The sequence below is a fragment of the Eublepharis macularius genome, chromosome 12, assembly GCF_028583425.1.
Source record: "Eublepharis macularius isolate TG4126 chromosome 12, MPM_Emac_v1.0, whole genome shotgun sequence".
Classification (NCBI taxonomy): Eukaryota; Metazoa; Chordata; class Lepidosauria; order Squamata; family Eublepharidae; genus Eublepharis; species Eublepharis macularius.
In genome coordinates this window covers 58,255,300-58,393,992 of record NC_072801.1, presented here as the reverse complement: position 1 = coordinate 58,393,992, position 138,693 = coordinate 58,255,300, and the positions used below count along the sequence as shown (strand labels likewise).

Sequence of the window (138,693 nt, the reverse complement as noted above, 5' to 3'; positions counted from 1 at the left end):
AGTTCCCAGTTCAAGTCTCAGAGATAAACTACAAGTGATGTCAGACACATGTTTTTTAATGTGTCGGAGATGCAATTTTACCTGGGAATTGTAGTTGGAAACAGTGTTATGTCCCTAGCGCAGGTAGTCAGGGGAGGGGAAGTGCTTTTTAAAGACAGTTTTCAAAGACAGAACTGCACGGGATCGCTGGGGGAGAAGAACTTTGCAATTGTTTTCTTGCTATCTTAACCGAGAGATGAATTACCAGCTCTTTCCCTCCTCTTCCTCTCTACGCTAGGAACAGGCTCCTGTCTTCTTATTTCAGTTGAGAGTGCAAGAAGACAATTTTAAATTTCCTCTCCCCAGCGATCCCGCATGCCTCTGTCTTTGAAAACCATCTTTGAAAAGCTCTCCCACTCTCCTGCCTCCCCATGCTAAAGACATAATGCTGTTTTCAAGTACACTTCCCAGGTTATGTCCTTAAGCAGGGCTTTTTTTCTGGGAAAAGAGGTGGTGGAACTCAGTGGGTTGCCCTCGGAGAAAATGGTCACATGGCTGGTGGCCCCGCCCCCTGATCTCCAGACAGAGGGGAGTTGAGATTGCCCTCCACGCTGCTGAGCGGCGCGGAGGGCAATCTAAACTCCCCTCTGTCTGGAGATCAGGGGGCGGGGCCACCAGCCATGTGACCATTTTCAAGAGGTTCCGGAACTCCGTTCCACCGTGTTCCAGCTGAAAAAAAGCCCTGCTCATAGGATTCTAACAAGTCTGGTATTAGAGCCTTAAAGGAATGTTACCAAGTTATGTTATTTACCTCCATGCCATGAAAAGCTTCTTCTGCTTTTAATGATTAAAGTTAGCATATCGGAAAAAGAACAGGCTCAGACATCATGTTTTATGCTCATGGATTTGCTGCTTGAAGCAATGCTCTGTGTACGTATTTACAATAAGGTTATATCAGAATATTGCTACTGGTAAGTCCTGTAAATTTTTAAAATGGATTCATGAGTAATATCCCAAATTTCTACAGGGACATATTAATAAATCCAGTTCTAGAAAAGATATGTGGGTAATCAAATCACGTATTTCTGTAAGCATGTGAGCCTGAACATGATTACTTCAGTTTTGGCAACAGAGAGACCTTTTGACAGTGGAAACAAAAGACTTAACTCCATTGCTCCACTTTGAAAAAAGGTCACAGAGAGAACATGTGCCTTGAGTGCCTGTATGTGACAGAAAGAAAGTTTCTGTGTTTTACAAATAAATAACTGCTGGAAGAGAAGGTACAGAAGAAGAGACTGCTTAACTGAAAGATCAAAGCCAAATATTACTAGAAAATGACTTGCTGAAAAAGGTTTTAAAAGTTTCCAGCATTTTCAATGCATTTTGAATGGTTGTGTTCTTCGTCAGCAGAAACTCTGCACACAGCTGCTTTCTCTGAATCCCATTGACCAAGGGCGATTCTGCACGTCCCGGCATAGCGCTATACTCGCGCAACGAGGGTGTCTTCCTGGGCCGTCGTCACACGGGCTTTTTTTTAGCGCTAAAATGGCGCTATTTCCCGGCAAACACCCACCTTATTCCAACACTGATGCGATTTCCTCATTGCTGTTTTTTGCTTGATAGTTGCGATATTTTGCGCCTCAGTTTGAATGCCTCACATCGATGTATTTCGCCTCGCAACGTCCTATGCCCTCCCTTCAATCCCAGAATCCATTTCTTCCTGCGACTCCCGTTTTTTTAATTTTATTATGTCCTTATAACGCCATAACGACATAACACAATGAAAACTTTCTGCTGAAGTAAAAATGACTCAATTGCCATGGCAGAGTCTTCAGCGATGGGGATCACGTCAGACGGAGTTTTCTGCGGGCAAAGGGCTATTTATATAATTTCAAAGTTGGAAAATCAAAAGGGCCGTAATGTTTATATGCTGTTAATCCGTTATAGCGGAATTAAACGCCAGAATAATAAAAAAAAGGGGGGGAGGAGCTGCTTCTGCGCGGTTAGAGAGAACAGAACAGAGTGCTTCGGTGTGGACAGCTGGTGGCGCGAAGAGCCGTTAGGTGACCCAAAGAAACGTTACTGTGCCGATAACAGGTAGGATGCTATATGCTGTAAATTTAACGGAAGAGATGCCCGTGTGACGACAGCCCTGGCGCGATTTCTGACGTCATCGTGCCACAATGCCGCTCTCGATGTGCAATGACATCAGAAATCGCGCCAGGAAGACGCCCTTGTTGTGCAAGTATAGCGCTATGCTGGGATGTGCAGAATCACCCCGTTTTCTTTCTATTGTGCAGTGCCACCCTAGTTTTCATGGCTGATCTACTGAATCAATAACCAATTTTCCAAAACTGGCTAACAATATAGGAGAATTAGAGACAGATCTGGGACCAGCAACATGTATGGGGAAAGAAAAATAATGTAGCCAATCCCTGGCCACCCCAGTTAAAGGATCTTAGATAGAAGGTCCTGGAAACAATCTTCTTCTGCCTTATACCCTAGAAAGCCAAAGCTAGTAGACAATACTGAGATAGGCTAGTGGTCTGAATTGGTATAAGGCAGCTTTATATGCTCAGAATAACAAACGTTAAGGAATGCATGAAATATTTGGATGAATTAAAGTCAGCAGGGCATGATGATGCATGGCCAAGGGGTCCCAAAGGAGACAGCTGCACAAATTTCAGAAGCATTAATTGTTATATTTGACAACTCATGGATAACTGGCATGATACCAAAACAAACAAGAAGCATAAATATATATGTATATATCAGAAGGTACAGAAGGAGGAACAGCAATGGAAGTACAGATTGGGAAAGAATACATATTGTTCTGTCGGCAAATTACAGAAGTTCATGAATACTGCCCCTTGTGGATTTATTCAGAGCAATATGTGACTGAAAAAGTGGTGCCTTTTAGTTAAAGCGTAATGTACTATGTAATAGTTACTGAATATTCCACATCCTGAATGCTTTTAGCCTAAACCTTGACTCTGACAGCATGCATTACCGTTTGTCTGAAAGTACCGCCGGGCCATAGCCCCAATGTTCTTAGCACCTGTGAGTGACAGCTCTCGGAAAGAGGCTGAGGCATCAGCTGCAATGATGGGCTGTGGATGGAAATGGAGCCTGGGCATGAAACAGGTGTGGGAAGATGATGAATAATATTAGGACAATGAAGTGTCCCCTGGACGGTGTCCACAGACTGGATGGGGGAGTGAAGTGCTAAACCAGTATAGTTCTTATTTCTCCTGGTCACTCTCAGACCACTCCCCCCACTCCATCCCCCTAGGCTGGCTGCCCCTAAATGAACTCTGGGTGATGGTTTCCCATGGATATTTCTGGACTCGAATTCTGGGGACAGCCCTAGGGAGGCTGCTTCTATCTTGTCAGAGACTGTACACCTGCTGGTGCAGCCACGGGTGGTAATCATGTGCACTGCACTCAGATGGATTAAGCTGGAAGCAGTTTTCATATTAAACTGGTGTTCTCCAAAATACAATAATAGCCTGCTCTAAACCAGCCTGGCCAGAAATGATTGGAAGTGGTTCCCTGAGGTAACATAAAGCATCCTTGTTAAAGGATTTGCTTGGTTTCCCAGCCTCTCTCTCTTCATACAAATGTGGCCCTGTGTCAATACAACAACACCAACATTCAGTTTATATGCTGCCCTTCAGGTCAATTGAATACCCACTCAGAGCAGTTTACAAAGTGTGTTATTATTATCCTCATGACAATCACCCTGTGAGGTGGGTGGGGCTGAGAGAGGCCTGAAAGAGCTGTGGCTGGTCCAAGGTCATCCAGCTGGCTTCAAGCGGAGGAGTGGGGAATTGAACTCGGCTCTCCAGATTAGAGTCCTGCCACTCCTAACCACTACACCAACCTGACTTTCAGTATCATGTAATATCGTGGCACTGTATTGTAGCACTGATGTTGGAAAACCCAAAAACTGATCTGGACTCAGCTTCTAACTCTTCTCTAGTGTATTATCTAGAACAGCTGTTTTTCATTCTCTTCCTCTTTGTAAATTATTAAAGTCTCCTCTGTTGCATCTAAATATACAGTCATCTGGTGTTTTCACTTTATAGGACCATAGTGCTACATGTGCATCTGTCTCCAATGTGCTCCATCAGGCACGCACACTTTGGGGTGGGATCCAACCGTCTTTTCTTCTGGAGAGAAAAGAAGGAGGAGGTCCCCTATGACAACTCCAGTAGACTGTGCTGGGAATCATGGGAGCCACATGGGTAAAAGAGGTTTGGGATGGTTCTATAGCAAGATGGAGAACTGAGTGAGGTTGAGTGAAAAAGCTGACTGGATTGAACACTTTGGTCATTAGTTTTCAGTGATTATAACACTTGTGAGTCTATCCTGCTGCTTGTTTATTTTTATCCTCTCCTTTACATTCATCCAAAGCAATTTCCTCTTTCTGAGCCATATTCACTATATTTGGTAGCTGAGTTCTCAGTTTCCCGTGGAACAGTATTTCAACCATAGATTTTTCCATGCACTGAAGAAAATGCCATATAGTTCAGCATGGCCAGAGGTGAAATTGTCCCTGAATCTATGGCTTTGTTGGACCCAGAAAAGGAACAGGTTGCAAATGAAAGGACATCAGAATCGGAGTAATAGGGACCTGGCAGTTAGCCCCAAATAGACTTGCCATTTGCCTGCCCATGATGATAGGGTTGCCCATGATGATAGGGTTGTCAGGCCGCAGCTGGCAACCCCCAGGAACAGGGGTCATTTCGTAGAAAAAGAGGTGGAAGAACTCATTAGCATAACTCATTAGCATATGCCATGCCCCTTGACATCACCAGAAGTGTGTGATTAGCATAACTGATTTGCATATGCCACACCCCTTGCCATCATCTATCCTGGCTGTTTTGGACCCAGTCCTGGCCATTCAGGGCCGAAATTGGGCCCAAAATGGCAAAAAGGGGCTGAAAATGGCTGAAAAAGCGCACAAAATGGTTGGGATCAGGCTGCTGCTGGGTGGGAGAGTGATCCACCACCCGTCAGAGGACTGATCCAGGCCGTTTCGGTCCCAATCCAGGCCGAAATGGGCCCAAAATGGCCGAGAGTCAGGTGGGTAGGGCCACCTGACATGTGACCTCTATGGGGAACCACCAGAACTGCGTTCCTGTGCATTCCCTCTCAAAATGAGCCCTGCCCAGGAATATTGGGGACAGATACTCTGGAAACCAGAGATATGAAACTTTGTGATGTCACTTCTGGTTGCATGTCTGTAAGTGATATCATGGCATCGGCAATACTCTAGGACTTTCCTGAATCTGTATGGTTTTAAACATATAGATTTAGAAAATCCTTAGAGTGCCACTCGATTACATAACATCACTTTTGGGCATACACCTAGAAATGAAGTTACTGCATTGTGTAATACTGGTTTCCTCCCACACACAGCCTGACAGTCCCCCACCCTTGAGAAATTGAGGAGCAGGAGGAGGAGGAGGAAAAAATGCCACTGAAATGGCCTCCATGATGATGGAAAATAAAACAGAGGTCCAGTGGCACCTTAAAGACTAACAATATTTATTCCACTATGAGCTTTTGGAATACAGAGCTCGCTTGTTCAGATATTCACAAAAGCTCATACTGGAATAAATGTTATTTAAGGTGTCACTAGGCTTCTGTTTTATTTTCCTACACTAGACTAACATGGCTACTCCCTGGAATCTCTAGGCATTTCCTTATGTTTTTGCGCTCTTTACCATAGAGACTGGAGAAAATTCCTACAGCGTCACCTGAAAGTGATATCACATCTTTCCCAAACTCCACCCTCCCCAGGCACTGCCCTCAAGATCTTCTGGCATTTGCTGAGGCAGTGTCGGCAATCCAAGCCCCTAATAATAAACAGGTTGCCACATTTGGGCTGCCACTAACTGAAGTTTCCAAATTGTCTTCAAGACAGCCCCATTGTACAGCGAACTTGAGTAAGAAGGGCACTTGATTTTCCAAAATATATCGCATTCCAGTTTTCCCCCTGGGTCAAACTGAACCTCAAAAAGGTGTTGTCAGTTGCACACAATTTCTGCTGACACAATCATGACAATTGCATATTGCTATGTTTATCTGATTACTTCCAGTTCTCACACACACACACTGCAAGAAAATGGGTCAGGGGAGGGTTGCTAAAACAAGATTAAAAATTAGGAGCAGATTAAGTATGATGCTAAGTATTTTATTGAGTAGGCACTCAGCCAAACAGGACTTCCCAGTTGTGGTTGTATTATCTGGAGTTCCCCAGTGTGGAAAGGGCCCAGCTTCTGGCACAGGCTTCTTGGACATTCCCCACATTTCAGAACGTGATGTCTCTCTATCCTTATTGCAAGCGATGGCCAAGTTCCCAGCGAGAAGCAAAATGGGGATATTATTTTCCTGACCAGGCTGAAGCAAAGAATATTCTTAGTATGGCAGAAGATTTTAAGATTAGAGTAGGAATGGGGAGAAATCAAAAGGAGGCACTGCCTCAGTGGATATATTTCTGGGAAAATATAAATGAGAGATTTGTGGACAGTGGTCCTTTTATTTATTTAAACATTTTCGTCTTGCTTTGGTAGGGCTGCTATCAACTGGGGGCTCAAAGCAGCTTACAAGGCAAAATACAAAAATAACACAAATGTAAACAAGAATATGCCCTGACCTGGATAGCCCAGGTAAGCCTGATCTTGTCAGATCTCAGAAGCTAAGATGGGGCAGCCTTGGTTAGACCTCCAACAAAGACCAGGGCTGCAGAGGTAGGCAATGGCAAGCCATCTGTTCATTGCCATAAGTCAGCTATGACTTGAGGGCAGTCTCCACCACCACCAAACAAGAATATACCACCCAAGGGCGGTTGTAGATTTGAGTGGTTGCCCCTATCTTGCAGTTGGCAAGTGATGGGCCATAAGAACATTGTGGGCTGGGGCTGGTCTCTGGCATGGCTCACCACAGGCTGCAAAGCATCAGCTATGAATCAAGGGCCCTTTAGCCCTCTCCTCCCCCCCTCCCAACCACAGCCAAAGGTTCAAAGTATCCACAAAATGGGAAGGGACAGATGCTCAGCCTGGGTCTTATTCAGTTGCCTCAGATGTTCTCAGTTTCCTTCCCTCCTTTCTTCTATGGCCAATCCCAGGCGAGGGCTGTCCTGTCCTCTAAACCCTACTCCAGTCCATCTTTAGCATCTCCATTTAACCTAGCCTACCACAAGCCCCTTCCATGCCAGCTTCCATTCATTCTGCAGACAGCTCAAAGGATTTCATCCCGAGCCTGATGGAAGGCTGGATTTTTGAAGGGGAAAGATGAGGTCTGGAGTACAGTCAAGCTCAGGTACCGCATCCATTAAAGTGCTGTAGACTGCCAGACCCTTGGTCTATCATGGCCATTATTCACTGGCAGCAGTATCCAGGGTCTCAGACAGAGGTCTCTCACACCATGGACCACCTAATCCTTTTAAATGGAGATGTCAGGGATTAAATTTGGGATCTTCGGCATGCATAGCAAACACTACCCCCCCACACACACACACACGCAGAGAGAGAGAAGCTGGGAGCTGAACTGTGCTGCCTGTAGGGTGAGGATGCAGTGGATTCAGCATCAGGTTAAAGCCAAGAATGTCACTGCAGCAGCCGTCAAGTAACCCTATCTTCCTCTCTAATGTCCCCAAACCACCACACACGCAAGGATTTGGTGTCTGTGGGCCAGAGGATTTAATGTTCCGATCAGGAAGAGAGTCCTGAGGAATCACATGTCTTTTGGGTGCAGAGGCAGCAGCACAAGGTGGTTCAGAGAGCAGGGAAGCCAAAAAGAAAAGCTCTTGAAGGAAGCCACCTTCTATTGCCCAGCTGTTCACCATCCCCAACAAAAGGCTGCGAGACTTCATGATCAGAAAGGGCTCATGCGTGCCTGAGCTCAGGTGGAAGTGAGGCAGAATACCCTTCGCTGGGACTTGGAGGTCCAGAGGGGGCCCAGACTGGGCTGCAAACCCACTTCTGTGCTATGTTCTCTTTATGACATTCTTGAATCCAAACAGACTGTTTTTGTTTGTGATTCGTGAGAAGGGACTGCTATTGCACATGATTGAATAATGAACTCTCAATGCACTACAGCAATTGTTTGCTACTAGACATGGGCACGAATTGGGAAAAAATTCCCGAACACCCTGTTTGTTGTTCGTTGCCATCCACAAGCAACGAACAGAACAGAACATGTCCCCTTAATGAACATGTTTGGTGTTCGTGTTCGTGGCCCTTTAAAGTTCCCTTTAAACTATCAGGTGGCAGGGGGGATTCCCACTTGTCGCCTGCCAGCTGATAGTTATAAGGGTTCTTTCCTGCCACATGCAAGGGACAGGGCCCTTTAAACACCCCCCACCCCACCCCCCACCCCAGTGCCACCGGGCTGCTGCTGCCAGGTGCGAGAGGGACGGAGAGATTCTCTCCATCCCTCTGACAGTGGGCAGAGCCGGTGCTACCACGGGGCCACTTCTGCCTGCTCTCAGAGGGACGAGGAGAGACTCCCCTGGTCCCTCTGACAGTGGGCAGAGCCGCCGCTGCTGCGGGGCCACTTCTGCCCACTGTCAGAGAGACGAGGAGAATCTCCTCATCCCTCTGACAGCGGGCAGAGCCACTGCTGCTGCGGGGCTGCTTATACCTGCTGTCAGAGGGACGAGGAGAGACTCCCCTGGTCCCTCTGGCGGCGGGCAGAGCTGGCGCCACCACAGGACTCCTTCTGCCTGCTGTCAGAGAGACGAAGAGAATCTCCTTGTCCCTCTGACAGCAGGCAGAGCCGGTGCCACGGAGCTGCTCCTTCCCAGTGCCAGCGGAACGGAGATATTCTCTCCATCCCTCTCGCACTGGGAGAGCCAGCGCCGCCCCCTTTGCTGTCATTTTCTCTTTACAGTGGCAAAAACTGTACTGCCTGTTGGAAGCTACTTTGAGGGGTTACAAAACTGACTTTCCCAATGTCCAATACCCACCAAATTTGCAGGGGACATAGTCCTCACTGTCCCCTGAAGACCCCCCCCCCCAAGTTTCAAAGAGATTGCAGCCCTGGAAAGGTATGATCCATGGGTCCCCCCTCCTTTGCTGTCTATTTCTTTTCTTAGTGGCAAAACCTGGACTGTCTGCTGGAAGCTGAAGGGTTAAAGCCAGAAGGAAAGCCAGAAGGAGTTCAGACAGAGTTCAGTCCCTGCCGTTGCCAGGGGAATTGATTGAAAGGCGCCAGACTGTCTGGCTTGAGGAACAGCTGCCCAAAACGAACAAGGCTTTGCAATGACCACTTGTTCGTTTGGAATGGGGACTCACGAACGGTTTGTTTGGGAACAGACAAATGGGATGTTCGTGGGTTTTTTTTCATTCGTATTGCTGTTCGTCTATTTGCTACTGAGTTTTTCTATGTGAAACACAAAAATGTATTTTGAAAGTGCATTATTCAACATATGTGAAAGCAACCTATATGTATAGGATTAGAGCAAGAAAGGTGAGGGCGTGGTCAAAGTTTCTATTGGCCAGGTCCTAGGAAATGAGGCTTGATCCTTAGTCACCAACCTCAGGGACTGATGTTCACATTTTACATTTACACAACCCCAAGAAGGAGAAAGTTCCACAGGCAGCATACTGGATTGAAACAATTGGAGTGTTCCCATAGATAGAATGATCTCCACACACTGAGTGTAACTTTCTTGCCTCCCCCCACAGCCCGATATGCTCCCTGAAACCATTCTGTCTGCAGCACCATTCCTTTGAAGTGGTATCTGTTCAACTACTACTATTTGCACAGAGTGCAGGAAGACTAGTCAGCACCCACGATATACAGTGCAAGGTCTTCAAATCATCTTCAGTTCCCCGAAATCAAAATAACATTCCCTGGAGCTCCATGAGACTCCTACTTGCAAGCTATCTCCTTTGCTGGATTCCTTGCAATTCCCACTAAACCTCTCACCTTTCTCTCATCATGGAAAACTCAGCATAGAGGATCCAGCAGGTCTCCTGGCCAAGTGCTGATCAGACCCATTCATGCACTTTATCATATGCGACACATGCAGTACCTAATCTCGGCTTCACCCCATCCTGGCCCACCTTCAAACATTTTTGGAGTACACAGAATATTCCCTGCTTCATGCTGATCAAGCAAATAATATTGTCCATTTTGCCTGCAGCTGCTACTTTGGCGACCACTTGCAGTAGGGACAGAGAGATGGCATATTAGAAACAGTGGCAAGTGTACCAGAAACCTATGCCAGGAACAAGCCAGGCTTTTTCCACACTGGGAAACTCCAGAACGTTCAGCCACAGCTGGTGAGCTCTGTGTAGCAGGGCAACTGCTCTTTAAAGATTCCCTCTCTGTCAATCTAGCCTCTGATTTCAAATCCTTACTGATCAGGAGCCTTCCACTGGTTCCATCATATTGGAACCAACATGTGGGTATTACCCTCGTTCAATGGAGCCATCCATCCAACTTTTGAGCATCAAAAGCCACCGAATAAATCTCTTCAGTAGCTTTAGGGATATTCATGGTACATTAGAAACCATTAAACAGACTATAATGTCTCTGCTTGATGCTTTGCAGTAGCATTTCTGTGACATTTCCACATGCAATAATACAATCCAACTGCTACAATAAGAGTATATCTTTTACCATAACCAACTCAAATATCACAGAGTAGGGAGTGCACTTTTGAGTCTCAGAGAACTCGGCTTCAGACTTAACAAAAAGTGGGGGGACGTTGCAGGCATGCTGGAAAAGCCCTGTTTGTAGTGTCATAGAGCAGTTGTTAGAGTGTTGGACATTCTAGGACTGAGAGGGCCAGTTTCAACCACCCCCACCGCCACCCCCCAACCATGAAGTTCCTTGGCGCTGCGTCCACATGGAGATTTTGCTCTGATTTCATGCCTAAACTGGAGATGGTTGTTTTGGAGCATTCACATATCACCCCCTAATCATTCACTCTTTGTGTTTTCCCCTGCTTCTTTCTTTGCTGTGATCTTTCCCAAACTTGTTTTGGTATGATCTTCTGGAAAGGATCTCAAAGCTAGTTTAGAGAAGGGATGATAACATTAGGAGATCCATGGTTCTAAGCTGTTTACTCACCAGGACCCTTTTGTCCCATTCTTTCAGCTTCATCCCCTCCCTACTCCCTCCATCGAAAATGTGGAAGTGATACTTCTGGCCTTCCTTACAGGGTTGTTGTAAGGATTGCTGAGAAAATATTTGTGAAGAACTTCATATTCCTCCCTTGCACTAGTTTCCCAAACTAGGGGGGGTGCCAGGTAGGGGGGGCTGCACATAACACCCCTCAGGGCTGAAAGCCCCCCCACAGTTCCAATCCAAATTGGTCCTCTGGGGTGCTTGACACTTGAATTCCACTTTTGAGTAGTTCAAAAGTGGAATCAGCTGCCTAGGGAGGTGGTGAGCTCCCCCTCACTGGCAGGCTGGATGAATACTTGTCAGGGATGCTTTAGGCTGATCCTGTACTGGGCAGGGGGTTGGACTAGATGGTCTGTATGGCCCCTTCCAGCTCTATGATTCTATGAATTCCCACAGGGAACTCATTGCTGTCTGGCTGCAAGACCCTTGGTGATCACATGTTACTAAGGATTGCCACCTCCAGGTGGGGCTTAGAGTTTTCTGGAATTACAATTGATCTCTAGACCACAGAGACCGGTTCCCCTGGAGGAAATGGCAAGTATGAAGGGCAGACTATATGGCATCGCATCCCCGCTGAGCTTCTCCCTGCCCCAAACTCCCCTTCCCCAAGCCCAACCTCAAATCTCCAGGAATTTCCCAAGCCAGAGCTGGCAACCTTATGTAACACGTAGTTTGGGCCTAAATATTAGGGTTAATTTCTATAGCTTTTTTGGATACTGTTCTTTGGCTTTTGATACTAGCTTGTTGCAGTGCTCTGATTGAATGTGCAAATGCCCGTTGTTCAGCTGGTGCAGTCAACTTCCCCTTCTTGGAACCAGAGCTGTACCTGGAGATGACATCAGTGCCCCCCCCCTTACTGGAACACAAGCAGTGTCATGTAACGGTTCCTTCCAATTTTCTGAGCAAGCTGAACTAATGTAGGCAGCAGAGGTTAAAGAACCTGGTCCACAAAACAAAGTTTACACTCCTCTCTGATTCTGTCTCCTCCCATCTGCATAAACATCAGACCTCCCCCCGCCCCTCGCCCGCTCCTCCTCACACTCTCTGGGCAAATCCACAGAAGACAGGACACGATCATCACCTCTTCAGTTGACAAGTTGACAGAGCTCCTTCTGTCTGTCGCTTGCTTTCAGGTACTCCTTGGAAAGAAGCTGTCACTTCTACACATTTGTCAAACCATGAAAAAATGACTTTTGCAATGTTCAATCTCTCCCTGCCCTGTATTTATTTAGATCCTTATATGCTGCTTTTGTCTCCAATGGGAATCCAAAGTAGCTTACAACATCATTATTCCTTGCTCCATTTTATCCTCATAACAACAGACCTGTGAGGTAGGTTGGGCTGAGAGATTGGCCCAAGGTCACCCAGTGAACTTCCATTCTAGTTACTTGAGGTCCAGTTGCTAGTTTAGTACTTGAGCCCCTTGTTACCTCATAAGGACTTGTTACTCACCCCCACAGGCATGCACGTTCACCAATTTTAGTTACGTGCTTTAACGTTTTAAATAATTTCACATAGGAGTCTCAAGAGCCTTTGGAAAGACAGTATGGCTTAGAAGTAACTTAAATAACACGCCCCCCCTTCCCCAAAGTACTCAAATGTCTCAAAAACACTTTAATTATTTTCACACCGAGTTTTCAATTTGTAATATATCCGCAGTGATTTCAGTAACCAGAAACATCTATGTAACCAGGGGATTCAGGCAGCCTGTTATCAACTCATGAAGTGGTAATGATCTCACCACATGGAAGGATTTTTCTTTCAGTTGAAGGCTGTTCTCGGAGAAGATGAATCAAGTATTTGGGATGGGGTGTGATGAAAGCTTCAAAGAACCAATTGACTACCCAATTCATGTCATTGCCTGAGGGAACTGGGGCAAGGAAGAGGATAGCAAGTCAAAATCAAAACTGTAGAAAGTTGAAGAATAAAGTATTTCCTAAAATATATTGGGTTGTTTTGTTGTTATTAACATTATTTATAGTCAACCTTTCTCATTGAGACTGAAGGTGGATTCCACAGTGTAAATCAACACGATCAATGGCTGGGACATTCAATGAACAGTACAATAGGGTATAGATTGCAGAAATCTGGGCCGTTTCCAGACGGCTTACCTGCACCCGGGACGTCGCACCACGTTTCGGATCGTGCCGGGGAAAATGCGAAATATCGCGTTTTCCCTGGCACGATCCGAAACGTGGCACAACGTCCCGGGTGCAGGTAAGCCGTCTGGAAACGGCCCTGATCCAAAAGTTTCTATTCTGCTAATAATTGAACCTTCCTCTGGGCGGCGGAAGAAGTGAATTCCTTGCAGTGGAAAAAGACTCCACTGTTAGTGGAACAGAACCTTTGGATCCAACCCATAGATAGGAAGCTGAATACTTTTAAATAACTGCAGTGCTTTGTAACATTCAGGTGCCTTTATAAGTATTAGCAGATGATTAAGAAGAAGGATGCTGAAGAAATACTGATGTAAATCCTACAGGAAATTGGTCCAATTGTCTGTTTTGGTCAGACTTATGGGTAATCCTTCCAACATCGTCAGTTGAATGGCAAGGAAAAGCAACAACTTACAGCCATTTTATATTGTAAATTTTGCAGGCAGTAAAAGCACTCAAAACAACATTGTTGATCTGCATTTGAGAGTACATGACAATCTCTCCCCTTAATGTCCCATTAACTGAAGTATTAACTCACTACTTGAGTGGAGTCTACAGCTCTTAGTTTAAAAGGGATAGAAATCAAACCTTACAGCTTTTAAATTTTTCATTACACAAAAATATTCACCGTTGTTGTTTAGAGTAATTGTTTATTAGGGTTTTCAACCTCCAGGTCGTGGCTAGAGAATGATCCCCTCGAATTACAACTGCTCTCCAGGTCATAGAAATCAGTTCCCCTGGAGAGAATGGCAGCTGTGGATTTTATGGCATTAATACCTTGGAAGGGGCCCTCTCCTCCCCCAAACCTGCCCTCCCCAGGCTCCACCCCCCAAATCTCCAGGAATTTTCCAACCTGGAGCTGGCAACCCTATTTTTATCCCATCTATTCTTCAGGGAGCTCTATGTAGTGTATGTGGCCATCTCCCTCCATTTTACCCTCATAACACTCTTCTGAGGTAAGCTGAGCTGAGAGAGAATGAATGGCCCAAAGTCTTCCAGTAGACTTCATGGAATTCAACCACAGCATCCCCAGTCCATCTGTAAACCACCACACTATACTCATTAGGCCATCGAATGCCACTCACTGGAGGACAGTAGTGGGATTGTCTTTATGCTCTAATTATGGGCTTCTCAAAGGGATGTGGTGGGCCTCTATGGGAAACAGGATGTTGGACTAGAAGGACATTTGGTCTGAACCCTCAAGACTTTTCTGAGCTTCTTGCACTGAAGCCATCCTATGAGACTGATGTCTCATTTACTAAAAGCAAAAGAAACTATATTCTGCCTTCTTCCTGTATATAAATAATGTATGCAAGCTGACTCAAGTCTAGCACTATAGAAAAAAGTGGCCTAAAAATATTGTAAATTAATAGTGCAAGGTGTCTAATCGTCACAGGGTGCTGTGATGACCTCTACAATAAATAGTATGTTTAAAAAATAAGAGAAGATCTGTGGCCCTCAGCCAAGATAGCCAGGGGTGCAAAAACTATGTTCAGAGGCAGAACACCACCAAACTATAATACTGTGGTCAGAGGCTGAGGAGATGGGCTACTTATTTGAAGAAAGCAAGCTGCAGACCTATTTTATACATATATTGATTCAGAGACAGGCAAATAATTGTGTAATATTGCAAGTGTGTAAATAAGAAATACAAGACAGATTGATTTAGTAACAAATATGGGAACGAGGGCAACCCAGTTCTCTGTGTATCTTTATTATAGACAAGACAAGAGACAGAAATAACCCCTAAATCTGTTAGAGGCAGGAGGGGGAGGCTAGAGTGAGATCTCTTGCAAGGAACAGGCGAGATTTGAGTGACACATGGGTCTGTGGCCACCCGGCCTCCTCTCTCCTGCTCCCCCCTCCAAGCCAACCATCCTCCCTGGCTTCTCCCTCTCAAGTCAGCAAAAATACCTTCTCTCCGCAGAAGGCCATATGCGAGTTGGTGGCCGAGGTGATGTCAGCACCAGTCACCCAATGGGGACCCACGGACACTGTCCAAGGATCTGGGCCCCGGGCTGCCTCATAAGGACGTGTGCCAGCCCCGGTGCTCGGTGAAGGCTTCTGTACGAGGACGGGTCGTATGGGCTTTCCCTCCATCGTTGGATACCGTGCACCAAGGACCATGGTCTGCTGAGAATCAGGAGGTACTCAAAGGGGGCAAGAGTAACACTCCACGTTGACCATACACTCGGGGAGCAGCTGAAGCAGGCTAAGCCGAAGGAAGAGGGGGACAGCTTTTTAAGCACAGCAACGGGACCGCTGTGGTGGGGCAAAAATGGAGAACGCCCATGCTAAGACTGCAGAGGAGTGCCTGGCCTACTTTGGGGTGAGCGAGCACACAGGCCTCTCTCCTGAGCAGGTGAAGAGGAATCTGGAAAAATATGGACACAATGGTAAGTACTCATCAAAACCATCATAGGCATCAGGTGGCTAGATGCCAGGATACAAAGTGGGGAGGAAGCATGGATGAATGGAGGAACAAAGATGGGAGAAGCAAAAAACCAGAAAGCATGATCCTGTAAGAGATGGGCAGAGGTGAATGGGTGCATGGATTCTGGATCCGAAGGATGGATGGATACAAGAGGGGTGGAAGGAAAGGGAGAATTCCAGTGCAGATTACTTCAATTAAGTAATTAATTGAAGGAAGGATGAAAGGGATAGAAAGAAAGAGCCTGGTGGGAATTTGAAGCTGGAGACAGAAGGTGAAGGGATGGAGGCAGAAGCAAAGCAAAAGAAAGAACATTGAAGATAGCAAGGGGGGTGTAGTAGCCAGGCTGGGGACACGGCAGCTGCTGCTTTGCTAAGAATAACCCAGTAATTCCCTTTGGTATGAACCAGATATCAAAATTGCTGATGGGCAACTTGTAGGAGCAGCCGGGAGGTGGAGGCGGGGGGAGAGAGAGGTATAGATATTGAAGTACAAGGCAGATCTGAGAGAGGAACGTGGGCTTAGCAACAAAATGCAAGGATGCAGTGGTGGCAGATCATGAGGGTATCATTGTGGGTTGATTTTGTAGCATCCGCCGAGGGTGCCAGCAAGCAAGTGGCAGAGACATAGTAGTTTCTTCCTTGTTTCCTTAGCAGGATGCTTTTCAAGATCCTCTCACTTTTAGGACAGGAAATGTCAGGAAGACACAGGTCTCCTCAGTAGAATCGCAGCAAGGAAGCCATGAAAGAGGATAATGAATATGTATCTAGGTGGCATAGCACGAGCATGCTTATAACCCACACTAGCTCACATCTCTCTGTTTCCTTATGGAATCCTAACAAGGGCTCCCTATTCTAACTAATTCTATGGTAGGTAAAGATTGGCAGGCGTGTTAATCTGTCTGTAGCAGTAGAAAAGAGCAAGAGTCCAGTAGCACCTATAAGGCTAACACAATTTGTGGTAGGGTATGAGCTTTCGTGAGTCTTCTTTTATCTGAAGAAGCGAGCTGTGATTAATGAAATCTCATACCCTACCACAAATTTTGTTAGTCTTATAGGTGCTACTGGATTCTTGCACTTTGCTAAGTCTGTGGTAGTAGCTCTGATTCAATAGCTTCTTTTTATAGCCTGTCTTTATCTCTCACCTTAATTGATGCCCCCTCATTCTCAGGCCACAGCTATGCCCCAAGTCTATCTCATAACCCTACCTATAATCCCAAGATTGACCCTGGGCCTTAATTCCAAGTGTAAAGTTCTGATCCCAGATATTAACCTTGATCTCTGTCTGAGAAGCTCTCCTCCTCATTGCTAACTTAAAACATAGCTTTCAAACGAGACTTCCTCAGTTTCTACTTTTGCCTGACAATGGCAACCGTTCTAATAACCATGACTCTAACAAGCTTCTCTCTCTCTCTCTCTCTCTCTCTCTCTCAACATGCTGTCTTTGAATCCCACAGAACTCCCAGCTGAAGAAGGTAAGCCCCTGATCCAGAGAGTGGAGATGCTACATCCTAGGAAATGCCATCATATTTATTTGAGGCCGGGGTTGTGGTGGTCAATGCTTTCTAGTGAATGTTGTAAATCAAATATTAGGGCTATCACATCTCAAAGCCAAGCTACAAGTGACGAATGACACTTGCCTGGCAAGTGAACAGACTCACGTGTATTCCTCCCTGTTCACTTGCCATTCACTTGCGCTCCACTTGATCAAGTGGAGCGCAAGTGAATGGCAAGTGAACAGGGAGGAATACACGTGAGTCTGTACACTTGCCAGGCAAGTGTCATTCATCACTTGTAGCTTGGCTTTGAGGGTTTCAGTCTTTTTCTCTGGGTCTTAAAGCAAGGAGTAAACGAGGGGCCCTGAATAAGGGGTGCAGGCTATCTTCTGAAACATTTTTGCCATTCACTCTACCATGTTCATGACCTGGTGCCACCTTCTGCCGTACAAGGCAATACTAGGCCCCGCCCTTGTCTCACAGAGCTACCAGGCACCACCCCTAAGCCTCCTAGCTTCTTGCATCTCGCCCCATCCCCCTGTGTAATCCAACTAAAACATAAAATGAAATAAAATCTCTTAAATTGTCTGGCATCATCCCCCTGCCCCCCAAACACACACCAGGGCCCCTGGAATGTGCTTTGTTTGAGGAGAACTTGGTCATTCTATTATATGGTGAGATGGTGGGGGAGGGGGGTTACACATTGAGGCAGCAATGGGGATATTAAAACACTTGGGAGAAAGTAGTGGAATCCTTGTTGTAACCCATATTGGTAGTCAGAGTGATTTGGGGCACAGAAGGGTTAAGTACTCCTTACTGTTACCAGCTGTGTTTTTGAGGCCATTGAAGAACAGTTTTACAGACCTGGTTGTTCTCCACTCTTATCTGGCTAGGCCTTGCTCAAAAGCTATCTCTGGCTCCAGTTTTTGTGGTACATATATGATTTGGGATGCAACCATTTCCCATTCTATTGCCCTTTCTCTTGAGCTTCTTCCCCAGAAACTGAGTGTGTTTCTGTGTGTGAATTTTTGCCCTCATTCACTGCCTCCTCCAAATCTTTAACACCACCGTTTCTCGCTCATCAGGCAAAACCATTTGGGAGCTGGTGGTGGAACAATTTGAAGACTTGCTTGTGCGAATCCTCCTGCTTGCGGCCTGCATCTCCTTTGTAAGTGATCCTGGTGTTGTGTGTGCAGAGGGTCTGTTACCAATTTGGAGCTGAAGAGAGTGAAATATTCCAGCAATGGGGAAGAAAGGCAAGCAGTTTGGGAGCATGTGGAGGGCTCCCATATGCTGAGGCCAATAGATTGCCAATTGAGTTAAGGAAGTTGGCATATAGCATGCCAGTAATAGATAATACTAAGCATTCGTACAACACTTTCAGTGACTGAATGCATTATCTTGTTATTCTTACAACAGACCTGTAAAGTAGGCCACTATTTTAATTCGCATGTACCACATATGGGGTTGAGACAGGTGGCTTGCTTAAGGCCGCTGAGTAAGTTCATGTTGGAGATGAGCGTGGAAAAGGGGCCTCTCCCCCCCAGATCACAACTCATTCTGTTAACCACTCTGTTACACTAGATGCACCTTTTGCAAGGAATACAGTTTTCTTCTTGACTGTATTGGGAGGTTTTGCACTGTGAGGGCCCACATTAATCCTGACTCCTCCTAGGAGGGCCATGGATCAGTGGTAGAGCATTTGCTTGACATGTAGAGGGTCGCAAGTTCAAGTCCTGGCATCTCCAGTTAAAGAATCAGGTAGCAGGTGATGAGAAAGACCTACCTAACACCCTGGAGAACCACTACTAGTCTGAGTAGGCAAAGTGACCTTGATGAACCTGTAGTCTCTGAACTCGTATAAGGCAGCTTCATGAGGTTAATCCTAACTTTCTGAGTAATGGTAGGGTATGATCCATACCTTTGGCTGTGCTAAAGGGGTGTGTGTGTGAGAGAGGGGGGGTTGTAGTGAACCAAATAGAATAGCCCTCTTCATCCTTAATTAGAAGAGTCTGTTTGAGTGTGGGCTGATCTCTGGAACAGTTTAAACAGCAAGGATTGATCCTGTTACATGTGAGGTAATACAAAAGGAGAGAGTGCCTCTGAATTTAGGAAAGATGAGAGTGCGTCTAAGCTTCTGCAGAAGGACTTTATTTCTCATCACTGATTGTAGCTCATATCTGGCATAAGAAGTCAGGTCTGGGTTAGCTTTACAAGCAAGCTTCGAAATCTGAGGGTTACTCTGTATAAGAGCAAATCCCTTTGAAGACAGAATAGGAATTAGATGTATTTTCCCCTATTGGTAAGGGCAGATCTGTTTGGCTGTGGGAGTCCAACAGTCCGTCCTAACTCTCCCCGTTGGTACTAGTGCAGTTTGCTACAGTCGTTATCTCCAGATGCACTGGCATATCTTTGGGATACAGTGGAATAACTTGGAGATATGCCAGCATAGTGCTTAGTTGCCCTCCTAAGACCTTTTGTACTGGGGCTGCTAGGTTCACATCCTGATTATTCCTGCTGCTCATTAGCAGGCAGCTTTGGGCAAGTCCCTATTTCTTAGCCTAATATGTATCACACAATGGGTGTGTGGCTAAAACTCACTGTTATGAGCTTACTGGAAGAGGAGTGGCATATAACTCTAAAGGTGCATACAGCCATATATGCAGATCAGGATCTTGCTGTGGCTTTCTCTCCTGCAGTGTAAACCTGGTTTCCCGGTGCCTTTCAACTCATTTGACAGATGTACTGGGCAGTGCTTGTTCAGTGGTCATCCTTTATTCTTTTGGTGGACTCTCCTTTTTATTTAAAAAACATTTACATATATATTTACAAAAGAAAGTAGAATGAATTTTTAAAATGTTGAAAAACTGCTTTGGGAAGGAGGCAACAATAGAGGTTAATGACATAATCTTTTTGCTGCCAATCAGTGCTGCACAGATTTTCCATTGTGCACGCGGACGTGCACGCGCACGTGCATACACACACACCTTTCCCCAGAGCTCTGCCTAGTTGGTTATCTAAATAAACCTGGTGAATACACTTCCACAGGGGCTCACTGCTCAGATTTTGAAAGTCTGTGTGCACCCTTGTGAATAACTAAACTGGTGACTACCGTATATTGATACTGGGACCATCTCCTCTTTGTGTTCTTCTGGAGAAAGAGTTCCTTCAGGTAAATAGGAAAGACTCACTCAAAATTTGTCACTATTACCTTGGGTTGGGAAATTCCTGAAGATTTAGGGTAAAGCCGGAGGAAGATGGGGTTTGGGGAGAGGACAGACATCAGTGGTATAAAATGCCATAGAATCCAAAGCAGATATGTATAATTTTCTCCAGGGGAGCTTATCTCTATAGTTTGGAGATCAGTTGTAATTTCAGGAGTTCTCCAGGTCCCACATGGAGGTTGGCAACCCTATTATCAGTATCACCACAAAATGTGAGGTAATGGCTGCTGAAGCTTCTGTCCTCTTGGCCATCTGGGTCTCTCCCGCAGCCTTGTTCCTGACACTTGAGATGTAGCCTTCGTGGAGTATGATACTGAATCCTTCAGGAGCACATGGCCTGGCTCAGCACCACTAGGTCACTGTAAAGGTCACAGTTAACGACCCGGTTCTCATGTAGCCTGGCCCTTCTCAGAAAGTCCAGGAATGCTTGAGTCTTCTTGGCCAAGGAGAAGAACTGCGCTCAGACATGCCATTGCCAAGTAGCCAGTTTCTTCATTCACGCTGCAGAATACGGGGCAATATGGTGTGTCCAGATTCCAAGAAAAAGCAAACTTTTCCAGAGGGTGAATTGCTGGCTGCCTTGAAGGCCAGTCTTGTCAGAAATGTGTAACAGAATTTAAACAAAAAAACATGGCAGAAGGGACACTGCACACACATGGGGATGCAGTCAGAACTGGAGAGAAAATGAGAAAGTTTTCTTTCTCTCTTTTTTCTCTCTTCCTCTTATGTACCGTACAAGTAAGCTCTCCTCTGCATCCATTTAGAGGCATAACTAATCCTGATTTTCCAGTTGGAGGATCCAATTCTAGTGTTTCTTTCCTTTTCTTTGGCTTAGGTTCAAGCATTTACCCTCTCCAAACATAATTAAACCTAAGCCAATTTAGGAATATTTGCATTTGTGGTCATTTGCAATGTGGAGCTCTTGATTTCTGGTGCAGTGGTTATTTTATCGCCTGTAAGTTTTGAGTGGTGAATTTTTGAACCAGAAATTAGCAGGATAAAGTCAGTTAAGAAAAGAAAGTTCTGTCAAATGATTGATAATCTTAACTGCAGAGATCCCAAAAGATGTGGGCTTGGCTTTATGAAATCACATTGTTAGCAGCGTTATGAGGCTATTTTCTGTGTGGTAATTCCCCAACCTGAGTGGATGAGCCATGCTGGTCCCACACCACTCCTATAGCTGTATTAGACAAATATCCATTGTTGTGGGTCTGTGGTGCACGCATTTGCACATGCAACTCCCTCCAGCAGAGAACTTTGCACAAACACCTTTGCGCGCGCGTGTGTGCGTGCGTGCGCGCGCGCGCGCGCACACACACACACACACACACCACCACCACCACCACCACCACCACTACCACACCACACCACACCTTGCATGCCCCCTCACAGTCACATTATATACATCTCCTCACATGCACAAACATGCATGCAGACCAGCAGGAAGGAGCTCTTTGCGTGCTCTTGGATTTCATGGGCTCAATTTACAGGCTTCTGGGGCACTTGGCAAGGGGCAGGCTAGGTTTAGCTGTTGGATTCCGAATGTCAAGAATCAAGAGGCAGGCAGGATCTCAGTAGGATATGGGGACAGGACCGGCTGAGCCAGGACTCCTGGCTGGGAAAAGACTAAGGGTCTTATTTATTTAAAATATATATGTGCCTCCTTTCCACTCAAAATAGAGTCTCCGGTGCAGCAAATGATAATTAAAACATTAAAATTACATTTAAAATAATATATAACTACAGTAAATATATATATAAACATATAAACATACACATACAACCAGGGAGGAGGGCCAATAAGAATTTACTGGAGTACCCCAATGAATAGAAGACAAGGACAGAGGGAGATCCCAACCCAATTAGCATGTATTGTCTGATCAGACCCTAAGAAGTGAGCTAGGCTGAAGTGTCACTCCTGTGCTCACATTAGTAGTTATCTCCTCTCTTGACAGGTGCTGGCCTGGTTTGAGGAAGGCGAAGAGACAGTCACAGCTTTTGTGGAACCATTTGTCATCTTGCTCATCCTGATCGCCAATGCCATCGTTGGAGTATGGCAGGTAAACAAAAAAAAACCTGAAAAAATATAAAACAAGCACCTTTGCCAGGTGTTCAGAGTGTAGCATGGTAGCAGTATTTTATGGCACTGTAATGGTCAACCTGTTACAAAATCTGAAGCCTTTGTTACAATCACTGTATTGCAGGGATGTAAAGAGAGATGAGGGAGACTTAGGGTTGCCAGCCTCCAGGGGGTAGCTGGAGATCTCCCGGAATTACAACTAATCTCCAGGTAGGATTGCCAGCTCCATGTTGGGAAATTCCTGGAGATCTGAGGAGGTGAAACCTGGAGAAAGTGGGGTTTGGGGAGGGAAAGGACCTTGGAATGGCATAATTCCATAGAGCCTACCCCCCCAGAGTAGCCATTTTCTCCAGGTGAAATGATCTCTGTGGCCTCGAGACCAGTTGTAATTCTGGGAGATCTCCAGCCACTACCTGGAGGCTGGCAACCCTATCTCCAGGTGACAAAGATCAGTTCCCTGGAGAAAATGGTTGCTTTGGAGGGTGGACTATGGCAGGGGTGGGCAATTGTTTTGGCTCGGGGGCCACTTTGTGGGAGCGGAGGTTAGCGGAGGGCCGCACCTTTTAAAATGATTGCATTCATTAGTTAACTTTGCATTTCAGAAAAGGTATAAATTGTATCATAAAAATCAATAAATATAAATTAAATAAAATAGTGGTAGTTTTATTCAATTTATTTATTGTGCTAATTTCATATCATCTATAGCTCGGTTCAAGGCGGATTTTTCTGACTGTCTTGGCGGGCCACAAAAAACTCTGTAGCGGGCCGCAATTTGCCCACCCCTGGACTATGGCATTATACCTAGGGTTGCCAGCCTCCAGGTGGTAGCTGGAGATCTCCCAGAATTACAACTGATCTCCAGGTGACAGACATCAGTTCACCTGGAGAAAATGGCTGCTTTGGAGGGTGTACTCTATGGTTTTATACCATTCTGAGGCCCTCCCCTCCCCAAACCCCACCCTCTCCAGGCTCCACCCCCAAAATCTCCAGGAATTTCCCAGCCTGGACCTGGCAACCCTAATTATACCCCACTAAGGCTCTTCTCCTCCCCAAACTCTAACCTTTCCAGGTTCCACCCCCAAAATCTCCAGGAATTCTCCAACCTGGACCTGGCAACACTAGGGATACTGAAGGAGGGAAAGACAAGGAAAACATGGCAAAACACCTCAGTTTTTAATATGGAGATCTGTCACCTCTGAAACAACCCATCTTGCTGTATTTCTGTTGATTTACTTGCTTGAGAGAAAAGGGAATGGGTGGTGAAGGAAGAACTTCCTTGCTACGGTGGCCTGGTTGTTATGGGGAGGGAAGCATTGACGCCTAATGGACAGAGGCTTTTCTGCTTGCAGGAGAGAAATGCTGAGAATGCCATTGAGGCTCTAAAGGAGTATGAGCCCGAGATGGGCAAGGTGTACCGGTCTGACAGGAAGGCTGTGCAGAGAATAAAGGCCAGGGAAATGGTTCCTGGTGACATTGCGGAAGTGGCAGGTGAGTGCCAAGATGGGGGAGTTAAATTTAAATGAGGATCCCCTTGAGGGAAGACTGGGCACGGATTGAGTGCCAGAGCCAGTAAGGTGCTGGGAAGAAAAGGCCATGAGCCTTATTCTGACAACATCCACTCTGGATAACAAAGATCAAGGGCAGGGGTAGATACTTGGTTTTGAAGTGGAGTCAGTTCTCCTGATATTACATCCCTTTATCTCCCATTTTAGGGCCAGATTATGGTTGACTTATTTATTTACTTCATTTATACCCCACATTTCTCTCCAATGGGGACCGAAAGAAGCTTATATTGTTCTCCTCTGTTTTCTCCTCACAACAACCCTGTGAGGTAGGTTAGGCTGAGAGTGTGTGATCGGCTCAAGATCACCCAGGAAGCTTCCATGGCAGAGTGGAACCTGGGCCTCCCAGATCCTGACCCCATACTCTAACCAGTACATCACACTGGCACTCCGTTATTGGAGGTCCATGATGGGATTTTCTGATACAGCTGCACGCAGAGGCAGAAAGTAAATTAGGGCTGTGGTCCTGAGGAAGAGAGGGTTTATCTCTTCACCTGATCATCTCCCCCATTGAAACTGATTTTAGCCCCAGTAAGGAAAAAAGGCCCAGTAAGGAAAATTGACCCAGAAGGGGGCAGGATCGATTGAGAAATCTGAAAGTTTTGATTAAGGCCTTGTTACGCTGATGTGAACATTACAGGGTATTTGGGCGGTATTTTCTGGTTTCATTTTTTGGTTGTAAGCTGTGTCTGGACTTTACCACTTCATGTAAGGGCTCCCATATTTGAGTGGTCCTCTGTACAAAAATATTCTCCCCACATAGAAAACTAGAAGACAAGGAGAAGGGTTCTAGCCTTACCTTCTCACTTGCTTCTACTGTTCTCTGTGGAGGGATTGTTTTTCATTCCTACCTGCTGCTTGAAGTGGTACAGCCCAAACATAAAGTTACCATTACCACCTCTATGTCAACTAGGCCACTATCTCAGCTGGAAGAGTGACAAAGCTGGTTAGAGGCAACATTTGAGATGGAAAAGATGTTGAGCTGGAGAAGAGTTTGGCTCCAGGAAAGATAACTGTTTTCCAAGATAATATATAGCATAGCAAGAAATGGCACAATGCAGCAAGTGAAGGCAAGAGGACTTTTAGAGCTGGAAAAAAGAGGAAAGGGAAATATCATGATGGGACTTCTGCCCAGCGGGGCATCAGGTGTAAGAATCGTTCTCCACTGTTTGGAGTTTGTATTACATTTATCTGGTGAACACCAACATGGTTTAGATTGGTGGTGGAGAGTGTCGTCAAGTCATAGCTGACTTACAGCAACCCTGGTGGGGTTTTCATGGCAAGAGACTAACAGAGGTAATTTGTCATCGCCTGCCTCTGCAACCCTGGTCTTCGCTGGAGGGTCTCCCAACCAATTACTAACCAAGATGGCCTAGATTTGGACAAGGAATTTCAAGTTTCAGTTGTGGAAACTAACCTCTGATTATATGAATAGTATGAATCCTCCTTGTTAGCAAATGGATCAATGACAGTCCTATCTGGCATCGAACATTTATTTATTTGGACATTTTAAAGCTGATTTTCACTTCTTGGAGTAGACTTTTTCCTTTGATGAGTCTGCTGTGGAAAACTGGCAGTCAGGGCCCAGTGTCAGCATATCTCTGGTAGGGCACCTGCTAGGTCCCAAGGCCTCTGGCAGGGTCACACTGCTGACCTCCTAACCTGCCCTTTCCCTGTGAGTGCTCTGCCACCCATGGTTCCAGCAACACACATTGCCCAGGGCTGTCAGGGAAAAGGGCTGTGGGTACTGCAGACGGCTGTGAGCATGGGCAGTGGGAGATGCACAGGAAAGTAGTGAGACAGAAGGGTGAGTGGGTGGGAAGTGGGGGCCCGGGAACTCTCTGCCCAGGACCCCCTTTCCCATATTTAGAACTGGCCCTGCAGTCAATGCTTGGTGATTATCCTTGCTAGCGCCAATTACCCCCCTCTTTTCTTTCCCAACTTTACTAGTCCCCCCCAACACACAAATGCCCGTTTGCTCCAGACAGAGAATCTCCATCTCCACCCAACCTTGCTACATTTCTTAAGCTCCTCCAAGGCTCAGCCCATTGTACGGGTGCTGGGCTGGAGCAGCTATGACCCACAATCCCAAGGGAGTGTTGCCAGTTCCCTGAGGGGCCAGGTAGTGCTCTCCAAGTCCACAGGGTTTATTGGAAATGCTGCTTCAGCAAAGTCTTTGTGTCCCCCCACCTCCATTCCTGTGCCTCCCTCAGGAAGCTTGTTTACTCCTTGGGCTTGGCCTGTCTTGACCCTTGGGTGGGGGTAGAGGGAGAGAGACGGGGATGTTTTGGGAACAGACAGTCCCTATGGTGCTTGTGGGCTAGAGGTGGAGCACTGAAAACAGAGCCCTGAGGAATCCCCTTCAGCTGCACTTACTGGGTAACAGCTGTCCCCAAAGCTGGGCTGGTGGCCAAACTGGCCCCTCCCCTCTGTCTGAATTAACTTAATTCAGAGTTGGTTTACAACAGGGCCAGTTGTACAAGTGTTTCCAAAATATAAAGGGCACCCACATGTACTATTCATGGGAAGGGGGTGGCCTCCCTCAGATTTCTCCCACCTCGTCTTATGGGGTATCAGACATTCCCTGGAGTTGCTTGAGTTTTTGTGCTTTCTCTGCACACTGCAACGCCTAGGTCTTCCTCACTGACTCTTTTTAAAATATCTGTAAGTGAAAACACACTCTGGGGTGTTGGTAGTGAGAACCACTTTTATTGACCAGGTTCCTTTGAGAAGGTTCTGGCAAACTCTTCTCTGTGCTGTAACCAAATGTGTGATAGTATCCTGTCTGTCACACTCCGAATTGGATCCTGTGGATCCCTTCCATTACAGGAAGAGCTGTCCTCTGGCAAAAGGACATCTTGCATAACAGGAATACTCCTTTTGCCGTAGACAATTTATTTATTTGTTGGATTTATATCCCGCCCGACCCACAAGCAGGCTCAGGACAGGTCACAAGTCAACATCATAAAACCACAGTCTAAAAAGTAAAAAGTGCAGTAGCACCTTTAAGCCTAGCCAACTTTATTGAGGCATAAGCTTTCGAGAACCGCAGCTCTCTTCATCAGCTGCATCTGACAAGGAGAGCTGTGGTTCTCGAAAGCTTATGCCTCAATCAAGTTGGTTAGTCTTAAAAGTGCTATAGGACTTTTTACTATTTTACAACTAGTACAGACTAACACAGCTAACACCTCTGGATCTACAGTCTAAAAAGCATCTCCGCTAACAAAATGGATCTGTTGGTCCCAGCCTGTAATGCCACTACTCTTAAGTCTGCCCTCCCTGTCTTCAGTTTATGATCAGTGAATCTGTATTTGCCTTTAGGGGAACTAAAGAATGTAAGACTTCTCATAGTGCGTCAGGCCAAGGTTCTGACTCGTCTTGTGCAATGGGTTGGATCTCATAGACAGTTTTTGGGAACTGAAGGATGGCTGTAATTCCTTCCTCCTTCTGCTGCACAACTGGCCCCCTCCTTTCTGCTGTTCCTGTGGGTACCCTCTCCCCTAGGAGTATCACTTTGGGCTGCAGTGGGAGGGGGAAGGAAAAGCATTTGCGGAAACGTTCTATGGAAATGTTTGTAGAAATATGGAGATGTTCTCTGAATCTAACAGAGGCTTCAGGGAAGAGAGTGGAATGGTCATAGCCACTCCTAGCTGTTTGTCTCTTGCATCTATTTAGAGGTGAACTGCCTCAGAACATGGAGGTTCCATTCCTAGCTATGGCAGCTGTCATCAGACTCCATGTTTTCTCACCTACTTTTTCAAAGCTGTGTACTTAGGGTGAAATACTGCAAAGGAATGTAAGGCTCTTCATTCTCTTATATAAGAGGGAATGACCAGGAGCAGAACTTGACAAGCTCTTAAAAGGGCAAGAAGTCCCCCCCCCTTCTGAACTGCTCATTGGCATCTGGCTACCTTTCTTCTGCTTGTTGGCATCGCAGTATTCAGTGGCAATAAATTCCACAGGTTTATCATGGATGGGTCCAATAGCACCTTAAAGACCAACTAGATTTCCAGGTATGAGCTTTCAAGAGTCAGAACTCCCTTCATCCTGTACTTTTAAAAGACGAGATGGGCCTTGCACTTGGCTTTCTCACAACCGGAGATGGACTTAATAAAGAGAGAGGTCTGAGAAGAGATCTGCAAGGTATCTGTGTCTCATTGCCAACTTCGAGTAGCTTGACTGGGTTTTAATGCTGACGGCCAATCAGTTTTAGCATCCTCAGGGGGTGGGGGGTTGGATAAAGGAACATGACCTTTGCCACCTCCATCCCAGTCTGGCCTGGCCTTGAGCTTCCCCCCTGTCAGGGCACCCATGACCTCTCCATCTCCTTGAAGGAGAGAAGGCACCGGGCAATGGGCTGGTGCCCAGCCACCGACTTCGCCTTGTATGGACAATGGCAGGCAGCTGGTGATGCCTGGAGAATGTGATGAGCAGGCAAGGAGGGATCTAGAGAGACACTTAATGCGGTGGTGGAAAAGCAAGCTGGGGTGCGTAGGGACATCTAGGGTTACTGTGCTCTGTGAGGTGGAACGGAAGGAGCAGCAGGCAAAAAGGAAAGCCAGGTGGGGGGGTGCTGGCTCCTGGATCTTGCCTGGAGTCCTGAGATAGGGGCAGAACTGCCCCCCCACCACCACAGGTTTCTCTTCCTGCACTCTTCAGTCCTGAGAGAGAACTACCACCACCCCTCAATATTTCTCTGGGTTGTTCTCCCTGGGCTCTGCTCCCCCATGGAAGGCTTCCGGGCTCAGAATCTGTGATTGTAAATTCCTCAAGAAGGGCACATGGGCAGTATGTTTGTCTCATAAATAACTCAGTCATGGGAGAACTTGTGAGGGTGGGCGGGAGTGATATAAATATGGGGGACAGGGACTGGTCGACCCATCTGTTTGAGGTGGAGCTGCTGGGTAGCTGGAACAGAAAAGGAAGAGGCAAATGCCCAGTGGGGAGGGGAATAGTTGTTGAGAGGACCGTCCTTTGAGACTCTGCTGGGGGAAAGAGAAGAAAGAGAATAGGCCTGTGTTTTTCTGAACAGGCCCTTTTTAGGTCCGAAACCAGTGGAGGGGGCTGAAGTCCCAAATCTGAGCTGTGGTTTGCCTCAACATAAGTCAAACCATAGCAGACTTCCTCTGAAAATGTAAACTCATGTGGTAATGGGGAGTGGCTCAATGGCAGAGTAAATGCTTTGCGTGCTGAAAGTCCCAGGTTCAATCCCCAGTAGCTCTAGTTAAAGGATCTAGGGTTTGCAGAATCCCTTCGCTGTATGATGCCCTGGAGAGCTGCAGCTGGTTAGAGTAATTCAGCCCTAGGTGTTCCGATGGTCTAACTGCGCGTGGGACAACCTTCTAAATTCATCATCTAGATTAAGATGAATTTGGGTTCACTACAGCCAAATAAATATATATTGCAGCAGCTGATTCTGAGCAGCAACATTTTAAAATGGAAGGAATAATCTGGGACCTGTTCTCATTTTAACCAATTAACTGCAATTGCGTGCAGTTATACAAACTGCAGGCCTTGAACATTCACAGTTTTATTTGCATAAATCCTTCTAGAATAGTTAAAGTGGGTTTTGGGAGTAGGGGTGGGGAATCAAGACACATTCTGAAAAGTTTTTTTTTAAAAAAATGGACATGGAAGTGATGCTTCTGCATTGCAAAATGGGTATGTTGTTAAAACACAGGAAATTCTGTTAAAATTGCACATACCAAACTAGCTTATTTTTAAAGAATGGGGTGGGTTAGTACTTTTCTTCCTACCATGTAGTTTTCTATGGGCAATGGACAAGCTTGATAGATGGATGTATTTGCCCTCCTCCTCCTCCTCTCTAACACCCCCCCCCCCACACACACATACTGTGAAGTGGTTCAATCCGGGAACATATTTGCTACCAACTCATCTTTCTAGCCTGAGCAAGGCCCTAACTTTGGCTAGAGACCATCAAGGCTTTACTTCCTACATTGTGCACACACTCACACATACACTATCCCCTTTGGTAGAATAGGGTTTGCTTTTTTTGAAAGCAAAGCAAAAACGTGAGATGCAACTGCACACTATAAGCAGCGATCCCTCATTCAATCCTCCTCCAGCTCTCAGAATAAATACAGCCCCTTTCTCAAAAACCACATCAGTATTCATTCTTCCCATCTTTTGCCCTTAGGTGCACTGATGTTCCTGGCCGCACCCTTTGAGGGTCACTGAGTGATTTCAAAAATTCACTGGATTCAGAAGTGTCTTTTACTGCCCTCCAGTGGCTGTCACCTGGTTTCTCTGGCCTACTTTCCTTTCCCAAGGCATGCAGGGCAGCTCATTCCATATGCCCACTCTCTGCTCACTGGGCGTTCTGTCTTTCTGAGGCCCCTCAGCTTTCTTGTTGCAGGTGGGCCAGTCCATAGGGTGGGGAAAAGGTCTGATGTGACCTCATCAGGGTTGTGGTGGTGGTCTTGGGGCAAAGAGTAGAGAGATGAGGTCATGCTAGAGCTCTCCGTCTTCAGCAGTATTTCCCCTAACTACTCTTTTTCAGAGTTAAAATTGAAGGCATGCTTCACCACCTGTGCAAGGGTGAGCTTTCAGAATGCAGAACTATCTATCCTCTTGCTTAGGAGCCCTCCCATTGTATATCTGCATGAGTCACTGTTCTGGACGTGTACTTGGATTAAAAAGAGACAAACCCTGAGTGGTGTCTCTGAGGACAAAAGATAGCATTGGGACTGACTGAAGGGCCCAGTCACACCAGATGAATCAAACGCTGACTAGAAGCAGAACGGTGACTCAGACAGAGGCTCACCCTCTTCACTAGATGGGTTCTTTGTGCTTACAGGAGACTTATGTTGCCTAATTGGCTTCTTGTAGTCCTTTTTATGGCACAGTACTATGCACCAGTTCCTGATCTATGGCCAGAACTCCTGAAGCCTCTCTCTCTTTTCAGTTGGTGACAAAGTGCCTGCAGACATCCGCATCATTGCCATCAAATCCACCACTCTCCGTGTGGACCAGTCCATCCTGACAGGTATGGGGACCTCTGGGAGAACAGAGCTAACCTGAAGTTGTGTGTGTGTGAGCATCCTGAATTGGGGACTGAGACCGTAACAGAAGGGCCCTTTGGGGGAAAATGACACTAGTATTTAACCAAAAGAATGCCTAACTCCAGCAGCATTCATTAGTGTAAAAACTGGATTGGGCAAGAGATGGTGGTTCATTTTAAAAGCATATACACCTACATTTCTGCAACCAAATTTAGCTGGGAAATCCCCTCCCCCAATTCACTTCAGTACTATTATGACTATGATGTAAATGGTGGATTGTATAATTAGCCATATTTTGGAGCCACTTCTTGCGGCTCCAAATTAGTTGTATAATACAATTAGTTGTATAATAATCCACAACTGCTTCGACAAAGGGGTGGGAAAAGGTGCTTTTGGTGAGGAAGTGTGGAAGGAGGGTGTCCACATTTCTCGTCCTTGTGCTGTTTCGCTGCTGTTGCTGCCCTTCATCGTGTCATTGCTGAAGCCTCTATGGAGTGCTTAGAGCCAAACTACAAGTGACGCCTTACACAGGTTGGACACTTGTCAGCTTCCCTCAAGTTTTGATGGGAAATGTAGGCGCCCTGGTTTTACAGCTTGGCTCTCCATTATAGCTGCAAGACCAGGATGCCTACATTTCCCATCAAAACTTGAGGGAAGCCGACTAGTGTCCAACCTGTGTAAGACGTCACATGTAGTTTGGCTCTGAGCCTAATGATTAAGCCAGCCCTAGGCTTCAAGGAAACAGGACGTTTAAGCCCTCCTCTCCTGTGCCAGAGTCCCAGCCCAAATCAAGCCCCTGTGTGCTTCCAAATGGAGTTCCTACAGGGAACCCGCAGGTGCAGCGTGACTGCCAGTCCCTGTGGCGGTCATGTCGCAACAGTCTTGCGAGGTAGGTTGGTCTGAGAGAGCGACTCTGTTCTTGGCTCCCTACTCTAGGTGGTTTAACCCTTTCTCCTTCGCCCAGGTGAGTCTGTCTCTGTGATCAAACACACCGATCCTGTCCCAGACCCCCGTGCTGTGAACCAAGATAAGAAGAACATGCTGTTCTCGGTGAGTGACCGGTGGAACTTCCTCCCCCTTGAGAGCCAGTCCTGTCCACACAGAGGGTCTGCAAACTTACAGGGGGGCATTGTCTTGCATTCCCCTTGGTTGTTAGGCTGGTGTTGACTGGGGAGCATGGTGTGCTTTACTGCTTCTCTGCCTCTTTGAGCAGCTTGCAATAAAGCTGAGCAGCAGAACAGGAAATGCTAATGCTGATATATTTGTGTCATGTCCTATATTTTCATTAACTGTACATGACAGAGGAAATAGGGGGGGGGAGTGTGAGGTTGTGGCTTGGTGCCACCCACTTACTTCCTTGGTAGTGTGTAATTAAAGAAAGGTATGACGTTACCATTTCCTTACCCCCCTGCCCCCTCAAACAGCAGTCAATGAAATGGGGGGGAAGTTGAAGGGAAATACTAACACAAAGCCACATTATGTTTTTTTCCTCCCAGCTACATGTTGCTGGAGAGAAGGGGGCAGAGACACCCGGGTGATGGTTATGGCAGCACTCGTACAGCCTGACACCATGTGTCATTTGGGCCACAGTCTCAGTTGGGGGCAACCCCAAACCTATTCCCAGGTTTGGACTCTCCCTTCATGCAAAGCCTTCATGAGTGCCATGGCTACAGAATCAGGACTGTGTGTGAAAAACACAAATCCATTGAACTATGATTTGACATTCTGCATGAAAAAATTGAATTGTTTAGCATTGGATAAGAAAACAGAACCTTTTTACCAGCTCCTTCTGAGGCTAGGATGTGGTTCAGCAGAAAAAGGTTCTCCACTCCAAGGAGATCAGATCAAGGCTGTTAATTCTTCATTTGATGCTATCTTGAGTGGAATTGATAATTAGAGAAAGCATTGAGGAAAGATATCCTGCACAAATATATTTTGTCTGGAGGGGAATCTGTTGCCTTGTCTCATATCACCAAAAACTCAGGAATCACCCAATAAAACTGATTGGCAGCAGATTTGGGACAGATAAAAGGACATCTTCATTTTAGTCTAGATTAATTTATGGAACTCATTGCCAAAAGATGTAGTGATGGTGCAAAACTAGATTTGATAAAATCCATAGAGCAAAATCCACCTGCAGGGTAAGAGTTGGAACTCTGGATCTCTTAAAATAGAATTCTGAGCACTTCACCAAACTTCAGTTCCAAGGATTCAGGCCAGAGGATAGGAGGGGCTGGGCAGGGGAGACATAATGGAGACAGTGGAACAAACAGGGTATAGATTTGTAGACATGCCCATTAGAACAATGAGGGCTAGAGAAGTGCTTTTGAAGAAATGAATGCTGAAGTTCTGAGGAAGCGAATTCTGTGCTTGCGGAATTGTGCAGAGCTCTCCCCTCAGCCCTCTTCATCCTAAAAAGCTGGACTTCCCTTTTCTGTTTTCATTCCCCTCCTCCTATTTGCAGACCATCCCCCTTGATTCCCTTCTTTCCCTCTGACTCTCTTTCCTTCTCTTCTTCCTCTTCTCCAACCTTTCCCACCTGCCTCCAGGGTACCAACATTGGAGCAGGCAAGGCTGTTGGCATTGTCATTGCCACTGGCGTCGGCACCGAGATTGGCAAGATCCGTGATGAGATGGCAGCCACCGAGCAAGAGAAAACTCCCCTGCAGCAGAAGCTAGATGAGTTTGGCGAGCAGCTGTCCAAAGTCATTTCCCTCATCTGTGTGGCTGTCTGGCTCATCAACATCGGGCACTTCAACGACCCTGTCCATGGCGGCTCCTGGATCCGTGGCGCCATCTACTACTTCAAGATCGCTGTTGCCCTCGCTGTGGCTGCCATCCCAGAAGGTCAGCTGAGGCCATTCCAGGGCCACACATCCACCTGTCTTGGGCCTAATGACTGCCAGTTGATTTCTTTTTGAAATAGCTTTTGCTGTCATAACTCTTGGAAGGGGGTGGGGATTGGGTTGAGAGTTTTTTAAGCTGAATTTTGTTTACTTCTTTGTGTTCTGAACTGTGGAAAGGTTGCCTAGAAGATTAACAAAGGATTTAGCCATCAAAGCCATTGCAAGTATCAGCATGGTAGACAACATTACATGAAAAAGCATTAGCTGTTTATTTTAAAAAATCTCAATCTGAAGTTATTCAAAGCTATTTCTTAGATACAGTCAAGCATGGGCAAAAACAACCATAATAACAATAACAACAATAATAAAGTTCAAGTTGCTACCATAAGAAGATTTTGCTCTGGTTTGAAACTGGGTTTTTTTTATACCATCCATAGGACGTCATTCTCTATCATCCACTTTCCATGTTTTCCCTTGCTTTGCGTTGATCTTTTCAAAACCTGGCTTGAGATGATCTTTTTGGTAAGATGTGAGCCAGTCCAGACCAATTTGCTCAGCATGCAGGGCTCGTTCTCTGTTCAAGGGGTTGGGGCAAGGCCCTGAATTGCTGGCAGTACTTCTGAGGCGTTGTTTGGCTCCTGGTGTGTATGGATCAGTACAGCCTTCAGCTTCTGTCCTCTCTCAGTTTTGTTTGCTGGCACAACCAGCACCTTCACAAACAGATGTTGTGGATTTCCTGGCACTCAGGCCCCAAAAGTTGCCTACTCCTGATCTAGACTTTAGTTCAGCACAGCAGCACAACTTTGACAACACAGAATCCAAGGGATTGAACCCAGCCAACTTTTTTGCTGACTCTCGTCCAATTCTCATCCTTTTTACAGCTTCTGTCCCACAAGGCTTTGGTCCACAATCCCTAGTGTAGACTTTTTGGTGGGCACCCTTCCTCCCTTTTTCTAGTGTTTGGATCCAACCCCAAACCTGCTATCTGAGGCCTGTAGTAAATGGAGCACCATCTGAGGCATAACTGCTTGGCACTGGTAGCAGCCACCTTTAAACAAGATGTGATGTGACTGCAAAGTCCCAGAGCTGCTAGAGATAGAGAATGTTCCAGATTCAATGTGAGGCATTATCTCTACTCCTGAGCTAAGACACTTTGGGGGAGCTTGAGATTTCACGAAAGGTCTCTAGGCGATGCGCACTTTCCAATCTGCGCAAGAGGTAGCGCCTGTGATAACAGCCCCGAGGACTGAAGGCAGATTAAACTATATGAATGCGACTGCTGGAATGTGCCACCCCTTCCCTAGATTCCCTTCTCATTTCCTCCTCCTCTTCTTTCTCTGTCTCAGGCCTTCCTGCTGTCATCACCACCTGCTTAGCCCTGGGCACCCGCCGAATGGCCAAGAAGAACGCCATTGTCAGAAGCCTGCCATCCGTGGAGACCTTGGGTTGCACCTCTGTCATCTGCTCCGACAAGACTGGCACCCTCACCACCAACCAGATGTCTGTGTGCAAGGTGAGATGACAGCAGTATCTTCCCTACCAAGAGGTCACAGCCCGCAACACACATCTTGACACTGACACTTATTACTCTCTCTCCTTTTATTTGCAGATGTTCGTCATTGATAAGATAGAAGGAGAGATGTGCTCTCTGAATGAGTTCTCAATCACCGGTTCTACCTATGCCCCTGAAGGAGAAGTGTGAGTGATCCCAAATATAGCCCCTAAGCAATCCAAGTACCCCAAGTTTATGCACTGAGGGATGAATGAGACACTTTCCACCTCCCTCTTTTTCCACATGCACAGCCTGAAGAACGACAAGTCCGTGAAGGCTGGACAGTATGACGGTCTCGTTGAGCTAGCTACCATCTGTGCTCTCTGCAATGACTCCTCTCTGGATTTTAACGAGGTGAGTGATTTCCTCTTGCTTTGCATCCATTCTCCCTTCAAGTTTAAGATCTTTTAACATCAAGACACCTTGATTTGTCATAACTTAAGTTGCTAATGGGTCAGATCCTACCAGCTTTCCCTTTTATTCGCACCCAGTTCCTATCTTCACTGCAATGCCCCACCCATGGCTTTTGTCCATGCACGTCCCACAATCGCTGTTGAAAGGAGCCCCTCTTTCACCAGCAATAAAACTGGTAGGATCCAAGCCAGTATCCATGTAAAAAAAGACACTAGTCTCAATAAAAAGAGCACTCCTTTTTTTGGGGGGGGGGTGCAATTTAGTACCAAGCACATCCAAGAATAGAGGTTCTGTGTGGGCCTGTTCTCTGGGTCTGCGGAACAGGCTGACTTCAGAAGGTGATGCACTTATGCTGGACCTCGTGGTGAAGATGAATCTCGGATCCTCCGGCCTGCAGCCATGGGCCACATTTCATATATCGTGCTTAACTAACTCTTCCTTTCCACAGTCCAAAGGTGTCTATGAGAAGGTGGGTGAGGCCACCGAGACTGCCTTGACCTGTCTGGTTGAGAAGATGAATGTCTTCAACACAGATGTACGCAGCCTCTCCAAGGTTGAGCGAGCCAACGCTTGCAATGCTGTAAGTACTGATTCCTCAGGGCTGCCCCCTTCAGTGCTCTATATTGCTCCCACCATTCTGTCTAATCAGCTAACCCCCCCACAAACACATACAGCATGTGTGTAAAGTGCAGTCAAGTTGCAGCTGGCTTATGGTGAACCTGTAGTGTTTTCAAGGCAAGAGATGAAAAGAGGTGATTTGCCAGTGCCTGCCTCTATGTACTGACTCTGGACTTCCTTGGTGGTCTCCCATCCAAGTACTAACCAGGGCTGACCCTGCTTAACTTCCAAGGTCTGATGAGATCCAGCCAGCCTGGCGCATGGACAGACAGAAAATTATTCTCTGATGGGCCACAGCCACAGTAGAGGGGGTCTGTGGGTACTTTGCCCCATCAAGCATACTCCCTGAATTTTTGGCCTTTTAAATATAAAAGATATATTTTTAGCTCTTTTACTGATAAGGAAAACCATTAACATGAGATCCTGTTCAATCACTTGGTGCAAAGCAAAGCTGCCCCCAGCTTCTGCCAAGGCACTGGTGGGCTGACTGAGAGGCAGGTGGCTATAATTTTGTTTTCCCACTGTTTATTTAGGTTTCTTTCCCCTAAACTACTGCTAACAGGGTTTTCCTTTTATGTTAGTTGCATCAACAGAAAGTACAGAACGTTCCAGTTAACAAATGGCATGTAGATATTAGTAAACTTTAATAATATATTATTAAAATTGTTTAAGGTATCACACTATTTGGGTTTAGGATTTTGCCCTTTTGAGAGCTACTCCCTCACTTGTGCATTCTTTGCAAAGTTTGTCGCTGTGGACTTGCTAGTGCATACACGCAAGCAGGGGTCACGTACCAGGTTGAATCCAGCTAGCTTTTTCACTCGCTGTCACCAATTAGCCTCCTTATTACAGCCCCCGTCTTGCACAGTTTTCATCCATGCAGGTCACATGATCTCCAGTACAGCCTTTTTGGTTGTTCAGAGGAACCCTCTTCATTTTTTCACCACCGGAAAAGCTGGTTGAATCCAACCCAGTGCAAGCTTGTAACAGCCCTCTCCTCTCTCAGCCCCATCTCATCTTATCTTATACACATCCATCTCATAGGTCATGAAAGCAAAATGGCAATTTTATTTCTAAAATGACTTGTATAGATTATTTGTTTATTTACTTGATTGATAGCCTACCTTTCTTCCTGAGATTTAAGAAGGATTACAAAATATACAAAACAATTCAGTCACATAGTACAGAATGTCCAATAACAATGCTTATAGGACCGGGATTACAGAAATTAGGAAACCATGCAAACAGAACACTGCTTAATGCATAACATATTATATGAGTGGTGTAAAAAGGCAGAAGATAGCACATATAACACAGATTATATCATAGAAAAGGACTGATCTACAGTAAAGTGCCCGTGTTTGGGAAATAGATATGCTTTATTTTTGGACTTGCAAACTACCTTCTATTCTTTGCCGTAAAACCCTGACGGCTGTAATCTGAGCGATGGTGTTTCTCATGCTGTGTATGCCTGCTATGGTTCTCCTCACTGGCAACACAATGTGAGGTTTAACCCTTTTTTCTGCTCCCTCTTCCATGTCCCCAGGTGATCAAACAACTCATGAAGAAGGAATTCACTCTGGAGTTTTCTCGCGACAGGAAGTCCATGTCTGTTTACTGCTCCCCAGCAAAAGCCTCTCGGGCTGCTGTTGGCAACAAAATGTTTATTAAGGTTAGTGTTGGCTCCCCTTAGCACCTAACATGATCCCATCCCGTCACCATAGCAGCTAGGAAGGGGAATATGTTCCATCTTCAGCCCAGAGCCTGTCAAAAGCATGCCCTTCTGCCTCTACCTCTGTTTGCATGGGAATGCTGTTTTTTGAAGACCATTTTATCCAGACTTGCAGATCATCTGTGCAAAAGAGGAATCATCTTCAGGGGGCTGGACAGGGAAGCTTCATTCATTCATTCATTCATTCATTCATTCATTCATTCATTCATTCATTCATTCATTCATTCATTCATTCATTCATATATCATTTATAGTCTGCCTTTCTCACTGAGACTCAAGGTGGATTACATAGTGTGAGATCAGCACAATCAGTAGCAAGGACAAGGGTAGGCATTTCCATACAGTGTCAAGGACATTTCCATAAACAGTGTCATAGGGCTGATGAATACAAGTTTACAGAGGCATAGCATTAGCAAGGATCAAATACAGGGTTGAAGGACCGCTGAAACAGAACATAATCCATTCTAGGATTGACATTAGACAACATGAAGCACAAGCAGTATATACGAGTACATATTCAAAGCAACAAATAATATGTAAAGCAACATAATGGTGGAACCCATGGTTCCCAACTCATTGGTGAAACATCTGAGACCCCCTCCCTACAATACTGCCCTCCTATCTGAGTAAAAAAGCCTTTTTGAATAATTCATTTTTGCATTATTTGTGGAAAGCCAAGAGCATGGGAGCTCTCCTGACCTTCTCAGGCAGGCTGTTCCATAGGGTAGGGGCCGCCACAGAGAAGGCCTGTGTACGGGCTGCAGTTGATTTTGCCCATGTGCAGGCTGGCACCTGCAAGAGACCCTATTCGGATAAGCGAAGCTGCCATGGAGGGACTTAGGGAGGGAGGCAGTCTTGTAGGTATGTTGTGCCAAGGCCATGAAGAGCTTTGTATGTAATAACCAGTACCAATAGTTTACCAATAGTAAACTATCGAGACACTTCCCTTTCCCATGTCTTTTTTTTCTGGCAGTCATTGTGCCAAATAAAGTTAATTGGTACATGTAGGTGCATGTCAGGGATGGCTGGTAGAAAGGTTTCTCCCCTTGTACCCTTTGAGGATTTATTTACAAGGTTGGCTTAATTGATATTTAGGGATCAATTAATGACCATTTTATTGTTAATGAATATCTTATAGTGTGAGGCCTTGGTGATATTTTATTGTGTTTTGTGTGTGAGTACGTGTGTAAGTGTGTACGTGTGTATTTAGCACATTGACTAATCTGGTGAAAAATCAATTAAGAAATCTATAATAATAAAAAGATCCATCTGCCCATCCATCTATGGCTGTTTTCACACGTCTTACCAGCTGCGCAAAATCGCACAAAACTCCTAGAATGACAGCGTCTTCCTGGTGCGATTTCCTGTCACGACTCCGGTTTGTGGCAAGAATCGCACCACAAACTGGAGCCATGACGGGAAATTGTGCCAGGAAGACACCGTTGTTCCCGGAGTTTTGCGCGATTTTGCATAGCCAGTAAGATGCGTGGAAACAGCTTCTCAATCTGTGGCAGGCATAACTCCTCAGAAAATAAAGCTAGGCACCTCAAAATTGGCCACTGGCCTCAGGATGATGATGAGAGTTGCAGTGCCAAACATGAAGGAGATCAGAATATCCAAGGCCCATGTTATCTTGAGAAACCCCATACTTCTAGTCTATTTGCAATGGATACTAAGGTTTTTGATTTGTGGCAGGCATAACTCATCAGAAAATGAACCTAGGAACCCTAAAATTGGCCACCAGCTTTGGATAGGTGGTAGCACTTGCAGTAGTGAAAATGAAGGGAATTGGACCATCCTGGCAGTTTAACTCCCAAACATCCCTCTGGTATTTTCAGTGGCAGCAAAAGTTTACTCATGAGAAGGGAGCAAGTACAGAGAGGGAGGGTGGAAAATATCCTCTGTTTCAAAACAATGTGGGCGGGGGGCTTTAAGAACCTCCCTGAGCAATGTGAGTTGCTTTGAGTCCCCACTGAGGAGAAAGGCAGGGTATGACGTTTGTTGTAAATTTGATTTTGGCAGTTTGCAAAAAAGGGTGAGCACTCTTTTCTTTCATCTGGTATTGCTGCAGCTCTTTTGGCAGGAGGCAGAACTTGAGTATTTAGTACTCAGACTATCATTAATTATCATGAGTGCAGCAAGCTATGGGGTTGGCAAGCAGACATCGCTCTAGTATTAAAGTAATAAAATAGAACTATTAAAATAAATAATGGGCACAGAAAACCAAGTAATGTCTAGGCCTGGCTGTCATAGCAATATGTCTCACTCCTCCTCTGCATCAACCATCGTGCTAAATTTAAGAAGTAATCTTTCTTTCTTGTGACTAAACAACCAGCAGGAGGTTGAGTCAGATGAGCTTTAGTCCCAGATATCCTGATTGTTTGTGACTTCCATTTTTTCCCTCGTGGGTAAAATGTCTCTTCCTAGCCTCAGGGACACAATAGGAGACTCTGGTGATGGGGCAGGGCTGGGCCCTCCATCTTTTCGAATGGGTTCCCTTCAGGTGATTCAAAAATAGAAGACAGGCAACAAACTTTGATAAAGGATATCATGGATTGGGCCCCCTCTTTTGTTTTCTTCTCAGAGTTTAGATGTTTTGGTTGCTGAGGCGAAATTCAAGTTTCTGCTTTCAACCTAGTTTTAAGGGGAAAACTAGACAGAACTTGGGCAAGGGATCTGTTTATATCACATGTCAACTTGTTTACACTTAGTGTGGTCTGTTATTTTTTAATGAGAAAGATCATGTGGGGTGCCTGAACCCCACCTGCCCTATGTTGGGGGGGGGGCTTTCAGCATAGCTGTCTTCCTGTATCAGAGCCAGGCTGAATAAAAACACTGACAGCAACAGAAAAATAAGATAAGGGTGAGGTAGGATTTTGCTCTCCTTGTCTATGTATCTGCTTTCACTTAAAAAAAAACAGTTAAAATCAATGCAATGGGGAAAGGTCTAGATGTGACTTGGTGGACATCTTTCTACACCCAGAAATTCCTTGCATACAGAGAACTGGTATGTCAGGGAGAACACTAAGTCAGAATTCTTCTCCTTTGCTCATGGGATATTCCTATTGTGAAATAGGATGAAAATAAACAATACTAAATACCTAGGGACACTCAAGTGTAGGATTGTATGCGTAGTCCTCAATTCATGTGCAGGCTGTTTTTTGCTCGGCGCATGTGAACACCGCTTTCATGGGAGCTCCCTTTGTGTGATTGCATCTGCAAGTGATTCCCGAAGTCAAAGCACCAATTCAGCTCTGTTTTCGCTGCAAGAACAAGTACTGTAGGCTCCTTTGATTTGCCAATTTGCATTTCTTTAAGGTGTGAGAAAGTATCAAGATCTGCATTTCAATGAATGGATGTGGAAAGTAGGGGAACTGATATTGAATGTGTGAATATATTCATGTAGAGCAAATTGAAGAGTGACTGTGTGAGCAAGTGCAAGGAAAGTTGGAAGGGGGGGCACATGAAATGAGGTTTACTTGAGCATCCTTAGTTACTTAGTAATGTGTATTTCCACCCATAGTGAAGCCTAGACACAGTGTTAACATCTCAGTGACTGCCCAACAAAATAAGGGTGCAGAATCCCGCATATATGTGTTCATGTATAAATTGTGTGTGTGTGTGTGTGTGTGTGTGTGTGTGTGTGTAACAAAAAGTATATTTTCTAGCTCAGTGAGAAGTAAGCCTTCATTGGTGTGGATCCAACCAGCCTCCAAGGAGATTTCCTCCAGCTTCTAATGGAAGAGTCTTAGGTTGTAGGAAGCCTTTAAATTTTGCTCAATGGATTTGTAGAGTAGAGGTAAATGCGACACTACCCACCACCTCAATCCCTTTCTTCTGAAGTCGTACTGTACTTGCTTCTTTTTTATCCACAGGGTGCCCCTGAGGGTGTGATTGATCGTTGTAACTATGTCCGTGTGGGCACTACCCGTGTTCCCCTTACCCTCAGTGTCAAGGACCACATCATGCAAGTCATCAAGGAGTGGGGCACAGGCCGGGACACTCTCCGCTGTCTGGCTCTAGCTACTCGTGACACACCCCCAAAGAGAGAAGACATGATTCTTGAGGACTCTACCAAGTTTGCTGATTATGAGGTAAAACAGAGGGAAAATCACATCCGGGTGGTGGAAGTTTAACCAGGGTCCCAAAACCAAGGCTATGATCTAGAGCTGAAAGGGATTTAGGAAGAACCAGTGTGGTGTAGTCAGAGTAAGACTAGGAGTTCAATTCTCTGTTTGGTACAACATGCCCTTATGTGAGCTAATGACTTTAGCAGACTTACTTATTTGCAAGGTTTTTCTGACCTATTTTCTACACACAGACGGACCTGACCTTTGTGGGCTGTGTGGGCATGTTGGACCCACCTCGTAAAGAGGTGACAGGCTCCATCGAGCTGTGCCGTGAAGCTGGCATCCGCGTCATCATGATCACCGGAGATAACAAGGGCACAGCCATTGCCATTTGCCGCCGCATTGGTATCTTCGCCGAGAATGAGGAAGTTTCTGGCAGGGCCTACACTGGCCGTGAATTTGATGACTTGCCCCCAGCTGAGCAACGGGAGGCCGTCAAGAGAGCCTGCTGCTTTGCTCGTGTTGAGCCAACACACAAGTCAAAGATTGTGGAGTTCTTGCAGGGTTTTGATGAGATCACAGCCATGGTGAGTGGATGGATGGAGATGGTTGGATGGAAGAATGGTCCAGTGGCCAGCAAATGGCCAATAACAATCCTTATCCCTACCTCAGTGGCCAACAAATGACCAATAGCGATTATGAAAAAAAGCATATGCCTAGATATATTGTCCTGAGTGTCTATTGCTCATGGATGTGTCTGAAAGAGCTTTAAACTTGGACTGTGGCATCAACTGTTAAGACCAAAAAAACCCCACACTTAACGTTTTACTTTATAACAGACTCTATGGGCTGAATATTATGCTAGTGAAAAGGAGAAGATTCCCTCTTGACTGCCCATAAAGGCTATGGTGGGGTTCATGGGACCGGCATGCACAAAAGCCATGTGGGACTGAGGATGCAGTGCAGAGAACTGGATGAGATTGAGAAAAAAATCTGGCTGGATCCAAACTCATGATTCCTCTAAATGAAAAGCCTTGCTCAGGAGGAAAAAAGTCTTACTTTGGTAGAAGAGACTCCTTCCCCAGGAGTAAGGCAGCTCATTTAGTAGAAGGGAATTTTTACTTCTTCAAACAGATTCCTATTACTTTACTGAAAGTCAGGTCTTTCAGCCTGGGAGTTGTCCCAGTCTCCCTGTCCCCCACTGCCAGCTTTATTCATTTCCAATATGCAATGGCTAATTCCTTGTTTCCTCCCCTCCCCTGTTCATAGACTGGTGATGGTGTGAATGATGCCCCAGCCCTCAAGAAGGCTGAGATTGGTATTGCCATGGGCTCTGGCACTGCTGTGGCTAAAACCGCCTCAGAAATGGTGCTAGCAGATGACAACTTCTCTACCATCGTGTCCGCCGTTGAAGAGGGCCGTGCCATCTACAACAACATGAAACAATTTATCCGCTACCTCATCTCTTCCAACGTGGGTGAGGTTGTCTGGTAAGGAGCCTCACCTCACCACCCTCTCGACATCTCCTCATCCACTCTCTTCTCCTGATTTAGCAGGATGTCCAAGTAGCTCTTCCAAAATGGACCAGCCCTTCAATATAGTTTTCTTAGTATCATCGGTCAAAGAGGAATTTTCCCAACATGATTACTGATGTTTTCCATATAGTCTTTTGACAACGTTCTTCTTTCTGGACTGGACAGCCTTTTCTTCAGTACACTGAGATTTAGAGTGAATCTGAGAGCTAAGCTACAAGAGACAAAATTACATGAGGAAGAGCACATGAAGGGAGTCACAATGTTAGCTGGGAAGCTGAGTTTTAAGAGATCAGAAGGCTTTGTCAATTTTCCCTCTCTACAGAGCCAGGGAGATGCTCCTCAGAGGATTTATTTCCTCTTTGCCTCTTAGGAGAGGTGAAACCACAGAGCCTTTGGGAGGCAAAGTGGAAATTAACAAACCCTCTGAGCAGCATCTTCCTGGCTCTATAGAGAAGGGAAATTGACAAAGCTTTCCGATCTCTTTTAAAACTCAGCTTCCCGGCTAACATTGTGACTCCTTGTGCTCCTCCTCGTGTAATTCGTCTCTTGTAGCTTGGCTCTCAGTGTTCTTAATTAATGCAATTTCTCTTGAAACACACAAACCAGCTGAATGTCAAGTATCTTTGTATATGCCATGATAGCCAACCATTATACCGTGGTAGGGTTGAATCCAACTAGCTTTTCTACTGGTGTAAAAGGAATGAGGGATCCCCTTTGACCACTAAAAAGGCTATGCTGGGGGGGTCATTTTGGGGCCTATGTGTACAAAAGCCATGTGGGATGGAGGCTGTAACAAGGAGGAGAATTGGGTGAGATTGAGTGAAAGGGGGCTGGATCCAACCCACAGAATTCCTGTCTGCAGTGCTGACAATCCCAGAGTGGTAGCCATGTTAGTCTATTATAGCAAAGTAAACAAAAGTCCAACTGCACCTTCAAGACTAGCAACATTTATTCCATCATGAGCTTTTGTGAGTCAGAGCTCACTTCTTCCATGTTGACAGACACAGGAACTATGATTTGACTTCGTCCTGTCCACATGAATGGAATATTTTAGAGCTGGATGTCCAGTATTAATCCATGAATGGAATCCTTATTTTGTATGGGCACATCCAATTGTCATAATTGAATCTGTAATTCAGTACCACATTTATCTTCTTTCCCTCCTTGCAGTATCTTCCTCACAGCTGCTCTGGGTCTCCCTGAAGCCTTGATCCCTGTGCAGCTGTTGTGGGTGAACCTGGTGACTGATGGGCTCCCAGCCACTGCTTTGGGCTTTAACCCCCCTGACTTGGACATCATGAACAAGCCCCCTCGCAGCCCCAAGGAGCCTTTGATCAGTGGCTGGCTCTTCTTCCGCTATCTCGCCATTGGAGGTAACAACCTTTCCCCACAGTGCCTTATCTCTTCTTCTCAAATTGTTGCTCAATAACACATTCTGCATTCTAGCCCCATTCTCCAATCCCCATACAAGAATTTTGTCTCCAAATTCTAGACTCTCATTCCAGCAAGAAATGTGGACTCTACATGAAATAACAACCCAAACCAGAAATCTTCATACCATTCCCAGTAGCCTAGGAAGGAACCTTGCTAAATTTCATATTGTCCTTGCACTTGTTCTAGAGTAGAACAAACTGGGCCTGATGCTTTATTCACTGGGGGATTCTGCATGATCAAGTTTGTTCGGACTTTCTGAGCAGTCGTGTCGCAGTGGAGTCTTACGAATTCACCATTCCCCAATTCCACATTAATGCTGTTGCTTCACATTGATATTCCATTTCCACATGCTCCATCATGCGGAATTTGCTTACATAAAAATCGATTTCTAACTGGTTTTTGCGGGGGACATCAACAGACACGTCTTCTCCATTTAAAAAAAAAAACCACGTTACTATGTATAAACGTTGCATCAAACAAACACGTAGGATAGGTCAGAGCATTTCCTGCCATTGTCATGGAATGAGTATTGGTTATTGACATTTGGAGGGGAAAATGTTACGGATGACCCTGCCTTTATCTTTCCTACCTTCTTCGTGAGCGGGTGTGGTGGAGTGAACAGTGTGGTGTTGAGGTCGGTGTGGTGGTTGGTATCAGATCTATCCTGTGAAAATGAGGGCTCGAGCAGTGATTATACTGTCAGCAATATGCATAAGTCCAGGGTCTCTTTCTCCCTCTATGACACTCCTCGACCGCCATTCAAATGCTTAGTCCGCTCCATCTTTCCCTCTGCCTTGGAAGCTTTCAGCGAGCATGAGGCACAACATTTTGCGCCTTGAAAAAGGGACCCGTTATTGGACAGCTGTCATCACGTGACATGGGATATGTTTCTGTATGGACATGCAGAAACGTTGCAACACTTAAAAAAATTTTTTTTAAAGGAGAGAAACAAGAGGGGAAGGGAAAGGTGGGTATAGCTTAGAAAATGTGATCGACCAATCAAATTAAGTTGATTTGATGGGCGAGAGAGGAGGGCAAGGGTGGGGAGAACGTCGGATAAAGAATTTCGCATGATTAAAAACCCTAATCTGCAGCGAATGGACACATAAGTAGGGGTAAACTAAGATGGGAAAAAAACGGACAAAACCTGCAGTGACTTTGAAGCTGCTGCTTGTATCACCTTCCCACATGAGGAAATGCAAATAAAATCAAGGTCATTTGGAAGCTGAACCACAGAAAACAACTAGTGCAGAATCACCAACTGCTAAACTTTAAACCTCAGTTTAAAAATACTACCATGTAAGGACCACTATATACAGTTATATTAATTAATATAATGCAGTTATATTAATTAATATCAGTTATATTAATTAATTAATTGAAAACTTTTTCATCCTGTTACGCAGGCAACACATTTTAAAAGGTCAATTAATTTTAACTTACAATTATAAAAATTGCAGATGATCTTAGAAGAAGTATTTTCCTGTCTCACACAGTAGGGAATGCCTCTTTTGAAACGGTGCTTGCCCACACAGATCATCTGTACATGCGCATAGCATATTTGAAACCAAAAGTAATATGCTTTCCTCGTTTCAAAACAATTTTTTTATTCATATTTTGTTCATCTAACATCTAGCCCAAATTTTCCCTCTGTTCTGCCTACAGGGTATGTGGGAGCTGCCACTGTTGGTGCCGCCGCTTGGTGGTTCATATACGCTGAGGATGGTCCTGGCGTAACCTATCACCAGTTGGTGAGCTTTGTCCTCTCTGATACTGTGCTGGGAAGGAATCTGGGTACTGGGGGAGGGACACTTGCCTCAGTTTGCATGCAGCTCATCAGTACGTATTAACTATCCTACATGGGGGCAGGTAGCAGATCCCAGGGCCATCTCCTATCAAGAAAATGGCATGCAGGGAGAGGTTTAAGCAGCCCCCTCATTCCACATGCTGGGGAATCCAAATTGGGCCTCTATGTGCTTAGGAACTGAGTTTCCAAGTGCAGAACTCTCACACCTTATCTGTCAACCAGACCCAGGGAAGACCCAGGTGAAGTCTAAAATGTAGTTGTGAAACTCATGGGGTGACCTTGCAACAGTCACTCTCCCTCAGCCTCACCTAGCTCACAGGATTGCTGTGATGATAAAATGGAGAAGGGGGGAGCCATATATGCTCCTTGAGCTGATTGTAGAATAAAAATCTGATGGCCAGCTATGTAGATGATTTTTCCAGAGGAGGTGGAGTATGACAGGTAGGCCTCCGTCGCAGGTCTAAGCTGTGTGCGTTTTGAGGCTTTTATCTAGAACGAAGGGACTTGTCCAAGCACATAGGATTCCAGACTGTGCTTTTTTTCTCCTCTTCAAATAGGGCAAAAAGCTGGATTTGGGGAGAGATGCATTTTATGCTTTTAACCACGGTTGATATGTTCCTGTCATTCCTAAAATTAAAAAAATGTAAAGACACATTTGCCTAAGGACCCCATGTTTTTTTTTCTCTTGAAGCAAATATTCTCAGTGAATATTCCCTCCTTTGTAGTGGATTAACGGCTTACAGTATGCTCAAGCTACCAGGCCTTTAGCTAGCAGCCGGGTCTTCTTAGTCTGGACTTCTGTGCCTCTAGCAAAGGGGAAATCTATGATAGGAGACAATGGTTGCTTGTGAAGAGGAAGCAAAGTCTAGGGACACTCTCACTTGTAGTCCTGGCAGCTCATCATGCATGCGAACCTCTAGGTTTCACAAGTTCCCAAGAAAAGTAATCTATGGCTTTTTTCGCCCAAGAGAGCAATTCTCTATGTTAACCTTGCTCCCCCATTTTCTTTCTCTGCCCCCTAGTCACATTTCATGCAATGCACAGAAGAGAATCCTGCCTTTGAAGGCCTGGACTGTGAAATCTTTGAGTCTCCTGTCCCAATGACCATGGCTTTGTCCGTCCTGGTCACCATTGAGATGTGCAATGCCCTCAACAGGTAAGGAGACCCATGAGGGTCAATTTCAGTAGCACAAGCACAGCCCAACCTTGCAAGTTCTTCAGTCAGGTTTCCCTTTCCTTCCATTCTCATCTGTAGCCACGACTCTTTCTCTGCTGTCCTGGAGTTTGTGTACACTAACATGTTTACATTTTGTGCCAGGGAAAAAAGCCAGTTTTTGTCCCACTTCCTAGCAATGCCTACAAAATAGCTTACAGAATATAAAGTGTAAAATATACAGAGTCCCCCCTCTCCCCCAAGAACAGGATTTGGGGGGGGGGGATTTAGGGCTGCTATTGGAGGGAGCAGGCAGGAAACTTTGATCCATGAGACTTGTGCTACAGAAATGTCTAGTCTGGATCTTTAAAAGTTAGATTCTTTGATCTCATGTAGGTGTTTTCTTCATGGGATAAGCATGTGTAGTTTCCCCATTGCTGCTGCAGCTGTCAATACAGTACATCAGCAATGGGGCTTCCATATGATAGATTTTGCTACTGTTTCTCTGCCTCAAACCCTTAACACCACCCATCCCCCTTAAGGCTTTTTAATTTTTTTAAAAAAAATTAGCAACTGAATATTATTATATTGATATAATGTTCTAACAATTCTAACAACGTTCTCTGAATTCCCAGCTTGCATTAAAAAAAAATCTCTAGTTCCTTTCATTGTGGAGATGCCTTTCCCTTTATACCTCCACAAGGAAAGGGGCCAGAGACTTACTTTTAAAAAACGAAAGTTGTTATAACATTATATCAATAGAATGGTATTCAACTACTGATTAAAACCACAAAAAACTTCCCCACCCCCGTTAGCAGGTGGAGGAAATGACTGCTTTGGGGGAAATGGCTGTTAAGTGGGCAGGACCAGAAGAATTTGAACTTCCTTGCCTACATGGCAGCCATCCGTCTTTGCTGTGATCTTTCCCAAAACTTCAGTGCAAAGCAGGTTTGGAAAAGATTAGGGAAAAGCCGGGGAACCTTAAGAAGTGCATGAATACACCATGATGCTGTGGGGAACTGGGGCGGGGCGGGGGGGGGCGGAACACTTCCCAGCAGCACTGAATCTGGGGCAAAAAACTTGTGTGGAAATGGCCCAGGAGAAATGTGTTCATTGTGCTTAATTTATTCTTCAGTATTTATCCTTTCGCTTAACAAATGCTGGATTTCCCCCCTCTTCCTTAAATAAACAAAAGATGGTAATCACTCCCCTACTTGTCTGTTCTGTGCAGTCTATCAGAAAATCAGTCCTTGGTCCGGATGCCCCCCTGGGTGAATTTCTGGCTTCTGGGATCCATCTGCCTCTCCATGTCTCTGCACTTCCTCATCCTCTACGTTGATCCCATGCCTGTACGTATTGCTCCCTCATGGCCCCATTGCCAGGTCCCTTTAAGGGCCAGTTTACTGACACCCATACGGCAGATCTGTCATTACTTCACAGACCTAAAATGCATGAAGAGGCACCACTGAAAAGTGTTACGCCCCTCAGGAAAGGGGCTGTGGCAGAACATCTGCTTGGCATGCAGAAGGTCGGTCGCAGGTTCAATCCCCAGCATCTCCAGCTAAAAGGAGCAGGTAGTAGGTGACATGCAAAACCTCTGCCTGAGACTCCAGAGACCCACTGCCAGTCTGTCTAGACAGTTCAGACCTGGTTGGACCACCCGTTTGATTCCAGAGTCTCTCTACATGACCCCTCTTACACGAGGACGCTCAAGTGAAGGGAGATGCAATGTCAGCCGGGAAACACAGGAGTTTAAAAGAAAGAGCAGAAGGCTTTGTCACTTCCACCTCTCTACAAAGAGCCGGAGATTGCTCCTTGGAGGGTTTGTGAAGACTATTTTAATTTCACCCGGAGAGGCAAAGAAGAAATAAAAAAAGCCTCCGAGGAGTGATCTTCAGTTCTTTGTAGAGAGGTGAAAGTGAGGAAGCCTTCAGCTCTGTCTTTAAAACTCCTAAATTTCCCAGCTAACATAGCATCTCCCTTCACTTGAGCATTCTCAAGTAAGAGGTCTTGTGTAGAGACGCTCTCAGGGTCAAGCTACAAGTGACGAATGACACTTGCCTGGCAAGTGAACAGACTCACGTGTATTCCTCCTTGTTTACTTGCGCTCCACTTGATCATGTTGATTGAGCTTAGGAGAGATGAAAAAATGAGCTTCACTGGCTTTTTCCAGGGCTGTGTGTACTGCTTGGCCAAGAAAAAAAATCTGCAAAATTTATATAGAGTTGGGGAATTTGCATAATTAATTTGGCTTTCGCTAGTCATGGGGAGGGTGAATAAACTATGCAAGGCATGGAATCTCAACCAGTTGCCCCTCTGGGTTCTGAAACTGCCGCAAGCATCACCCACATACTTTCATGCATATATTTACAGCTGTGATAGCTGGTGACTTGCATTTTGCTTTCCCTGTTGGAAATGAAAGCTGACATGCTCGGGGAGCAGAACCCTGCATCCAGTACCATACTTTATATTCAGGCAGAACCCGTGGCATCTAGGACTGTTATCTCTACACTTTCTTTAGCTGCATTTTCTTTTTGGGGAGAAGCAGCTGCTGTCCCTTTGCATCCAGAGCTGGACTTTTGTAGCCTAACACTAACCTTTTGCTCTGACTTTCCCCAGATGATCTTCAAATTGACACATTTGGATCTGCACCACTGGTTAGTGGTGCTGAAGATATCCTTGCCTGTCATCTTTCTGGATGAAATACTCAAATTTGTCGCCCGGAACTATCTGGAACGTAAGTTCCCCCTTTAACTTCCTTTCCCTTCCCTGGGTCCATTCCAGTCCTTTTCTCCAGTCCTTTCCAAGTCTTCTCCTTTTGCCCCTCTACTGGACAGAATGCGTGGGGAAACATCAGCATCGAGAAGAGGAGACTTTGGCTGTTCTTTCTTCTCTGGACCCTTTCTTCTTTAGTTCTTCCCTGTCCCCAACTACCACTATTAATCGCTGTGACCCTCCATCATCTCCATCAGCACCTATCCAGGGCAGAATGGTTAAACTACATGATACATTTTACACTAGTTCGCCACAGGAACTTGCAGCCATACTGCTGCTCTGATTTCCCTTTAGCAACTCCATTGAAAAGTGCTGCAGGGGTCCAATTTGAATTGGGATCACTGCCTGGGGATGATGGGTTCCTGCCTTCTGCCTTCCCCACCCCATTTTCCCAAACAGAAATGGCACCAGGAAACTTTATTCGCCCACACCATAATCCCGATCCAAATCAGTCACCTGCTGCACTTCTAAATGAAGTTACCACTGAGAGCTCATTGCTGCAGTACAGTTAAGTCCCTTTGGCGAACTCGTGCAAAATGTATCATGAAGACAGACCCTCAGACGGAAGGCTTGGAAAATCCCAGGTGCATGACCACTTTAGCCGCCCCTACTCAGGCTTCTCCGAGTGATCACCTCTGAAATTTTTTTTCTCTTAGAGAGGAAATTGTTTCTCGGCCTTGTGTGGCATCTGGCACTTGAACTTTTGAAATTCTTACACTCAGAGCCAAGCTACAAGTGATGAATGACACTTGCCTGGCAAGTGAACAGACTTGCGTGTATTCCTCCCTGTTCACTTGCCGTTCAGTTGCTCTCCACTTGATCAAGTGGAGCGCAAGTGAATGGCAAGTGAACAGGGAGGAATACACGCGAGTCTGTTCACTTGCCAGGCAAGTGTCATTCGTCACTTGTAGCTTGGCTCTGAGGTGGCTCACGGTCCCTGGGCCCCCTTGAGTGCCCTGAGATTGCAGTGTGCTTTGTTGGGTTGCAGCAGGAGTGCAGGATGCATGGGTGGGAACTGGAACTCATAGGTCCTCCTCAAAACTTTGTGTTGCAAATTGAATTTAGTGGGGTGGACAGAGAGTAACCAGAACCTCCCAGGTTGTCTTCCATGTCCAGGTTACTCACATGTTTTTCCCTTGGGGCAAACAGCAGTTCTCATGGGTGGCTGATGTCAGGAAAAAGACATGGGAGTAAAGGGTTAGCTACCCCCCACCCCCATGCTGCAGGTCTAGTTCAAACTCCCCCTCCCCTGCTGCTTTTCCCACTTAGAACATACCATGATGAGTCCATTCTCTAATCTACCAAGGTTGCATCAGTTCCATGATGGGTCTCCATCCATCCATCCACCCACTCGCACTAATCCCTTTGTCTCCTCCTTCCCCACCTTCTTCCTAATCTCTATTAATTCTGATTTCTTTTATCCTTTCCATCCTGTAGCATAAACTCCTTTCCCCTCTGTTCTCCTGTATCCTGCCTCCCAGGTATCTGACAACCCTTGACCGCATGCCTTGCTTGTTCTCCCTGGTCTCCTCTCCTCTCTGTCTGTTCATCCATGTGGGAATATCTGCAGGGAGCCTCGGGAAGGTGTCTCTTTTTGCTTGATCGCAGTTTGGGCAGTCCGGGAAACTGGGGCCAGCACCTGGGTCAGGGCCAGAGAGAAAATCCTAACCTTGCCCAGGAAAAAAATTCCATGTAAAATAAATGACACTGAGTTGACGAATGATGTTACAACAATTAGTAGGCAATCAATATTTTCTTTATGAAATCATAATTGGTTGACTGAAATCTGGTCTGCATAGGCCTAAAAAATGTTCAAAGTATCAGTGCAAGTAGCATTGCCATCTGGCTGCTTTATAAACAGCATGGCTACTATCCCCTGTGGTTTCCCAAACTTTCTACCGCACTGACTTGCCTGCTGAGGAACCCCTTGTGTTTCTGCCCAGGAATCCCTGGGCATTGCAAAAGATCATGGAATATGTTCTAGGATCCACACAGAATTCATGCAGGACAGTGACCAAACCTATTCACCTCCATCATCTTCACCCTGCACATACTCGATTTCGTCCCGCACCTATGTTCTGCGGGGAAGGATCAGTGGTAGGAGGGTGAACCATTTTTCAGAGAAACTTGTTTGCCATTGCTAATGATTTCATCAAGAACTCATCAAGAAACTTCTAAGGATCAGTAGGATATTTTTTGGACTACCATTTGAAAACCATTTTAACTACTTCTTGGAGCCATTAAAAGAAAGTTCTGAGTTGGAAGTCAGCAAGATTCAAGTCCAGTAGCACTTTGAAGACCAAGATGCGATTGGACTTGAGTCTTGATGTTCTACTGCAGGCCAACTTGGCTACCCACTTAAAATTATCTAGTTGGAATTAATTTGCTATGCCCAAGCTTAGGACTTGAAAGTTGGACTCTAAAAGTGCCGGTGTTGTGCCCAATGAATGAACCTGTTAGTTGTGGATTCTTTTTCTGCTCTTTCAGTTCCCAGGTTCTTTTCCCCTTTCTTCATACGCAATGGAGTTCACTTAGCCTGGTTAAACTTCTGCATTTCTTCCTATTTATGGTGCTTAAAATGAAGTCATAATTGATCTAGACTGAAGTTTGTGAGCCTGGAATGGGAAAGCTGTCCAAGCCAGTCTGGTTCTCATTGCTTCTCTGGCTGTGCCCCAGTTGTCTTCACTGCCCCCTGCTGGTTGCTCCATGCCATGCCTGGCCAGTCCTTCATGAGCAATCGCTTGGCACCATACTTGCTGAGGGGGGAGGGTGTCTTGGGTCTTAGTTGCTTCAAATGCACTGTTTTGCAAGGGTATCGCTTGTGACATACCTGATGTCGAGAAAGAGATTATTTCTTAATAGACTGCCTCTTGCCAGCAAAGACCTTCTGCAATGCCAGGAAAATCAAGCAGTTGCTTGTTTATTTGTGCGGCTGCTCTGCTTTGGATGTGGATCTAGAGATGTAAGGGAATTGGGTGGTGGCTTTCCTCTCCCCCCAGGCTTAAAATAGGGAAGAAAACTGAAGATTTGTGGGGAGGGATCGAACAAAAATTCTCTTCCAAGCTGCTTTTTTCAGAATGAGTGTGACACTTTTTTGAAGTTGCTTTTCATAACAACATTGTCAAACAACCGATCCATGCTGCTGCAGATCCCTTTGATCCATAATTCCAGAGGTTAACTTTGCTAGCGTGTACTGACCACATTTCTAGGATTCTGTCTTAGAAAGTACTTTAAAAACTGCAGAATGCAGCATCAAGTCGCAGGAGTGCTGGTATTGAGTCCACCAAGCAACATTTTGGACCCTTTTCAGACCCTTTTGGTTCTTCTCACGTGCCTTCCATTCATCTTCAGCCTCAAGTGAAAGAAGCTGATGAATGTATGCACAAAACAAAGAACAAAACAAAGGAGCAGACTCTTACAGGAAGATGAGCTTGTTTCAGTTCATGCAAATCTTGCCTTTCCTGAAATATCTGAAGTTTGGAAAACTCAGAGCACAAGTTCAGAATACGGGCAAAACTAGATGTTACGTGTGACGTGGCTCAGGTTAGGGGCCCCCAAACAGACTTGCAGTCATATGTAATATTGGGGAACTAACATTCCCAAGCGCTACAGGGCCCAGTTCGATTTGGGAGTGTGCTGCAGGGGGAGGAGGGGCTGTTCCTTCCGTAGAGAGCGGAAATCCAACACCCACCTAACATTTTGATTTTTCTGAGCTTAACTCATTGCCTTCCAGGGGCTTTTCCCTTAAAACCAAATAACAAACCTGTGCTGCCCTAACAGGATATATAGTACAGCTTAGTAAGCAGTTTGTATTAGTGCAAGAAATTCCAGCCCGGCCTTGGAACTGGAACAAAACCTATTTCAGACTAGTTCATAATGATTCTCCATAGTGGCCGTGGGGGAGCATTTGTGTGGATGCTCCCTCTGTCACCACCATACAGATGGAAGTGGAGAGAAGTTCCACTTTAGAGTTGGCCTGGGACACTTTGCCGCTGCGCTCTGTCCCCCCCCCCCTTTTAGCCCTTTGGAGGGCTTTTTCTCCCCACTATGTCACAGTGTGCCACTGCAGCGCAGCTCAACTGGGAAAGGGAAGGGCATAAATAGGGATAGCGATTTACTAGGAACAGGGAACAGAAAATAAGCAGGGAAGAGAAGGCAGCAGCTGCTAAGTGGCCCAGAGCAATTAACCACACAGTTCAAAGCTATGATTTTAATAGTGTGGCAACGTGGGATTTTTGTGCAGTCCTTGCAAAGAAGGTGGCATAGTGGACTCTTACCAATGAGGAGAAGAGTCGCTTGCCACCTTTTCTTCCAGAAAGGTTCTTGTGCCACCAAGAATCATGTGCACAAGTTCGAGAGGCATGGGTTTTCCCTGGCAGGGGGATGCATTGATGGGGAAAGCACCACCTGCTGTAGGCACAAGAGCACTGGTAGAAAAGAAGACATACGGCAAATAAATAAATAACGTTACAAAGGGAGGGAGTCGTGGCTCAGAATACCTGCTGTAGAAGGTCCCAGGTTCAATCCCTGGCATCTCTAGTGGAAAAAAAACAAGCAGTCAGCGATGCAAAAGACCTCAACCTGAGACCTTGGAAAACCGCAGCCCGTCTGATTAGAGAATACTGAGCTGGATGGACCGATGGTTTGCTTCAGTAGAGAGAGTGAACAGCAAAACAAGAGGACTACACCAGTACACCAAGAAGGTGCTGCCTTTCGTCCTGATTCAGTATAAAGCAGCTTCATGTATTTAAGATGTCTGCATAAGAGGTGGGACAGAGGCAGTTCAGCCAACTCAGTGGGGAAAGTGTATGTACGTCTGTTGGCCAAAAAGCTTTGTGCCAAGACTACCAGCCAGGAAGAAAAGTGAACAGAGCCACAGCCTGACACTCAGCCATGCCTTCTGACTTTCTGTGCTAGTTTTGGCCACCTCCTTGCTGTGTGGAAACTTGCGTTCTCTGTTCCTCTGGCACTCATTCATCTGTTTTTCTCCCCCCCCCTTCACCTTTTTTTCCAGGGGATTTAGAAGAAAGGATGAGGAAGTGAACTTTTGAGTCAGCACGGAAATAACCTCTTCATCCCCAACAGTGAAGATCTTCCCCTCATCCCTCTGCCATGTCTGCCACTCCCTCCTCCGCTTCTGTGCCTCTCCCTTATTTAATAGCCACTCCTTTCCCTGCATACCCTTTGTAACTTCTTTATTGGGAACTTATCAGTGTGGGCCACGACGCCGGCATCTGCCATGCCGTGTTCCCTGCCAGTTGCATCCCCGCCCCACCCTACCCAACCCTAGAACTCCACTTGCTTCTTGGCTTCTGTACATTTTGAGCCCCCCGCCTATCCTAGCTCCTGCACCCCCAATACTCTCCCTCCCACTGCTCTCTGCATTAGTGCCCACACTAATGACATTCGTTCCCCCTCTTCATATGACTAGAACCCACCTCAGCCCAGGGGTTGGATTTTTTAATGCACACATAAACAGAAGGAAACATTTTGTTAGGGAAAACAAACAAACAAACAAGTGAGACTCCTCAACTTGGAGGAAATAGATTCTTCTAGCTGCTTATTTATTGACATTAAAGGATAAACTCAACTGTACCACATTCTTTTAACTTTTCCTTCATTATTTAGGACAAAGGGAGGGGTGGGTGGGGGGAGCTTTTTAGAATGTTATCTTACAAATAGCTCAATGTGAGTTGAGTTGCAGCTCCTTTGAGGTCTGGAGGTGTGGTATTTGCATTGTTACCTCTTTTTATTGACCGAAGTGTTTTTAATTATTGCAGTTTGCCCAGACACTTTGCTTTTTTCTTTTAGATGCAGAGGAGTTAGCCGTGTTAGTCTGTAGTAGCAAAATCAAAAAGAGTCCAGTAGCACCTTTAAGACTAACTAACTTTATTGTAGCATAAGCTTTCGAGAATCACAGTTCTCTTTGTCAGATGCATGCATCTGATGAAGAGAACTGTGATTCTCGAAAGCTTTTGCTACAATAAAGTTGGTTAGTCTTAAAGGTGCTACTGGACTCTTTTTTTTTTAGACACTGTAAAATGGCAACACAGCCAGGAAATGGTAGTGCAACACTACCAGTGTCTCCAGCCCAACTTCTCCTCCTGCCAAGCATATTGTTAGTGCTTTTGCCCTTCACAGCAGACAGACTAGCCCAGCTAGTCCATTCAAAGTTTTTTTTTTAATCACCACAAACCCATTCTAAGAAAAAACGTGAGTGACAAGGAAAAACCTGGATTGCAGTCACTTGTTAATGATGTCATCTGAATTCTCCATGATAACCATGTGAACAAATGAAAGCAAATCCACACATGGCACACAGAAATTTATGAAGGGGGGGTGCGCACCAAGGCAAAATGAAGATTGTTGCAGAGGAAAGGTATCTTTAATAACTGTATAAGCCCTACACGTTCTTCCAGATTCTGTTTAGTTCCGTTCCCCTATGTACACTTTAGCCGCGTGAGCTCAACCATTGCAATATTCTTGTGGATGAGACAAATGGGGAAACTTCTTTAAGGCAAAGAACCTGTCAGGAAAATGGATGGCAATTTTGTGTCCTCAATAGGGTCATAGACACAGCTACTTAAAGTGGGTCTTTTCAACTTTGGCAACCATGGAATCCCTCCATGTTCAGAAGTAGTCTACCTGTGAATTTGTTGCAGAGGAGCAGCATCAAGGGAAAGCTATTGCCTTCCTGCCTGCTTGAGGGCTTCCCGTGGAGTTGTTATTACAGGAAAATAGAGGGGGGGGGGCGTTGTTAGGAGTGCAAAGTCATGAAAAGGTTCTGACAGGATTAGATGGCCTCCAGTTTTCTTCATTCATGGAGCTGAGGGTGATAAATAAAAATCAGAAGAAAGAAAAGGCATTTTGCCTGAAATGGACCATTGTGGAACTAAAGTCCAAAATATGAGGCCTTGTGTGCCCAAGATAGATCCAAAAATACCTGGTGAGTGTTTCCTCCCTTACTGAAACAATACATGTTATACACACAAGACTGAGACACAGCTCTTGCATCTGATGTTAGCACTCAAAGCAGTTAATCACAGAGTCTAGTAGCCAACTCTCAATGCTAGCATTAGGCAAATTAGGCATTTGCATATTTGTTGAAACCCAAAGGACAATCTTGGGTACTGACCAAGATGGCAATCCCATCATCAAGTGCTTAGCAGAATTCTTGGTATAACTCTGCTAAGGATGGCACAGTAAGAGAGCAATCTTATCAACTCTACCTTACTCCTAGGAAAGTAGTCTTAGGGTAGCACTGTAAGTAATGTCTGACACACTTTGGTTTGTCCCAATATTGCTAAACAAAGCCTCTTATGGAGCTATTTATCTGAGAAAGCAAAAGTATCTTCAATGATCCCACACAAACTGAATCTGCTGATCCCACAATGACGGCACTGGAGACGAGACAGGCAAGTTGCTGAGTACAGTGTATTTTTTAAACATTCTGATTGGATGTGACAGTTTCAGTCTGTCTGGGACACTGGAAAAAGATTAGCAAACATCTTCAGTGGTGGGCATATATGCTTATCACAGCTCCCATTCCACCTTTTCTCATCAGAATCTGCTGTCCTTTGCACAGAAGGAAAAACAAAACGTGAACCTGATAGCGCTAACTACACTGTATGTCTAGTTTATCACACTGCAAAGATAAAAAGGGGGTTCTTGCAACAGTTTTGGGCAACACCCTGAAGGGGGGCGTCTCAAATATGTTTAAAATGCAAGAGGGGAGAAGATTGTGTGTTATGACAGGCTATATGTGTGCTAATGGGCTACATATAAGTTTTCTGAATGTGGAAAATAGTGAATCTCTGAAGCCATTTCAGTGTGGGATGCGGGGAGACAACTAAACCAGTTTGATGTAGCCAGTTTGGTGTAGTGGTTAAGAGCGTGGGACTCTAATCTGGAGAGCTGGGTTTGATTCCCCACTCCTCCACTTGAAGCCAGCTGGGTGACCTTGGGTCAGTCACAGCTCTTCCAGAGCTCTCTTAGCCCCACCCACCTCACAGGGTGTTTTGTTGTGGGGATAATAATGACATACTTTGTAAACCGCTCTGAGTGGGCATTAAGTCGTCCTGAAGGGCGGTATATAAATCGAATGTTATTATTATTAATGTTGTTATTAAACTTTCTCTCCCTCATATACTGCAGCCCTGATCTGAATTAGGTCCCCACATATTTGTGAATTCAGTTTCGGCACTGAACTCCCAGCATATGCCTGGTTGATAGGAACCAGGGCAGAACCTTAACAATAGATCCCATAGAGCCTCAAAAGCTGGAATTAATGTTTTAAAACATGACCATAGGTTATACAATTTTTTAAAAAACGCTGTCTACTCCCCAGTATCCAACCTTGCAAGAAGGGACACACACAATTTTCTAGGCAGCCCATCTGGGACAAGATGTGTCGAAGAGGGGAATTCAGCTCTCCCCCCCCCGCCCATGCCAGGCTTTAAATCTCCCCTCCCTCAGCCTCCAGTTCAGTTTCAGGCCCAGGCTGTTCATATTGAGCTCGCACATCCATCCGCTGCAGCTGCAAGGCAAGCTGACAAGTTTCCTGCAGCTCCCCAGGGACGTGCTGGGGTTCATTCACACAGTTAAGTGTACCTGCCACAATGTACCAGTTCCGCTGGGTCCCAGTGCTTGCCTTTTCAATGAATGGTCCTACTTCTTAGGCCCAATTGCCTACAGAAGTGTACAGTGGCAAAAATCTCTGCCCCCCCGGCATCTTTTCTAGCTCTAAAGCGGTGGGAAGTCAACTAGACTGGTTACATTGTTGAAGAGAGACCACTATCAGTTGCGCCCACTGTTTACGGTCACACTTTTCACAAACATACTAATTTTATTTACGTCATTTATAGTCTGCCTTTCTCACAGACTCAAGGTGGATTACACAATATGAGGTTAATACAATCAGTATCAAGTAAGCAGATTTCAATACAATACCATAAGGTAAACAGTAGGGATGTGTGTTTCGGCTTTCTGAATGCCGAAAGAAAGCCGAAACAAAAGTGTTTCTGCTTCTTTCGGGTTAGCCGAAACGTTTCGGAGAAAGCCGAAACGTTTCGGCTAGCCGAAAGAAAAAAAGCCGAAACGTTTCGGCTTCTTTAGGCTTTCTTTCGGCTTTTCAATGGGAAAATGCCTCCGTCTTCCCGGACGTCTGGGGGAGGCATTTTCCCACCGAATCAGCCCAAAATTGGTGGGGACCTTCCTCTAACCCCTCTCTAAAAACCCCCCAAGTTTCAGACCGATTGGACTTTGGGGGGCCATGTTATGGCCCCCCAAAGCAGGTCCCCCTATCCTCCCATAAGAAAGCGAAGGAGCAGCATATTGTTAGCATGCTGCTGCTCATCTTCTTCATTATTTCCTATGGGGAAAAATGAAGAAGCAGGCTTCCTTTGCCAGGGGTGGCATTTTGCATGCAAAATGCCCCCTTACCCTCAGGGGCTCTTCTCCCACCCTTCCTCCCACCCCCCACCAAGGCTCAGCCTGCTCCCACTTGGGGGGGCCATTTCATGGCCTCCCCAAGTAGGTGCTCTGCTCTCATCTCTACCACTGACAGCTGGGGGAGGCTTATCTTTCCAGGGGTGGCATTTTGCATGTAAAATGCCCCCCAACCCTCTGGGGCCCTTCTCCCACCCTTCCTCCCACCCCCCACCAAGGCTCAGACTGCTACCACTTGGGGGGGCATTTCATGGCCTCCCCAAGTAGGTGCTCTTTTCTCTACCACTGACAGCTGGGGGAGGCTTGTCTTGCCAGGGGTGGCATTTTGCATGCAAAATGCCCCCCAGCCCTCAGGGGCCTTTCTCCCACCCCTCCTCCCACCCCCCACCAAGGCTCAGCCTGCTCCCACTTGGGGGGGGCATTTCATGGCCTCCCCAAGTAGGTCCTCTCAGCCCCTAAAGTCCACCCCTTACAGCCCCACACAAACCCAATTCCCCCCCAGCTGCCACACACAGACCCAAATCCCCACATTAGCCCCTCACAGACCCAAATCCACCCCCACCTGCCCCACACCCATAACCCCAGGAACAGGCTGGCAAAGGCCAGCCCTCTCCCTTTGTTCCCTATGCTGGGAACTTCTAAACTCTCTTTCCCTGGGCAATTCTGCACAGCCCAGGGGTGCCACAATGGTGGGCACACTTCTGAGTGCCAGCTGGTCCCTGTGAAAGAGCATCTGAACCACAGACACCCTCCCTCAAATTCCCCCACCACCTACAGAGATGGCTGGCCAGCCAGCCCCATTGTTCCCTATGATGGGAACCAACTGCACAACAAAGAATAAAACACGAACAACACAAAATAAAGTTTTTTAAAAATTATTTTCTCCCTTTCAAAGTACAAGTAGGCAAAGCATTATGACACATTACACCAGCAGTCCCCCACACAGAAAAATTAACACAACTCACTTAACATCAGAGAATCACAAAACACGATTCCTGTCAAAAACACTTTATTTCTTGAACAGCTTTAGGTTACACAGCAGGGGGGCACACCAAAGGGCATGGCAGCAGTATCTTACACAAAAATAACACAACTCACTTAACATCAGAGAATCACAAAAGCACAATTCCTGTCAAAAACACTTTATTTCTTGAACAGCTTTAGGATACACAGCAGGGGGGCGCACCAAAGGGCATGGCAGCAGTATCTTACACAAAAATAACACAACTCACTTGACATCAGAGAATCACCCCAAAATATTGCTGTCAAAAGCACTTTATTTCCTTAACTGCTTTAGGTTACACAGTAGGAAGGCACAACAGGGCATGAAAGCAGTGTACTACATAAAAATAACACAACTCACTTCACATCAGAGAATCACACAAACACAACTGCTGTCAAAAACGGTGAAGTGGGTTGTATTATTTTGTGTAGTACACTTCTATCATGCCCTTTGGTGCACTCCCCTGCTGTGTATCCTAAAGCTGTTCAAGACAAGCCTCCCCCAGCTGTCAGTGGTAGAGATGAGAGCAGAGCACCTACTTGGGGAGGCCATGAAATGCCCCCCCCCAAGTGGGAGCAGGCTGAGCCTTGGTGGGGGGTGGGAGGAAGGGTGGGAGAAGAGCCCCTGAGGGTAAGGGGGCATTTTGCATGCAAAATGCCACCCCTGGCAAAGGAAGCCTGCTTCTTCATTTTTCCCCATAGGAAATAATGAAGAAGATGAGCAGCAGCATGCTAACAATATGCTGCTCCTTCGCTTTCTTATGGGAGGATAGGGGGACCTGCTTTGGGGGGCCATAACATGGCCCCCCAAAGTCCAATCGGTCTGAAACTTGGGGGGTTTTTAGAGAGGGGTTAGAGGAAGGTCCCCACCAATTTTGGGCTGATTCGGTGGGAAAATGCCTCCCCCAGACGTCCGGGAAGACGGAGGCATTTTCCCATTGAAAAAGCCGAAAGCCGAAAGAAAGCCGAAAGAAAGCCGAAAGCCGAAAGCCGAAACGGCTGGCCGTTTCGGCTTTCGGCTTATTCGAAAGAGATTCTTCTTTCGGCTTTCGGCTTTAGCCGAAATTTTTTGGCTTGCACACCCCTAGTAAACAGATACAAGTTTAAAAGACGTAGCATTAGCAAGAATCCAAGACCAATCCAATCCAATCCTAGCCATCTAATCGTGTCCGATCCTTGGCTACTCTGTAGATCGTATCCCTCCAGGCCTTTCTGTCTCTGACTGCTTCTTTCAATTCCTTCATGTTCAGTCCAGTGTCTTTCATGATGGTATCCAACCAGCGGGTTTTTGGTCTTCCTCTCTTCCTCATTCCACTCACCATTCCTAGCATCATTGATGTTTCTAGTGAGTTGGCCCGCATTACGTGCCCGAAATAGCTGAGCTTCTGCTTTGTAATCTTCCCCTCCAGAGACATGTCAGGTTTTATGCGTTCCAAGACAGCTTGGTTTGTTACTTTTGCTGTCCAAGGGATCCTCAGGAGTTGTCTCCAACACCACAGTTCGAATGAGTCAATTTTTCTCCTGTCCATTTTTGTTAAGGTCCATGTCTCACATCCGTAGGTTGTTATAGGAAACACAATGGCTGCGACCAGTCCAAGACAGAGTAGAAAAAATACTAGAGCAAAACATAATCAGTTCTAGGACTAACATTAGACAACATGGAGCGCTGGTTGTATGTGTGTGTGTGGGGGGGGCGGGTATTCCACATGCTTTTGGCCGTCATTCCTGCTAATGGAAAAGAGTTCTGCAGGAAAACAGTCAGTATTAATCAGTAGATTAATCCGCTAAAGCTTTTTCCAATTATAAAGGGCAAGGGTAAATTAATCCTTGGGTTTCAGAACTGAATGTCATTTTAAAAACTGTTCCCTAAAATGTTCTCCAGAGCAGCTTACAAATGAAATTAGCAAGCAAAAGAATAATGCCCTTTAAAAGAAACCCAGCAGCCTGGATGTTACTGCAACAAAATTATCCTTAAGGGTCAACAGCATACTTGTTTATTTCAGAGTCTATTTGTATTCTAGTGTGTCACTGTAAGAGAGAATATTGGCCTTTCCTTCTCACAAAATGTCACAGTTTATCCTAAAGACATGGTAAATTATCCCACACATCCCTCGGATATGTGAAGACATTGATAAACTCATTTAAACTCTGCACAGCACAAGATTCCCTCAGAACCCTCAGTGAAGATATCCATATCCAAAGATTCCCTCAGAAACTATAAGCTTTATCCCAACCTGCTCTCCCATTTACTTCCTCAATGTGAAGATCAGCTAGGATTGAAAACTGCTGACTCCCCCCCCCCCCCCGCCCGTTACCAGTTTTCCCTTCAGGGTATATCCATAACAAAATGTTGCATGTGTTCTTGGCACACTCTCGTAGGGCAATGGTGAGGTGTCATAGGCCAAACTGGCATCTCACGTGAAATAAGGGTGTTGCCTAGACTGTTTCCAGAATCCTTACCAAATTTAAGCCAGGTCTATACATACAGCAGACTGAAGTGGGAATTAGGTGATAGAAAACTGAGGTGGTAGAATGGATTGGCAAAGCAAGACAAAAACGTCACTGCAGATACAAAACTAGCAAAGAGGGCCAACAACAACAAAAAACTTTCTTCCTGATATGGCCAATTTTCTACTTGCAATGGGGTTTATCTGTCTAAAAATGGCATCTCCTATGTGTAGCCTGAAATGATAAAGTCCGTTCTATGACCCTAGTCAGTTAGTTGCATGTATCAATGAAACTTTTATCGGAGTTTGGATGTGCTGAGGTCAGGGCCAAGCATCATTTCTCTGTACAATTTATAACATACCTCTCCCCCACAGGATCTCCTATATCCTGAGTCATGGAAAAAAGTTTATTTCATTTCTGAAATGACATAAATAGACCATATCAAGTCAATAAGCTTGCAGACTGTACCAGGCTGCAATAGGAGCCCAGTAAGGTGTACTCATCTGCAGGGCTTTTTTTCAGCAGGAACGTGGTGGAACGGAGTTCCAGAACCTCTTGAAAATGGTCACATGGCCGAGTGGCATGGAGGGCAATCTAAATTCCCCTCTGTCTGGAGATCAGGGGGCAGGGCCACCAGCCATGTGACCATTTTCTCTGAGGGCAACCCACTGAGTTCCACCACCTCTTTTCCCAGAAAAAAAGCCCTGCTCATCCGCCTCAAATACATGGCCCCTGGCCCCACCTCCATTTTATCCTCACAACCAGCCTGTGAAGGCGGTTAGGCTGAGAGTGACTGGCCCAAGGCCACCTAGTGAGCTTCAAGTCTGACAGGGAATTCTCCCAGGTTCTCATTCAGCACTTGAACTGCTGCACCACACTCGTTCAATTGTTTTCTGCTTATCCAGCCTGAAGAGGCCTCAGCCCCATTTCCTTTCTCTCCCCTGGGGCAGCTAGTAAGCCCCAAGGGCGCATGATAGGAAGTTCATGCTCCAGTGCACCCTTTTCTGCTACTGCAGCCAGAAGCTTACTGACTGCCCCTTTTGGGTTGCCTGAGCCTCATTTTGCCAGGCAACTCAGGGGCTGGTGGGCAGTAGGTGTTGCTGGAGAGAGGCAATGGTACCTATTCTGCATTGCCTGCTTCTGCTGTGGCTGGGTTGGAGAGCAGGTGCTGGAGCACAGGAGGAGTCAGCACAAATTGTCCAAGCCACAGGTGGGTCTCACAGGAAGAGGATGAAGAGAAAAGGTGGGAGCAGGGTTGAATGAGGAGACGACTCTCCAGTATGCAAGCAGGGAGGATGTGGGGAGAAGCCAACTAGGGCAGCAGTAAAGAAATGGCAGTATAAGAAAGAATATCTATGAATGGTTGTTGGGGGTTTTTCGGGCTGTCTTGCCGTGGTCTTGGCATTGTAGTTCCTGACGTTTCGCCAGCAGCTGTGGCTGGCATCTTCAGAGGTGTAGCACCAAAAGACAGAGATCTCTCAGTGTCACAGTGTGGAAAAGATGTAGGTCATTGTATCTACTCAGGAGGGGTGGGGTTGAGCTGAGTCATTCTGTAAGAGTTTCCCAGGGTGTGGAATGCTAATGGCGGGAGGCTTCACTGTATCCTGAGGCGGTTCTTTTGCATATGGATTGGTGCTTGATGTGCTAATCTTCTCTGCAGGGCTATTGTCGGGTGTGGAGTGTTTTGTTGGCCTGGTGTTTTTCAGAACTGGAGCCCATGCTCTGTTCATTCTTAAGGTTTCTTCTTTCCTGTTGAAGTTTTGTTTATGCTTGTGAATTTCAATGGCTTCCCTGTGCAGTCTGACAAAGTAGTTGGAAGTGTTGTCCAGTATTTTGGTGTCCTGGAATAAGATACTGTGCCCTGTTTGAGTTAGGCTATGTTCAGCCACTGCTGATTTTTCAGGCTGTCCAAGTCTGCAGTGTCTTTCATGTTCTTTTATTCTTGTCTGGATGCTACGCTTTGTGGTCCCGATGTAAACTTGTCCACAGCTGCAGGGTATACGGTATACTCCTGCAGAGGTGAGGGGATCTCTGCTGTCTTTTGCTGATCGTAGCATCTGTTGTATTTTTCGGGTGGGTCTGAATACTGCTTGAAGGTTATGCTTTTTCATAAGCTTTCCCATCTGATCAGTAATTCCTTTGATATATGGCAAAAACACTTTTCCTGTGGGAGACTGTTTTTCTTTGGTTGTTTGATTCATCCTGGGTTTGATTGCTCTTCGGATTTCATTTCTGGAGTAGCCATTTGCCTGAAGTGCGTGGTTTAGATGATTAATTTCCTCATTGAGAAAGCGCGGCTCACATATCCGTCTTGCACGATCCACTAATGTTTTCATTATGCCTCTTTTCTGTCGGGGGTGGTGATTGGAGTTTTTGTGTAAGTACCGATCAGTGTGAGTTGGTTTCCTGTAGACCTTGTGACCTAACTGAAAGTTTGCTTTGCGGATGACCAAGGTATCCAGGAATGAGAGTTTTCCCTCACTTTCTTTCTCCATTGTGAATTGTATGTTCAGGTGGATGTTGTTGAGATGATTCAAAAACTCCATCAATTCTTCCTCCCCATGGCTCCAAATGATGAACGTATCATCCACAAACCGGAACCATACACTGGGTTTGTGGGGTGCTGATTCTAGAGCTGTTTTTTCAAAATGTTCCATGTAGAAGTTTGCTATAACTGGGCAAACTTCTTATAGCAAACTTCTACATGGAACATTTTGAAAAAACAGCTCTAGAATCAGCACCCCACAAACCCAGTGTATGGTTCCGGTTTGTGGATGATACATTCATCATTTGGAGCCATGGGGAGGAAGAATTGATGGAGTTTTTGAATCATCTCAACAACATCCACCTGAACATACAATTCACAATGGAGAAAGAAAGTGAGGGAAAACTCTCATTCCTGGATACCTTGGTCATCCGCAAAGCAAACTTTCAGTTAGGTCACAAGGTCTACAGGAAACCAACTCACACTGATCGGTACTTACACAAAAACTCCAATCACCACCCCCGACAGAAAAGAGGCATAATGAAAACATTAGTGGATCGTGCAAGACGGATATGTGAGCCGCGCTTTCTCAATGAGGAAATTAATCATCTAAACCACGCACTTCAGGCAAATGGCTACTCCAGAAATGAAATCCGAAGAGCAATCAAACCCAGGATGAATCAAACAACCAAAGAAAAACAGTCTCCCACAGGAAAAGTGTTTTTGCCATATATCAAAGGAATTACTGATCAGATGGGAAAGCTTATGAAAAAGCATAACCTTCAAGCAGTATTCAGACCCACCCGAAAAATACAACAGATGCTACGATCAGCAAAAGACAGCAGAGATCCCCTCACCTCTGCAGGAGTATACCGTATACCCTGCAGCTGTGGACAAGTTTACATCGGGACCACAAAGCGTAGCATCCAGACAAGAATAAAAGAACATGAAAGACACTGCAGACTTGGACAGCCTGAAAAATCAGCAGTGGCTGAACATAGCCTAACTCAAACAGGGCACAGTATCTTATTCCAGGATACCAAAATACTGGACAACACTTCCAACTACTTTGTCAGACTGCACAGGGAAGCCATTGAAATTCACAAGCATAAGCAAAACTTCAACAGGAAAGAAGAAACCTTAAGAATGAACAGAGCATGGGCTCCAGTTCTGAAAAACACCAGGCCAACAAAACACTCCACACCCGACAATAGCCCTGCAGAGAAGATTAGCACATCAAGCACCAATCCATATGCAAAAGAACCGCCTCAGGATACAGTGAAGCCTCCCGCCATTAGCATTCCACACCCTGGGAAACTCTTACAGAATGACTCAGCTCAACCCCACCCCTCCTGAGTAGATACAATGACCTACATCTTTTCCACACTGTGACACTGAGAGATCTCTGTCTTTTGGTGCTACACCTCTGAAGATGCCAGCCACAGCTGCTGGCAAAACGTCAGGAACTACAATGCCAAGACCACGGCAAGACAGCCCGAAAAACCCCCAACAACCATCCTTCTCCGGCCGTGAAAGCCTTCGACAATACATCAATGTCTATGAACATGTGCAGAGTGCTTTCCCCTTGCCATAGCTATCAAGGATTCGGGAGAAAGCAAGTTTCCAGATCAGACTGAACCATTTTCTGGAAGGATTGAGTCTGAAATCATCCTAGGAGGGCCCATATAGGGTGACAGAATTGCTAACCTCGTCTTGGGAAATTCCATAGAGGCCACCCTCCAAAGCTGCCATTTCCTCCGGGGCAACTGATCTATAAAGTCTGGAGATCAACTGTAATTTTGGGAGAACTCCAGCCAGGACCTACTGATTTTTTTCAGTGAGAAAATGGCAGGAGGAGTGCCAGGATTAACGTCTCCCTTGCTCCCCAAACTGTTCTTCTCGCTAATAAAGCAATTCTGTCAAACAGATTTGCAAAAGAAAACAAAGAAATAATAAGATGTGGTGGAACCCATTAATCTAAAGGAAGCAAAAGAGGGTGAATGCAGGCAGGTAACATCCTTTGGGAAGGGACTTGTCTTGCATTTTACATCGTCTTTTGTTTTTAGTGCTGCTGTTGGTTTTCCCATGTTTTGCTGAGATACCAATATCTTAAAAAAAGAAATGATTACTGAACTAATTTTGTTTTTACATTGTTCTGCTTTTTATTCTATATGTCTTGTGATTTGAATTGGAAGCCTGTTCGAGAGCCATATAGGCTGATAAGTGCTGGATATGCATTTAAAAAAAATCATATTAATTGCTTATCTTTCCCTCCAAATCAAGAGTCAGATACAGTGATCCTGCCCTGCATCTTGGGTGGCTTGGGCCCCACACCAGCTTCAAATTATCTGAATCTCACTTGGCTTGGTCCACTGGAGAGGATGGTGCTGAATGTGCGTGTGAAATACCACTATCCTGACCATGAGGCAAGTCCAGATATGGACTGGGGGCTACTGATCCTCAACATCTCCAGTCAGGATGACATTCAGTTTACTTGCCACTGGGAAGGAAATCCAGGTGGGCACCACATTGTCTAGGTCTAATGTGCATTGAGTTTGGTGCACACAGAGAGAACCAATCACAAGTCTGTTCGTTCTAATGGCACTTTGTTTTCATAGCATGTTTGGGTTGGGTGGTTTGGGTGGCATGAGGGAAAACCCGGAGGGATTGTTTTTCACTTGAAGGGGTTGCCCAGGGTTGCTCTCAGCAGTGCTGCCAAGCACCAAGGTGCCGGATGGCAATGGTACTGCTTGAGCAAAGGTCTAGACCAGTCGGCCCTGTCAGAATACTGCTATCATCCACATTTCTTTCTTTTGTTCTTGCTCTTCAGTCTAGCGTTCTCAGACAGCAGGTGAGGTGATATATTTGTTGCTGGATCGTACCACCTCAAACATCAAGTGGGGTCTTGTATGATTTAATGTTCCTAAGCTTTTTTACCCCGTACATAGGAAAGCAAATGTTGAGGAACAGACAGCTAGCCCACTCTTGCCCCAACATGGTAGTTTTCTCTCTGTGTGGATTTTATTTTAATATGAACTGTTGTTTGAACCCCTATCTGCAGTCTGAAGTGCTATAGTCCTGAAACTTAAAAAAAACCCTCATATGCTTATTTATAAGAACCAAGCCTTTGTCTCTCTTCCCACCAGATAAAGAAATAGAAGTGAGTGACTACTCTTATGACATGGAGTGTAAGTCCAAGGGTAAAGAGGAGGGGGGCAGCGAAGGAAGCTAATTATAAGATGAAGGCATAGAAAAGAGCAAGAGTCCAGTAGCACCTATAAGACAAAATTTGTGGTTAGAGTATGAGCTTTCGTGAGTCACAGCTGAGCTACTGGATTCTTGCTTTTTTTCTGCTGCTACAATATACTAACACCGCAACCCATCTTGATCTATAAGATGAAGGGACAGTATTATCTGGTTGTTTAGTTAGTTGCTTCACAACCAAAAGACATCTCTTAGAGATTGATTTAAATGTGGCCTCCTTTGTGCAGATCAAAATATCTGCACAATGGGAATCCCCAGACCAAGTGTATATATTTCTGTAAACCTGGTTTCTCAACCTGAAATGGCTGAGCTGCTGTATACCCCATTTTGGGTGGGAGGAGTGGCTGATGGAACAGCAGGCCAGCAGGTTGCCTCGGAAATCATGGACTTTTAAGACCAGTTCAGGGTCAATCTAGAAAAGACAGAGAACCCTTCTCTCTGCATGCTGCAGCCCCAATATGAATCAGGCATGGCTACGCACACCTGACTGTTACAGAACTCTGGAACACATGAGCAAAAGGACAGCCATTTTTTCTTGCTAGGTTGAAATACAAAACAGCTTATTTGCCTGGCCTTGAATGTAACTGTGCAAGAAAATTTTAGATAGCAAGACAGTAGAAGCAATAAACATAAACTGGCTGAAGCTAGCTAGAGAAGGGAGATGGGAAAGTTTCACCAGAGCAGAGAAGCAAAAGGAAGTGGGCTTTGCCATCAGAAGAGAGGCTTTGTCTCATAAAGACAAGGTATAAAAGATCCCTCCCTCCGTCTTTCTCAGGTGGGCGCAGAGTGTTTTTACTTGCTCGAAACTGTCCCCTTATTTCATGAAATAAAAGGTTTTCCTCTTCAAAGTTCTTCAAGTCTTGGTGTAATCACTGGGCAAAGCACAAAATCAAAATGAACTAAGGCATTTTTGCCACAAATTCTGGTGAGCCAGGAGGCTTGACTTGGTATGGTAGAAATAATAATAATAATAACAACATTTGATTTATATACCACCCTTCAGGACAACTTAATGCCCACTCAGAGCAGTTTACAAAGTATGTTATTATCATCTCCATAACAAAACACCCTGTGAGGTGAGAGGGGCTGAGTGAGCTCCTAGAAGCTGTGATTGACCCAAGGTCACCCAGCTCGCTACAAGTGGAGGGGTGGGGAATCACACCTGGCTCTCCAGATTAGAGTCCTGCACTCTTAACCACTACACCAAACTGGCTTTAAAATGGAGATGAATGGTGGAGTTGTGGCAGAACGGCCTATAAGTGGCTGCCTCATGGGTGGAATGGATCCTTTTATAAAGAATTTCTCCCACCACAATTCAGGGTTACCCGTCAACTCCCACAAGGAAGACTTAGAATTTGGAGAGAGAATGTTTTCATACCTGAGGGCAGATACGGTACTCATGATGCCCATGTCATCTCAGAAGGAGATAGGTACGGAATGACTACTCTTCCGTAATATGGTACTGCAAAGATAGTAACACCATTTAATGCTCTGAGCCTTTTTAATGAAAGATCTGCTAACTACACTCTAGCTCTCTAGCAGCCGTGAAACTGTTAACTGGAGAAGTAACTCAAATGCTAATGGTAATATTGCAAAACCACTTGGGTTTAGATTATTTACTGTTTACCCAAGGGGGATATGCACTTGAACAGAAAAAGAATGCTGTACCTACATCCCTGATAATTCCACTGAAATAAACCACCATATTTTATCAGCTGAAAAAGCAGTACGGGACTGGGAGGCAACAAAGCAACAGCCTTTCAGCCTTTGGTGGGACTCCCTGTCATCTTCGACATCAGGATGGGGAACCCTTCTTCGTGCTGTCAAACAGGCCTTTCTAGGTATCTCTGTTCTTTTAATTTGCATACGCTGTTGTATACAATTTATTCCTGTCTTCTGAACTCTATGCTTCTCTTGGTTTGCACCAACTCGCTCATATCTATCTACTGGTTACCAGGCTTCGCTTGAGTCTCAGTCAATTCAGTCTTATGCCCAGCATAGAGCTTGCTATAACACTAAAGAAGCAATTCCACTTAATGCTTCAGCTTATCTTCTAAAGAGGGAGCAAAAGCACAGCCATTTTTTCTTGCTAGCTTGAAATACAAAACTGCTTAGCGGCCTAGCCTTGACTATAACTGTGCAAGAAAAGCTTAGACAGCAAGACAGTAGAAGCAGCAAACAGAAACTGACTGAAACTAGCTGGATAAGGGAGATGGGAAAGTTCCAGTGGAGCAGAGAAACAAAAGGAGGTGGACTAAGGGAAGGGTAGGCCAGCCTAGTCATTCTAGTCTGTTTCCTTCAGATGCTGCCACTGCCCCTAAAGAGGAAATGGAACAAAATGGGACCGATTCTTCATATGGTAATAAATCATTTTCTTCACTGTTAGGAAATACGTTGAAATATCATTGCTGGTTATTAGTATATCTGTGTTTTTTCTGCTTCTGTATGGCTTCTGAGCTGGAATAAAGGGTGACTGATGCTGTCAGCATGAGTTGTGAACATGGCTCGCTCTTCTCTGCCTCATCTCTCTGTGGGCAGCAGCTGAAGGGCCTGGGCCTGGGCAGGGGCAAAGGAAGGGGCTTCTGGGACTGGAACAAGTATCTTTGGGGTTTTTTATTTAAAGCTACTACTGGCAATTTTTATTGTGAACTGGGAAGAAGGATTAAGTGTAATGTTAAGAGGAATTTAGGTGGGATAAAAAGAAACAGGACGAGGTATTAGAAAGTGTCCTGGCAGAAATATGATTCAGAGTAATGGAAGATTATTTTGGGGAGTGGTGGAGCAGGTGTGGGTTAGGGACTGGCTACAGCCTATATCCTAAGATTATGAGTCAGCAGAACAGAGAGGCTACAGTGATTAGCTCCTGTTGTTACATAGGGTCAAGCTACAAGCGATGAATGACACGTGCCTGGCAAGTGAACAGACTCGCGTGTATTCCTCCCTGTTCACTTGCCATTCACTTGCTCTCCACTTGATCAAGTGACCAGGGAGGAATGGCAAGTGAACAGGGAGGAATACACACGAGTCTGTTCACTTGCCAGGCAAGTGTCATTCGTCACTTGTAGCTTGGCCCATAGTTATCTCTCAGATTTTCACAAGCCATGCTGTTGAAGATTTCACCAGAAAGCAAGGCATAAAGGGGTATATCTTATCTTGCACCCATGGAGCTGTGCTAGACAAAGGGCCAAGCTACAAGTGACGAACGACACTTGAACGGCAAGTGGATTGACTGGAGGGCAAGTGAACAGGGAGAAATACACTTGCCGTTCAAGTGTCATTTGTCACTTGTAGCTTGGCCCAAAGATGAATGTTTTTGGATCCCAACTCCCCCTTCCTGCTGCATGTTGCTGCCCCAACACCCTAATCTAAGGTTGCCAGCCTCCAGGTAGTGGCTGGAGATCTCCTGGAATTACAACTGGTCTCCAGGCCACAGAGATCAGTTCACCTGGAGAAAATGGCTACTTTGGGGGGTGAACTCTATGGAATTATGCCATGCCAAGGTCCTTTCCCTCCCCAAACCCCACTTTCTCCAGGTTTCACCCCACCCCAGATCTCCAGGAATTTCCCAGCTTGGAGCTGGCAACCCTACCCTCATCCCGTTTTATCTCTGAGGTTCCCCCCAGAGAGAATATGGAGTTTGTAGTGGAGGGGAAAGATTGCTCTCAATTTGTTCTGCATGTGGAAGTGCCTTCTGCTAGAGAAGGTGGGAGGTATTCACCTACTAAATCAGTTCTTAATGTTGCTGCCCCAAAATTAACAACAAGTCCCAACTAAGTATCCCACAGAACCATATCCAGCATTTAAAATTTTGGCATAAATTTTAATTATTCAGCCCAATTTTGCATTTGTGCCAAACTGTGCTTCCACTCAATGGCCCTTCTTTCTCACCCTCTCCTACCACACACTCTTCCATTCCTCCTGCAGAGTACCAGAATGTCATGGATTCTGCACAGTTTCCAGTACTTTGTAATGGCTCAGAAACTAGCAACTGGACCCGGAAATCTCTGTCTTGGATCTTGCCTAACAGGACAAAAGCAGAGCTGAATATGCAAATATGGCGCATTGTCCCTTACTGGCTTCAAGTTGATCCTGACTCTATCTCGTTACTGCTGCCTTCTGTAACCTCCAGAGATGCTGGAAACTACACCTGCCACTGGAAGAACCAGAGTCAGCATTTTCAGCTGGAAGTGTCAGCAAAGTCAGGTACACCTCAAGGTAAGGGGTATGTGAGATGTTGATGTTATTAGATAGAAGTTGCATATTTTTGAAATGCAATCATAGGCTGCAAGCTGTATGTCAGGGATCTCAACCTTTTTGAGCCTGCAGGCACCTTTGGAATTCTGACCCAGGGTGGTGAACACAACCACAAAATGGTTGCCATAAGAGGTGGAGCCAACTACCAAAATCTCAGGGAGCGAGTTTATGCATAAATATAATAGTTCATAAACATTTCAGGTGCTTTGTTTAATAGGATGCCTTTTAAAATTAACATTGTTTAAAAATATTTTCTGGCAAATATGCAGCCTGCAGCACTTCCCTTTGATCTGCAGCTGCTGACCATTTGGATCCCAAGCCCAAGGCCCCACCTCCACCCCCCTCTGTCTCTTCACAGGTAATGCTGCTTGCTAGCCTGGCTATTTCACTGGGGCACCATGCAGGGAGGCTTGCTTGCTTGGGACGAGAACTTGCTGAAGGGCTAGATGGATGCCTGCAGCACTTCCCTTTGATCTGCAGCTGCTGACCATTTGGATCCAAGGCCCCACCTCCACCCACTTCTGTCTCTTCACAGGCTGTTTGCTAGCCTGGCTATTTCACTGGAGCACCGTGCAGGGAGGCGTGAGCCTCTTGCCGTGAGCCAAAGTGTGAGAGCACAAGGGCTCTTGGCCTGTGGCAATCAGCCGGGGAGCAGTCATCAGCTACGTGGGTTAGCGGTCATGAGAGGATAGGAGGAACATCACTATATTACGAACTGCATCTAGGATGGGTGCAACACCTATTCGACACTGCTTGTTCAACTATACCATAATTGTAGCCCTAGTCTGTTGCCTGTGTTGGGACCACCAGTATGTTTGATACTCCAATACATGGTTGTGGAGTCCAACCTGAGCTTCTTACTTACTACCTATTTGCATGGTGAAAATGTCTGGCAAATGTACTATTCAAGCGTAACTGGGAGCTGGTAAATATGGGAGTGGGACTTACCAAAGGCACCCAGCATCAAACAGTAATGCTCGCTGCTTGTCCAACCTCTCTAGGATTCCACTTTCTTACAATGGAGTCACTTCCACCTCCCACCCCCTCGCTACACTAATATTATGCAATGCCAGATTTGTTAGGAACTAGGTTGCATGCATTGCTGAGATGTTGCAGGAAAAGAAAATTAATGTAGCTTGCCTAACAGAGACATGGCTGCAGGAAAATGACAAAGTGTATCTATCCCAACTAACTCCCCCTGGCTATGCAGTCCTACACCAACCTCGCTATGGTAGCCAGGGCAAAGGGGTTGCTATTATTCTTCACGAGTCCTTCAACTTCTGCTGATCTCCAGTACAAACTATAACTGGTATTGACTGCATGTTCCTGTCTCTGGGAATTAAAGATAGACTGAATATCCTGCTTGTTTACAGACCACCCAGCTCCCCCATAAGCACTCTTTCTGAGTTGGCAGAGCTGCTAGTAGACATGGTGTTGGAGACACCAACTTATTGTTATGGGAGACTTCAACATCCATGCTGAGTGTTCCAAATCAGGCCCGGCTCATGAATTTATAGCCTCCCTGGCAACCCTAGGCCTCTCTCAAACAGTGTCAGGCCCTACGTATGAAACAGGCCACACACTAGACTTAATATTTTGCGCTGAGCCTTTGAGGGAAAACCTTGGCTCAACATTGGAAATTTGGCCTGAACCATGGTCAGACCCTCATCTGCTGAAGGCAAAAGTGAATAAAGCCCCAATACCCCTCAAAATGGAAGGTAAAGTTAAAACGATTCACCCACAAAGGCTCATAGCCACAAAAATTGCTTACTACAATTTCACTCTAGCCTGGAAGATGGCTTCTTACCTTGACATGGCTGACCTGGCCGCCTGGATCTACGTTATGGTAACAACAACACTTGACTATTGTAATGCGCTATATATTGGTCTCCCATCTAAGTTACCTAGGAGGCTCCAATTAATGCAAAATGCTGCAGATCAACTGGTAGCAGGAGTGAGCAGGAGCATAAACATCACTCCCATCTTACAGTCACTCCATTGGCTACCTATCAGTTATCATGCTCAATTCAAGGTATTGTTTATTACATACAAAGCTCTTCATGGCCTTCACCCAGCATACCTATGGGACCGCCTCCCTCCCTGTGTCCCTCCATGGCAGTTTCGCTCATCTGAACAGGGTCTCTTGGAGATGCCAGCCTGCATATGGGTGAAATCAACAGGAGCCTGTACACGGGCTTTCTCTGTGGTGGCCCCTACCCTGTGGAACAGCCAGCCAGAGGTCAGGAGAGCGTCCACTCTCCTGGGTTTCTGCAAACTGTGCAAAACCAAATTATTCAAAAAGGTTTTTTACTCAGATAGGAGGGAAGTATTGTAGGGATACGACGTCGCCGTCTCCCTGTGCCCGCTGTGCCCAGCGGCGGCCACCACCACCCACCTTCCCACATAGCTGGGAATAGCAGCGCGCCCTGCTTTGGCATCCACGATCCACGATCCACAGATCGGAAATGGGAGACGATCAGTGCAGATCATTAATTTGGGATCGTCGCTGGTGCCGATCCACGATCAGCTTGATTGGTAATTTTTTTTTGGATTGTGCCCACCTCTAGTCAAAAGGCACCATGTGCCTTATGGGCTTGCTGTTGGACATCCTTGTTGTATGTAGTGGGGGGAATGTTGTACTGCCATACTGATCCACACAAAATCAAAAAAGAAGAACAAAACCTGTATTTTATTTGAACCACTAAATTGGCAAAAAATACTGCCTATGCTTTTGAACTTCCCAGAGCTCTTCATCAGGCTAGATGAGACAATTTTTTTTAAAAAAAAGAAGATAGACTTCTCAGGCCCTCATCTTAAAGTCTGATCTTATAGACAATTAGTTACACTTCTGTGAGGTGTCGAGTTACAGCATGGTCTTTGGAAGGCTGCATTTAGCCAATGTAATGAGCAGCTTGTTGTATATTTGCTATTATGCTTATTTAGACAGATGAACAAACTTCCAAACTGAATTGAAACTGATTCTTTTTGTTCCAGAAACCGTGAGCAGCCCTGGTGACAGCCCTAAAGGCCCCAGTTCCCCATATGTGTCCAGAGAATGCTAATTGGCTGACTCTGGAGACAATCCCAAAGTTCCCTAAGCAAGGTTCTAGTCCAGTAGCACTTTAAAGTCCAACAAGATTTTCTATGGTATAAGCTTTAGAAAGCCAATGCTCCTTTTGTCAGATACAAGTATGAATGGAGATCTGAGTCTTTATATTTCAATCAGAAGGTAGGAGGGGTGTTGCAAAGAAGTAAGGTAGGATGCAGGCCTTTTTTTCAGCAGGAACGCGGGGGAATGGAGTTCTGGAACCTCTTGAAAATGGTCACATGGCCGGTGGCCCTGCCCCCTGATCTCCAGACAGAGGGGAGTTCAGATTGCCCTCCGCGCCGCCAAGCGGCGCAGAGGGCAATCTCAACTCCTCTCTGTCTGGAGATCAGGGGGCAGGGCCACCAGCCATGTGACCATTTTCTAGGGCTGCCAGACAATGTTCCCTCTAAGCTTTGCAGTGTTGTAAGCTAAAAATCTACTTTGTGAGCCGAAACAACAACTTTCATTAACGTTTTGAGTGCACCTCCTTTTTAAAAAAAAATTACAATCAAATTGTTTTGATTACAATCAAAACAATTTACCAATAAAAGCCATTAGGTAAAAGGGCCACAAAAAACAGAGTATACTTCTGTATAAAAATGGATATGTCCATGCTGATTACAAAGGGGTAGTTGTATTAGTCTGTTGCTGCAAAATAAAGCAGACACGCAATGGCACCGACTAGCATGTTTATTTCAAGATGAGCTTTTGTGAGTCAGTGCTTACTTCTTCAGCCTCCTTCTGCGCCAAGGCCAAGTTAAATGACACCTTCACCATGGTGGCGGCTGAGGCGCTACCTCCTCTCCTCCGCTTTCTGGGGCTGAGGGGATCCTAGCAATTTCAGGCTGCACGGGTCAGGCCAGACCCGATCACTCGCTCGGCTCTGTTCCCCAGCTAGAGAGTCAGCAGTGGCTGGAGGCACTCTCTGGCACCACCCTGGGGGCCAAACCAGCCACAGCCAGGAAGGGAGAAGTGCGATGAGGCTCCATCCATATAGGGACCACCTGCAGATGCTGGCTGAGTGGGAGGGCGGGGCAGCCTGAGGGTTAGTATCTGTGAGCTACATCTGAGAAGCTGTGAGCAGAGGAGTCAGAATCTGTGAGCGATTGCTCACGTGCTCACATTAGTGGGAACACTGCTGCCAGACCCCCGGTGGGGATCCCGCGCCCCCACCCTCCCACCCCGCCCCCACTTACCTGGCCAGCAGGGGCACACGCACCTTCCATGCGTGCTCCCTGCGGTGCTGCGTGCCCCTGCGCACAGCAGCCCCAGGATCAGGCCTGTTTTGACCTGGATTGGGGCCCCTGTGGAGCCCGTTTTGGCACGGATTGGGTCCATTTTGGCACAGATTGGGCCCGTTGTGGGCCCCTGCGGAGTGCAGGAACGCTCCCACGCTCCACAGGGGTCCAAAATGGGCCCAATCCGCATCAAAATGGACCCGATCTGTGCCAAAACGGGCATGGATCGGGCCCGTTTTGGTATGGATTGGGCCCGTTGTGGGCCCCTGTGGGGCGTGGGAGCGTTCCTGCGCTCCGCAGGGGCCCACAACAGACCCAAATCAGCGCCCAAACGGGGGCTGCATGATGACATCACTCCCAGAAGTGATGTCATCACGCTTGCAGGAGAATGCGTGTGCGCTCCGTGCGCGCACACATCCGCTCCTCCAAGGTAAGAGCCAGGCCCAAATCTCCCGCTGGGAGATCGAGGAGGCTTGGCAACCTCATCATTTTCTCTGAGGGCAACCCACTGAGTTCCACCACCTCTTTTCCCAGAAAAAAAGCCCTGGTAGGATGTAAAGGTATATGTGTATATTGTGAAATATAAATTGATTAGAGTAAGGCTGTTTCCACATGCCCTTAAAGGGATGGCCCACTCGCCAAACGCTGGTGGCTTTTCCTCATGAATCCAGACGTCTCTGTTTGCAAAACAGCTGTGGGCAGTTTGGCCTCTGTTTCTTCAGTGCCTTTTTGGGAATGCACTTTCTGTGGTTCCAGAAAAGTTGTTGAAAAAAATGAAAGCCAAACGGTTCGCATCCGTTTTGCAAACAGACACGTTGCCAGTATTCCGTTTGTGTGCTGTCCCTTTAAGGGCACAAGGAAATGGCCTAGGAGAGGTAATGCAGAAAATTAACATCTGCATTGAGAATAAAAATCCTGTGTCCCTCTTCAGCCCAGGTTGGAGGTCCACTGTTCTGAATTTGTGAATGAATTCAAAGCTCTCTGTCACACATCTCCTTATCTGGATTTGTGGAATGCTGACTGGCTTATCTGGATGTGCAGAATGCTGATTGGCTGACCCCAAAGACAAGTGCAAAGTCACCAATCCATTTGTGCATAATATTTGTGAACAAAAAGGAAACATACAATTCTGCAGCTGAAAAAACTGAAATAAAGGATTTGTGGTATTTGCTTACTTTACAAAGTGGGTTCTGCTTCTGATAATTGTAGAGAATGAACTATGCAAGGTACTCAGTCCCTGGCCACTTCTGGCAACAGGAAATTCTGCCTAGCCCCATCCTTGTTCTTTGAAATTTCACAAAAATTGATAGGCACTTCCATAAATTTTCAGTCTTAGAAATTTGGTTCTAAAAAAAGAAAAATGAAAATGGGAATATTGTGCCTTCTTTCATGCATATACATAGAGTCTCTCTACATGAGACGCCTGGGCGTGTGTTCATCAAGTGTTAGCCGGGAAGTGTAGTTTTAAAAGACAGAGCCAGCGCAAATCGCTCTGGAGGACATGGACTCTCTCACAGCCCTCTACCACCTCTGACATGCTGGACCCTCTCCCCTTCTGGAGCTATTGCCCTACTGCCCTTGTTACTTAAAGCTTTGAATTAACTGAGCACTTGACAAACGTGTCAGAAATCTTGTGTAGAGAGACTCATACAGAGACAGTTAATTCTCCCTCCCACCCCCCCAGCTGTTTGGCAGCATTTTGGAAAACAGCACTGGATCATCTGGAGTGTGGCCCTAGGATACCTGGCTGCTTGCCTTGGCTCCCTCTTCTGCTTCCTGCGGTTTAAGCGTGGTAAGTATAGGCACATACACAAGCTCAACCATAGAAACCAATGCCTCTTTCACACCACTCTTTCTTCTTTAGAAATCAAAATAAATTAAAAAATGCAGACCATGAGGAGCCAGAGTTCACTAATTACTAGTTTAAATAAACTAGTAATTATTTAAACGAATTACTAGTTTAAATAAACATGTGAAGTTCAGCACAGTATCCTACCTCCTTGTTCTTGATGTTCTCCTCTTTTGAAATCTTTATCTGCCTGCTCTTTTTTGCCAAAAGCACATAGCCTCTTCTGTCCTTGGGTTTTATCTGTATTTTTCTCCTATGAAACTGACCATATAGAACTTGAGGTGTTAGCAAACTAATCTTGATAGCACCCCCTGAACAGATAGAATGCTTATGAACATTCTGTGACCAAAGCAGCTCTGCTAATGATGGAAGGAGAAGCACTTACAGGAGGTGACAACACTTGGTTCCCCCCTTAACCAATAACACATGATTAATGTAGGCTATGCCATGATAGCTATGGGCAAAGATTTCTCCCTGTAGCTTATTTTCCATCCATCCCTCTCATTTCAGCCTTTCATGCACGTAGAGAGAAGAAGCAGCTGAGGGAACCAGCCAGGAGGCAAGTATTAGGGTGGCACAGGAGAGGGAGGGCAGAGGCTGAATCTGGGAGAGTGGTCCTTACAAGAAAGGGCTGTAGAAAAAAGACTCTCTGCAACAAGATGGGTGTATGGATCCAGGAGGAATATGCATCTCTAAGAAGTGGGGCAGTTTTTATATAAGGGTGTGCCATTCAGCCACAAAACTGATCTTAGTGCCAGGTGGCACCTATCAAATAGATCTAGGTGTGAGTAATGCATGCTGGTGGTCCCCAGCATGGTGCCCGTGGGTGTCACAGCACCCACTGATCACTCACTTCCTGGCACACACTCACTTCTTTTCCATAGCATCTCTTCCTCAAAGCAATCCTGGCTTTCTTCCACTTTAACGGAGTAGGGGATTCTTCACCGGCATCCAGAATGTTTGTGTCTGCAGGGGGCAGCTATTTGGAAGCAGCTGCTTCTGTTAGAGCAGGATGCTTGGCTTGGAACCACCCAATGTTTTGTTCTAGTGTTCTGAGACTGAATCCAACCTCCATGTCTGCTCTTTTGCTGTGGTGCCCACTCTCTGTTCTCAAAATTCCACAGTTCAACAAGGCTAGGGACCCTGATGCATGCCATCTTGGGACTTGTTTGGAGGAATAGCAGGATAAAATAAACAATCAGACAGGGAGACATCCAGCAGTCCTTCAAGAGGAGCCTAAAGGGAAGAGGGTCTAGTGCTATTCTAAAGTGTTGATTCATGTTATTTATTTTTAAATGTACATCTTGCTTTTTACTGCCACAGGAGCCCTCAGGGGGCATTCGTGCTGAACCCACAGCTTGCTGCCTTTAATTTTATATGGTTCTTTGGTTTCCAGAAAGTTCTTCCATGCCCAGCGGAACAAGGCACCAGGCCCTGATGGAATTCTGCTGCCTGCAATGAATGGAGATGGTGAGTTAATGACCCGCAGTCTGCCTCCTGCTCAGGAAACCAGCCCTTTTTCTTTGGTTGTTTTGGTCAGGAACCCAAGTATTAACTCTTTTTGCAGGATGCGGGGTTGCCAAGTCCCTGGAGAAAAAATGTCCTGTCCCTTTAATGGCATGTTATTTACCCGGTGAATTTATTTCCCTCCATGCCATGAAAGAGGATAGGATATTTTTGTCCCAGCTTGTTGTGAAGCAGAGAGGTGCAGGCATTATGGCTTGTGTAACTTTCTTGTTAAATTCTTTGTTCTGCTGGCCTTATGATACCTGGCTAAACCTGGGAGGGTCTAGTGTCTTGACAGAGCATGCTTTTCTTTTTCTAAATAACAACAGAGAGTATCACAAAACAAGGAATATGGTTAACAGAAAACCATGAAAGCTAACTACAAACAAACAAGGAATTATCCTTAAACATAAAAGGCAAACTGTGTTGCCGACAACACACATTTTATCCTGGTACACCTGCACAGGAGCATTAGGATAAAAAGTGCTTTGTGGTCAATATGACCTCTAAAGGTGAGCCAGCCCACCCCTCTGGAGGCCAGCACAGTGGTGGGAAGGCCAGGTGAGCTGGCCCATGCCTCTGGAGGCTGGAGCCAAGGCGGGATGGCCAGCTGAGCCAATCCGTCCCTCTGGAGGTTGCGCCATTTTCTCTGTTGCTAGTCAAGAATATTTATATAAATACATATATATGGTGAATTGCAAGAAGGAATAAAAAATTCTGCTATAGTAAGGTTATTTATAGAGGCTTGTGATTCTCTGCTATTTAGCACTGACTTTTTGTACCTGTCTATTTTCGACTGTAAATGAGACTTGTGGAATTGTGAATTGTGATTTTTGAAATTATTGTATAAAACATACATATTTCTTTTTCCTAAGGCAAGGAGCAAATGGATGCCTTCTCCTATGAGAATATATTGCCGAACATGAGTTCAAGGGGTGGCCAGCAGTCCCTACAGAAAGCAAACACCCTGCCTGCAGCTGGCAAGATGGAAGGTAAGTGCTGGATGAGTATATGAGATGGGGAAATGCCGTGAAGGGATGCAGAACATAGCATGGGAGGCAGCATAATGGAGGGACAGAGAATGCAAGGAATAGAAATTACAGTGACTCTGAGCAACGTTATGGATAATAAGGTGGGGAAAGTGTTATGATGAGAACTAGAAAGTCAGAATTTAATGTGCAGAATTATACATATTGGAAGCAGACTTGTGACTTTGTCTGAAGAGAGGCTGGGAGATGGGGGTCTGGTTTAAAGTGCAAAAGTAGTTGCTTCCACATGAAGAATTTCCCCCCACAATGGCAGCAGTAAACTGAAGCATCCACAGATGATGTCGTGCCCAATTTGGGCATGACACATCTGGCACCCTTTTCTCCACCTTTGAACCAGAGGAAATTTAAAAAAAAACTAATTTTCTCCAAAAGGGAAACTGCAGCAACACATAAAGTGCTGTGCCCATGTCTGCGTTGGCCTGAAGGTTCCATGTTGTAAAAGATCAGGGCTTTTTTTCAGCGGGAATGCGGTGGAACGGAGTTCCGGAACCTCTTGAAAATGGTCACATGGCTGGTGGCCCCGCCCCCCGGATCTCCAGACAGAGGGGAGTTTAGATCTCAACTCCCCTCTGTCTGGAGATCAGGGGGCGGGGCCACCAGCCATGTGACCATTTTCTCCGAGGGCAACCCACTGAGTTCCACCACCTCTTTTCCCAGAAAAAAAGCCCTGGTAAAGATCATGGCAGCCATAGGTCTGAAGAGTTGGGTGGTTTTAGGTATGGGGCTCTGTGGCATATTTTAGACTCTGGACTTAATGATGTGTCCCTTACATTAGACGGTGATGTAGATTTCAAATGCAAAGCTACAGCCCGATTTTGTACCCCCACCCGCCAACGTGTTGAGCCTGAGAGCTGGTGTTCTGGTCTTCCACTCCAAAGTCTGGCCATATGCACAACTGAAGGAGGAATTATTCTCCCAGGTGTGAGGCTAGGTAAGGAAGGTGGCCACCTCCAGAGGAAGATTTTGAGAACCATTTAAGAGTACAGAGTAGGAGAGAGTCAGATCTGACTCATGATGTTGTCCTGGGGTCCTGCACAGTCCCCACTGAAATTAACAGGAGCTGTGCAGGATTATTTATAAGACACTTGCTAAATGTTTCCATGCTAATGCAAGTGGAAAGCAAAGTCCTGCTTCACAGTAACTAAGAGAGCTCAAAGGAATAGGACTGCAACTTTAATGTCTGCAAATTTTAGACCATTTCCCTTCCCCTTGTATTCTTTATTGGGTGTGGTGGTGGAGAGTGCAGTCAAGTCATAGCTGATTTATGACAACCCCTAGTGGGGTTTTCATGGCAAGACCCTGTTTTTTACTTCATTGTTCTCTAATTTTGTAATCCAGCTTGACTGCATTCCTTGTTGGTTGGTATATATTATGCCTGTCTTTAGTGCAACGTTTTCTAATCCTCTAATGTGCCCTGAGTCTCAGTGAGAAAGGTGGACTACAAATGAAATGAAATAAATAAGTATTAAAAAGCAGAAGCAAAATTACACTGTAGTTTGCCTTAAAACGAGACTGTCTTGAACAATGGCAGGAAGCAGAAACAATTTAACACCGGAAATTAGTAAAATAGTCGACTGAGGAAGGAAAAGGCAAAGATTGCTGTAGCGATGATCCTATCCCTGTCACTGGTACACAAGGGTCAGGGCATGGAAGCTTCACTGAGGGCTAATTTGGCACACATGCCAGTACCTTGCCAGTGCCACACCAATCCAAGCAAAACATAAATTGAGTAGCCCCATGCACATTTGTATATTGGGAATAGGGCTGTAGGATAATTGAATTGTTCAGGAGAAAGCCTTTACAAAGCAACAAGGGCTCTAGTTTATGGCACTGTTTACGCATTTCTTGTTTTTAATGGTATTATTTTCTAATATCTGTAATCCAATTTTATGTTTACTGTTTTTATTGCATCATTTTCTAACTTTGTGTTCCATTCTTATTACAGCACTTATTCCATGTCTTATACTGTTCCTATTCCATTGCTAAATTTTGTAATCTGCCTTCAGTCTCTGCAAAAAAAAGGGCAGACCATAAATAAAGAAAATAACATAAAGTAAAATCATAGCTCAGTTGCGCAAAGTGCATGCCTGTGGACATATTGATACACACACACACACCGCCATTCAGTGCTGCAGTGCCAACTTGAATATTTTGCTGTTCAGTTACACATCTTATGACAATTGTATTGGGGAGTGGGGAAGAAACTTTGCATTAGTTCACATAAACAGCAACTGATACAGTGCAACAATTCCTGGACTTTCCATTCAGACTTCAAGTGGGGAAAATCCCATAAACAAGAGCTTCCTTATGCCACCCCACCCCACCCCAAACCAACACATATCAAAATAGCATAACAGGGAGAAAGCCAGAATAACCCAGGCCTTCCACACTAGAATGTGTTCATGCTGCTTGATCATTTAACACAACTGCAAGCAGAATTGAAATGGGGGTTCTCTTAGCATTTAAAAGCATTTACTTGGGTGAGTGCCATCAGAATTTATGCACATTTTCTCTCCCTCTGTTCCTTCCCCACCAGACGATGATGATGAAGAGTATGAGCATCCAGACAGTGAGATAGAACAGAAATCAGATGGTAAGTTGTGCTTGAGTGAGCTAGAGGGGGAAATTTAGGATATAGTTCAGCCTAAATCACAGTCCCCAGGCTATATCACTCACTACCATGTCCCTACAAACCTTTGAGGATTAACCCATTTGCCCTGGATAAATAGGCTGTGTGGCCAAGTACATGCCACAATAAGTGGAAAGAGCAGTGAGAAAAAGGGCAAGTGGAAGGAAGACTTATGCCATTCCACAACCGACATCTTGCACATCCTGCATGCATCCTAGAGTCCTTTGCTCCATCACAAGGTGGAGGTGTGAGGTGCCCTTCTAAGCTTGATTGGGGCATTAGAAATGGTTTGAGAGCCCAAACTTCCAGGGTTCGTGACCGGTGTGGAAGTCTACACCTAGTTCTGGCCCCTATTTATCTGTTACAAGACCTTCCCCCCTCTCCAAATGTTGCACTAATTAGCTCTATGGGAGAGTGCATACCTAAAAGAAGGGGAGGAACCAGAGCCTTGGGGCCAGTGGGTGTTAGGGATTCTGACTGGAAGGTGAGTGGGTTTTTTCAGTGGAAGAATCCACAACATAACCAGTGGGCTGAGGAAGAGAAACAAGGTAAATTGTGTGGGCTAAGAGAAGAGTAGGCCAGCCTCCTCTATTTAATCTGTTTCCTTTAGATGAGGACAACTATGAGAACGCCCAGGAAGAAGTGAAACAGGAAGACGTGGTTTCGAACGGTAACGCTCCTTTCCTTCACTGTCATCACATGAGACCGCATCACAATGGATTTCATTAGGAGTGACTCAGGCCTAGAGGCATCTTAATGAGGGCTAGGTGCTCTGTGGGCATCTACAGAAGCCCCCTCCCCATCAAGTGGAGAAGGGCTGGAATGGATGGAGTGTATTGCTGTCTCCCCAATTTTAAGCCATTGTGGCTTTCTAGGGGCACCCCAAAATGACCAGTGCTTAGTCCCGATAGTTGGTGTACTGAAAATTAAGGCAATGGGGAGAAATTGTCTTGAGTTATCTACAGTATTATAGATTTCAAGTTGTCTTTAAATCACCTAGAGATTTTTGTAGGCTACTTTTAAAAAAAACACTGGGTATTGCCTCAAGAGGAGAAATGGATAATAACAACTTTGTTGTTTATGTTATAAAATTATATCCAGATGGTTTAAATTTTGTAATCTATGCTATCAGGTGTAATTTGAACAATGTCTCCCAAGTTATTTCATCCCAAACTGCAATTGTGCCAGAAACATCCTTCTTCATTCTGAAGAAGTGTCACATCACTAGTAAGTTGACCAAGGTCACTGATTAAGTACACAATGGATCCTTTAATCTTCCCATTGGATTTTACCAAACCTATTGCTAGTGGCTTAGCTGTCCAAAGTAGCAGACTTCCAGTCTGCTACTACTTGAGATGATTTTAAACATGCAATGCCTGTGACTGATGGCCAAACTGGATGAGAGGGCAGGAATTTACAACTGGATTTTGCATGGTGTTTTTTTAAGTTAAAAACAGCTGGAGGGAGCAGATACTGAATCAGAATGGGCCATGATACTGGTTTGTTCAACCTTTCTGTACCAGTTTCCTGATCTAAAGCCCACCTAACCCCCTCAAGCTGCTTGCAAGTGGGAAATGTGCAGGCAGGCACCATAAAGATTCAGAGCCTCGCTACAGCTTGGGTGTGAATGTGTGTAAATGGCATGGGAGGAGAAAGTGTTAAATAGCCTTCTCTTCCCCAGCACAACTTCCCTGACCCCACTTACCCTGCCTTGCCTGACTCTTTCTCCTTTCTCTGTGGCTGCTTTGAATCTTTAGAAAAAAAACATGAGAGATCCTAAATGGAATCATCTCAATGTGTCTTGAATCTGGGGCTTTCTCAGGCAAAGCATGTGGTCTGACTATGCACCTTGTTGCCTTTCTTGCTAAGCAACAGCTCCTCATCTTCCTTCCACAGATGGTTCCTCTTATGAAAACAGCAAAAAAGAGAGATGTGGCTCAGGTATTGTTGGCCTCTTTTTCTTATGATTTGCTTTCTTTGGCCCATAGCTGACTCTTGGTATGCAAACAATGCTCAGAACAGCCTTCAAGATCCAACCCAGGAGCCACTTTCTGAAGGTAACATTTGGGTGTGTAAGTAGAGAACCTACTGAAACAACCAGAGAATTTGAAAACAGTTGCAAAAATATGCAGGAGGGGAAAAAACCCTCCATCTATTATTCCTTGTGGGCTTCAAATCACACTCTTTCTGAAGGGAAATTGTCTTTGTACTTTTAAAATTAACAGATACATTCAATATACATGTTAATTTCAGAACTATAAAAACAGCTTCCCTTGAGAATCTGTGTATCCTATTCCTGGTTGTTTCCACTCCAGCTGTTTACTTGAAACACATCACTTTTTATTCTATAAATTGCACTGCATTCCAGTGCTTCTCTTGTTTTTTAGACCTTGTAGTTATTTCTTTTTCAAGGTCTTTTTTTAGTCCTTGTAGTCATTTCTTTTTACTTAAAATACAATTGCCACATCAGCTTGTCCAATGTGGCCTGGCAAAGCAGAGTCCTTAAGGGGCAGTTCAAAAATGCCAGAGGCATGCAAATTAATAAGAAGCCAGGATGTAGTTCTTTTAAACGAAGAGGCAAAAAATAGTGCAAAAGGGTTTTGAAGAAACATAACCTGTGCTGAATGAGGCTTCTGAATAAATGTAAACATCTTGCCTATGGAGCTATTCATTGCAAGATTTTAGAGGGAATACAGTGTAATATTAAGTACCATGGGGAACTATCACTGACATTTTGTTTGCACTGGGTTGTGAAAATGAATATTATTGGCATGGTGACATCCCTTTCTCCCAGAAGCAGCACTTGTGCAGATTGCAAATTATTGCCCCTGGTGTTCCTCATGCCTCTTTCCCTGGTAAGAACTTTGCATATAGAAACAGCAGTAGCTGTCCCACTGACACCAGCAAATTACCACAGGAACATAAGTCTTTGCCTTCTATGCAAAATGGGGCCATTACTCTGAGAAACTGCTTTCTTAGGGATTGGAAGGCATTGCTCAGAGCAACAACTCCCTCAGTAAAGTGGAGACACCACCCAAAGCCATCCATTCTAGTTAGTGTTGGTCACTTCTCCTTGTGTTTTCCAACAGATGGTGACAACTATGAAAATGTGGAAGAAGAGATTGTTTTGAGTCCTGGAGCTGCACGACTTATTGCAGGTATTGGATCCAGGCCTGGAGACGGCAAATGAACCAGAATCTCTGTCCTGAGAGCCAAGCTACAAGTGACGCCAGACACAGGTTGGACACTTGTCAGCTTCCCTCAAGTTTTGATGGGAAATGTAGGCATCCTGGTCTTGCAGCTGTAATGGAGGGCCAAGCTGTAAAACCAGGATGCCTACATTTCCCATCAAAACTTGAGGGAAGCTGACAAGTGTCCAACCTGTGTAAGGTGTCACTTGTAGCTTGGCTCTGAGACTTCCAAATGCAACACACAGTATCTCTTCATCATTCCGCACAGATCAAAGGCTAACCTAATCCCCAGTAGCCAACCACTTTACCAGGCGGTAGGATAAATAGTGTTTGGCAATCCCAAAAAAGGGTTTATCTATCCTACATACTTAAACAGGTTAAATATGAACCTACCTGACCACTTTAGTCATTTTCAAAGGCACGGCATTAGGTGCTCCTGCTGCCTGAGGCTAAACAGATAGCAGTTTTTCAGTTGGAACTCCCTCCCGAGGACATTCATCTACCTTCCTCTATCGTTGTCTTCCACCAGTGGGTGATGAATTTTTTGTTGTTTGACGTTCCTTCATTAACTTACATTGGCCTTTCTCCGTATCTGTGTTTATATGTTTTTTAATTGTTTTAAATATTGTATATATTTTTATCTGCATTGGAAACATTATTTTGATTGTTTGCTACCTTGGGTACCCTAAGTTGGGTAGAAAGGCAGCATACAAATGTTTTAAATAAAATATTCTATCGGCTCCAGGGAATTGTAGCTGTGTGTGGGTAAATAGGAATCTCTGAGAGAGATTTCTCAGCATACCCACACAACTACAATTCCCAGGATCCTTTGAGGAAGAAGCTACACAAGTTAAACTGACAGAAAACCAACATTAATTTGTAGTGTGGGTATGTCCAATTGAAATGAGGAGAGAGCCAGATCAAAAAGGCCTGGGAGATCCTACTGATAGTTAAAGGGCTTGTATTACATCTGCAACTTTGTGTGATATTGTACTGCTACATTGTGTAAAATGAGGTCAGTAGTGTGTGGTTATTTTCTCAACTAGGAAAGAAAGTAACTCCTTTCAAATCAGTTGGCCAAGTCCAAAGACAGCATGATTCTTCTTCTGTTGAGCTACAGGACTGAGTCCTGTGGCTCCTTAAAGACCAACAAGATTTTCAGGGTATAAGCTTTTGAGAGTCAAAGCTCCCTTCTTCAGAGACCAATAGATTTTATTGAGCCGCAGCTATCCAAATCCTGCAGTGCTGAAAGCCCCTCACTTTTGGCAAAATCAGCAGATGTTCTTCTACCAGAAGTGAGCCCCCCTTAACACTTCACTAAGACACTTCACTGAAATTGCAAAAAACTTCTGATAACATTTAACACTATAATTTTCTCCATATACAATTTTAACTTTCATGGCATGTGCCCCTGTTTAATAGGTATGTCTCCTCTCACTTTGAGATGCAGGCTTCCTATCTCTGTTTTCCTCCCCTGGTTTTCCTTATAAGGAGCTCAGGGCAGCATACATGATCTCCTTCTCTCCCCTCCCCTCCCCAATAGATGGCACAGGGTCACCCAGAGAGCCTCATGGCAGAGTAGAGATTTGAACCCATGCCCTCATCTGACACTCTGATCATAGTCTCTGGGGTCCCTCATCCTGGACACATGTATCTTTTGTTCTGTAGCACAGTACTAAACATGTTTACTGAAGAACAAAGCCTTCTTGAGTTCCATGAGAATTTCTCCAAGGAAACGTGAACAGAACTGCAACAGCTTTAAGTCCACCTGTGTTTAGCATAAGATGACCTATGTTTGGCATAAAATTGAATACTAGGTAGTAAATCTAAAGACCATTAACTGTGGTCTGATTTGTGGTGTGTTTCCTTCTTTTCTACTCCTCTGAACATCCTTGCAACCAACTTCTGACTCCTTTTCAATCTGTCGGTATTCTTTTGGGAGAAGCCGCGCTGAACACATGGGTACGATGATCTCCTCAGTGTTTCTTTTGGATATAACCTAAAACGACACTGGCCTTTGGTGTCCAATAAGGCTGTTCTTTGCCTCTAGGTTTGCGCCTGCAGCTGGCTCTAGACCCCCAAGTGGACAAGCAGGATGGGGGCAGTGAGGCATCGACAGGTAATCATAAAATACAATTCTGTTATTTGAATTTTGAAGGAAGCTTAAAGGTAATCCTGGTCTAACTGTGGCACCATTACCTTTCCTGGTGCCTTCCAAGTGTTTTTAGAAAGTGAGCAGGGTTGGGAGGGTGCTCTTGGCCAGCAGGGTCTCTGTGGCCATTGGAGATCTGGCTGTGCAGATTTTTAAATAGTTGTTTCAGCAGCAGCTACCATCACAGTGTTAGTTTCATTCTCTCTCACTTCCCTTACCCAGTGTATTTTTTTAAAAAAATACTCATCTCCCCTGCACTTCAGCTTCCTCTGTATGCGTGTGTGTGTGAAAGAGATTTCCTTTCTCCCCCGCCCATTTAACAGAACATCTGCCTGAAATGTTGAAGAACTACTATCAAAACTATGCATAATCTTGTTTATTGGTATTTTGTGGTTGACTCCACCTCCTGTGGCAGCCATTTTGTGGTAGCATCCACTGCCCTGTATCAAAATTCCACAAGTGCCCACATGTCAAGCAGTAGACCCGGACATCATCCAGATGGCAGCCCTGAAGTATCTTTTGTCTGATGCAGCACCACTGCGCTGGGAATGGGGGTCCCCAATAGTTATTTTTACTCTTCCTTTTCCGTTTGTGTGGCCAACCTTCCATTACACATGGCCCCAACTTGACTCCAGTGGCTTCTCTTTTTTTTTGTATGTGCATATGCAATGTACCAATTCCCATTAATAGGGTAACTCCTATGCCTTATTTCTTAAATTTATCAAACCAAGAGCATAGGAGAATGTTTACACTAATGCGATAGTATGTACTTCCCTCAGCTGTCCTTGAAGGGAAGTTTTAAAAAATCCTTTATGAGAAAAGGATTTGCCCCTGCTGTGAGGAAGGGATAGAGTCTGTAGAACATGTTATATTTGATTGCAAGACATATAATAATCTTTGCGAATCTCTCCTTTTCTCTACGACTCTTCCCCTTACCGGTAGTCAAAGATTATGCCTTCTGAGAAGTTTTCTCTCAGACAGGCATCCTGAGGTCACTCAACAGGTAGCCAGATTTGGTTGGCTTGCTTCAAGGATTAGGAAAACCTTAACTGCTCAGGTAGATGAATGTTAAAATTTTACTGTTCTATCAAGCATTTTAAATTTTAACCTGTATTTTGAATGATTTTACTGAATTTTCTATTTATTTCTGTGGTGTTTTTAAGTGCTGGTCATTGACAGTGAATAAAATTCATTCATTCACTGCAGCAATATTTGTGTGCAGTCACCCAAAGCAATGTGCCCCCCCCACACCCCCGCTTCCTAACTGGTGCATAATGTATCTAATAAGTGATTGGCTTCTTCCTTGGGACAGCTGTTTTTTATAGACCTTTTGGAATGGCAGAAAATACCAGGGAAAATGTGCTCATCGAAGACTGCAAAAGATCATAGCTGATCACAAAATGGGCTTCCTGCTTGTGCGAAAAGTAGTGCTTATTCTCCTGCAAAGCACACTGATCTGTGCGCTGATTTCGTAAAAAAAAAGTTTTGCAGCAGACAACAGAAAAATGTTAACCCAAATGTAGATGTACACAGAGAGCGAGCGGGTGTCGCTCAAGGTACTGGCAGAGCTGTTAGATCATAAACAGAACATTTAAAAAACTGCTACAAACATTAATTTTTTAAAAAATGGCCCTGAAAATAAACAACTTGGATTCTGTGAACTGGTACCTTTCCCCACCTCCCTGCCCCCTCCAGCACTTGCAGACTCTGGGAAAGTTTATTGGTGGGACAGAGGGAACTCTCCGGTAATTAAAAACACGGGCAGATTGGGCAGCTCTTGTTAGGAGGGGGGAAGAAACAAGCTCAGCCTTTTTGCTTATTGTGTCAGCAGAGCCCAACTCACAGAACAGAAAGTAAGAGAGCAATTTCTCTCTGTTTCCCCTGCCCACTGCAGCTGCCTGAACTACGTGGCGGTTAGTGTATGCTGGTCCCTCAGCCCCGTCCATAAACTTTTCCAGGGTCAGAAGGGGCCTGAGGAGCTGCTGTACTTCTGCCAGTGTAATATGGGATCCAGCATAATGTATACAAGGGATTTAAATGCAAGCACGCACATTTTTTTTAAAAAAAAATGCAAAACATGGTGCCCGGCGGACAGGTCCACTGAAACTAAGGCAGATTTTCCTTAAAGGAAAAAGCAGTTATTGACATATTTGGGGAAAACATCAGAGCAAATGAGGTTTGAAAAACTGGGGCAGCAAGGGGATATGAGGCAGCTGAAAAATAACCTGATCAAGTTAAGAATCCAATCCGCAGCAATAAGACCATGTGGAAGAGCTCTTCACACCTTGATGGCTATTACAAATTGCCTTTTTAACCCACTGTTCTTTGTTCATCTGCAGCAAAGGCCTCCCTTTGGTTGCGGCCCTCTCTCATAGAGTACTTTGCATAACTCTGAATCCAGCCCTGGCTGAGACATGTTTGCTTTCCATCAGGCTCCCAGTCATATGAAGAGATGAATGGAACCTTGAGCCCCACCACAAGCAAAGGTCTCCAAACAAGCAATGAGGAGGGTGAGTGCCAACACTGTTGAGTTCTCTGGGCCAAAATCCAGCAGGTGAAGCTTTTTCCATCTCTCTGCTTCCACACTAGCTATCCATATTCATTTTTGCTTGAAAGAAAGAAAAATAAAGTTCACAACTTTGGAGCTGGTTGACACCTCCAACCATTTCTAGTCCCATAAAATAAGCTTAAGGAGTTGGGATTGGGGGTTGAGTCCATCTCTGACCAAGTATCTTCTGCAGATGGTGATTCCTATGAAAACATGGAGAGCCCCAACTCCTTCAGTTTACGGAAGGAAGGCAATGTGGATCCAGGAGGGGAAGGTAAGTAAGCTGGGTTGAAGATCTGGGATCCAAGGGAAGCTGCTGAGAAGTCAAGATGGCGTCTGTTGCAGACTTTCTGAAATTGCACTTTAATTTTTGTTCTAAACAGTATCTTTTCCTGATGCTGAGTGACTATGGATGAAAAGAAGGTCTAGGGAACCCAGGGGAGTTCTGCTACCATGCCTGACTTTTTGGACTTTGTGAAGTTTGAAATGGGTATTGTGATGCAATGCAGCTAGAAATTTCACTAGATATTACCTACACACTTAATGCCCTTTTTGCATATACAGAATTAGAAACTTGTATTCTTTAAAAAATAAATTAAAATGGATACAGCCTAGATAGTGGATTCTGCGCTCAAGTTCCAGATCTGCAGAGAATCCCAATATTCTTGTAGTTCTGGTCACATTAAGGTGAGAGGCAAAGACTTTTTGAAACACTTGTAGCTAAGTACATAATTTTCTTGTCTCTTCCACAGGAGTTGCCTTTGGTTCCGTGCGGCAAAATCTCTCCATTTCTTTTGGGGCTGATCTCAAAGGAGCTCTGTAATGCTTACACTAGAACAAGCCAATGCAGAAGGGCAAGCTTGGGTACTTGGCTGTCCACAATTCCTTTCCTCCCTCAAACTAAAGTGAACTCACCCAGGCTCCCTGCTTCTTCCAAGATTTTGGCACTCTCTTGGAGCAGAAGGATAGGAAAGTAATATTGGGAGACTGAACTCCTGGGTTTGATCACCACCAGGAAAACCAGCATGGAGTCTTCTATTCCTGAGTGGGAGGCAGAAGGGACTGATGGAGACATTCAATTTTGTGAAAAATGAAAGTGATATGAGAGAGGCATTTTGTATATATAAGACAATTATTCCTTTGTTCTCCCATCACAGCTGGCCAAAGTTTCTTGAAACAAGATAGAAACCTGTATATTTTGATAGATATCACTTGAATAGTGAGTCTGTTTGCTATAAATTCACACTCATTCGTTTTTGGCCAGCTATATGATCTACCTCACGGAATGAAGTTGAAAAGCAACCGGTTCTTTCATGTTTCAGCATAAATTTAGGGTTTGGAATTTCAATAGGCTGACTCTTGTGCTGGTCAGAAACCACCTCCCCTCCTTCCTACTTGCCCAGTTGTTTATATTCTTGTTACTATGAAAGAAAAGCTAAAAAGCCAGAAATCCACCCACGTAATACCTTAATTAGGATCAAACAAATGACACATGACAGTATGCAAACTTTCAAGTTCTCCAGAACTCTAGATCAGACCAGATGGTACAGAATGAAAATGGGCAGAGTAGAATTTAAGCACATTCTTCATATGGTGTTAAGACCTCCTTATGTCAATATATAATGGATTTTATTTTTAAAGAATACTTATTATTTTATTGATAAGATTAAAAGCCCAATAAAAAGGGGCATAGAAAAGAGAAAGAAAAAGGAATGAAATATGTATTATTTTTCTTTGCTTTTTTTCTTTATTCTTTGTTCTTCTCTTTTTCTCTCCTTTTTAATCCCTTTTCTTTCTCTTTTAAATATATTATGGAATTTCTGACAGGCAAAGATTCATGTTTCAGGTTGCTGCAGGCCATAATGACTTTAAAGCAATTTTTTACTATTTTCCCTTTCTTGCCAGCCAGCTCTCCAGACTATTGACTGGTTGACCATTGTAAAGCCCCCACATAGAGCCAAAACACACGTTAAGAAATACCTAGGTTCAGCACGTGTTCTCTTACCTCAAGGTTTGCCGGGATCTGTAGGCGTCCTGGAAGCTTAAAGATCTATAGGCGTCCTGGAAGCTTAAAGTCCTGGAAGCTTAAAGGATCTGTAGGCGTCCTGGAAGCTTAAAGGCGTCCTGGAAGCTTAAAGCTTAAAATACAGGCGCTCTGTAAATGCTAAACTTTAAGCTTCCAGGACGCCTACAGATCCCGGCAAACCTTGAGGTAAGAGAACACGTGCTGAACCTAGGTATTTCTTAACGTGTGTTTTGGCTCATAGTTACAGCAGTACTTGAAGGATGGGTCCTAGAGGGATCCCAGTTGTCTCGGAGAAAGGTGGGCTTATAAATATGTAAAATAAATAACCTAACAGATTGGCTTTGTTAAAAAACACCAGGTGCCCCAAACACTTTTTTAAAGGCTACATGGAGTTTGTAAATGAAGGAAAAGAGGAAGTCAGCACCAAATTGGAGACGGCATGGTATGAGTCCAGTGGCACCTTAGAGACCAAAAACATTTTCAGAGTGTAAGCTTTCGAGAGTCCAAGTTCCCTTCTTGAGCTTTGGGAACCAAGGGAACCCTTCTTGAGCTCTGACTCTCAAAAGTTTACACTCTGAAAATCTTGTTGGTCTCCGAGGTGCCACTGGACTCATATCCTGCTGTTCTACTGCAGACTAACCCAAAAACAACAAAGGAAGCAAGCCAAAAGGTATATTGCCCTATGTACAAATTTACAATAGAAATTACAACAGTGAATAACAATGTGGTACAATAACCACTAAGAGCAAGAAAAAGTTCCAATAAATATCTTCAAATATCCAACAAGTAAGTGGTTCTGTCTTTAATCACGTCGCTGTTGATTCGTGATGTCCCGAGGTCCGTGGGAGCTGGTTGAAGACATCAAAAAAACGCTGAGTGGCAACGAGCTTACCGGTCCAATATAATTTGGCTCGTTTCAGGACAAATCCTTCATCAGGCCACCAACTATTTCAATTCCAACATAGTCTTAGGACGTGAAAGAAACCGTTCAATTTCAGAGTCAATACAAAGTCCATTCAAAGATCTACTGCAGACTAACACAGCTACCCACCTAAATTTGGAGACAGATATGTTAGGCGCAAACAAAGAAGCGAGAGCAGATATGGCCACACCAGCTCCTGTAAATAGGGTGTGTACAGATATAATTATCAAAACCTACAGCAGTATGAGCATGCATGGATGAACAGCAGGTTTTTTTTTTTCAAACTGCCTTCAACTCTCTGGTGAAAAAACTGTCTGTCTCGGTTGATGGATTTCCCTGTGGGATGTGGCTTTGTATATATACATAATGGGGAAGGTTTCTATGGAGTGCTGCCCCAGTCAACAGGTGTTCTTTCCTGACTGTTATTTATCTTGCTGTAACCTGCTTTGCCAAGCTCTCATGTCTTGTACAATTTTTTTAAATGCTACATTTAACTCTGGTATCTTGGACCATCTATTGCTTCCTGATTTCCTCATTTAGCAAAACCAGTTCTAAGATTTTGGGGAGGAATTGGACAAGAGGTGGTCAATGCCCCCTTCCTAGTCTACTTTTTCCCTGGTCATGTGAAAAAATGAACTTGAGAATGCACAAAGGGCCTTCAATCACCATGCCTAACCACAGCCAGCTTCAAAACTGGTGAGATGCCATGCCAGGGGGTTCCATGAGCAGGGCTGGCATTTCTGAATACCAGCAGGTAAGACTGGTGCTCAGCGATAGACCACAGTAAATTACTACATCGACTTAGTGCTGCCTTCCCTCCAGTTTGTCAGAGAGTGACATTTCTTTTTTAATTCTGTAACAAGCAGGGCTCATTTTGAAGGGGAATGCACAGGAACGCAGTTCCCCAAAGAGGTCACATGTCAGGTGGCCCCGCCCACCTGACTCTCAGCCGTTTGGGGCCTGTTTTGGCCTGGATTGGGGCCGAAATGGCCCAGATCGGGCCTCTGACGGGTGGTGGATCACTCTCCCGCTCATCAGCGGCCTGATCCTGACCATTTTGGGCCCAATTTTGGCCCTTAATGGCCAGGATTGGGTCCAAAACAGCCAGGATAGGTGATGTCAGACGGTGTGGCATATGCAATTCAATTATACGAATGGCACACTTCTACTGATGGCAAGAGGCATATGCTAATGAGTTATGCTAACAAGTTCCTCCAGCTCTTTTTCTATGAAATGACCCCTGAAAGGGGGCAAGAGGTCAAATATTTACATAAAAACAATCCTGACAAACATTTACATAAAAACAATCCTGCTCAAACATTAGGACACAATCTACATGCCTCTCCAAAACCCAAATGCATGCAAGAAATCAGCATTTTACCACTCAGAAAAAAAGCCACAACCAACATTATTAAATAGCAGAGAATCAATTTTATTTACTTATTTATACTCTGCTTTTCTGTCCAATGGGAACCCCAAACAGCTTACAAGAGCATTCTCCATTCTCACAGCAACTACCTTGTCAGGAAGATTAGGGTCGAATCCACATTCACCCATTACCCGCATGTTTATCGGATATCTTCCGTTTGCCTCCAATCCGCGATTTTTTCCTCTTCGTTCACATTCCTGCTTCCGATCCGTCTTTCTCGCGCGTTCCTCCGGTCACATGGCCGCTCAAAAACCGCTTTTTTGGGCGGGACCTTTTCTTCCTGCCCATTTTTTAAAATTTTTTTGAGCGCACTTTTCCGTTATTTCGATCTTGCCTTATAAAGAAACTTCATTGAAGATAATGTTGCCTCTCTTTCCCCCACTGACAGCACTGATGGCTCTTCCGTTTCTTTTTTGGAAATTTGGAAGCATGTGGGAAGCTTTCGTGGGCATTTCCTATGCAGGACAGTTCAGTGCCTGAATTTTACTGAAGTTTCACTTCCTTGGAGTGTCATTATTTCGATATTTCGTAATTTCGATATTACAGTAATATAAAATAAAAAAAATAAAAAACAGTTAAAAAGGAAGTTTCGCGAGTCCGTTCTGAGGATGGATTCACCCCAAAATGATTTTTCGAACTACCAGATTTGATTCAGAAACAGCATAATCAATAAATCCAATGCTATGAAGTCAAAAACAGTCTTTTGCAGACTACGGAGCACTTGCAAGTTGAATCAGCCAATAGGAACTCTTGGAACGGCCGGAGAGACAGGAAGGGGGGTGGTTTTTAAAAAAACCGCGTAAATTGCGCATTGGCCTGTTCACGGCCACCGTGAAACTCCCGTTGAAAACCTGTGACCACATATTTGGGAGAAATGCGAATGAAATGCATCTGTTTAATGAGGTAATGTGACCGGCACTCGGGATTGCGTGGGGAATGCGGGGAACATGCGACTTAGAATGAGTAATGTGGATTCGACCCAGGTTAAGAGAAAAACCAAAGTCACCCAGAGTGCTTCCATGGTAGAGCAGAGGTTTGAACCTGGTGTCTCAGATCTAGTCTAGCACTCTTAACAACTTTATTCTACACCAACTGACTCCAATAGTAACTGAAAACCTTTGAAAATCATAGATCCAGAGGAGTTAGCCGTGTTAGTCTGTAGTTGCAAAATAGTAAAAAGTCCGGTAGCACCTTTAAAATTAAAGTTGGTTAGTCTTAAAGGGGCTACTGGACTTTTTACTATTTTGAAAAATTAGTTTCTAACAGTCTTCCCAGGAAGATGATGATGATGAAATGCCTGTCACAAGACCTCAGGCATGTTGTCCCAGAGAGCTGCTGTGGTGGATGCAGAGTTGCCAACTGGTAGGAGGTGGGTGGTGGTGGAATGGGCACTGTCACTTCCTGTGCAACTGGAAGTGATCTCATCGTGCTTCTTTAAGAATCTTTCCCAAACGTAGCGTTTTCCTGAAGGTGTAAGTAATCACCTCACATACAGCATTGAACCCAGAGGTTTGATGCCCCACTCCTCCACTTGAAGCCAGCTGGGTGACCTTGGGCTAGTCACGGCTCTCTGGAGCTCTCTCAGCCCCACCCACCTCACAGGGTTTTTTGTTGTGGGGATAATAATGACATACTTTGTAAACTGCTCTGAGTGGGCATGAAGTTGTCCTGAAGGGCAGTATATAAATCGAATGTTATTATTATTATTATTATCTAGTGTGCCAGCCTATATTGATAGCCATGAGTGTTGGGGGAGGGGCTGGCCCCCTCAGGGTTGTCCCAGGTCTTTCCCTCAAACATTTCATTTTTTATTTTAGTCTCCAGCCCTTCTGGAGATGTCAAGAAAAGAACGCCATAGTCTGCCCAATTACTAAGATGTAAATTCACTCCTGCCTCCTAATATTTTAGCCGGAGAGTGGAATGATACCCAACAAGCTTGCGCCCTTTCATGGAAATGTTCATAACACTGAGGGTTTTTTGTTTTTGATAGATATTTCACACAACGAAATAACTTTAAGCATGTTAGAGTACCTGGCTGTCTGGCAACAGCCGCTGATCCCCAAATGAGCGGCCTTGCCATAAATTATGTGGACTGGGGCTGTTCCACAGATATGTCTTCCAGGGGTTCAGAATGGAGAAGAAATGCAGCCTCGCCCATCCTGTGGCTTCCTGGAGGAAACAAACAAGCGTCTCGTGGGTGTCAGCAGAAGCCATTAGTCTTTGTCTAGAAAAGTGGTGCGCTGAAGTAAAAACCCAAGGAAAAGTGCTGCACAGAAAGAAAAAAAAAAAAGAAGCACCATGAGAAAATGAAATAACTGACGGCCAGGAGGATGTATGCAAACCTTAGTTTTTCACCGAACTCAACTTCATGCTGAACATTTCATTTTTTATTTTAGTCTCCAGCCCTTCTGGAGATGTCAAGAAAAGAACGCCATAGTCTGCCCAATTACTAAGATGTAAATTCACTCCTGCCTCCTAATATTTTAGCCGGAGAGTGGAATGATACCCAACAAGCTTGCGCCCTTTCATGGAAATGTTCATAACACTGAGGGTTTTTTGTTTTTGATAGATATTTCACACAACGAAATAACTTTAAGTATGTTAGAGCACTAGGCTGTCTGGCAACAGCCGCTGATCCCCAAATGAGCGGCCTTGCCATAAATTATGTGGACTGGGGCTGTTCCACAGATATGTCTTCCAGGGGTTCAGAATGGAGAAGAAATGCAGCCTCGCCCATCCTGTGGCTTCCTGGAGGAAACAAACAAGCGTCTCGTGGGTGTCAGCAGAAGCCATTAGTCTAGAAAAGTGGTGCGCTGAAGTAAAAACCCAAGGAAAAGTGCTGCACAGAAAGCAAAAAAAAAAAAAAAGAAGAAGCACCATGAGAAAATGAAATAACTGACGGCCAGGAGGATGTATGCAAACCTTAGTTTTTCACCGAACTCAACTTCATGCTGAACTTCATTGATCCTTTACTGGCAGGTTGCGTTGCTCTAATTGCACTGGCTGCAGCTTCGGTTATCTCCCAAGAGCAAGCGAATGTTTCTGCCTGAAGAAGCGAAACCAAAACAGCACTATTGCTGCCGATGCGACTATGCGGGGTCTTGGAGCCTTCCCGTGGCCCCTGCTGCTCCTTCAACAGTCTGCCTGTAAGTACAGGTTCTTTTTACCCAGCGGAAAGCTTCGGCTTCCAAGGCTCGCCCTCGCTAGTTGGATCGAGGCGAGCTGCCGTAGCAGCTGTTAGCAGAGGGAGCGGGAGACTTAAAACATGTTTTCAATATGCCTACTCCACGGGTGGCCGAGATAAGGGATCAAATTACGCAAGTCCCGCTGATTGAGGGAGGGGGGAGGGGGGATAAGGGATAAGCAGCGCCCTGAAAAGAGGGAGAGAGATGGAGAAGAGGGGCAGCCTCAGGAAACATGTTAGTTAGGTGTCACTGGGCTTCTGTTTTCTTCTGCTACAATACACTAAGAGCCAAACTAGCCATTCTCTTTTTAAAAGAAAAACGGAATGTCTAGTTTGCTGTGCTGTGGGTCTGGGGACTAGAGATGGGCACAAACCTAAATACGAACCAAAAAAAATCCATGAACCAGCCCTCGGTTCGCAAACCAGGTTTTGTGGAAGCTCGTTTCCACGAACTTCCACGAACTGGACTACTGGTTTGTTTGGTTCATATTAAAGGGGCAGTTTAAATTGCCATTTCCCTGGGGAAAATGGCCATTTAAACTGGCTGGGGTTTGGGGAGTTTAAAGGGCCTTGCTGCTTGCAAGGGACAGGTCCCTTTAAACTATCAGCTGGCAGGTGGTGGGGTGGGGATTCCCCTGCCTGCCAGCTGATAGTTTAAAGGATCCTGCCCCTTGCAAGCTGCAGGAAAGGGCCCTTTAAACGATTAAATGCCACTTTCCCTGCCGAAAAGGGGCATTTAAACCCCGCGAACCGGTTCATAACTGTGCCAGTTTGTGGTTCGTGGAAACCCCACGAATCCCATGGTTCAGTTTTTTTCTGGTTCGTGCCAATGTCTACTTGGGACCCAGCTCATGTTCCTTGCGGCCGCCCAGCAGCTGCAGAGAATGGTTGTTCAAAAATAGAGCAGTGCCCTCTTGGACTCTGATCGGAGGGAGGAGGGCTCCTCCCCCCAGTCATATTCAACTCTGAAACGAGGGAGGTATTTCCCCATTTTTGCCACTCCACATGCAAAGAATACTCCAGCAGAAATTGGTAGCAGAAATGGGGAAATACCTTCCTCAAGTGCTGGTTTGGAGCTGAAAATGGCAGGAGCCTTCCCACTGTGGCAGAGTTCTGAGTCCAAATTGGCTCTGCTTTATTTTTTTTTATTAGCTGTTCAGCTGTGGGGAACCAAACTCTTTAAAAGAGCCAACGACTAGTTTGGCCCCAGTTTTATCCTATTCAAGGGGGAAAGAGCAAGGTCCCGACATTCAACAGAGTGTGTTTTACGAGTTTTGATCAAGATGAGTAGCCATGTTAGTCTGTAACAGTAGAAAAGAGCAAGAGTCCAGGAGCACCTATAAGATGAACAAAATTTGTGGTAGGGAATGAGCTTTCGTGAGTCACTTCTGAAGAAGTGAGCTGTGACTCATGAAAAGCTGTGACTCACGAAAGCTCATACCCTACCACAAATTTTGTTCGTCTTATAGGTGCTGTTGGACTCTTGATCTTTTATGGGTTGGATTTTTGGGAAGGGGTGTTAGCTACACTTACCTGTACTGCAACCTGAGGTATTTTGTATGCCCCCCACCCCCACAGAGAAATATTTAAAAAATAAGCCATGAACAGAAAGTGAGGGAGGGCTGTAACTTCCAATATAGCATTTTAAAGGCTCATTTAACCTATTACTGTACAAAAAGGTGGGTGCACTATATTAGATGGATGGTATAATACCAAGGAATATGGAGAACCTACACTACAAGGCTGTTGCAGACCACCCTCTCAACTTTGGTACACACATATGGGAGTAGCAGCACTGAGCTACACAACAGCCTTGCCAAATTTAGATTGGGAAATTTCTGAAGATTTGGATGTAGAGCTTGGGGAGGGCAGAGTTTGTGGAGGGGAGAGACTTCAGTAGGGTATAATGCCATAGAGTTCCCCCCTTCAAAGCAGCCATTTTTTCCAGGGAAACTAATATTTGTCATCTGGAAATGAGTTATAATTCCAGGAAATCTCCAGGCCCCACATGGAAGTTGGCAACCCAATTACACAGGAGGTATTCTGTACTAGACCACTTTCTTCAACCACTTTTTGGGGCAGGCACAGGGGAGTCTTATTGCTGTCCTGTCATTCCTACAATAAAACCCTAGATTTCTCCTTATGGCTGTATCTTCACAGAGACAATTCCCAATCAGTGCTGCTGCAAATGCAGAGACATGCAGCAGCACTGGAGAATTCACACTGCGATATTCTCCATACTTTCCCTCATTTCCCCAGACGGGGTTGATAAGGGGCAAAATGGCAGGTGCAGGGGGTTGCTAGGAGCAAATAGTGTGAGGTGATTGTGGGGAGGGGACTGGAAAATCTACACTTTTCCATCCTAACAGTGGGCAAACCCACTTTGACTAAGATCTTTCCAGCAAGATTGTACCGAAGCAGGTTTGGGAAAGATCATAGTCAATCAGATGAAACCCCGAAAGGTAAACAATTGAAGGATGACATTGAGTAGATACTCTGGGTTGAGGGGCGGGGAGGCTGTCTTAGGAAGCAAGGCAGAGCAGAATGTCCACGTGGAAGCAGCCTTTTGACAGTTGTCATGTTTGTCCTGCGGTCAAGTTTTTTAAAAAGAATGGCAGCAAAAGGAAGTCCTGTAGCGAGATAAAGTCTAGCTAAGACTTTTAAAAGACCCAACTGAATGTGACCTGGGAGATCTGCGGTTATGATCTCCTGCGGTATTTTAAAATGCTAAAAAGTGCAGGGGAGGTGATTTGGATCAGGCCAGTGCACTGAGGAGCGTTTTAAGCCCCTTCCCCCTCACTCACCAGCTTTTAGGTGGGTATCCATGTTGGTCTGCAGTAGAACAGAAGTGTCTGAAGAAGGGAGCTCTGATTCTTGAAAACTTACACCCTGAAAATCTTGTTGGTCTCTAAGGTGCCACTGGACTCAAATCCTGCAGTTACTCACCAATAGAGTCAATAAGGGTACCTGTCTGTTTTCTCCCATGGGTGGCATGGGGGACAATGAGAGGGGCATAGAAAAACAAGCCAGAGAAGGGGTTAAAATAACATTTCTCAGTATCATGGACGTAATCCAAATCCCCTCCACATTCAGTTTTAAAGAACTGGGAGATCCTAATCACATGTTTGATTGGCCTAAAACTATAAACTGGCATTATTTAGTGCTGAGAGAAAAACACTCTGCACATGCTCAGTGGAACTTAGAATGTTCCTGGCAGTCCACAAAAGTTCATGGGCTAAAATGAAGCCTTTCTATCCTGTCTACTCCCTCTGCCATACAAGAAACTTAGAGGAAATTATGAGGCGCCACAAATGCCTTCTGGAGAGTTCCGTTTGTTTCTCCCGGGATGAGAGGGCTGGTGGCAGTGCTATCACTTCCACCTGTGCAGGAGGAGAAAATGAGCAAATCTGTGTCCCTCATTGTCACTGCTGGCTTGGTCTCAGCCAACTGACCTCCACAGCACTACTAGTGTGAGGGGCCACACAACTCACCTTGTTCCTTGGCTGTTTGCATATCCCACTCCCCTCTTGGTAAAACTTCTCTGTCTTTTTCAGGGGCAGTTCTGAGGGTGTCGGTGCCCTCATTGCCAATCCGTGCCTTACCATTCTCTAATGTACGGCTGCCTTGTAACATCTCAGACTCCACAAGGGCCATAGTCCTGAGTGATCTGGCTGTAACATGGAAAAGAGACCAGAAGGATATTGCTGAGTATTTAAATGGATTCGACGCAATAAGGCCTGGAGCAGAGATGTCAGAGGAGCGACTGCTAGTGGGTGATGCCTCCCTGCTGCTCCCACATGTCCAAGATGTGGATTCTGGTGTTTATACGTGTCATGTTATTTTTACGCCTGAAAAAGAAGAGGCTACCTTTGAGCTGAAAGTGGAGGGTAAGAGATGCAAAGGAAAAGTGGGTGCAGGCCCATGTTCTCTAGGGAACACCTTCTGCCATAGGACCCATACCTCCCCATTCAATGAGATGTTTGGGAGAGGTGCTGCCCTATGTTCTATCTTTCAGAGTATTAATTTAAGGACACTCATGTTGCCAAAACCTTTATGTGGCTGCTTTATGGATGCAAAATGCAGCCATCTCCCCTAGGTTCCTCTGAAATTGAACAGGATTAAAAGCAAAGATAATAAATATGGGCCCTCCTTTCTCCATGGTAGCCTTTCTCCTCCCTGTCCACTGTTAAGGGAAATAGTAAATACATATCCAACTGCAATATTAAGTCAAACCCATAGTTAGTCAGTTTGGCCATTGTTGTCTGTTCTGACTGGCAGCAGCTTTCCAGAATCTCTGTAAGAGAAGGATCCCTCGCAACACTTGCACCCTCAAGGCTAATTCATGTGTGATGGCCTCATTTCTCCCACATGGCATGACTTGGGTGCACTGTCCTTCGGAACTTAGAGCTAAAACAGATGAGACACCTGACACGTGGAGGATGCTCATCAGTTTCACAGGTCTTCAGGAGTGCCTAAAAGGAGTTTATGTTGCTGTGGTGCTTTTTCAACTACTACGGTTCTTGGCATTATTTACATTTGCCATTTCTCATGTCCAGAGCCCTTTATTTACATCAAATGTGCTCATGGCGCACATTACTGACAAGTAGATTTTCACATTTAAAGGTTTTCACCAACTCTGTAAAGTCCCCCAAATTACTGGGCAGTAAGAAAAACAGCTTGCCTAGAGCCTCCTAGCAAGTCTAAGGTGGAGATGGGAAGCTTATACTCCACAATATATGATTCTCACGGTTCTCCATGGCTGAAGGTGAAGGAAAAGGCTCTTTTGATATTCTTTGAGGGAGATTACTGGAACTGGGGAGGCAGAAGGACCCCACGGGGAAATGTGATGGGATGAATCCTCCAGTCTACCTCCAAACTGAATTGCAGCATCTCTGTAGTAAGAGAAGCAGCGAGTCCAGACTAGAGATGTTACTGAACCACAAAACCTCACTCCTTCAACTCACTTCCCTCCCCATTATGATGTTTGCTTTTCATGTGAATAGAACTCACGAGTCTTCATTTTGAAGCATTTTCTGTCCCTTGCAGCTACTGTTCCCGATTACATTGATATATTTGTATAATTTGCACATGTATCATGTATAATGGCTTAAAACTGTTGCAGGCACACACATCCCATAAGAAAGGGACTCTGGCAATGAAAATCATTAAAATGAAAAGGCTCATGCCAACCAGAGAATACCAAAAAGAAATAAAAAAAGAGCATCTTTGTCCATCACTAGTCACTATAGATTGAGACTGCTGTGTGGCTGGGAGAGGGCTTCCATTGGATGAGATCTCCTCTTAAACTTCCTCTCTGCCTCCAGCTGAGCCACGTGTAGAGGTTGGATCCACAAAGTTGCAGCTTTTCAAGCCAGGTGCTGTGACGTGTACGGTGTCTGATTTTTACCCCGATGATGTCTCTGTGGAATGGCTGAAGGATGGCACGATTGTGAAAGACTCCAAACCACCCATTAGCCAGGACAGTCACAACAACTTATACAGTGTGACAAGCATCTTGGAGCTCATACCAAATATTTCTGATGCAAGTGCCAAGTTCTCCTGCCGTGTCAGGCACAGATCACTCAAAGGTCTGCTTAAAGAAAACTTCCACTTGCAACTACAAGGTAAGAGAGACCCTTTCTAGAGGAAGCCAGGAGTCCTGGCACTTGACCTCCCCTATCTCCATACTAATTACTCCTCTATTATCTCCAAATATCAGGAGCCCTGACTCACAGCTATTTATTCAGCTCTCTGGCACTCCTGCCCCAACCCACACCTTTGTTCTACCCACTGCCACCCTACAAAAAAAAGAAAATAATTAGAATGACTTTGCAGGATCACACTGACATCTTCCTGCAAAATAAGAAAGTCATCAAGTCCTGGTCCTGCCATGTGGAAACAGTATGGAAGTGGTGCTATTGCTTCTCCTTAGGACATACCCCTCAGCTCAGAGGATCAAACCCTCTAGTTCCTCACCTGGTGCTTCTCTGAACACAAACAGGAATTTAAAAAGGCATTTAGTGCTTAAGCTGAAGTGATGATACAGAGTCACTCTTTCTTAGCACTCCTCACCTTTTGTTTTTACAAGAATTCAGCAGGTTAAGCTAGTATTAATATCACCACTTAAATGCTAACAATAAAGCTCTGTTCACAAGTTCCAGTGAACACACATACAGTCCGTATGCTCTCAGAACATACACTTGATTGCTCTTTGTATGTGTGTCGAGTAATTCTCACATCACAGTAAATGCATGTACACCTGAACGTGTGATACTATACACTCCATATGTATCTAGTTACTAGTCCCTGGTTTCATTCATAAAGTGAACATATGTTGGCTCTTTCTGATAAACAGATGTATGCACATGCAGGCAGGACGTGCTTGCATTCACTGTAACGTGAAAAGGTTACAGTGATTTACCTAAGGAAATTCGGAGTCAAGCTGAGATTTATCTTGGGGGCATACTAGCTTGTAAATCATTGTAGCCCGCCTTGATTCTTTCATTGGAGAAAGAACAGGTGAAAACATCCAAAACAAAATTCAAAACCTCTCTCTCTCTTTCTCCCTCTCTCTCTCACGCACACACGTACGCAGCGCACACACACGCACACACACACTGTGGCCACTCATGGATCCCAACTATAACATGTTTTGCCCTTAAAGACCGTACATTGCTATTATTCATAGGGGAACTGCATGCTAGATCAAGATTCAGAGAGTTCCAGTGATCTGAGCCTACTACAGAAATACATACACACTGTACTTGTGTTACTAAATTTCAAGTTACCATTAGTCATTGTGCCTCTGGATGCTTTATCTCTGCATCTCTGGCAAAAAGCTCTGTATGTTTGGCATTGGTCATTAAAGTGAAAAGTAGCTCATTTATTGTATTGTCGAAGGCTTTCACGGCCGGAAAATGATGGTTGTTGTGGGTTTTCCGGGCTGTATTACCGTGGTCTTGGCGTTGTGGTTCCTGATGTTTCGCCAGCAGCTGTGGCTGGCATCTTCAGAGGTGTAGCACCAAAAGACAGAGATCTCTCAGTGTCACAGTGTGGAAAAGATGTTGGCAGGTCATTTGTATCTACTCAGGAGGGGTGGGGTTGGGCTGAGTCAGAGTTTCCTAGGTTGTGGAATGCTAATGGCAGGAGGCTTCACTGTATCATGAGGAGGTTCTTTTGCATATGGATTGGTGCTTGATGTGCTAATCTTCTCTTCTGTTGTCAAGTATAGAGTGTTTTGTTAGCCTGGTGTTTTTCAGAACTGGAAACCATGCTCTGTTCATTCTTAAGGTTTCTTCTTTCCTGTTGAAGTTTTGCTTATGCTTGTGAATTTCTCAAGAACCTCCTAAGGATACAGTGAAGCCTCCCACCATTAGCGGGAAACACCCTGGGAAACTCTTACAGGATGACTCAGCTCAACCCCACCCCTCCTGAGTAGATACAAATGACCTGCCAACATCTTTTCCACACTGTGACACTGAGAGATCTCTGTCTTTTGGTGCTACACCTCTGAAGATGCCAGCCACAGCTGCTGGCGAAACGTCAGGAACCACAATGCCAAGACCACAGCAATACAGCCCGGAAAACCCACAACAACCATAGCTCATTTATTACTGAATAAAGACTGTACTTTTATTTATGGTGTCCTCAAACTACGGAATTTAGAAATGGGAGTTCCTATGCCCATGTGGCCCGCCTTCACGGCTGAAATCAAACATGCACTGTAAAGTGATCAACTTTTCTGCGTGGCTCTTTGTCAGTTCAGGAGCATGATGTGTGTGTGTTATGCACCATCAAGTTGCTTCTGACTTATGGTGAAGAATTAATGACCTCCAAAAAATCCTATCATTAACAGCCTTGCTAAGGTCTTGTAAATTGGAGGCTGTGGCTTCCTTTATTGAGTCAATCCATTTCATGTTGGGTCTTCCTCTTTTCCTACTGCCTTCAGCTTTTCCTAGTATTATTGTCTTTTCTAGTGAGTCTTGTTTTCTCATGATATGACCAAAGTACAGTAGCCTCAGTTTACTTATTTTAGCTTCCAGGGAGAATTTAGGAGCCTGAAAGAAGTAAATTTAAAATTCACTTGTACACCCCCAACAATTGCAGGGGGCTGAGATACGCTTGAAGTGCCTGTGAGGATTCAGTCTAGGTCTTCCTCTGGATTCAGTCTAGGTCTTCTTCTTGTTGCAGTCATGGAACTTTGGTGAATGTAAGTTTGCACATCCCACTGTTGTTCATTATCCAGGACCTTGAACTTGCATTCATTCCACACAGCTCTCCCAAGCCTTCAGATTTTCACGGTGGTGTCAACAGAGGCCCTTGAGGTGCTGGTGTGCCTAGTGAGTGGATTCTACCCCAAAGACGTTCAAGTCCATTGGCTGCGAAATGGGGTGCCTCAACTGCAGATAGAATCTAAACCCCAGACAGTGAATAATGGGACATTCTCCATCCAGAGTATCATCCTGCCGCGAGAGACAGATGATGGAGTCGAGTATGTCTGCCAGGTGCAACACAAAGCATGGGATGCCCCGGTGAAGTTGACAGCCCACTGGCAACCGAAAGCTGAAGGTGATGGACTTACTTGCCCTACACCCCAACATCCTCAGAGTTCAGGGACAGAAGGGACACCCTGTTCATGCCCACCCACACCTACATTTCCAACTTCTACTACAGGGACCACTGCCATTCTGCCATGGGTATTGCTCGGGCTCGTTCTGGTGCTTGTCATCATAGCTGGAATTCTGTTGGCTATTAAGAAAGGTGAGTACATGTTTCTGCAAAGGATTGGGATTGCGGTCCAAGGATAGTGGTGGTGGTGTAGGCACCAAAGCCAGTGAAGGGGAATGGATGAAACTAGGCTGCATGGAGTATGTGGGTGTGTTGTGAATCACAGTGGTGAGGCACCTTACCGATCCCCCCATCTCTCTTTGTAGCCAAGAATAAGATGCATCCAGATACCAAAAACAAGGATCACCTGAAAAAACTAGCTTCTGAATCAGAAGAAGGCATGCTTAAGCCAGAATATGACCCTGTCTCCGGTAGTACAACTACAAAGATATGAATCCCTTTTGTGGTACCCCAACAATCTGCTTTATGAGTCAGATCACTGACTCTCGAGAGATGCAACTAACAGACTTGATCTATCTCCAACTCCTAATTCAGTAAACTGTTTTGGTGGCACCCAAAGTAAAGTGCTGGAATCAGGCAAGCAGCACCTATGATCTGGGTCACACAGTGCCTGACGCCCTGCAACGACTGCAAAATCCATCCATCGTGGACAATTCAGTGGAGGTAAAGGTATCCTTCTCTCTCTCTCTGCACAACCTGAAGCCCAGGGGCATAGACTTGGCAGTGCTGTTGGTGAGGACAAATTTCTCTTGTTATATGTTTGCTCAGATTTTTAAATATGAAGTGCATGCTTTTAATACCGGCATTTTTGTATTTCAGAAGTCTGTCTTGAAACCATCTTTTTAAGAAAAAGGGGGAGGGGCAACAAACCAAAGTCATATAAATGCATTTTCAGACAACGCTAGCTATAAACTTGCCAAGTGAAGTACAGTATACTGCTGTTTTTTACTTAAAAAACTCATAAAACTCACAAAACAGCAGGAGAGAACTCAGTTCAGAATATAGCAAAATGCCTACATTAGGAGGCAGACCAGACAATACTTTTTCCATGAGCTGGGCCAGGGCCTGAATAGTCTCCTAAAAAGTCACATGGGAGCTGCTAGGAATGGTGCTGTGGACCAAATTAGATTCATCCTGCAGCACTGTAGGGAGGATGGGTTTCAGGACCTCATTTGTGAAAAAATACGTAATTTGGATTTAGAAAACATTGGGTTTTAAGTCTTTAGAAACATTTAGGAAATTCTGGGTTGACCATCCATCCAACTACCTTCAGTTTTGCTTAGCAGTGCTCATTGCAGCACAAATAGACCCTCTCTACAGTTCTTTAGTATAGAAAACTCCAGTCACATAGAAGCGCTTAGCACACCTATCATGTACGCCCATCTCTCCCTCAAAATATGTGACAGCTTTTGAAAAGTAGCCAAGACTTGCATTTTTATGAAGACTTTGAGGTGTCCACAGTAGACTGTAGCCCTGTATACAGAGCAAAATCATGCCTATCACCCCCACCCCCAACCTATGCCTGGTTTAGCCCCTCACTGGCACAGAGGCATTTGCAAACGATACGAGCATAGGTTCTGTCAATGCCGTCAGAATTCTGCAGCATTTCTGACTGCCTGGACATCCATACTGCACAGCTTTTAGGCATACTTGTAGCAGGCTCATGTTTTTTTTTCTTTTGAACATATTTGCTGTGGTTTGCTTAAACCATTGGCTTGTTGTTGCTGTAAATGGGCAGGGGACCCGAGAACCTGGCTAAACCAGGTCCCTGTTTCCTGTCTAGCTGTTTTACGGCAGTAGGTGCATTGTGAACTGTTTTCAACTGTTACAAGTGTTGTAAGTAGAACAATTTCTACTGTGTATGTTGCCAAACTGAATAAAAACATATGATTAAGATCTTTTATCTTAAATTTCCCCTTGGGAGAGTCTGGAGCTGCACAGTCCTGATGTGGGGGAGGCAAGGAGGAAAGGCAGAAGGTTGTCCTGAGAAAGCACTCTTGATGGCCAAATGCAACCATGGTGGCTTGGGTTTTCCTGTTGCTGTGTGTAGCTGCCTCTGTATGCAGGAGGCTGAGCAGGGCAGTCCTATTGAAGAATGTCTTTCTGCATTGGATGGCCCACCACAGTCAGTACTAAGCGAAGTTGACAAGCCAATTGGAAACTGGGGTTTAAAATCGCATTTTAGCACCCAACAACAAACCAGTTTATTGGGCAACCACCCAATGGTCTGATTCAATGTAAGACCAAAGTCAGTAAAAGATGTTATACTATTGGTCTGATTCAGTATAAGCTATCTTCATGTGCCCTATTGTAGGGGGTTAGGGGCAAACAAAGCTATTTGCTTTAGGTAAGGGCTGTGGCTCAGTGGTAGAGCATCTGTTTGGCATGCAGAAGGTCCCAGGTTCAATCCCTGCCATCTCCAGCTAAAGGATCAGATGGTAGGTGATGTGAAAGACCTCTGCCTGAAACTCTGGAGAGCAGCTGCCAGTCTGAGTTGGCAATACTGACCTTGATAGACCAATGGTCTGATTCAGGAGAAGGTAGCTTCATGGGCCATGTGCTGCCATCAACTGGTTTTAATCAGACCAGGTATTACAAACAGTGGTTTATCACCATGTTTGAATGTTTTTTTAAACTGTGAAATGGGCTGTACTTTTGTTGATTAATCAAGGCATGTAGAAAACGGCAAAAAATATACCTTTCCCCACCCCCCAACAAAGATGCAGTCAAGATTGGTGTAATTAAATTGCTTCCTCAAAAAAATCACACAGCTGAATGCAAATGTAGGCTGTGTTCTATTCACTTGCATGCAGAGCCATCGTGTTTGTACTCATCTAAGAATGCCCTAAGGAAACGTCAAAACAGGATCCTGGGGGGAGGGCATGGGTGTGACTAGTGCTTTTAAAATGTCTGTGGCAATTGCATCCTTTAGTCACCGGCCTCAGCTGCACTCCGATGGAACAGCCAACTAGTTTGTTGTGCCTTTATCTCCCTCCTCTGGCAAGTTGCATCTTTGGTGGCACATCAAGTGCTGGAGTCTGGCTGTCAGTATCTATGGTTCAAGGCACATGATTTATACCTGGAGTACAGTAACACCTCCTTTAACATTGTAGTTACGTTCCTGAAAACAGAGTGCTAAGTAAAAGAGCTTTAGAAGAGGTATCAATAACACCAGTTTTAATGGAAATGTGTTCATGATGCCACCATTTCTTATGTATGAGTAGGGTTGCGAACAGCCTGGGGAAAAATGTCCTGTCTCTTTTGACAGAAGCTGAATGGGATGCTACTTAATGCCATGTCATGAAAAAATGCAGCTGTCCGTTTCCCTACAGAACATTTTTCTCCAGGCCATTGGCAACGCTACTGAGAAAACTTTTGTAGAGGTGAGAAAGATTTGGGAAGATTTAAGCGTTTTAATAACCTGATGTTAAGCAGTTCCCAACTTTTTGTGAATAGTAAAAAGCCTACAATGTAACAAAAAAATACAAGAATGTGTAATAATTTTTCATTCATACCGAGACTGATCTACATGGAGAATTTTCTGAAAAGCTACACCTCTGAAATGGTTGCCGTGGCTTAATATGAGCTGAGGAGAGCCCTGGATTGTGTGACTGGGGTAAGAGTGGACTGTAAACTAAATATGAGCAGTCAGTGTGATGCGGTGGCAAAAAAAGCTAATTCAATCGGGTTGTATCAAAGGGGCCATAGCGTCGAAATCGCAGGAGGTCATAGCCCCTCTCTATACTGCCTTGGTCAGGCCACACCTGGAGTATTGTGTGCAGTTCTGGAGGCCTCACTTCAAAAAGGATGTGGCCAAAATCGAGAGGGTGCAGAAGAGAGCGACAAGGATGATCAGGGGTCTGGAGACTGAGCCCTACGAGGTAAGGCTGAGGGCCTTGGGAATGTTTAGTTTGGAGAAGAGGAGGTTAAGGGGGGACATGATTGCTCTCTTTAAATATTTGAAAGGCTGTCATTTGGAGGAGGGCAAGGAGCTGTTCCAGTTGGCAGCAGAGGGTAGGACCTGAAGCAATGGGCTAAAACTACATGCACAAAGGTAGCGACTGGATATTAGGAAAAACTTTTTCACCGTCAGAGTAGTTCAAAAGTGGAATCAGCTGCCTAGGGAGGTGGTGAGCTCCCCCTCACTGGCAGTTTTCAAGAAGAGGCTGGATGAATACTTGTCAGAGATGCTTTAGGCTGATCCTGCACTGGGCAGGGGGTTGGACTAGATGGTCTCTATGGACCCTTCCAACTCTATGATTCTATGTGATAAAGATAAGATTGCCTCTGATCAGGAGCTGAAAGCCTTTATTTCCATATTGACTGAGTAATTATAAACAATCCTCTTGCCTTAGATGAGCATCCTTGAGCCTTTATATTCTAGAAAGCATCCAGTATTGAAGATGCTTTCTGGAGGGAAATAGGAAGGAGTCCAGTAGCACCTTTAAGACTAACCAACTTTATTGTAGCACAAGCTTTTGAGAGCCACAGCTCTCTTCGTCTGGAGGGAAAGTAGCTGGAAATATCAGAGGGAAGCGAAGAAAGGGGCATTTTACAATCTTTGCCATTGTTGCTGGATTTTATTTCAAGACTAGCCAATTGACTGTAACTCTCATGGGCAGGACTAGATTGTTTTTTTAAAAGGGCTGCATACCATTTGGAAAACTTTCGGCCACTCTCAAAAGTTACGTTGCTTAATACAAAACTCAGCAGCCTGCATTATCAGCAATCACAGCTGTTGCAAATGGTGATGGTTCTTATCTTGTATAATTTTCAGCTTTACACGGAAACATCATGAAGTTGCATTTCATGGCCTTTTAACCTTGTTTACACTCCCCCCCCCATATTTGGCAGCCAACTGAAAATTCACTTCATGCATTTGATACTTCAGTAAATCGGTTATTTTATAAAATACCACAAGGCTTCTTGTTTTTGTTGCAGTTGATTAGCACAATTATTCTACTGGATGTTTGGAAGTTACAAATGGTATAATAACTGAGGCAAATAAAAACCTAATAAATACACGTGATTATAAGCTTTTTCAGACCGAAAAAAGTGTGATTGCTTTCTCTCCCTCTTTTTAAAGCAAGGCTGAAATAAAGACACAATCCTCCCCCTTCACTCACACACACAAATCTTCTCCATTTCCAGGCATAGCCATTTTAGTCTGTTGCCACAAAATCAAACAGGAGTTGGGGAGTACTATAAAGACCGGGATTTTTTTTCAGGGGCAACACACCAGAACCCAGCACTGCCACCTCTTTATTAAGTTCCAGCACTTGGGCATTTAGACATCATGAGTAAAGAAAAAAAAGCAGTGATATAGTAAAAGGTAGGTAAAGGTAGTCCCATGCACAAGCACCGAGTCACTACTGACACATGGGAGGACATCACATCACAATATTGTACCGACCTCAGAAGGATGGAAGGCTGATTCAACCTTGAGCCGGCTACTTGAACCCAGCTTCTGCCAGGATCAAACTCAGGTCGCAAGCAGAGCTTGGGCTGTAGTACTGCAGTTTACCACTCTGTGCCACAGGGTTATTAGTGATAAGGAATAACAAATTTTACTCCAATATGAACTTTTGTTAGTCGTGGGAGCTCAGGATATTATAGTTTCAGGCAGGTGGCTGTGTTGGGTCTGCTATAGCGCAGCAGGATTTGAGTTCAGTGGCACGTTAGAGAGACAACAAATTTTCAGGGTATGAGCTTTGGAGAGTCAAAGCTCCCTTCTTCAGATACAAGGAACAAAGAATACAATCTGGTATATAGTCAGGCCTTTCTGCCTCCTACTTTTAGAGCTTTAGCCCAGAAACAGCCAGGATTTAGCCTGGATTTGAGTTCAGTGGCACCTTACAACATCAAATTTTCAAGATATTTATTTATTTATTTATGTATTTATAGTTTGCCTTTCTCACTGAGACTCAAGGTGGATTACACAGTATGAGATTAGTACAATCAGTATCAAGTACATTTCAATACAGTATCAAGGACATTTCCATAAACAATGCCATAGGCTAAATAGATACAAGTTCAAAAGACATAGTATCAGCAAGAATCCAATACAGACTAGAAAAAATACTGAAGAAGAACATAATCAACTCTAGGACTAACATTAGACAATATGGAGCGCTGGTGGTACATAGGAGTACATATTTAAAACAGCAGATAATATGTAAGGCAATATAATGATGAAGTCTAGAGTTAGAGCTCTTGGTAGCTGAAGAACGGAGCTTTGACTCTCGAAAGCGTAAACCCTGGAAATCTTGTTGGTCTCTAAAGTGCCACTGGATTTAAATCCTGCACGTCATCAGAGGCTCTGACTCACGAAAGAAATTTGGTTAAGTCTTGATGGTGTGCTGATCGACCCGTTTGCTTTTCCCAAAGCGTTGTCAAACTGGCATGGGCTACTTGGAGGGGAGGAAAACCACAATCCCCGGGGTTCCTTGCGCGCTGCAGCACAAGAGTTTCTTCGCCTTCCTTTGTATTGGCAGGGGAGGGGGGAAAGCGAGGGTTGGTGCCCAATCACAAGGCGGGTGGGCGGATTAAAAAGAATATTGAAACCAATTAGAAGAATCCTCTTCTGCAATGGCGGAGACGGTAAATAGGAAAGGGAGGGAGGGAAAGAAAAAGGCTTCGGACCGAGACTCACTCCAGTCCTCTTTGCTCCCCCAGTTGGATTCCTGCTCCAGCAGCGACTCGGAGCCGGAGGGCCCCCCCAGGAAGCCCCTGCCTAAGCGCCGCCGCTTCTTGTCTGACACAGCAGTCCTCGCCGTCCCGGTCTACTCCAGTAAGGTGCATGCAAAGGAGAACCCGGGAGTTTTGGATCCCCAGAATATACTTTTAAGTCCAGTGCCCATCCAAGAGGGATTCCGGAAGGAAAATGGTGTTCGTCTGTTGCAGCGAAAATTTTACAAAAAACACAAAGAGAATTTTACGGTGCCTTTCAAAGCTTGACGCTTTATAACACGAGCCTGTGAGTGTTTGCTCACGAGGAAGCCCCATTGTGTTCAGTTGAGCCTTACTCCTCGGAGAAAATGCGTAAGATTGCAGCTGTCTTCTTCTGGGGTAGAGTTTCATAAGCTGGAGCCAACTTTGTCAGATGGTTTATGCCATAATCAAAAGTTGTTGGTCAATAAATTCCTCGATTCAGGCAATTTGGGAGCATCTTTGTCTCCGTTGCCAATATCCCAGGTGCTGGCTGGCGATCTCCCGGAATTACAACTGATCTCCAGGCAATGGAGATCAGTTCCCCTTGGAGAATATGGGTACTTTGGAAGGTGGACTCTATAGCATTATATTCTGCTGAGGCCCCTGCCCTCTCCAAACCCTGCCCTCTGCAGGTTCCACCCCCTTAGCTCTCCAGGAAATTCCCAACCCAGCGCTGGCAACTCATGGATGTTCCATATTTCTCCCATCTTCTACTGTAAAATGTGTTGCCTTTCTTTTCACCACGCTGCTTTTTGCAAGTCTAACCCAGAAACTCTCTCTGATAATTGTGCCCGAGTTAAATTGTGAACCCAGGAGTCCCAGCTATGGAGACCTCTCCCCCAATGAAGCAAATCACCTCCTCTTACAAAGCACCAGTCCTACTACTCTAGTGGCCTGCTCTGTCTTCTTCCTAGCAATTCCAGTGGGAATCTCTGAAACCTTTTCTCTTGGATCTTTTCTGCTCCCGTTGCACCATACAGGTTCAGAACAGCCTCCAACTTTTCCCTGAGTCTCTGAAGCTGCCAGTTCAAGTCCCGCTGGTGTCCTCGGCGCTTCAAGTCCAGGGCAGATCAGATGAAGAAGAGGAAGCAGCAGCAGTGACTCCCTCAGAGCAAGAAAAAAGGTCAGATTCACTTTCTTCCCCACCCTGTCAACTTATTTGCAGTCCCCAGGTAACATGTGTCTGTGTCTGTTTTCCCTTCAACAGAAGTCCAGTTTTGCCGCCATCCCCTCCGCCTCCCCCACAGCCACAGAGACGGAGCTCACGGTGTCCTGGAACCCAGTAAGAGGCTGGGATCCTTTGGAAGGGGAGGGGGTTATGTGGACTTCTGGGGAAAGGGAGGGAAGAGGGGGATCCCAATGCTGTTGGTAAAATCAGAGGTCTACCATAATTGGCCATTTCTATGAAGACCTGCTTTGTGTTGGTTGATCTGAGGCATCTCTCACCTGCGTGCTGACTTGGAAATACTTCCTATTGTGTGTGTGTGTGTGGCTCATATAGGTTTAGAGGCTTCATGTCCCTTTGATCTGAAAAGGTAGTTAGACCGTGCTTTCTCCTCTGGGTTCTCTCCTGAAATGAAATAGTGTGATTTGAATGGTGTTTTAATTATTGGGAGTAAGCAGGCAGGTCCTTAACAAAATCCATAGTCTTCCCTGCCTGGACTCTAGTTTGTCCCCCTCCAGTAGCTTTCTAAAAGCAGTAAGTGTGAGGGACATGCCAAAAGACGGAGGAGACAAGCTTCCCTGTAGATGCCTGTGCCTTGAGCACTGAGTTAGCGAACAGTGTATTTTATATCATCCTATACTGCTTTTAGGTTTACAAAAGTATATACCATTATTGTTGCATGCAGTCTCTGAGTCCTCACGACAGCCTTGTGAGGTAGGCACCCTGGATTGGATTTGAAGGATAGGGAACTTGATGGTTTATTCCATGCTGGCTAGGAAGTCTGGGACAGAGATGGGGTTTGAATTCTGATCTTCCAGTGCTCCAACGTCTGATCTGTGCAGTTCTGAGCTATTTTCATCCTAGGAGGGATTGACTCTTTTAATTTTCAGGTGATGGGTTTCTCACTCTGGTCCCCACCCCCCTTCATCTTCTTCCTCAGCATTATTGACCAGAGGCTCAGGAATCTGAAATCCACCCTTTCCGCTGTCAAGGAGAGCTTACAGGATGACGGTTCAGGTTTTGATGAGGATGACGTGATTCTGATTGACTCACCTGAACCCTCAGAATCTCGGGAACTAATACTGAAGATCCGGTGCCGGGCAGATCTCTACAGAGTCTCTGTTCAGATGGTGAGACCTGCTCAGTGTCCACTTCCTTTCTCTGAGGAGTCCTGCCTTTGCCCTTGTTCACCTCAGTTTTGCTGTTGCTGCTCTGGCCTGTCTGTTCCTTTTTCCTCTCTTATCCCTGCCAAACCTACCAGCTGGTACTCTCTCTCCCTGTGGCTTTTCCCTTCTTCCCAGAACTCCTGTGGGCCTTCTGGAACATGTGGTTCTATCTGGCTAGAACATTTTTATCCTACTTTGCCTCCAAGGAGTTAAGAGAAGGATTCACATTTCTCACTTCATTTCATTCTCAAAACAACCCTGCAAGGTAGGTTAGGCTGAGAGAAAGTGAAAGATCAAAGGGTCACCCAGTGACCTTCATGGCCAGGTGAGGACGTGAACCAGGTTTCCAAGTTCCTAGTCTGACACTTTTGCCACTACACAACACTGGCTTTCTAGTAAATCTAGCTGCATACAGTAAATAGAGTGTCTCTGTGTAATGTTAATATATATGTTAAATATATTAATAGCATTAATATATTTAAATTACTTAAATTTTTTAAAATAAATAAGGAACCGTAAATACGGCTAACAAACCCCAATAACAAATACTGAAGGAAACAGAGACTGATTAGGTAATAAGATTATAAGGTTACAAACCAGGGACCCTCAAGACCTTGCAAGGAACATCCCATTTCCCCCTTCTCTACTATTTCCCTTCTCTGAAATCCCCTACAGCCTCTCCCCTTTTCCTGCTTCCTTCCTTCTTCCCACCTGTCAGCCAACCTACTTTCATCTGGTCTCCTACCTTCAATTTTCCCTACTTCCTTCCCCTGGCAGCCCCTTGAGAAAACTGTGCTTAGTGCCAGCTGCCAAGGTGACCCCAGTTGCATGGTGGTGGTGAACCTGCAAGGGCTTATGGGGGCACCTCACTTTCTCCTGTATTCCCCTTGCCACAGTGTTTCCTCTTTCCCTCCTCCCGGAAACCACCATATCCTCCCTTTTCCCTGCTTCCTTTTCTCCTTCTCACCCACCCACCAGCTAACCTTTAATCTTCCCCCATCTTCAGGCAGATTTATTCATTAACTCCATTTATAGCCTACCATTCTCCACAACTGGGACCAAAGTGGCTATCGTTGTTGTCCTCTCCTCCATTTTAGCCTTACAAAAACCATGCGAGGTAAGACTACGCTGAGTGTTTATGACTGGCCCAAGATCACCTAATAGGCTTCTACAGCAGAGTAGGGATTTGAACCTGGGTATCTCAGATCCTAGTCTGAAACTCTTAACTACTACACTACACTTCCTTTTGTGGGGTGGCTGTGGTAAGAACAGCAGCAAGCAGCTTGGCCTGGATGACTAATGAAAATCAAATAGTAGCAAATCTGCCGGTAGTTGGTCCTTCCTCAGAGGCCAAAACAGCCCTGGAAAGGGTCCTGCTGCCCCCCTTCCCCCACACCTCTTACTGACAGAAAGTAAGGCTCAAAGGCTGGCAGTAGTTTTTTTTTTTTGAAAAATTTTTTATTGGGTTAGAACATTTTTATTTTTACATTACAATCAATTTTCCCCTAATTTTTCGTTTCTAACCCCCTCCCTTTCCCCCCCTTTTGTTGACTTCCAACAGCTTTCCCACCCTCTGTCCCTTTTCCCTTACTTCTATTAAATTCCTCTGTCTAAAACAGATATACATTCTCCGTTATATTAAGCAGTGCATCATTAACTCCTTTAATTATTATACACCCAAACTATACGTCTTTAGATAAACAATTTATCCCATTTTCCAGTTTTGAATAATTCTATATAAACCTATATATCATAAACCATAAAAATTTCCCACATTTAAATCAAACAATTTGATTTGTTCTCTATATATTACTCATTTCAACTTTTTATGGTAATTCTATATAACTCCTCAGATACTCAATCAATTTAACTCTTCTATACATTCAGTTTGGTGCATATAAATCTTGTCAAAGAAAGAAAATATTGTTAGTTAGTCAATCCTCATGTTTAAACCTTATCATTAATTATTCTCTATCAGTTGACCTATACATATCTATATATATCTCAATCAATTAATCTAACTGCTTATAAATTCACATTTCTCTTCCTCCCCCGGTAAAGTCACCCCTCTCTTTTATACTTTTATTATATTTCAGTAGTTCTCAAACTGCCACAGTTTTCCTCCCACCTCCCATTTCTTCTCCAGGTATTGTTTCAGCTTCTCCCAGTCTGTGTTGAACTGCCCTGAGTCCAGATCTCTCAGTTTTCTTGTCATCTTGTCCATTTCAGCCATATACAGCAATTTGTAGATCCAATCTTCAATAGTTGGTACTTCTTGTACTTTCCATTTCTGCGCATACAAAAGTCTAGCTGCTGCAGTCATATAAAAAATCAACGTCCTATGATGGGCTGGAATTCCCTCCATTCCCAAGTTTAGCAGCAGGAGTTCTGGGTTCTTATTTATTTGAAACTGTAAAATTTCACTCATTTCTCTTATTATTTCCCCCCAGAACTGCCTAGCTACCTCACACGACCACCACATATGATAGAGGGAGCCCTCATGTTTCTTACATTTCCAGCATTTATTAGAAGTATTCAAATTCCCTAGCGCAATCTTCTTTGGTGTCATGTACCAACGATAGATCATTTTAAAAATGTTCTCTTTAATATTGATACATGTCGTTGTCTTCATTGTAGTTTTCCACAAGTATTCCCATGCCTCCATTGTTATTTCTTTATTGAAATTTATAGCCCATTTCACCATCTGTGTTTTAACTATCTCATCCTCAGTATACCATTTCAGCAATACTTGGTATACCTTGGATATTCTTTTCTTCAAAGGCTGGCAGTAGTGTTGTGGTTGCCTAACAATGGCCAATGGCATTTGTTTCTTAAAGCTATAAGTGCCCTTTCTATTATTTTGGGCTTTTAAAACTCCCCAGTACACTTAAAAAAAAATCAGATTTTTCTACAAATCTGGGGTTTTTTTCCTCCCAGATTTCTAGAAAGATCTGTCTTATCTGACCATGGCTTCAGTCTCCAGATTCAAGTATCCACAGATGAGTCCATGTTGAGAATTAAATATATCAATGATGGCAATCCATGATTGTTCCCGTTTCGAGGTGGCCAATATCATTTCAAAGACTTGGATATCTTTAGAAGTGAATGCTTCTTTCCTTTTCTCCCTTCAGCTGCCTCCCTTCTCTCAAATGTCTCGCCCAGCTGTTAGTTGGGCATTGGCTTGACTAGTCAGAGCTTTAGCCCCTCCCAGTGAGATAAGCTGCTGGTGCAGGCTTGCTGCAGTGCCCTATAATTCTGCATAATTTTGAAGATTTGCATGAACCCATAAGAATGCAATGGGTTTAGAAATAAGTACTGATCTGGATTGTCTTGAACGGCTAGAGTAGTCCCATGGTGTGCCTCACTCTCAAACATTGTTCTTACTTTCACAGACAGACCCCCTTCAGCGGGTGGTTGAACATATGGGACAGACGCTGAAGGTTCATCCGAGTAGAATCCTCCTCCTCCTTCGGGACCGTGAACTTACAACTGACGCCACTCCCCGTGGGCTGGGCCTGGGGGTGGCCGATATCATTGGTAAGTTGGCAGGCAGGGGATCCTGCAATTTCCAGAATGCAGCCCCTCAAGTCTGTTTTGCCAGTCTCACCTTCTAATCTTCTCTGCTGGTGTTGCTGTTGCTTAGATTTCCTTCCCAACGACCCTCCTGCTCCTCTGCCTTGATCCCACCCCCCACCCTCTTCCTCATTGTTAAAATTCCAGTGCTTCCTTACGGATACCTTTTCTTTCAGACTGTGTAGTAGAGACGACTGGTGAAGAGAGTGATGAGAGGGGAAGCCTGCAGCTCCGGGTGCAAGGGAAAGACAAACGCTCCCACATGGAGATCACGGTCCAAAGGGTAGGAGTAGTAAGCATGGGGGTATTATTCGCAATACTAATATACCAATTGTTTACAATAGACTAGTCAATCTAATCTCAACAGAGTCAGAATTCTGAAGGGGAGATCTTGGTGTTAGGGAGAAGAGGAATTTCCAAATGATTTCCCCATCCTGTACCTTTCACAGGCTCCCACCTTGTAGCAACTCATTCAAAAGCAGAGGAAAAAAGTCTTTGCTTAGCACCTAAATGCCAGCAGCAGCTTCTGGAGATGCCGTGGTGAACAACGTGGTCCTTCCAATTGAGTATACTCCTTCCGCTTAAGGGTTGTAAAGTGTAACTGTGTCTCACGGTCACGGTCTTGTCTCTTGGCAGAATGAACCGTTGCGAGCACTGATGAGTCACTACCGTCAAGCCCAAGGACTTGGTAGACGCAAACTGGCCTTCTATTTTGATGGGAGGCGTCTGGCAGAAAACTGGACCCCTGAAGAGGCAGGGATGGAGTGCGGTGACGTCATTGAAGTGTGGAACTAGAGAGCCTTCTCTCTCGGGCAAAGAGGCCATGTCTCTTTAGGTTCCCCCGCAGGATCCCAACTCTGATTTACTTTAACCCATGCTACTTCCTCTCCACCTCCATTTAAATTTTTCTATGCCTAATTGGTATGTTGGGGGCAGGGAGGGCAAGGAGAGCATTATGCAGGAATTGTCTACATTTTCTATCCTCTCTGGCCGCAAGGGTGAAAGACTGTGGTCTGCACTCCTTTCTCTTCTCATCCCCCAAATGTTTGGAAACGGAATAAATTAGGGGTATTTTAATTGATGTAATACCACATCTTTGATGAGGATGGAGAGAGGGTGTCTGGCATGGGGTGGATCTGTGTGAATCTGCAATCCTGTTTCAGTAAATTGTGGTTTGATCAAATTCCCAATTCTTTGAATTGTCGGAAGGCAAATTGTCCAGCAAAAATAAAGGTGGTTGGTTGGCACCAAACTAGAGTTACAAACTAGGGTTCACAGCTGGTTTATACAAGATGAGATTCATGGAATGTGACTCCACAATTCACAAACCAGAGTTTTAATAAAGCTGTTCCTTGCAGCCACCTGGATCTAGGCTTGGTAGTATAGTGAGGCTTTATGTACAAACTGGAAGTTTCTATTTATGTGTGGGAATGTAACTTGAGGTTGTTGCACAATGTACACTTTGTTATGACACCTAAATGCAGCTGCAGCGCCCTGTAGGAGTTGGAAGTCAGACTTTACTGTAGACTATGTGGTCTCACTTAGGTTTAAAATAATATAAACTGTCTTTTAAAATTATATTTTATAATACATTAAAATTAGAAAAAAGAAAATATCCACAATTCGTTAAACTGTGAATGTCATAATGAGTACCATTGTTGATGAAAGGGGAAATAAAGAGGAAAAAACAGAGGACTTGTGCGTGTTTTTTAAATTTCTGCTAGCTATCTTGTAAGCTTCCTTCTTGTCTTTGTTTCTTTTAGATGAGGTTAATGACCTCACCTTAAGAAAATGGTCATGAAGTCATAGGGTTGGATCCAGCCAAGTTTTTCTCTGTATCTTAGCCAGTTATGTACCTTCATACAGCTGCAGTCCCACGTGGCTTTTTTCCATGCAGGTCCCATGTTCCCCAACATAGACTTTTTGTTGATCACCAGCTGAAAAGGTGGTGCTATTCCATCCTCAGAGTATCATTCTCTGTCCCGTGACAGGTTTCTTTGTACATTAGCTGGCATGTACATTTACCACATAAGAAATCTCATTGAATTCAGCGGGACTTACTTCTAACTAAATATGTATTAGACTGGGCAGTCCAAAGTAGATCTCAAAGTGCCTGCATGCAAGGATTTTTCTCTTGAACTAGCTGGCTCAGGTGAGTAAGCCAAATTGTAAGCCCTGGCTTTGGATCCTATGGTAAACTTCTACTAATGGAAGAGGCAATTTTTGTTTTTATATCCTTGTTTATATTTTTGTTTATATCCTTGCTTCCCTTGATATTGTTCCTCAAGAACAACATTTTGGGCTGCAATGGGATGTGCAAGGAATTGTATTCTGTTGATACCAATGATTCCCATTAGTGGAGGTTTATTGTGGGATCCAAGCTTTGGAGCATAGGGTATGATGCTCACTGTGAACCCAGAAGTTGCCTTCTCCAACAGCCCTGTCCTTCAGAGAACTTTGCACGCCAAGCAACAGCAAGCCTATGGCTACAAGTCCAACCCATTCAAGCCTTCCTAAAAACATTTTCTGGCTCCTCTCGTATGTCTTCTCTATGCAGCAATAGGTTGGATCCAGCTAGTGTTTTCACTTCATCTTGTCCAGCTTCCTGCCATTCCACATGGCTTTTGTCCATAAGATCCCATGATCTCCAGCATAGTCTTTCAGACGGTCAAACAGGACTCCCACCTCCCTTTTTCATCAGCAGAAAAGCTGGTTAGAGCCAACTGAATGTGTGTCCTCTTGATATTCCATAAAGTCCTGCTGCATCATGTGTAAGAAAGGGCTGTGAGACTGCAAAAGGACAGTAGAAAAGAGCAAGAGTCAAGTCGCACTAGTCTTGGAACAAAATTTGTGTTAAGAGTATGCAGTTTTGTGAGTCACAGCTTACTTCAGTGAGCTGTGACTCATGAAAGCACATACCCTACCACAAATTTTGTTAGTCTTATAGGTGCTATTGGACTCTTGCTCTTTTTTACTGCTACAGACAAACACAGCTAGCCATCTTGCAAAAGGGCAGTTTTCCAAAGTGCTGGAAAAAGACGAAAAAAAAATCTTCCTTGCCTTTGGACTGAATTCATAAGCAGGTCGGAGCTCTTCTGGTAGGTTCATAGAAAGGAGAATTCTGCCACACTATAGAAACCTCTGCCAAGTAAGCAAAGTTCTACTCGGGGCTTTTTTTTCTGGGAAAAGAGGTGGTGGAACTCAGGACTGCACAATGATGTCACTTTGGGTCAGCTGGAACAAGGGAGGAGTTTAAAAGTTTATATCGCCCTTGGCGAAAATGGTCACATGTCCAGTGGCCCCGCCCTCTGATCTCCAGACAGAGGGGAGTTTAGATTGCCCTCTGCGCTGCCCAGCGGAGCAGAGGGCAATCTCAACTCCCCCCTGTCTGGAGATCAGGGGGCGGGGCCACCGGCCATGTGACCATTTTCAAGAGGTGCTGGAACTCTGTTCCACCCTGTTCCTGCTGAAAAAAAGCCCTGGTTCTACTTGAAACTTGCCCAAATGCCAAGAAACATAAGAAGCAGCAAAATCTAGCAGAAGTGCAGATACTGTAGTAAGGACAACACTTCCACATAAGCTTTCACAAGTCAGCAGCGCGTTCAGTTCCTCAGATGCATGAACTGAGCATGGATCACAGATCAGCTTTGTACTTAAAAGTTATAACAAGAGAAAAGGTGTAAAGTGGGGAGTTATGAGGCCAGGCAAGTTAGAAACAATAGCCACACACAGAGAATTTGTTCTATTCACAGCTGCTGTGTTCTTTATGCTGAAATCTTTCTTGATTGATGGCTGTATTAGTCTGTAGTAGAACAGCAAGATTTGGATCAGTAGCACCTTAGAGGCCAATTAGTTTTCCAGGGTATGACTTTGTACATGGAGTGGGAAATGGGCCTTTCCCTCACTCTCTTCCTCTCCATGTATCCGTCAAAGGGAGCTTTGACTCGTGGAAATCTAGTTGTACTGCTGCACCTGCATCTTGCTTATTTAACTTACTTACTGGCCACTTTTCTCACCGAGACTCAAAGCAGGTTACACAGTATGAGTCAATACATTTCAATAAATATCGTAAGAGGGTATCAATGCAAATTTGCAAAGATTAGAACACAAGTAGAAATCCAATACAGACCTGCGGAACAGAGCATAAGTAGGTTCTAAACCTGGCATATTAAACAATACAGAAACTGCCGAATAGGACCATATTTGCAGCAACAGCCAGTACATAGTAGTATAGTCTATAAGTCCCACCCCTTTACTAATGCAGCTCTTTGAGACCGGTTATTGTTTCTAACTGGCCTCTTTGTTCACATTTCTCCACGCCCATCAGCCTTCTCTCGCTCTGTAACCATGACAACGAGCCCCACGCAGAGGAGAACCTGTAGTGGCTGTCGCTCAGTGAGAAGGGAGGAGAGACCAGACTTAGCTCTCGGGTCCGGCGACGAACGTCACCCAACCGCAGTCCCCTGATGAAAGGGAAACGCCTATTGGTTGCTCCGAGGCGTTTGTGGGGCGGGGAGAAGTGGGAGAGACCAGCCCGCCGTTGCTGCGGCAACACGGGTCGCCGAACTGCTGCGGTGGCGGCGGAAACAGAAGAGATCATGTGACCTCACCAGGGAAGCAGGGAGAAAATATCATGTGATCTCACCCGGCTGATCCGCATGTTGGGGAGGGGAGGCCGGCCGGGTCTGTTTCTGGTAGGGTTGCCAACTTCGGGTTGGGACAGTCCTGGAGATTTGGGTGTGGAGCCAGGGCAGGACTTGGGGAAAGGAGGGGAGGGACCTCTACAGGGTAAGTGCTATAGAGCCCAGTCCACTCTTCAAAGCAGCCATTTTTTTCAAGGGAGCTGATCTCTGTGGCTTGGAGATCAGTTGTAATTCCAGGATGTCTCCAGGTGCTACCTGAAGGTTGCCAATCCTAGTTTCTGAGGGAGGGAAGTCCTAGTGTAAGTAAAAACGGGGGTCTTTTTAGGAGGAAGGGGGCACTTCCTGTGAGACTAATGTTAGAATAAGAATTTGGGGCTGGAAGTGTCTGGGGTCTCTGGCTCTAAGATGTGAGTTAATCTTTCAGCTCGCTTGGTGAATGAAGTCTGTCCCCTTCATCCCCTTAACTCTTCATGCTCTTCAAGAGGGTGCTAACGTCTCTCTTGTCTGTGTACCTGCAGCAGGCCCTCCCTGTCTCCTGCCATGGCATCCCCAGGGCTCCCCTATGCTGACACGGCCCCCATCCTCAGCCAACCTGATGACACAGAGGATGAAGAAGGTGCTCGATCCCAGTGTGAGAGGGAAGAAGTGGGAGATGTGCAGACCATCACTGGTATCTCTACTTCACATGCCAAGGGCATCGTTGCAGTTCTCTTCTTTGTTAACCTGCTGAACTATATGGACCGCTTCACCGTAGCAGGTGATGATCTTTGGGGAAGATCTTAGAAAGGGAAGGGGATGGCTGGGCTTTTTGTTCCCATGTACATGATGTGGATAGGGGTGGGTGGTCCAACTTGTAGTGGCCCCTTAAATTCTTCCGTAGTTATGTTTTCAAATAGGTCATTTTGGGGGTGAGCATTAGTTTTGAGGAACAAAGATACTGTGCTTTCTCTTCTGAGTGTTAAGTGCTTTCTTCCTGCCTTGTTTCAGGTGTTCTTCCTGACATTGAGAAGTTTTTTAATATTGATGACAGCCTATCAGGACTCATACAGACAGGTAAGGAACAGGGGAGGGGGCTTCAGCTCTGGGTTATCCCCCCCATGTTTTGTAGGGATGGTGCTCCTGGAGCAGGAGTTAAATGAGGGCTGATGGGGAATTCTGTGATCTCTTAATCTGTGTGATCGCTTCTCCCCCGTATGTGCCGCCATGGCAACTTCACGCATCTGGACAGGGCCTTCTGCATATACCGCCCTGCAGTTGGGCAAAATCAACAAATGCACTTTCTGTGTAGCCCCACCTGATGGAATGGCGTGTCTGCAGAGGTCAGGAAAGCTTCTACTCTCCTGGCATTCTGCAAGCTATGTAAAACTCCAGCAGGGCTTTCCACCCAGATTATGGGGCTGTGTTGTAGCTCAGAGAGATGCATTGGAAGGAACAGGGACTACTATCTGCTAATGTAGAATTTCCACGTTACTAAATATGCCATATAAATTAGTTATGCTTTGTATTACAAAGATTTCATCTCTGTGCCCAGCTTTATGTTTGTTTTCAAATTTTTTGCTACCATACCCTATTGTATCTCTTTCGCTGAATGTCCTAGCTGTTAATTATATTGAATTTTCACTTGTGCTGTGTAATCTGCATTGGATCTCAGTGAGAAAGGCAGACTATAAATAATAATTATAATAAACTAATTTTCTCTCTTGGCAGTTTTTATTTGTAGCTACATGTTACTAGCACCAATTTTCGGTTACCTGGGGGATCGCTATAATCGCAAGTACCTGATGTGTATTGGGATCACTTTCTGGTCAGGTGTGACTCTAGGGAGCAGCTTCACCCCCAAAAAGGTATGGGGGCAAGGTCAGATGGGTGGAGAAGGGGGGAGTTTTGTATAACTGAGAAGACTCTGTGGATTCTTTATATCTGAGGCATAATGAAAGATTTTGGATGCGTTTGTCCCCCCACCCCATATTCTCTCCCTATCCGAACTTCTGGGCTCATGGGAGGGATCTGCACTGGTGCCCTTTTTGGCATCCTCGTGGCAATTTGCCTGAAGTCTGCACTTCAGGGAGATTGCTGTTGTTCTGTTCAACCCACTGTACAACTCTTAACTAGCCCCTAAGCAACCTGTTGCAAAATATTCCTACTTGATCACTTGAGGGAGATTCTTTTTTTGCTCATTCCAGGTGAAAACCTGTGTATCAGCCTTGTAGTGGGCTTAAGTTATTTATTGTTTAATTTCCATCTATACCCCACCATTCTCAAAGCTACAGTGTAACAGTTCAGCTCAGAAGGAGAATTTTAGGGGGGATAAAAATTTTCCCTGTGCCAATTACCTGTTGTGTTCAACAGATATGCTTGCATATGTTGACCCCCCTTCCCCCCTGCAATCCCAGCCCAATCGCATTTTTTGTCCTACTAGTTTCAGCTGGTAGCCGTGTTGTCTGCAGTAAAGAGCAACGGTCGAGTTCAGGAGCATCTTCAAGACCAACTAGATTTCCAGGGTATGAGCTTTCAAGAGTCAAACTCCCTTCATGGAACAATGAAGGAAACTTGACTGTGACAAAGGCAGCTTGACTCTTGTTGGTCTTTAAGATGTTACTGAATATGAATTCATATTCACCTCCCTTTGTCTTGCCTAGGAATCTTTGCTGTTTGATTCAAATGTTATCCGATCAGAAATCTGCCTACTGTTTGACTGGAAGTATTTTTTTATTATACCTGCAAACCACCTTGGGTGTGTCTGATCAAGTTGAAAACCTGTTTAGCTCTCGTGGCACCATAGGAACTATTGTGAGGACTCTTGGCACCTACATAGGACTACAGCGTGCAGGATTTTTAAAGGGGTATGCTAGATTTGCAGACTACCAGTGCCTTTGGGCTGCTGTGGTATTACTTTTCTGTTTCCTATTTTAGCACTATTGGTTGCTGCTGCTGACTCGAGGCCTGGTGGGTGTTGGGGAGGCCAGCTACTCCACCATTGCCCCCACCATTATTGCTGACCTGTTCCTGGGCGACCAGCGATCCCGCATGCTCAGCTGCTTCTATTTTGCCATACCTGTCGGCAGGTGAGAACCCTTAGGTATCTGTAGCTGGTGAATTTGGAATATTGTCTCTTAGTGCTTGTTTACTATCTGTAAGCCTGAATATTGTTTTATTGTAAATTAGAAACTAATTTTCTGCCAGGCGAGTACAGTGTGCACTTTCATAATCCACAGATTAAGCAGAGCCAGTGACAGAAATTAAATAAGTGTTTGGTCCTTGTAGAGATTGGTGAGTCTGCTTGTTTGGCAAGGTTCTCTGACTGCTTCCTGTTCTTTCTCTGCAGTGGTCTGGGCTACATTGTAGCATCACAGGTGAAAACACTGACTGATGACTGGCATTGGGCTCTGCGGGTAAGTAGAGTAAGGGAGCCTCTATATTCAGAAACAGTAAACCTCTGAATACCAGCACCAGGAGGTAACATCAGGGCAAGGTCTTGGCCGCTGTGTCCTTTTTTTTTTTTTACAAGAAACTACAATAGTACAAGGGGAGGGAAAAAAGGAAAAAAGAGAAAGGGAAGGAGGGGGTGGAAAAAAGGGGAAGGCAGCATACAAACACTAAACACTACACTTCAATGCTTTCCCTTCATACTGCCATAATTAAAAATTAAAGCTTAATGAAGTAATGATGGAATGGTTGATCTTACAAAATACAAATTACAGTTCAAATTAAATCTCCCCCCCCCCCCCCCGCCCCGGGCCTCGGACGCAGTTCTCTCTGAGCAGCTACAGCCGCAGCGCTCATTGCCTCCCCCCTCCCTTCAGGCTTCGAATCTTCTTCTTTTTGCTTGGTGTCTTGCCCAAATTCTTGATTTTTGTCCACAAAATCCCTTAGCTGATCTTCCGAATTAATCTTGTAAGCTTGATCTTTATAACTAAACCAGATTCCTTCCGGAAATAGCCATTTGTACTTTATGCCCCGTTCCCTCAAGAGAGCTGCCAGCCTTTTATACTTAAGTCTTCTCTTCCGAACTAAAAATGGAACGTCCTTCAGTATCTTGACTTTATTTCCCAGAAAGTCCAAGTCCGCATTATATGAGTTATATAGGATATTGTCCCGGACCCTCCTAGATGAAAACTCAATAACAATCTCGCAAGGCAGCTGCCGCTTCATTGCATATTTTGAAGAAGCCTGACGGACTCACAAAATGGCGCTTTTTACTTCTTCTTTAGTTGCCCTCGCGGTTGTCGCTAAAAGTTCTGAGGCAAGATCCCTTAAATCCTCGTTTTCCTTTTCTTTAACATTCTGGAGACGCAAAATGGTCTGTGTTCGTTCCACTTGCAGCCCGATCAGCTGGTTTTCCACCAACTTTAGCTCCTTGTTCGTTGCTCTCATAAGTGACGCATTTTCCCGAGCAGACTTCTCTGCCCCCCCCCCGCTACTTCCTTGATGGCTTTCACATCGCTCTCAATTAAGCCCACCCTTTGATCTGTTGCATTCAGCTTGTCAACAAAGGGTTTTATGGCTTCGATGGCCGTTCTTTTCACCAATTCCTCGAGCGACTCCCCTCTTCCCTGCAGGGCAGCCGAAACTGACTTGCCCAGAGCAGGACTCTGCTTTTTCGCTGCCATTTTAGGGGGGGGGGACCGCCAATCTTCCGAGGCTCTGCGAGGGGGAAAAAATCCGAATCTTCTTAACTTCAGATCCCACCGCTCCTTCACATGCGCTTGTAGTGACAGAAGGGATTCGCTTACTTACAGGCTTCCGCCTAGTCCTGTTCTTTGCCGTTTTCCGTGGCCCGGCAGCACGCAGGGTGCCATGCACGTCTGCCAGCCTCCATAGGGACAAACGGGCAATTTACCCCCTGCCTCGATTTGCCAGAGGGCTCTTCCCGCCGCGTCCCGGACCCAGACTCCCTCCCTGGGAGTCCTGGGGGCTAACCTTTGCAGATCAGCCGCCCGGTCAGGCTGCTCGGCCGCTTCCTCTCAGACCTGCCGAGAGGAGCGTCCGACATGGCCGCGAAAACGAAAACGAATCCATGGCCGCTGTGTCCTGTTTGTTTAATCCTCCAGGTCAACTGGTTGGCCACTCTGGAAGTTGTATTGCTCAGTGTTTTTAGTGCTTTACAATTGCCTTGGTTTCTTTTTTAGATCCTCCTCGGGATCCCTTTTTCACAAAACAGTGGCACATCTTGCCCCCCCACAACACATGGGGCTTTATTTTCTCTTTGTTCAAGTGCCTCATACTGAGAGCTGCTTTTCTCTGCTTTCTCCTGCAGGTGACTCCTGGCTTAGGACTGTTAGCTGTGCTGCTGCTGGTGACTCTGGTGCGTGAGCCACCCAGGGGTGCTGTGGAGATGCACTCCAGTGTCCCCTTGCAACATACTTCCTGGATAACTGACCTGTGGGCTCTCAGCAGGAAGTGAGTAACGCGGAAGAGGTTGAATCTGCTGTCACTACATCTACAAGATCTTTCTTTTGCCTCCTACTTGGAATTGATATTGAATAGCTTCCCACTTCTAGTCCTGTATTCACAGTTAGTATTTCCAACTTAGAATCCTTGCTTCACCTCCCTTTTATGTTCAATGGTCTGATTGTGAGCTGAGCACTGGTGGTTTAAAGCTAGGGAGCAAAACAAGCTGTGTCGAGAGGCTGAACATTCTAAGTAGGATTGGATGGGCATGCCTGCCTGATGCTTTAAGACAATGGTTTTCAACGTGTGTTCTAGCAAGCCGTGGCATTCTCCCTGGAGAAAGTCCAGCTTCTCGGGGAAGTAGCTCATCTGCTGCCTAAATGGGGCATCAGGTATTCTGGGATATATTCTTGGTTGATATGAGGCTCACATGGATATTGTAAGCCACCATTTTTTGCCACCAAATCCTCTGCAACAAGCAAAGGTGGCTTGGCTGTCAAGGCGGTAGCAGAAGTGTAACAGGTTGGCTCCTACCAGCCTTTCTGCTGATGAAAGAAAAGGAAAACGGTTCCTTGTGACCCCTGCAAAGCTTTGCTGGAAAATACAGATCCCGTGTCGACAAAATCCACATGGGGTAAAGGCTGCTGGATTTGATAAATAACTGGCCTGACCCAGCCTAGAAAGTTTCATCCCATTGCATTAGGACTGATGGCCAGGCATCTTGGCATATGTGCCAGAAGCCAAGGGAAAGAGTTTGCCAGTGTGCAAGCTGCAGCACATCAGTTAGTCCCAGTTCCTTGGTACCATTTTGCATCTTGCTTGCTTGCTACAAGTTGAGAGACAGGCAGGGATGCCAGAGCCGGGCCTCCCATCCCTTTTTTACTTTATTTATTTCTTACATTTATAACCCGCTCTCCCCAAAAGTGGGCTCGGAGTGGATAACATCCATCAATAAAAATCACCTTAAAATACATTTAAGTGCATTTATCACAATAAAACATTGGGCTCTCCCGGCTCTGGGTACAAAACCCCCTGCTCCCTGGGTTACGCCGTGATACCTTGCCGTGGGATAGCTCTGCAGTTCTAAGCAATGCCTCACGTCTGCATTACGTCCACTTGATTCTTCTGCTCTTGAAATCTTGCAGCTGTGAATGCGTGAACTGAATCCACTGAAAAGCTTTGTGCGTGTGTGAATTCTGCCTGTGGCAATCGTCCTTTCGGTCTCGCTTGTGCATTGTTGTTTGATAATTGCCGTCAAGGGATCAGCATGCCTGTTTGGTCCATCTCTGATCAGTACCTGGATGGGATTTTTCTCAGGGACTCTGTGTAGGGTCGACCTGGAAAAGAGGGGCCCAAATCTCCCTGTGATGAATCCTTCCCTGAACCCTGTTCTTTGAATGGAGCAAAGGGCTTGACGGCAGGCGTCTTTCTGGGCTTGCAGACATTCATTCGCCTTCCCTTCCTCCCTGTCTGCCAGCCGCAGCTTCGTGTTGTCGTCTCTGGGCTTCACAGCTGTGGCCTTCGTCACGGGTTCCCTCGCATTGTGGGCGCCAGCGTTTCTGTACCGATCTCGCCTAGCCAGTGGAAGCCTTCAGCCTTGCCCTTCAGCTGAGGATGCTTGCAACACCTCAGATAGGTGAGTTAGCAGGGGGAAAGCCCCTGACCAGGTCCCTGTTGAGGAGCACTGGTGGTCTCTAACTTTTCTGAGCTGGTTGAGCACAGTGGCTAAGAGGCTTGGCTACAAATTCCAAAGTTCCCTGTTTTGACTCTGGCCTCAGTCTCTCTCTCTCTCATTCTCTCTCTCTTTCTGGGTTATGCCACTGGACTGTACATGTATGTAAGTGCTTTGTCTCATTATCTTTGCAGCCTCATCTTTGGTTTCATCACTTGTGTGACTGGCGTGCTGGGCGTTGGCAGTGGGGTAGAGATTTCACGGCGCTTGCAGCGGAAGAACCCCCGTGCTGATCCCCTGGTGTGTGCGGCTGGTCTGATCGGCTCAGCCCCCTTCCTCTTCCTGGCTCTGGTGTGTGCGCAGGGGAGCATCGTCGCCACTTATGTGAGTCCGCTTTGCTCCTTGAGTCTCCCCAGTCCGTGTGGGGTAGCCCTTAGGTGTTGCATGAGGCAGTATCTTCTCCTGTCCTGACCTAATCTGTTTCTCCTCTTTATGCCCCATAGATTTTCATCTTTATTGGTGAGACCCTCCTTTCCCTCAACTGGGCCATTGTTGCTGACATCCTTCTGGTGAGAATTTGGGAAGAAGGGAGGTGTGGTGGGAACAAAGCTCTGTAGTTTGCTACAGTCACAGTATTAAAGCTCTTCTCTTACCTCTTCTCTCTTGAGGATAGTGATTTTCTTTCCCTTCCAAAGTAAGGGCTGTTTCATATCACATGACACATTTTAAACATTTCGGTCCTGCCTTTTGGCACAAAATATCCCCATGTTGCCTTCAACGGCTGCAGAGCCTTGGATTTCAACTGCATAATGTTTTTGTGCCAGAAACCAGCATCATTCTGTCACAGATGCTTTCGATGTAAGTCATCCTTCTTCCAATGCCACCTCCCCATATGTCCTTCCTTATGTCCCTGTGTGCCAACTACGGTCCTCAGGCAGCCATATGTTGGCTGTCCCAACCCACAGGGTAGCCCTTATGGCATCAACTAGAGCCGGGGCCCTTTCCATCATGGCTTCTGCTCGGTGGGATGGGCTCCTTGAGGAGGAGAGGGGAGCTCCTGTCCTTGGAGATCTTCAAGAGGTGCTGCAAGGCTTGCTTGTTTGCCAGGGCTTTTGAAGGGGATGTGAACAGCAGGTCTCTTTAAAGGGGAAGGAAAGGAGAAACTTGGGGTTTGTTGTTTTATTTTGCTTTTAACTGGAAATATTTTAACTATAATTGGAAGCCGCCTTGAACCACATAGAAAGGCGAGTATAAATGTTTTAATAACAAAATAAAAATATAACAACACAATAATATTGCTGTGTTTTGAACTTTTAAAAAACCAATAAAGGAGCAGTTAGGCGCTTCTTTTACATCTCCAGTCTCTGGAGATGCTCAGAATTTTTTTTTTTAAAGTTTGAGGTTTGCTGCAAATAGTTTGAAACGAAATAAAATCAAGCACAGGCAGCAACAATCAATAAAACAGATAACCAGATATAAAGAGGATTGCGAGGCATGTGGTTCAGGCACTAAAGAGAAACACCCTTCTTAAAAGGCAGACAAGATACGCTGCCCCTTGCGTAGCTGTGCATAGTCACCAGGCTTATATTTGGTGCATCTGTGCATGGCATCAGAATGCAAAAGCTTGTGAAAAGGCCTGTAATGCAAGACTCCTTCCAGCCTGCGCTATAAAAGACTTAACATCTTGCACATTTTATTAATGTGCGGAGGACCGCAAGGATCTCTGCTTTCTCCAGCAGAGGGCACCAATAAGTCATCTTTATTGTCTCTCCAGTACGTCGTCATCCCCACCCGTCGATCCACTGCTGAAGCTTTCCAGATCCTGCTTTCCCATCTCCTGGGGGACGCTGGGAGCCCTGCGCTAGTTGGCTGGGTAGGTGCTGAGATCAGCTTGTCTTGGGGCTGCTGTGAAGGCACTTTCCATCATATTTGCAAAGTTTGCCTTCCTGCCTGTTAGTCAAGTGGCTCCCCTTTTCTGTGCCACCTGCTCTTGGGGCTCTCTCCCAGCCACAGAAATGCCCTGCAGAGCCAACACATCGGCATCTTTCCAGAGCTGGGAGGATGCAGCCTGGATAGGCCTGCAGTGCTTGTTCCAGACCTAGGGGGAAAGGTCTTGTCAAACTAAAGCTTGTCCCGTATTCTCTGGCCTCTTCGGCAATCTTTTTCTCAGCCACCTGAAAGGACTTGGATGTAGTTTTTCTGACAGAGCAGTCCTTCTAATAAGAGGGAGAGTGAGTCGTAGAGATGGGTTTTGCCATGGGTCATCTTCAGTGTAACCAAGTGTAGCCCATCAGTTAAAGTGGTATTTCTGATCTTGGGTGTTTTTCCTTTGGGTAGCACTGTGCCTCTGTGGCTACCCTCTGGCTGTTGACTGATCTGTCTCCTTTTTTGTACCCTCCTGCCCCCAGATTAGCGACCAAATCCAGCACGATCACCCTCAGTCGTTCATGTCAAAGTTCCGCAGCCTTGAATATGCTTTGATGGTCTGTGCTTTCGTGGGAGTGATCGGCGGTGGTTTCTTCTTGGCCACCGCTTGTTTCATCCAAGCGGATCGTAAACGTGCTGAGCTATACGCACAAGGTACTAAACCCCCTTTTCCCACTAGTAAGTTTGTTCGTATTAAGCATTTATAGGACATTTATTCAATGTGTCTGAGAAAAAGAAGGAAAAAACCCAATAATCTAAAACAGTTCATCAAAATACAAAACCACTTTTAAAACGCAAAATAGCCAGTCCTTGAAAATCCATCCAAGACAAAATCCCAAGCATTAAAAATTATTGCCAATCGCAACAAGGATGATTGCTCAGCTCTAATTGAGGCCGATTTTGCAGCCTCAGAGATAAAACTGTGAAGGCCTTGCTTCTGGCAACGACTACATCATATGCCTTGATGATATCAGACACGGGGTGTGGTTTGACAAATGCAAAAGGAGGAAGGGTGAATGCAGGAAGAAGTGATGACTAAGGCATGTCGGTCACAGGCCCTGCAGGTCACAGACAAGCACTTCCAGTTGGATCTAGAAGCATGCGGGCGGCCAATGCAACTGATGATATGAAAGCTGCACTGTGTATGTTTCCATTTTCAGACATTTCTTTATGCATTTACTTCATTTATACTCTGACTTTTTCCCCAGTGGGGATCCAAAATATCCATGTTAGCCTCACAACCAGCTCTGTGGAGTTGGTTAGGCTGAGTGTGGGCAGCTGACCCAAGTCACCAAGCAAGCTTCCATGGCAGAGTGGGGATTTGAACAAGGGTCTTCCAGCTCGTAGTCCAACACTGTAACCACTACCCACACTGGCATGCATCAGGAAAGGAGCTGCAGCATTTTGCAATGTCTAGCTTTTGAATCTTCTTCAAGGGCAATCCTGTGCAGAATACCTTGGAGTAGTCAAGCCTGCGGATGACCAGAAGCATAGAAAGGGCCACAGCCTTCAGACTGGTTGCTGGTCTACAGACCAAGTCTGGAATGCAGGTGTTAAGTTCTCAAATCTTGGCTTCCACAACTCTTAAAGAGCAGCCATGTCCCCTGTGCATCCCCCTCCCAGTAGCAAAAATGGAAACCCAGGCTTGTGACTTGGCAGAGTACTTGGGTTGGTTGGTAATGGAGAGAGGTTTGTGTTCAAGGGAGCATGTATGTCTGTTAGAAGGCACATGTGTGTGACTGCCAATCTTTGAAGACATGTGGTTGTTCAAACGTGAAGCTGCCTTATATGAAGTAAGACCTTTGGTCTGTCATGCTCAGCGTTGTATATTCGGACTGGCAGTGAGGGTCTACAGGGTCTCTGAGATCTTTCATATCACCTTCTACTTGATCATTATCTGGAGAGGTTGAAGATTGAACCTGGTATCTTCTGCATGCATGCAAAGCAGACACTTTACCACTGAACCATCCAACTCCAGCTTAATTTTTTGAAGTGTGAACGCTCCTGTGTTATAGCACTTGTGCAAGATGGTCACATGTACTAAGACAGGGCAGAAATCTTGCAGGCTCAGAACTCTGCCTAATAGCCAGCCAACCAAGAGATGAAGCCAGGATAACAGTTAACCTCCTCTGCTGTTGGGCTTGGTGGGCCTCCTTGAACCCAAACCGTGACATGTTCCTCTTATCCCCCCAGGTCAGCTAAACGAGTCATCGGAAGGCGAAGATCGCATTGTTGTTCCTCAGTGCGGCCGATCAACAAAAGTCCCCGTCTCTAGTGTCCTCATCTGAAGCCTGTTCCTACCCTTGCTTATCAAGTCTGGGGAAGGAGTATGGACTTGTGGGCTCTGTATGCAGATGACCCAGGGAGATTGGGGGGGGGCTCTCTAAATGGATCCAGGCTGGTGTGGACAGCTGCTTTTTGGTGTTACATGGGATTTTTATAAAGCACAAACTTTATCCAGATTCACGTGTCTGTGTTTTTCAGGCGGGTGGAATGGTTTGATGCCCTTCTTGTTGCATTCCCCCCCCCCCACCAAAAAAAACCCTTTGGGAGATGAAGTCAGAGAATGCTTTTGCCTACAGAGTAGGGGGAAACAGTGGAGTTGGTTGGCTTTTGACAGAGGGAGGAAGCAATCAAAAGCTTTTGACGAATGAAAAAGATTGAAAAAGAACCTGTAAATTGGCCTGATAAGACAGAAAAGCAAAAGGAAGTCTCCTCTGGAACAGTCATAAAGACTATAACTAACTTTAGTTTCAGGTGGTCTGCAGTAGAAGAGCAAGATTCAAGTCCAGTAGCAACTTGAAGACCAACAAGATATTCAGAGTTTAAGCTTTTGAGAGTCAGATTGCTCCCTCCATCAGATCTGTGCGAGCCATCGCTTGGTCACTGTGTGCAGGATACATATAATAATCATATAATAACATTAGATTTATATACCGCCCTTCAGGATGACTTAACACCCACTCGGAGCGGTTTACAAAGTATGTTGTTATTATCACCACAACAAAACACCCTGTGAGGTGGGTGAGACTGAGAGAGCTAGAAGCTGTGACCCAAGGTCACCCAGCTGGCTT

At 45.2% G+C, this 138,693-nt stretch overlaps 4 protein-coding genes and 1 gene segment (V, D, J or C); all 5 read left to right on the top strand.

Annotated features, from left to right (window-relative positions):
* Window positions 1-15,269: 15,269 nt before the first annotated feature.
* On the top strand, window positions 15,270-56,633 carry ATP2A1 (ATPase sarcoplasmic/endoplasmic reticulum Ca2+ transporting 1). Of its 2 annotated transcripts, XM_054992887.1 has the most exons (23): window positions 15,271-15,679; window positions 17,171-17,188; window positions 18,295-18,377; window positions 22,389-22,493; window positions 23,863-24,001; window positions 31,001-31,081; window positions 32,062-32,147; window positions 33,647-33,944; window positions 35,290-35,456; window positions 35,553-35,641; window positions 35,747-35,849; window positions 36,358-36,489; window positions 38,074-38,199; window positions 42,135-42,353; window positions 42,581-42,916; window positions 43,599-43,819; window positions 45,035-45,237; window positions 46,964-47,049; window positions 48,128-48,261; window positions 49,490-49,607; window positions 50,878-50,995; window positions 52,471-52,514; window positions 56,048-56,633. In XM_054992887.1, the coding sequence occupies exons 1-22, from the start codon at window positions 15,562-15,564 to the stop codon at window positions 52,473-52,475; spliced, it is 2,985 nt and encodes a 994-aa protein (XP_054848862.1). In that variant the 5' UTR covers window positions 15,271-15,561; the 3' UTR covers window positions 52,476-52,514; window positions 56,048-56,633. The 2 variants fall into 2 exon arrangements, with proteins under 2 accessions (XP_054848861.1, XP_054848862.1); XM_054992886.1 differs by lacking the exon at window positions 52,471-52,514 and having other exon boundaries at window positions 15,270-15,679.
* A 14,766-nt stretch (window positions 56,634-71,399) lies between these two features.
* Window positions 71,400-95,137, top strand: CD19 (CD19 molecule). The gene is made up of 15 exons (XM_054994081.1): window positions 71,400-71,520; window positions 71,982-72,038; window positions 73,604-73,894; window positions 79,944-80,051; window positions 80,619-80,667; window positions 81,505-81,578; window positions 82,490-82,606; window positions 85,200-85,256; window positions 85,903-85,962; window positions 87,189-87,233; window positions 88,382-88,450; window positions 90,534-90,602; window positions 93,068-93,145; window positions 93,377-93,457; window positions 93,936-95,137. Exons 2-15 carry the CDS (start codon window positions 72,008-72,010, stop codon window positions 94,004-94,006), a joined length of 1,200 nt encoding a protein of 399 aa, XP_054850056.1. The 5' UTR covers window positions 71,400-71,520; window positions 71,982-72,007; the 3' UTR covers window positions 94,007-95,137.
* Window positions 95,138-100,371: 5,234 nt separating this feature from the next.
* On the top strand, window positions 100,372-111,266 carry LOC129338770 (immunoglobulin heavy constant gamma 2-like). The segment is given in 6 exon segments: window positions 100,372-100,706; window positions 104,299-104,631; window positions 106,069-106,368; window positions 109,019-109,312; window positions 109,418-109,504; window positions 109,678-111,266. Coding segments are annotated over 6 exon segments (1,197 nt in total).
* Window positions 111,267-111,363: 97 nt separating this feature from the next.
* Window positions 111,364-123,669, top strand: NFATC2IP (nuclear factor of activated T cells 2 interacting protein). 2 transcript variants are annotated; one of them, XM_054993240.1, is made up of 8 exons: window positions 111,364-113,253; window positions 116,048-116,167; window positions 117,064-117,206; window positions 117,291-117,365; window positions 118,189-118,378; window positions 121,807-121,951; window positions 122,164-122,270; window positions 122,624-123,669. In XM_054993240.1, exons 1-8 carry the CDS (start codon window positions 113,029-113,031, stop codon window positions 122,780-122,782), a joined length of 1,164 nt encoding a protein of 387 aa, XP_054849215.1. In that variant the 5' UTR covers window positions 111,364-113,028; the 3' UTR covers window positions 122,783-123,669. The 2 variants fall into 2 exon arrangements, with proteins under 2 accessions (XP_054849215.1, XP_054849216.1); XM_054993241.1 differs by lacking the exon at window positions 111,364-113,253 and adding an exon at window positions 115,949-115,972.
* Window positions 123,670-126,593: 2,924 nt separating this feature from the next.
* On the top strand, window positions 126,594-138,081 carry SPNS1 (SPNS lysolipid transporter 1, lysophospholipid). Of its 3 annotated transcripts, none has more exons than XM_054993237.1 (13): window positions 126,594-126,681; window positions 127,149-127,387; window positions 127,618-127,683; window positions 128,338-128,474; window positions 129,544-129,695; window positions 129,956-130,022; window positions 131,888-132,030; window positions 133,499-133,657; window positions 133,888-134,077; window positions 134,197-134,262; window positions 135,468-135,566; window positions 136,102-136,273; window positions 137,813-138,081. In XM_054993237.1, the coding sequence occupies exons 2-13, from the start codon at window positions 127,171-127,173 to the stop codon at window positions 137,905-137,907; spliced, it is 1,563 nt and encodes a 520-aa protein (XP_054849212.1). In that variant the 5' UTR covers window positions 126,594-126,681; window positions 127,149-127,170; the 3' UTR covers window positions 137,908-138,081. The 3 variants fall into 3 exon arrangements, with proteins under 3 accessions (XP_054849212.1, XP_054849213.1, XP_054849214.1); XM_054993238.1 differs by having other exon boundaries at window positions 126,617-126,670; XM_054993239.1 differs by lacking the exon at window positions 126,594-126,681 and adding an exon at window positions 126,756-126,775.
* Window positions 138,082-138,693: the final 612 nt, after the last annotated feature.

What these genes read in the sequence shown, in the direction of transcription:
- ATP2A1 (XM_054992886.1), top strand. Translation starts at nt 15,562, where the DNA reads ATGGAGAACGCCCATGCTAAGACTGCAGAGGAGTGCCTGGCCTACTTT. An exon ending in TATGCCCCTGAAGGAGAAGT is followed by an intron (nt 35,642 to 35,746) that starts GTGAGTGATCCC and finishes CCACATGCACAG; the next exon opens with CCTGAAGAACGACAAGTCCG. An exon ending in TTGATGAGATCACAGCCATG is followed by an intron (nt 42,917 to 43,598) that starts GTGAGTGGATGG and finishes CCCTGTTCATAG; the next exon opens with ACTGGTGATGGTGTGAATGA.
- CD19 (XM_054994081.1), top strand. Translation starts at nt 72,008, where the DNA reads ATGGAACAAAATGGGACCGATTCTTCATATG. An exon ending in AGCTGCACGACTTATTGCAG is followed by an intron (nt 88,451 to 90,533) that starts GTATTGGATCCA and finishes CTTTGCCTCTAG; the next exon opens with GTTTGCGCCTGCAGCTGGCT. An exon ending in CCAAACAAGCAATGAGGAGG is followed by an intron (nt 93,146 to 93,376) that starts GTGAGTGCCAAC and finishes TATCTTCTGCAG; the next exon opens with ATGGTGATTCCTATGAAAAC.
- NFATC2IP (XM_054993240.1), top strand. Translation starts at nt 113,029, where the DNA reads ATGCGGTGGCAAAAAAAGCTAATTCAATCGGGTTGTATCAAAGGGGCC. An exon ending in TGGAGACTGAGCCCTACGAG is followed by an intron (nt 113,254 to 116,047) that starts GTAAGGCTGAGG and finishes TTGCTCCCCCAG; the next exon opens with TTGGATTCCTGCTCCAGCAG. An exon ending in GGGGGTGGCCGATATCATTG is followed by an intron (nt 121,952 to 122,163) that starts GTAAGTTGGCAG and finishes CTTTTCTTTCAG; the next exon opens with ACTGTGTAGTAGAGACGACT.
- SPNS1 (XM_054993237.1), top strand. Translation starts at nt 127,171, where the DNA reads ATGGCATCCCCAGGGCTCCCCTATGCTGACACGGCCCCCATCCTCAGC. An exon ending in TTTGCCATACCTGTCGGCAG is followed by an intron (nt 129,696 to 129,955) that starts GTGAGAACCCTT and finishes CTTTCTCTGCAG; the next exon opens with TGGTCTGGGCTACATTGTAG. An exon ending in ACTGGCATTGGGCTCTGCGG is followed by an intron (nt 130,023 to 131,887) that starts GTAAGTAGAGTA and finishes TTTCTCCTGCAG; the next exon opens with GTGACTCCTGGCTTAGGACT.